This window comes from Pinus tabuliformis, chromosome 2_1 (assembly GCF_031772625.1).
Source record: "Pinus tabuliformis cultivar Carrire ecotype Pingquan chromosome 2_1, CPIR1, whole genome shotgun sequence".
Taxonomy (NCBI): domain Eukaryota; kingdom Viridiplantae; phylum Streptophyta; class Pinopsida; order Pinales; family Pinaceae; genus Pinus; species Pinus tabuliformis.
This window is the reverse complement of record NC_142299.1, coordinates 518,006,689-518,150,867: the sequence shown is the minus strand read 5'-3', so window position 1 is coordinate 518,150,867 and position 144,179 is coordinate 518,006,689.

The following is a 144,179-nucleotide window of genomic DNA, read 5'->3' as shown; positions in this document are numbered from 1 at the left end:
TAAATTGGCTGACATGATTTCGAGGCCACCCATATCATATATCATATCTTTGGAAACTATGGTGCATATGAAACCTTTCACCTGTGATTCATACGAAGAGGCATATATAGAGGATAAGGAATTCAAAGAGGTGTTTCACCAACTCTACGGGAAATAGTGGCCAACTGATAAAGGTATGTGTATTGGACCAAGATGCAAGAATATGTAGCTATATTCATAAGAGGATATATGTTTTGTTATACCAACAAGATTAGTAACATGAAACAAGGCTTATATCATCCCCTACCTATACCCACTCATCCTTGGGAAAGAATTTCCATTGATTTTTTTGGATTTTTACCAATAACTAAGGAGGGACATGAATATGTTTTTGTGGTAGTTGATAAGTTTAGTAAGATATGTGTTCTCATGCCTTGTAAGAAGATACTTAGTAGGAAATAAGAAACACACTTATTCTTTGGATAGGCATAGGTGCAATTTGGGATACAAGGAGAATTGTTTTAGATAGGGACAAAATATTTCTTAGTGAATTTTGGACTACATTGTGATAGAATATGGATACAAAGTTGAAGAGGTATACAACATTCCATCCGCATAAGAAAGGGAAAATAAAAGCAGTCAAAAAGAATTTGGTGTAAGTTTTTAAGGTTTACAATCAAAATCATTTGAATACTTGGAATGAAAAACTAGTATATTTACACCATTGTTATAACAAAGAAATCCACACCTCTATTGGTAACTCTCTATTTGAAACTTGTTTTGGATATTTTCCACCTTCACCTTTGGATATTGCATATCATTAACAAGGATGAGCAAGGGAAGATCTCATGGGGTATGCTTTAATGACAAATAAATTTGTTGAGAAGATCAAGAAGATCTATCTACAAGTGTATGAGACACTAAATTAGTCACGGGAAAAGTATGGGCCAAGAATGATCAACAAAGAAAAGAGAAATTATTCAAGGTGGGAGATAGAGTATAATTATAGTTGAACAAGGAGAGGTTATAGGGTCTTGGTAAGAAAATCAAATATTTATGAAATGTTACATTTGAGACACTAGAAAGGATGAGAGATAAAGCATATGGATTTAGTCTACTACCATGCATGTGCATTTAATTAATGGTTAATTTGGAAAACCTGAAACTCTATGAGCCTTCCATGATGGATCGGGAAGAGGATTGGTTTCTACATTCTATAAAGGATTTAACACCAGATGCTCAAGTAGAGTTGACAGAGTATACAATTTTGTAGAAGAGGTATATAAATACAAGAAAAAAAACAACATGATCTTGAATGAATTAAGTTGAATGGACAACTTCAAAGAAAGGCTAAATGGTAATATAAGGAGAAGATAGAGGGAAATATTCATCAACTCATTTAGTAAAATCTTTTGGGGACCAAAAACCTCCCAAAATGGGGAGTTATGATATGGATTGGATCATTATATTATTTAACATTGATCTCTATCCTTTCAGGGTGGAAAAATAATAAAAATAAAATTATTGGAGAAATTTTAATGACAAGACCTAGTCTAGAGAATTGAGGTCAGATACGTTTCAAGGATAATTTAGTCCTTAAATGGAATTTTTTGAGGGTAAAATTTTCTTCTTAACTAAAACAATGCCTAGCGTTATCTACATTCAAATACCTTTCCAATGATGCAAATATTACATCAATCAAAGTTTAGATGTAAAATTTATGCATCCTAGAAGTTGACTTATTGTGTTTGACCACCATAATTCTAGAGGATCCCATGTCAACCATATTTACTCATGGAAATGGGGCTAGACACGTGATCCATATGAAGAAGGCTCTAGAAGAGTCAAATTGTAACTCTTTTTGAGGATTAAATGGGTGAAAGTGAACTCCTAATCAGCTATCAATTTGTGTTATAATTGAGCCACTAAGAGGAAAAGGGGTTCTATTATATTTGAGTGCATTTTGTTCCACAAAAGATAAGAGTAGTTGAGAATTGATAGAGAGAGGAAAGAAAAAAGAAGTTTTTTTTTTGTTTTGTAACATCTCATGAGCCACAAAGGCAACTCATTTATATTTTCGCCATTTCCATTTAGATAAAGAGAGAATACAATAGGCTCACCTTCGATGTGGGTTTTCTCCTGAAAGGATTCCTAAGTCACATCTTGGCATTATAGAGTTTTGTGAGTGATTGTTTTTACACATTATCTATTCTACACATTTAATTTATTGCATGCATAAGTATAAAAATAATAATTAATAAATCCATAAATCTAAGGAAAAATTAACCCTCAGTTTATATTTCATATTTCAGTCTATTTTTTTATCATACATGTTTTGACTAGTTGTCTAGTGCAATATCCATGGTTACAGATCATGCATTTTAATGGTAGTTCCTATTAGAGTTAGTAATAAATCAACAATAGTACCTCACCATATTGAATGTATACATGTTATCCTTTAATTTTCCATTAATTCAAATGACATAGACATTAGTGAAGAGACAACCACTATAATGCCATTACATTACCTTAACATATCTACTATGGAGACTTCATATTTCACAACTTGGCCTATGTAGACCATTCTTAGAAGGGCATCAATTGAGGGTGAACAAAAAATGTAACCATGATCATCCCATAAAATTATGTAGCTCTTTGGTATGTGAATTTCAAGCATCTCATAAAATATCCATCTTTCCAACTTACAATTAAGGAGTGGGAAGGACTGCCTCAACTTGGGAAATCAATAGGAACTAGATCCAAGTGAAAAAAATATCCAAAATGGAAATGATTAGAATCAATACCTCTATCAAGTATATAATGAAAAGAGAAATAGAGGGGGTGTTAGTTGGGGGTGGTCCAAGTTGAAGAGGGAATTTAATGGAGGGCACACCACATTAATAGATTATATGAGGATACAAGGACTATATGATTCATGGTGATTTGAGATTGGTTATGACTAAAAGGTTAGATGGTGGGTTGCAAGATGCCACTGGAAAAGGATGCAAAACTTGAGTAGTAGAGTTTCAATGTTAAAAAATTTCTTCAGTGTAATTATGTTCATTACTACTACTAATTAATTTCTTATTTCTTATTTATTATGGTTCTAATTAATATTATTATATTGAACATTTTCCATGGTATCTTTATGAGACTCAATAATAAATTTCATGATTTTATTTCATGATTTTTTCACTAGAGATGATGTTTTAGTGGTTACCTTAGTAGATGTAATTGAACATGTGTCTATATAATTTTCTAAGGAAGTTTTATAGACATTATAATGACAATGAGACCATTGGTTGGAGAAGCAAGAATTTTATGGATTGTCAAGATAGATATATATATTTTGGATGGTAAATCACCAAAAAAAAATATAGTGTTTTGTGTGTTTCATTATTGAATGATTCAAGTATACGTGCAATAAATTCCTTCTTGTAATTGTCATAAATATGTTTAATAATTGTAATTGACTTTAACTTAAGCTTATTATTGGTACTAAGAATTATTTCACTTTGAATAGTAAATTTACCTACGTAATAATCCACAAGTTTAATATAGCAACACATATGCCAAATTTATGTTCTTTTATGAATATATCTCAAATCCTAAATGGCATACATTTAATCCCTACTCATTACATAAAAATATAAATAAGGAAATTTTTTCTTAATCTACACATACCACTTACTATAGAATAAAATATAGAGTGGTCTTAAATTAAAGTGTGAATATTTAATCACGACATTCATTATTTCAACAAAAAGAAATATATAACTTTTTTCAAGTTAAAAAAATGTTACATTTCATAAGTTCATTGATCAATTAAAACTATATATATATATATATATATATATATATATATATATATATATATATATATATATATATATATATATATAAATTCCATCCATGTATTTCTATTGATATCAAAATGTATTACATAATATGTTACATTGATATCTCTTCATTTCATCAGCATGTTACATTGATATCTCTTCATTTCATCAGCGGGTGTGGAGGATTATGAGTCCACCAATATTACCATACGCATAGAGGAAACCACCATTAACAAGCTTTACAAAAAGTAACTACCTTACAAAGTATTCATATATAGGAGACAAGTTGGAAACTCTTACAAAGATAGAAAAATAAACTAAGATCACTAGACAGGGTAAATTCCTTCCAGCGTCAAAAGCTAAAACCACTTGCTTGGTGCACATTTTAGTCCAAAATGCTGACTGTCGAATGTGGATAAGAGTTTGTGTGGGCGGAGTTCATAGGAAAATCAGAGTTTGCATGAATAGTGTTGAGAGGTTGTGGTGTAGGAATATCCTCTCTACAGACAGAGATGATCCCTCTAGCCCAAGAGAGTGGGTCTAGCCACAAACAAGACAATAAAATGTAAATTTCCTTCGATTAGAATCAAATAATAGGGCCTACCTCTTATAATTCTAATCCACTTGATGGTGATCTTGCTTCCTTGCTCCATCTTCCTTTCATTCCTTTCGTTCAAATATCTGAAACAAACATGCAAGAAACAACGACAAACATGATAGCATAAAATCGAATTCAATCTACTTAAAAGGTCAAGGAGTTTTAAGCTATCAAATGTAATATTACACATGATATAGGAAATAAACCATTAGTTTTATTAATATAAACTTCAAAGAGAAATACAACTGAAGCCTTGACGTTGGATATCTCCTTTGTTGTATCCAAGTCCTGCTACATGCCTTTTCAGCACTCTTTTCCTCCCCTAGCTTGACATGAAATGGCTTCCAAGCTCTAACTCCCTTTCCTCATACTTTAGCTACCAAAGACTAGTCTTTTTTCATCTAAGACTAATCTTCTTCTATCAAAATCTAAATATTTCAGAATTTTGCAGCTTCACTATGTGTTGTATTATGTGATTTGTAACCAAAAAACAGTAAGAGGAAGTGGTTTATATAGGGACAGGAGGATAAGAATGACATCCAATCAAGGGGGAAGAAGGTCTTATCTCCTTGGGAAGGTCCACTTTTAAGAGGGAAAGAAACTTATATGGAGTTCTCGGCCCTTATCCAACCAAACGAACCTCCAACACATCACTGCTAAAAGTTTCTAGATGTGAAATTCTGTTTGCTTTTATAAAAAAATTCCAGAAGTAGACTGACTTGGGTATTGGACTAATAGTAGCACTAATCTTCGCATGTCACATTGTAAACTTCCGTCATCAGTGCAGGTGAGACACTGGGAAAGAGCGTTGATCTTAAAAACTGGGTTTTAAGAAAGATTCTCTGGAAATGTTCTAAAGGGAGTGGGGACTAATTTCTTCAAACTTCAAGGTATGCAAGAGCATAGGTTTCATGGTGAAATTATAACACAATAGTCACTACTAGGGTTCTCTGGGATCAGGAACAAGGAGTGACAGGAGAGTGAAAAAATATTGTGTAACAGAGGTGAAGCGTTAATGACTGTTGCCTCTTCCTAATGATCATTTGAGTAGATGTTTGATTCTGAAACCACAAAATGTTCCACACGACTCAGTCTTACCACTACATCATCAAGAATATATTTGATGTCCCACAATATTCTTTTAGTCTCCCCCTGGCCAAAAAAGATTTTGCAGTTATCAAATTGCTTGTCACGAATTACCATGCGGAGCAGTGTCCCCATTTGACGATGCTAGGTGATGGAGTGAAGAAAATAAAGTCTTCTTATTTGAAACTTTCCTAGATCAAGAAAACTTTTGGAAATGCTCCCACCTATCTCTGAAACAGAGAAATATTTTCAATCCCCAAATTCCTTAGCTTCTAGATTTAAAATTTCCTTTCTGATCTCAAGAGGGGAAACATCAAAATAATTTGAAATGGATTCCCACCCTAAAAGATGCCTTTAAATTAAGGAGGATGCCCCGGAAGCACCACCCCGACAGGTGGGTAATATTTGGCATGGAGCCATGTAGTACCTGCAAAAAAACTACTCGAAAAGAAACATAAAGAAATGAACAATTACCTAAAAACTGACCCACCAAGAGTGCAATCCCACAAGTATTTGAAATGAAAACTTAACTATAAAACAAGAGGAATATGTAGGGAAGCAGAAGAGGAGTAATTAATACCTATCACGAACCCAAGCTAATGACTGCCCAAGCTGCACAAATCCCCTAAATATTTGTGAACCCAAAGCGACCTGAATTAACACAAGTTACAAAACCAAAGATTGAGAAACACCATAACAAGTTTTAGAACCAAATTGAGAAGGTGTATGGGTACCAAAATCCACAGACGAGCACTAGACAACTAAGGGGAATCCCAACGGAATCAAAGGTCTAGATAGACGTCGAGGATAAGACCATGACCAATTCGAAGGATGGACCCATCTTGGAGTTGTCTAAATAGAGTACAAAGAACATTGACTCTTCAGAAGTGAAAGAAAACAACCTTGTATAGCCCTTAAATTCTGATTGTAAATGACCAACGAAGACTGTAAAACCTAACAGTGAGGATGATAACGATGCAACCCTAGTATGACCACTTGAGGCTATATGAGTGGAAACTGACCTTTAAATGCTCTGACCCACATATCCTATAGCCACCATATGAGTAGAGACACATGAACCTCTAGGTGAAAAATGAGCACCACCATGACAAAACGACCACCTTTCCGCCACCCTGAGAGCAGCGTAAAGCCTATATAATACATTTCAAATGTGATGAGACAAGTATGATGAATGAGGTGAGCATGATACAACTTGTAGGACATGGGACAACTGTATAGGTTGAATCAGAGCTTAATGAACCCAAGGAAATGTGACATGATGATATCATAAATGAGCTTTACCCACCTATCAGATAGTTCCCTTCCTGCAACCAATCTTCCAAGGGAGGAGCACACCATATCGAAGTAGACAAAAGGGATGACCTTACTTATGATCTCGTAGCAAATCAAACCAGCAAGTCCTAGTTGTAAACAATTAATTTGAGAGGACTTGGGGAGGTGACCTAAAGTACATCAAGCATGGAGATGTCATGCACATTCCAAGTGAGGCCATGTGTAGAGCTTAGCTCTAACACCGAGGGTCGTCACTTCTTTACCCATACAAAAAACAATCATGCAAATTATAACATTGATAAGAAAAATGGAGTTATGACAAAGCCTTGTCACTATATTTGATATTGTCACAGTTACTTCTCTTGCTGGAAATTTGTTGCCGTATTGTCACCCCCATTGGGAATATCAACTAAAATAACATTAAGGATGAAAAAAAAAACAATTTTACACCCAAAAGAAAAACTATATAAATATTTTGTTAAGGAACTCTCTACCAAATTTAATGTTATATATTTGTATATAAATTTTATTTACATTTTTATTTATTTTTTGAGAGAAAATTAAAAATAATATTTACTTATCTCCTTTTTCATAATTATTTTAAAATACTCCATTTCATATTTCAAACATACGTATTACAAAATAAATTAAAATTTACACACATACACACACAAATATATAATTCATTCAAGCATACATATTAAAAATAAACTAAAACTTTAATATTAAAAGTAAAAAATATTTGTCCATTTTATAAATAAAAATAGTGAAGTTGTTTCTTCTACCTCGTTCTTTATGAATTTTTGACCTTCACATATCCTTATACATTTATGTATCTCATGAAACCATCACAACTTGCTTGATTCCATTATCGATATTTGGTTCAACACCCAGATAAATGCTTTTATTTTCAGTGTCAAAATCTATATCAATATCTAAATTAGTTATTGGACTAGTTATTGGAGAAATTTTGGGGTATAAAATGGGCCACCTAAGGAATTATAAGTAATAGTGAACATAGTAGTTTTCTGGGTAAAAGCAAGATTTAGTATAGTAACATGATGAACAGGAGATGATGATGGCACTACGAGGTTTCGATGGTTGGGCTAGGGTTTGTAGGTTACTGCAGGACCTGAGCCATAGTGGGAGGTTGCCACAACTATTTTCTTCAGTTTAACCAGACTCACTCTACCATGAGGAGATTTGACCCTCCTCCTAAAGTCTCCTTTTTTTTACCTATTCACGGTTTCGGGACGCGGTGGGCTCCTTGACTTTAGCTTGGCAAGAGTTTTTTTATTAACCATTAATCGCCTCCCTAGGGTTTTACTTGGTTTTAATGTTAGAGATCATGAACAGTCTCAGTTTCCAAGGGTTTTTGCTGTTTGAACTTCCCATAATGGTTTGGGGTTTTTACTGCCACGGTGAAAGGGTTTTTGACCTCCAGTCTCCGGGAGCCTTGGAAGTTTTTCGACAAGGGTTAGCGTCTGTCAGGGGTCTTTCGCCCGGTTTCCTTGGAACAATTTGTTACTTCTCCAATGGATTTTTGAGTTTGTGAATGTAAGAGGAGTTTCTTGACTACTCCTATGACTTCTTGACCCCAACAAACATATGGGTAGAAGAGAAAAACACGTCAAAAGCAGGGAATGAACCAAAGAAAACCCTTCCACCAGCTATGCAGGTGGCCGAAATCTCGACATTAATGGAAGATATGGAGGTTTCCCTCCAGGGTTTGGGCTATTCACAACTGGTCGTTGCGGTATTGGAAGGGTTGTTTTATCTGGGTGAGGGCTCCACCTCTCCTTTCCTCACCGTCCCGTCACCATCGGAGCTCCAATCCTGGTCACAAGCTCAGATGAATACAAATTTTCCTGAAGGTTGTGTGAGTGTACCAGCTATGGGGGTTTGTGGAACAGCCCCAGAAGTGAGGGGCACTTCACCTCCCCACTACAACATTCTTGGAACGACATCTAAAGGCTTTTCACACCTGGTCCCTGCTACTACACATTCCTTGTGTTTTTTTGATGGCATCTATAGACAGGACACTAGGCCGGAAGAAAATAGGTCCTTGAACTCTAACAAGAACCCTCAGGCAGAAGGAGCACCCACAGACCCACAAAAAAGAACTAGGGGAGGGAAAAAATCAAAGCTTTCAAAAGTCAAGGAACGTGGCCAACTCCTTGTGTTTGGGGTTGGGATAACAATGGCTCAAGATGCTCTAATGGAGAGCACGGTTCTGGTTGGAAGGGTCTGTGGTAGAAATTATACTCCAGCTCACCTTAGGAAATGGACTGCGAAGGTTTGGGGGAACCTGATGGTGCAACTACCAGGGGTCATCACTTTATCAAGGGGGTGGTTCGCGCTCATCTTCCTATAGTAGAACCGGTGGATTGGGTCTTGATGTGGTATTGCACATTGAAATGACACCAGTCCTGCTAAAATGGTGGTCGCCGCTATTTGATCCTGAGAAGGAAAACATGGGAGCAGGTCTGATATGGGTTCGCCTCCCTAGCCTTCCACTCCAATTCTGGGTGGAGGACATCTTTCGGTGCATTGGAGACGACATGGGGGTGTATCTTGATCATGACAGGGCTTACCAGGACACTGGATGCATGGCCATAGCAAGAATTCTAGTGTACCTAGACACCAGGGAAGGACTAGTGGAGAGCTATCAATTACAAATGGGAGAGACCACCAGGTGGCAGATTCTTGACTATGAAGGTATACCCTTTCATTGTAGGTAGTGTCACGAGGTGGGCCACCTATATAAAGAATACCCCATGCTATCTGGGAAATAACTAGATCCTCCGAGGTCACTAGTTTCGGCAAGTACCCAAGCATTGAAGGTGGATTTTATTTTGCAAGAGGTCCCTCCTGGTGTTTTGGTGCTGAGACAGGATGACCTAGGGGTGTCACCTTCATGGCCGGACTTTAGGACATCAACACCACCTCTCACGAGAGCTCGGGGCAGAGAATCTTCTTTCTTGGGTACTCCTTCTCCTCCTCCTTTGTCTTCTAATGAATGTCTGATTTCTGATATTGTATCTACATCTATGTTATTGTCTGTTTCAGTTTCTGGGGTTAGCAAGTTGTGTTCCCCTATTTGTCTAGTTATATCAGCTCCTCCCCCACCCCTCAATTCAAACCCCTCCATTATTTTGATTCCACCTCCTCTGGCTCCCAGAGGTAGCCTGAACTCTAGTGGTTCTCACTGCTACTACCTTCGATCCTTACCTACCTCACAGACCCCTTCCTTCAGCCTGGATGAGGATCCCCTCCCTTCCATCCCCTTGAAGCCCCCCAGAGGCAGACAATCCCATCTATCTAAAGCCATCAAGAGGGCTGGCATCGAGGTGGCTTCGGGCATACAAACCCCCATTGACTGGGTCCTTAGAGAAAAGGGGAACCCTCCAAAGGTTACCCCATGAAGTGCCTCTCCTTCAACTGCAAGGGATTTTCTAGCCTAGACAAAAAATTGGCACTAAAGAGGCTATGTAATTCAGAGAGATTAGACGTCATTTTTCTGCAAGAAACCCTGGGGGAAGGGAGCCTAGTAAACAAAGTGCTCATGAATTTTCTTTCAGATTGGGTCTTCCATTTCTTGGATGTTAGAGGGCGATCGAGTGGCTGTGCCATGGGCTTTAATAAAAGATCGATAAGGTTGGAAAGTGTTTGGGGTGGTGAGGGTTACCTGGGTGCAGACATTATCTCTTCTGATTTCAACCTCCCCCTCAGGCTTGTCAACATCTACGGGCCCTGCCATAATAGGGAGATTTTCTGGGAAAGACTCCTGGATGCCAACTTCATGCAAATAGAAAACTTGATTATTGGGGGGGACCTAAACTTCTCTTTAGGGCTTGCGGAATCTTGGGGTAACAGAGCCTAGTGCGACCCCCTAACGAATTTTTTTTTAGTCTTGATGGATTCCCATGATCTTCTAAACATTGATATGACAAAGCTTATGCTGACCTAGAGGAATAGAAGGACTGGGGAGGATGCTTTGGCCAGACGGCTAGATCATTTCCTAATTAAGGCCCCACTGTTAACCAGATTGGACCGCTTTCACCAGTGGGTGGGATCTGGTGGATTATCAGATCATTCTCCGATCTTCTTGGAGATTCGGGATGACAACCTTAAACCCCAGTCGCCTTTCAAGTTCAACTCAACCTGGCTTTCTGAAGCTGAATTCCATAAAATTGTCAGAGACTCTTGGACACACTGTAGGCTAGACGATCGTTCCTCCCCGGCCAAGGTAATTGCAAATAACTTGGCCTACATAAAATCAAAAACCATCAGTTGGGTGAGGAACAAACAACAAAAGGATGAGGCCAATCTTCGAAGGATTGAAGGAGACCTCAAACTTTTGGAAGCCACAGGGCTTGCTAGTTATGCTTCTGCTGAATCAAAGGAACAACTAATCCAACTAGAATCGAAGAAGATCAGACTTTTGAGACAGAAAGAGGAGTCATGGCACTTAAAGAGCAGAGTGATTTGGCTAAAAGCGGGTGATGAAAACTCCAAGTTCTTTCAACAATATGCTCGAGGGAGAAAGTCTATCAATACCATATGGGAGTTGCATGATCATGCAGGCAGGGAGGCTAGCACTTTCAATCAGCTAGCTGATATGGGAATGCGTCACTTTTCAAATATTTACAAGGCTCCTAGGGGTGCCACCCTCCCTGAGATTCTCCGCATTGCTGAGGTACTCCCTAGATTTGTTGAGCCGGAAGAGGTGGAGGCCCTAAATGCGCATGTTCGGCAGGGGAACTGGAAGCAGTGCTGAAATGTTTCAACAAGGACAAAAGCCCGGGGCTAGACGGGTGGCCTATGGAATTCTACAACACCTTTATAGAGCTAATTGGGTCAGATCTTCTATTGGCTATTGAGGAATGCAAAATCACAGGCAGAATGCATGATGGTTTTAACTCGACCTTCCTGGCCCTCATCCCAAAAGTTGACAAACCCCTCACCTTTGACGATTATCGACCAATTTCCCTCTACAATTGCATCTACAAAATTATATCCAAAACCATCGCCATTCGTGTAAAACCAATCCTTTCCAGGATGATATCCAAGGAAAAGTTTTCCTTCCTTAGTTACCGTCAGATCCATGAAGCCATTGGCATCACCCAGGAAGGCCTCCACTCAATCAAGAAACAGAATAAAAATTCCATTATCCTTAAGATAGATCTTTCCAAAGCTTTTGATCGGGCTAGTTGGTCCTACCTGCAGCTCATTCTCACTCATATTAGCTTCCCCCACTCCTTCATATCCTGGATCATGTGTTTTTTCTCTTCTGCCTCCTATAGTATCCTCATCAATGGGGTGGCATTTGGTTTTTTTCGTGCTGAACAGGGCCTACGATAAGAATGCCCTCTCTCCCCCCTCCTTTTCCTGTTGATCATGAAAGGTTTAAGCAGAGTGATAAAAATGCCCGAGCGATGGGATATCTTGGGGGAGTCTTGATATCAAAAATGACATCTCTCTCTCATATTTTGTTTGTAGACGATGTTCTTATTTTTCTAAATGGTTCTTTTTGTGATTCCTATTGTTTCAAGAACATACTATCTCTTTTTTGTAAAGCTACAGGTATGGTGCCAAACTATGAAAAATCCACTATCATTTTTGTGTCCTGTCTCCAAAACGAGGAAAGGTATGTGTCCCAACATTTCACCTTTGTCAGACAAGAGCTAGATGCTAGCCTAAAATACCTGGGGTTCAGGTTGAAGCCAAATGGGTATCGCATCGCCGACTGGGCCTGGCTTATCGCAAAAATTGAAAGCAGAATAAACATCTGGCAGCAACGTTGGCTCTCTAGGGAGGGCAAGCTCACTCTGATAAAATTGGTGCTCGAGGCCATTCTGGTTTACTGGATGACCCTGGCATGGATCCCTAAAGGTATTCTCAACAGGATTCAACAAATTTGTTGTAGATTCCTATGGAGGGGTCAAAATGTGGGGAGGACTTTTGCCTGGGTCTGCTGGGACAGGATTGGGAAGCCAAAAAAACTGGGTGGTTGGGGAATAAAAGATCTCCAGATCTTTGCAAAGGCACTTGCGGCAAAGATGGGTTGGAAAATAATCAAATCTGAAAGTCTATGGAAAGAGGTAGTCTATTTTAAGTACATCCACCCCCTATCAATAATGGATTGGATCCACAGACCCAGTTAGTCTTCAACCAGAGCCTCCATCATCTGGAAGGCCATTTCCCAATCCTTAAGTTTAATCAAGAATGGTTTAGCATGGAAAATTGGTAATGGTGAGCAGGTGAGATTAGGCATTGATGCTTGGACCAGATGCGGCAATGCTCACATCCTCCCGAGAGCTCTAAGACAATTTCTTTTAGGGACTGGTATCTCTCAGATTGCCCAAATTGCTGAAGTTGGAAATGGCCAATGGGCTCCTCAACGATGGCTGGATTACAGGGTTTTGGGTATCCCAGATAAATGGCACAGAGTCTGGAAACACTTCATTGGTGCTTTAGAGGAAGCCAATATCAGAATAACAGAGAAGGAGGATGAGATCATCTGGGCCACTGCCCCTCATGGGAGGTACTCCCCAAAATATGGATAGAAACTCTTATGATAGTCCAGGATATTGGAATAAACTGCTGGTGGTGGCGCCACCTTTGGAAACTAAAAGCCCCCCAGAAGTCAAGGTTGTTCATGTGGTGTATCCTCTCGAACAAAGCTCCAACATAAATAAATCTCATGAAGCAGGCTTTCCATAGTCCCTCCAAACGCTGCTTATGCAAATCTGATGCAGAAGACACGAACCATCTCTTCCTCCACTGCCCTGTTATGGCACAATTTTGGTCCACAATTATTACTACCCTCAACATGAAGATCAAATGGGATGGACAAAATATTGAGGAAGCATGGCTTCGTTGGTGGACTGAGGCACCATCCCAAAAGGCCAGAAATCTCCCCCTGATAGTTAGTTGGGGCATTTGGTTAAACAAGAACCACCTTATCTTCCAAAATGCATAGATAAACTAGTCAGTCACTTGTATCAATTCAGCTGCCATCTTCAACCTGATTCTAGACGACCCTGACAACAACCTCCTCGGGTCATCACTCCCGAAATTATTGATAAAATCTCCCATGGGGTTATTTCGATGGCTCGACCCAGGCCGTGGGCTGTGGGGGGGGCTATCCTCCACATCAATGAGCACCTATCTTTCAGAATCAAAGTGGGGTTTGGAAGGGGAACAAATAATTTTGTTGAGCTAAACAGTTTAAGACACCTTCTCCTTTTTTCTCTGGAACAAAATTGTCACAAGATCCAGATCTTTGGGGATTCACAGCTTGTTATAAATTGGATCAACGATGTATATCATTGTCACTTGCACACACTCAGGGATACACTGGATGATGTCATTACTCTAAAATCACATTTTGATTTTATTGTATGCTCTCACATATATAGGGAAAGGAATGAGATCGTTGATCGTCTTTCCAAAGAGGCCACGCAGCTGAACAGGGGACAATGGATAATTCAAGAATTCAGAGATGGTGCTTTCTTTCAGTTTTTCCATCGTCCATTCATCAAGATGAATGGGATTTACTCGGAATGATCTCGATCATTCCTTGGTTTTTTTCTTTTTGTCATCACTCAATTTTTTTGGACACCTTTTGGTTTATGTTATTATTGCTAGTTCATTCTCTGCAACTTATGTTTTTATCTGTATATATGTAATTGAACAATGACTGTTTTGTTCACAAGTGAATGCATCTCATACATGTTGAAGATACAACATGTAATTTTCTTAATATATTAATGAAAATTGTGCCTTTTTCCTTGGACTTTTTTTATAAAATAATAGTGGAAATAATAAAATAACATTAGATTACATCATCAAATTTCAGAAGGTAAAAAAAAAAAAAAAAACCTACTTTTCCAACTCGTATTTTCAACTTATCTCCCTATGATTTTACTAAATTTTCAAGCATGAGCACTCATGGGATGCAGAATTTAATTCCTCATCCAAGGAGTACCCATGTTGAATACGTTCTATGGAACTTGATACACGAAAAATGAGAAATACATGAAAAATGTGATTGCAAGAAAAATGAGAAATACATGAAAAACCTGATTGCAATCATGTTTTTCATGTATTTCTCATTTTTCGTATAGCACAGTCCATTGAAAGTTTACAACATCGCTTCTCCTTGGATGAGAAATTAAATTCCGCATCCCACGAGTGCTCCCGCTCGAAACTTGAGTAAAACAATAGGGAGATAAGTTGAAAATGAAGTTTGTTTTTTATATTTTAATTTTTTAATTTTTTTAATCTTTTTACTCCAAAAATGGTGAATCGTCTCCCATGGTTGACATCATCATCTTGAATCCTATTGGTTCTTTTAAAGTTAATTTTGATTGTACATTTTTGTTTTGAGGCTCATTTTAGACCTCAAAATTTCTCTATTTGTCATTGGATTTAAAGTAAAAGCCAAATCAATATTAAGAGTGTATATAGTTTTTCACTTTCTATTTGAAAAAGTGACACATTAGGGGATTTTTGAGGTCTAAAATGGGCCTCCTAAGGAAATTATTAAATAATAGTGGAAATAATAAAATAAGATTAGATTACATCAACAAAGTTTAGAGGGAAAAAAGAAAAAACTAATTTTTCAACTCGCATTTTCAACTTATCTCCCTGTGGGTTTACTCAAATTTCGAGCAGAAACACTCATTGGATGCATAATTTAATTCCTCATCCAAGGAGTACCCATGTTGCATACTTTCAATGGAGCCTTCTACACGAAAAATGAAAAATACATGAAAAGTGTTATTATAATCACATTTTTTCATGTATTTCTCATATTTCATGTAGCAGGGTCCATCGAAAATATGCAACATGGGCACTCCTTGGATGAGGAATTAAATTTTTCATCCAATGAGTACCCCCGTTCGAAAATTGAGTAAAACTTTAGGGAGATAAGTTGAAAATACGAGTTGAAAAAGTAGTTTTATTATTTTATTATTTTTTAATATTTTTACTTTTTTACTCCAAAACTAGTGAATCATCCCCCATGGTTGACATCGACGTCTTGAATCCTATTGGTTCTTATAAATTTTATAAATGATTTTTAATTGATATTTTAGCAAAACTATACCATTTAATATAATTAACTGGTGCTTATAAAGGAGTAGAATCTCACCTCGACATGTTATTAAAATTATGCATTTGTTTTTTCAAAATCTGCTCATTCCACTTCAAATGGTCAATGCATATTGTTGGACTCCTAATTCATTAGGGTTATGGCATGTAATGTGGACAATTACTGGAAGTCCAAGAGACCTTGAAAGTTAAAACCAACACTCATTATATTTATATGTGTATAATATTTAATGAATGCAATTCACGCTTATCCTTGATTCTAGTTTGCATGTTCCAACAGACTAGGAAGACCACAAAACTAGTGGCTCAATTTCAACAAGGCATATATATCCATTGGATAGATAAAATAATTACAATTTTGGTTCAATTGGTTCCTATTTATGAATTATTTGAAAGATGTAAATATATACCATTGCTGAAAATAAACACTGCTTTCATACCACTATTGAATATCTTGAGCTACTATTTTTGTAGCGTTCCTTGGTGCTCTTTCTCAGACTTTAGTCTAGAATCCCTCATGTATCCCTATTAGTTTTGCATCCCTGATAACCCTTCGTGGTGGTTGATATAAATATTATACCTCCGCACAAATACATTATATAGTATGAATTAGATGATTTTCATTACGATCGTGCTTTGATAGTGTTTGCGACTTTCGTGGAGAACAAGAATTGGCTCGAAGAATCATCATAGTGTAAGCATGGTGATCACCCATCTGATTGGGAGCAGCACTAATTGGACCTTCATGAGTTCTGTTCTTAGGTTTTTTTTGTTCCCTTTTCATGTATTCTTCTTGAATGTCAAGGAACTCAACCTATTTTTGAAACTTTCTCCACTTGATGTACAAATATTTTCTGTCCTAGTATCATGTTAATGTCTTCCACCAAATTTGGATCATATCCCTTTTGAGAATTATTATTAATAAATCCATGAGACTTTGGGGAGAATTTCACTCCTGGAGAATTTTTGCGAGAGATAGTGCTTGCCACACATATTCCTAAAAAGATAGATCTTGAAGCTTATTGTATTGGGGATGGTGGAAGCCTATAAATCATGGCACTACATGGGGCTATCATATCCCCAGTGCATTCATGGCATTGAAGGTGGTGAATAATATCATTGAAATTATCCTTCCATTCTTGGATTTGTGTGGAGAGCCTGGGCTTCATGACTTTTTTGGAGATGTAGGGAAGTTGAAGCATGGTGGAGGAACTATGAATTGAACCTTTGTGGTAAATATAGCCATTCAATGATAGCACTATAAATTATCCTTCGGTTGGCGAAACCATTCTATTGAAGCTTTATTTTTTCGCAATATTTTAATATATTTCAGTTGTGTAGTAGAGATCTCCCTCTCAATACAAAAAGAACTCACCCAGAGATGTTGTGTAAAGATAAATTGGCTTAAAAAAATAATTATTATATATTCTCCTCTATTTTACAATTTTGATAAAAGCATATCCTTTCTCTACAATCTATATACAACTTCTAACCATCACAACTTGATGACATGGCTCTCTAAAAATAATAAATCCAATATATTCTCTTGATTGTGATCATCGACTCTGCTTGAGATTTGTTTCAAAGTCTTCTCCTCCTACTTGTGGGTTGTTGGATTCCATATGGAACTTGGAACTTAGCTATCAATAAACCAGTCTAGCATCCATATCTCCATGTTCAATATTGTGCATTTGATTCAAGATTGTTGGCCTCTTTGATTATTGCCACTATCTTGCTCATGGCGGGCCTAGATGATCGCTCACCCTGAATTCATCGAATAGCTAGTATGGCGACATGAATCATGGATTTCATGTTATAATTTTTACCCAACCTATTGTCTATAATTTCAACTATATTGTCAAGATTTTCATTCATCACCACATCCACATACTATGTTTCTTGTAGATAAGCACATGGTCATTCTTTGTTTGTAGTATAATATATTGCACCATAAAATTATATTTTTACAAATACAACAATAGAAAATACAATGAAATCATTTGGAATCAACAATATTGGAAGAAATTCCTCGAACATACTATGGATCTAGGTATCTTATCATTCTTGCCTCTTTGTCAATTATTGGTCTTGAAATACCTAAATCAACCAATTTTCCATTCAAATTACTATCTAAAAGGATATTGGAAGAATTCAGATCCCTATGAATTAACCTACGTGAAGGTATTATAGTGCTTCAACCAAAAATTGAAGTTGCATGAGATGATAATATATTGGAAAGTGTTTCACTACAACCTGGAAAATAAATTCAGAGTAAAGCATATAATCTAAGGTTAATGATCAAACATGTATTCAACTAAGGCGTTTCTACAATAGGGTTTGGGGAAAGTCTTTGTGAAGATCATAAAAGAGTGGAATCGGAAAAGTGACTCTACCATATCTATTTGTTGGAAGAAGATCCAAGCTTGCATTCCATTGGGGAATTTGACCACAACATCTCACCTTCCTCATGTGTGCCTTGAAGAGGAGAATCTTATTACATTGTTGCAATTTCCTTCAGGTTTTTGAGGATGTCACCTATAGAAGTGATTGCACTTCATGAATGTGTTACATTTATGAGACTACGTGAAATTGAAAGCTTTCATTATTGCCTTTTGATTGATTTGGTGTTGTTATGAATGACACATTGTAAGTTGCAACTAGTCTTTTGTAAGTTTATTTTTTGAATTACTTTGTAAGTGGGTGCATTTTTTGTTGAATTCAACACCCTTAATATTCTAATATTTAATTACTGTAAAATGGATAGAATTAATATAGTATTAGAGTTACAAAATACTTTGATTCTATCTATTGTTTATGACACAGTAAAAATCAACAAAGTCATTCTTGTTGATGCTAAGGTCTACATAATAATGATAACAAAGCCATTTTAGGAGTAGACTTGCATAAAGATGCAGAGGTTTAACCTGCACTTCCCAAGGCCATCATCAAACCTTGGGAAGAAGTAGTTAACAATAGGATTATAATTGGTCTTGGATAAGGCAAGGATGTGTCCTTTCAAATTTCAGACTATTCCAAGCCCATCTAATTTCATAGTGTTCAGTTTCTTCAGGATGATTCATATTTACAAACGTTGATATTATGAGTTAAAAATCTATGATATGATGTAATTATGTTGTTCTATATCATTTTTACCATGGTGAATAGGTAACTTGTTGGAGTAATCTAGGTGAGGCCCAAGATGAAATCTAGTAGCTGCCACTATAACACCTAGAGTATATCCAATGGATCGTAAGCTAGAAAAATCAGGTTTTCATGACTTAGCAAGAGTGAATACTCCATGAGGGTAGGGGAGCCTATCAGGGAAAATTTTAGGGGATAATATTCGCCCATGGGCTAATTTCCTATACTTTTTTTCAAAAAAAAAGATTCACTAATTTCCATTTTTTTGTAAAAATGATTCGCCCAAATTTTATAGAATGAAATTATTTTACCCTAAAAGTCGCTAAAAAATTATATATAGACTATATAAAAATATTATAAATTTGAATATTTTTACAAAAATATCTCCAAACATTTTATATCTTTCATATTCTAGACTAGTGGGGTTCGCCAAGGTTTCTAAACTTTAAGATAAAGTTCCATCCTTAAAATTTCCCTTGGAGCCTTTTCCTTGAGCCTTGTCACAATGGGCCAAAGATATTCCCCTATGGGATTTAAAACCAAGTAGAGGGGATAACATCCCATTGTGTGAGCTGAAGGAATGGGGATAGTCAACAAATTATGATGTGTTGAGAGGAAAAATTACCTTGTTTTAATTTTCCCTTTTCATGAGATGGTTAATATTCCTAAGAAGCTTCCATCAAGAGGTTGGGAATATGAAGGTTCAAGGTGTGATTATAAAATCAAGAGAGAGGATGAATCAATAACTTCTTCTACCTTCACCTTTTCAGCCTAATCCATTTTCTCTCTCATTATTTTCCCTCTCACTAAGAAATTTTAATTGGAAAGAGAGTTGGAGGTAGAACCCAGAGAGTTCAAACCTTGTGATTGGCTAAGGGCTATGAGTGATATCTTATGTGACAATAAGTGAATGTGTTCAAACACCGTTTTTTTGGATTAGATAGCTCTGAGGATTGGGAATGGTCCTATTTCTGTCTGGCACATAGAGCATTGAAGAGGGGAGGGTAGAGGACTATAGAGATCAAATAAGGAATCCCTTGTTTTGTGTATACCTATATTGTCTTTCTGCGAATTTTTATGAGCTTGATCAAAGATGGAAATGTCGAACAATGAGTTTTTTCCATGTGTGAAAGAGAGTGGCTTCACTTTTATGTTAAATATAGTTTGAAAACTTTGTGCTAAATCCTTGAGTTTACTTTTCTCTCAAGGAATCAAGAATCTAGATCAGGGGTGGTTGGTTGTGAGAAAGGATACAACACAATATTGCCTATGATTTGGTGGAGAGTGCTTACCTTCTTTAGTTCTAGATTCACTTTTTCTAAATGAGATAAAATACTTACATTCTTGGTAAATGAAGTTGATCATTGCAACAATATATGAATGAAACTATAATAGTTGAATATTTTATTCTTAGAAAGTCTTTTTTCTTGTTAATGAGATTTGTTTATGAAAAATAAACATGTGTAAGATATGAATTTTGTTGTTGGTAAACTTTTTAATTATTTTATTGACCTTTGAGTAACATAATTTAAATGATGGGGAGGAAATCTCTTGCTACATCTCTGTGCTCGACTACTAAGGTTCCCACTCACTAAACTCGGTACCCCATGGCAAATACGAAGGGGAGTCTTGATGCCCCCTCCTTTCTCAACATGTACATAGGTAAGAAAAAAGAACCAGAGTCATCCTTCTTTACCAAGCTAAGAACCTATAATGCTTTTCACTCATCGAGAACAAGCCATTCGGAAAGAGAAAAATGGAAGGAAATGGGAAAAGAGGTAGGGATCTAAGCTTCCAAAGGAACTATCCTTGCAAAATCTTTGACTACAGTGGAAACAAAAGAAACAGAGGTAGGACAAACTCACTTAGGCCAACCACAAAAGGCAAAAGAAAAAAAAAAAAACAATTGCAACCCGAAAGCCAAGAAAATTTCGATCCTGGAAATCCAAGACCCTAATGTAGCAGTCTATAGAGACTATATGTAGGAGCACGCAGTCATATGCAAGTTCATGGGCATTTGGCCCATGGAAAAATCCCTAAACTGGTGGATACAAACCAAATGGAAACCAAAAGGATAAATCAGGCTACAATTGGGCTCAAAAGGATTCTTCATGGTCATCTTCGACCTCTTGGAAGATAGAGACATGATTTTCAAAGGAGGCCCCTACTTCTTGAACTTCGCAGGAGTGTATATGAGATTCTGGAAGGAGAAATTTACCCCAGAGAAAGAGGATTTCACAAGGGTCTTGGTCTGGGTAAGACTATACTCTCTGCCAACTGATTAATGGGCTCCTTCAGTTCTCAAGGGCATAGGAGACGAACTAGGAGAATACATAAAAATGTCAGAGGGCACAAAAAATGGACATTATGTCTCCTATGCAAGAATCTGCGTCTACATTGATGTCTCAGGAGCCCTACCTGAGGCAATAAAACTGATATTCAGAGATGAAGTCTAGCTCCAGAGCATCGACTATGAACATATACCATTCTGGTGTAGAAAATTCCATGAACATGGACACCTTTTCAGGGACTGTCCCCAAAACAAAGCTCCTCAAAACAATGAGCAAGCTCACAAGAAAAAAGATGAACAAGGTTTCACAAAAGTCGGTCCAAGAAATAAGAACAACAAAAATTCATAGGTAAAAAATGACCAATATCAGGCAACAAGTCCAAAAAATATGAAGCACTGAATAAAATGCTAGAAGACCCTCTCTCAAATAACAAAAACTAAAAGGAAACAAATGGAAATCCACAAAATACAGAAAATCAAGAACAAGGGGAGCAATATTCAGAACACATTCACATAGAAGAGGACTACATATAGGAAGACACTGAAATGGAACCAGTAGCATTGGAATCCACCCCGGAAGATAATGTGATAGAGGAGGCCTTGGAGGGAGTTGACCTCATTTCTATAACTGAAGAATGGAAGAAAAATGGTTTAGCAGTGATACCATAAGACCAAATTCAGAAAATAGAAGGAGCCTATCTCCTACAGGAGGAACTAAAACATAGTACAATCCAAAAACCACCTAGGGATAAGGAATTCAATGGCATGCTAGCAAATATGATAGAAAAAAGATACAACCCAAAAGGGCCAAGTAGGAAAAGAGGAAGAAAAACAACGGGACAACTCCTTTAAGAACTCGGTTCCATACTCCTAACGAAGGAAAGTTAAAGGCCCTCACCCTAACTCCTCTTCATTATCAATGAATTGCATCTCTTGGAACATTCGAGGCCTTAATGGTCCTGGGAAGAAGAAAGTCGAGAAAAATAGACTCATGACAGACAAACCGGATATAATCTTAATTCATGAAACTAAATTGGACATGGAGAATCTCAACATTCTACAAGAAAACTACTTCAAAACTTAGAGTTACATAGTGAACTCCATTATTGGGTTGGTTGGAGGAATCATGACCCTATGGAAAAGCTCTTAGTATGAATTATCCTCCTATGTAGCTACTAAACACTCCATCACTATTGTTCTGAAAATCATTGGAACCAATGAGAGTATATCACGAACATCTACACACCTCATAGAGCTATAGAAATAACTAAAATGCTTCAAAATGTCAACAAACTCTTGGATTCCATCCACCAGCCTTTCAAAATCATATTAGGAGGCTTCAATATGGTGTTAAACCTTGGGGAAAAAAGGAGGTATCCACAAATTGGAAAAAGACTCGGAAGCCTTTCAATCAACTATAGATGAGCTTAGTCTTATAGATATCCCCAAAAATAATGGTATATTCACCTGGAACAATAGAAGAGGAGGAGACCATCAAATAGCTTCTAGACTTGACCATTTCCTTATCTCAGAAGAAATCTATTTGACCTCCTGGGAAACAGAGGCTCGGATCCTCCCTCAATCAGGATCCAACCACTGACCCATCTCCTTGAATACTCAAATAACCTCTGGCCCAAAAAACAAGCTTTTTAGATTTGAACCATTATGGCTTGAGCACCCATAATTTATGAAAAAATGAAAGAATGGTGGAGAATCCCTATGCCTCACTCAGGAAACAAGATGCATCAATTCTAACAGAGGCTGAAACTCATTAAAAATGAGATCAAAATCTGGAAAAAAGAAACATTTGGTAACATTCTTACAGATAAAAAAAATCTTGGGACAAAGAATGGAGACTCTCCAACAACAAATCATTAGCAGTGGCATTACTGACCAAATGAAGCAGGAAGAGCTCAATCTCCAAAAGAATTGGGAGGAAAGGGTGTCTCAAGAGGAAAAACTATGGCAATAGAAATCTCACATCAATTGGCTTAAATACTGAGAAAGAAACTCAACCTTCTTTCACCACTCAATGATACATCATAGAAGACAAAACAAAGTCATGGGCCTAAAAAATAGAGTGGGGAATCTAATCCATAATCATGAGGACATTGCTAATCGGTACTTCAGCAATCTTCTTACTGAACCAAATTTACAGAGGGCAAGGTCTATACAATAAATTACCAACAACATTCTGGCCATCCTCAACCAGGACCACAACAAAATTCTCTTGATTAAAGTCTCTATGCAAGAGGTTGAAGAATAAATCATGTCCATGCCAAATGGAAAAGCTCCGAGACCAAATGGTTTCACCACTGATTTCTTCAAAGCCTGCTATCCACTGATTAAAGATGAGGTTCACACCTTGGTGGAAGAATCCGGAATCCACAATTTAGTTCTAAAGGCCCTAAATGAAACTTTTCTAAGATTAATTCCCAAAGAGGAAGGCACTAACTCTTCGATAAAATTTCAACCAATCGCTCTCTGCAATGTTATCTACAAAATCATTTCAAAAGTCTTAGCCAATAGAATAAAAATTGTCGTGCCTCTCCTAATATCCCTAAATCAATTTGGTTATGTGGAAGACAGACAAATTCTAGACAACATCATCCTCTCCCATGACCTGATTCATTCCCTTAAATTTAAAATAAAATGAGGGATGATGATGCAGTTGGACATGTCAAAAGCCTTTGACAAGATCAACTGGGAATACATGAAAGGTGTCTTAGGAGATTTTTTCTTCCACAAGTACTTCATAAAGTGGATCATGGCCATGGTCTCTAGAGCTTTCTTTTCAATTCTCCTAAATGGATCACCAGCTCCTCCAAAGGTATTCAACAGGGGCATCCCATTTTGTCTTTCATTTTTCATCATCATGGCTGAAGGCATAAGTAGATCAATTTCGGCAGCCTCTTATAGAAATGCCCTATCCGACCTCAAGATCCATGCCAATGCTCCACTCTCCACTCATCAAAAATTCATCGATGACACTTTGTTAATGGGACTCCCCATTGTAAAATAAGCCTCTTCCTTCAAAGCTATCCTCGATGAATTTTCAGAAGCTTCAAGCACTTCTATTAACTTAGAAAAATCTAAATTGTTCTTCTTCAACACCCCCTTAGCTATTCAAAGGAACATTTCCAGAATAATGGAATTTTAAAGATGCTATCTCCCCTCCAAATACCTAGGGGTCCCCTTAATGAAAAAACCCCTTGCCCAATCCATATGGGAAGAACTCATAACCAAGATGGAAAAAATATTTGTTAACTAGACCTTCCATGCCCTCAACTTGGCCAGTCGGTTGGTCCTAGTCAAGTCTATCTTGCAAGCTATACCCATGTACATGTTCTCCACTCTTGCTACCCCCAAATCTATCTCCAACATGATTAGGAACCTCCAAAAGAAACTTCCTCTGGAGGGGCACTGAAAACAGGAAAAAATGGGCTCTGGTGGCTTGGGACAAGCTGTGCAAACCAAAACATGCAGGTGGTCTTGGCTTAAGGGATCTAGAAATCTTGGGGAAAACCCTTGGCACCAAAACTTGGTGGCGATGGCTTGAAAACCCAAACTCTCCCTGGGGTATTATTTGGAAAGAGAAATATGTCCCAACCCACTCAACTGAGAACCTCATCAGGCTCAATGGGAACATCAAAGGCTCAGTAATATGGAACCAAGCTTGGGACAACAAAGCAGTCATCCAAAATCATAGTTTTTGGGAAATTGGCAATGGAGGAAAGGCTCTCTTTTAGGAGGACGCTTGGCAGCAAAGGCTGGACCTAAATAGGGAGAAGTTCAGCCAAATACGTAATACCATGAAAGACAAGGGAAAGAACAAAGTAGCCCATTACTGGAAACCTCACAATGGCAGGGACAAATGGAGGGAATGGTTGGAAGAAATAGACTGGGAACCTATGCCCAATCAATTGGACTGGTTAGCTATATCTAGAGAACTCCAAGAAAGACAGATACAATTTGAAATAGGGGAAGACAAGATCAGATGGGGGAAGAACATAGTAGGACACTTCAATCTCAAGGAGGCATACGGTTATATGGGCAACCATGACCAAATCCAACCTGAGCGTAAGTGGAAAACCCTGTGGGAAAGAAAAAATGGCCTAAAATCACCCTATTCTTATGGCTAACCATGCAAAATAAAATTTTAACATGGGACAATTTAAGGAAAAAAGGCTTCATCGGACCCTCAAGATGTAACCTCTGTGAAAAAAGTGAAGAGACTGCCAATCAATTACTGAATGAATGTATCTTCTCTAACAATCTATGGGATTGGGCCAATTTGGTTTTCAATGACTCAGACAGGGATATATCCTCCATCCTCAACACCATCGATAATTGGAGAACTACCTTCTCCCTCAATCCAATGGTGAACAAAGCCTGGAATTTAGTTCCAGGCATCATATGTTGGGCTTTGTGGAAAGAAAGGAACGTGAGAATTTTCAAGGGCATTCACAGGTTGGAAGAACTCATCCTAACCTTCATCAAGCAAATGATCAGAGAAATGTTGACCTCCTCAAATCTCCAAATCACCATCGACCTTCCAAGTCAAGTAGATCATCACATCCTATCCCTCCTCGATCTTCGATTCCGCTCTAATAACTTCATATCAAAGGGAACTATAAATCAGGAAGCCTCAGGTGAGTGGTCTCCATCGGATATAGGAATTCTAAAGTTAAACTATGATGGAGCTACAAATGGAAACCCAAGGGAGGCAAGCTTCAGAGGTGTCTTCAAAAACTCACAAGGAAAAATAATCTGGATATATGCAGGAAATTTAGGCAACTCCACCAACAACACTGTAGAGCTACAGGTGCTGGAGCATGGGCTGGAAATTGCCAAACCTCACAGATTTTGGCCATTCATAACTGAAGGTGATTCCATGCTTGCCACTCAAACATGCCACAAATTACAACAAGGAACAATAGCCACAAGAGTCTCTGATAACTAGCACCTCAAAAAAATCCTTCATTGGATCAAATGACACATAGATGAGGCCAATGGGTTCCACTTCCAGGCTTTAAGGAGAAAAATGAACACCCTAGTGGATAGGTTGGCGAATGAGGGCAAAGTTGACAACCTAAAGTTACGCTCACTTTCTTAGATGGACCTAGAGCAAGGTATGCTTTGACGGGAATGTGAAACCATAAATGATAGGGACAACCTGACAACATGCACCAACCTTAATAAAATATTTTGTCGCACTCCTGATCAAAGCAGTCACTCCTACAGTAGTAGTACATTATGAATCTCTCCTTAAGCAGTTATCCCAAGGCATGACATGATGCGAGCACAAAAAGGATCATTGCGTCCACTCCATGGAACCGCCTAACGAACCTTTTACCCATCATCTGTACCTGCTCCCTCATTAATCGATTATACCTCTATTTGACTTCATTCACTTACCACCTTACGCTATCCAACCCCTCAATTATCTCTTGCCCCTATGAATACCCCATCCCCTTCGCTCTTCCTCTCCATTGTGTTCGCACCATCGCCTTTGCTCTTCCTGCCCCTGCTCCTTCTAGCCTCCCTGTTTCCCACTCCCTCCCCTTCATGGGCCCTCCACGTGGTTCCAACCCAGCTACCCAATGCAGTTGCAGCCGTGGCCGCAATCCTTCCAGATGGAATAATCCCAACATGTCACCCAACACAAGAGAAAATACCTAGGCCAAACATGCGGTAATCAATTATGTTATAGTGGTTAACCTAGAGACTCAAGAGAGAATATCCAACCTGGAAACACAAGCACACATCATCAGGTGAAGAGTAACCTTGGAGGAGGTCGTGACTAATTTCGAATGGATCCCCGAACCGGCTCTCACTATGGCCAGGAAAAATCTCTACAATAGAACAATCGATCTATCATGGCAGCTAAAAACCATCCTGGGGCTTGCTCTCCAGGAACAAACGGAAAACACAAAAGTTTTGGAGGAAAATATCGATATGCTTACTGACAAGTTAACTATGTACGTAGAGTCTATACATCATTGACATTTTGTTACCCGAGATTATCCACACTACGCCTTTCTCAAGAAAAGTATTACAAGCGGTGAGGGATATCCAAGTGTTAAAAAAGAAGCGCCTGGGGCCTCCTCGAGTCGTCCGGCTGGTATTGAAGTGCAGTTTGGCAACACACGGGTGCAGCCTATCAGCCTTAAAAATGACCCTACGGAGGTAACTGCAAATCGCCCTTGGGCAGCAGTCTTTTTTTTTAAATGCATCTTACTCCAGCTCTCAAGAAGCTGTTGGCTCTAAGCGGCTAGCAAGATATTGGAAACAAGGCATCTCGCCAGACTCTCAAGTCTCTCATCGCTCCAATCATCAGAACAAGGGACAATTTTGACACTTTCAGAAGAACTCCTTCTTCTTGCAACACATCTCATCTCTCTTCACAGTACAGAGGAAGAAGTTTTTTGTTGAATGCTGCAATTGTAAAAGCGAAAAACCCTCTCAGTCAAGGAGAAACAATTTTTGTAAAAATCTCTATACAAATTTGTTCTGCAAATGCCAAGGAGGTCTGTTTTGTAAAAATCATGATACAAAAGCATGGCTCTGGTGCTAGAGGACTTAGCTCATGCCATCCTCCTCATACCGTAAATATCTCTTTTTGAAGTAATATAATCGATCTTATTTACAAAAAAACATAATTGAAATGATTTGGGAAATATTTTCTTCCTGGTAGAGATCATATTAATAAATTTTCATATTCATGGTTCAATTATGCACATGCATCCTTCTTTTTCTTTAAATTTATCTATAGGTTATAAGTCCCAATTTTTTCCTCTGATTTAAATAGATATAAGGTGTGAAAAAAGAGTTGAGGAAGAGGTATTGCGTCATTCTTGGAGTTTAAAGGTGGAAGCCAAAATGTGATTTATGGGGTAAATAGGTCATATTGGCATTATCATTATAATTTTTGGGGGGAATTAGAGGTTGAAACTTAGACCATAGTTAGGGGAAATGTCACTAAATATCTAGTTCAATTTTCAGATCTTGGTTTGTTATATTTTTGGATATATTATCTTAGTAAGTTAGGATTTTTTAATGTTTCTTCAAATTGGTCATCTTGGAATTTTCACTATAACTTTCCTTATAGGAGGTTTCAATGGCTAAAGCTTTAGCCATAATCAAGGGAAATATCACTAAATATATGCTTCAATTTTTAGATCTTGGTTTGCTATACTTTCAGATCTATGCTATGAGGAAGATAGGTATCCTGAATTCTCTTGAAATAGGTTAGCATGTTATTTTCACTATAAATTTATTTTTTGTGGCTTCAAACCCTAAAACTTGGATAAAATAGAGAATATATATCAAGGTACCTATGATAGAAGTTTAAAATCTTGGTTCTCTATAATTTTGGAGATATGCCTTAAGGAAGTTTAGTATCCTAAATGCTCTTGAAGTCAAAACTAATTGTTTTGTTAGAAAAGAAAAAATGAAACAAGAAAAAAACACCCCATATCCTTAATCAAGATTTAAGGGACTGAGTTTGAGAAAAATTTGATGCCCTAAATCCTTGATAAAGGATCAGTGGGTTGGGTGTGTGACAAATTTGTATCAAACTATGGTTCAACACTGAACTTGGATGGGCTTGAGTATATGAAATAATTTAAGTTTTAAATTAATATATTGGTTGAAGGGAAAGTACCCCTAGGGTCCTTTGGGCTAAGACTCTACCAGACTCAAAATTGCTTATTCAAAGAAACACACACACAGCCATCATTTTTACTTTTAAGCAAATTCTAATGTTTAGGGTACGTACCTAAGGTCCTACGTTCGAGAAGGCCTTTAGGGTCCAAACCCTTCTTGTAGTTCCCTTCTTCTTCCTTCGATCTGCAAGTCAAACAAATCAAGGAACACAACAGTACATGTACAGATATTTATGTATAAACCATCTTTATGCTATAAAGTTAGTTATAAAAATCTTTAAGTAACCACTTGCATAAGAATTCAAGACAAGAATCTCATAAGCATAAAGAAAGATTGTTTCGGGAACAAAGACGTGTTTCTTTATATATAAAGGCAAATAAAGTACATATATCGGAAAGATATCACCTGAACACCTTCAGCAGGCTCCAAGCAAAGCTTCCTCCCGGATTCGTTCCAGCCTCAAGCCTCCAACAAGAGCTCCTTCCAAGTCCTACTCAAATGATGATATCAAGGATGAATGATCACCAAGACACATGGAAACAAGGGTTTCCTATGCTAAATGGGGGAAGTGCAGAAAGCACCAAGGACTTCAGACCTGGTCTAAGGGAAAAATCTCAGCATAATAATCTTGCTCTCTTCTCTCTCCCCTTGGCCTTTCCTTTGATGTCTTTTTATACCCTCTCCAAAGTAGTTTTTTAGTTAGGAGTTAGTTGGGAACAGTTGGGCCACGGGCAATAACAGGTGATCCAGCAGGTAAAACCCGCGATCTCCGCCCGAAAAAGAGGAATTTATTATTTTTTAAGTGTTTTAATAGATACACGCGGGTTGGGTATAACAGACCCGCGTGTACACGCGTTTAACTCAGGGAAATGTCACGTATAGGGAATAAAACACAGTTTTTTAAATTTTTGGACCAGGTCTGGAAGGAGGGGTTGCCCTAGGCCATGAGTGCAGCATCACAAACCATAAGAGTGAGATTTGGAGCTATAACAGATGCCCCCTAATGTATGAGGTCAGAAGGGGAACATGATGGCCGAAATATATTAAGTAAGTACAAGGAAAGGAACTCTGCCGAAAAACCGAGGAGGACTTCACCAGAATTCAGCCTGCCAAGCCACCGAAAGGAGATCAGAAAGAAACACTGTCTGAGGCGGGCATACCCATGCTCAGGAAAAGTAAAGCATGTCCGCATATCAAGTACAAGCGGATCCACTAAGTATACAAGTATAACTGACTGGAAAATACATAATGGATCATGTGATCATAATGAGAAAGTACATGTCTGAATATCACATATAAGACTGTCAATGATGCTGAAAGATGCAACGGATCACTGAAATCAAAGACTGATCCCATAAGGTACCAACTGAACATGATGGAATAGGATGGTACTACACTGCAAACTCAGGTGCGAGCATATAGAATGTCGCCATGACTGACTGCAACATATAAGGTGGAGTGGTATCAACTAGCAGCAACAGGAGCAACTGTCAAGTGAACCAATGAATGCTGATACAACCTGAGGTCTTCACCGACCGCCGTGGTACATTTCTACATCATGGGAATAAATGATCTGAAGTCGACCATGTGAGAAATCATTTGATTACCGGTCATTTATGTATACCGTTAACAAACGCGAGACTACTCACCTATAATGATAATGAGCGTCAAGGTACCCAGTACAATCTAACAAGTGTGGATAGATGAGCTGAAGTCGAACACCTGTAAGAATCTATCAATCAGGAGACAATGATGGTTTCCCACTGTCGATAGCGAGGAATCTACCACTAATGACTGCAAACCCCAAGGTACTGCCAAATGGACTCTAGATCTTTTCCCCAGAGCAATGAGTCGGAGTCGATAGGGAAAGATCCGCTAGAAGGAAGGCATTAAGGCATCCTTCATCAATCTAGCGCGAGTGTAACCCGTAGGCCAATAATGTGGAAGGAATCGGACGAAAAAGATGCAGTAACCCAACCGAAGTACGTTTCTGGCGTACACAAGATGTGGCTAGCGCACGGAAGAAACCCTCTGAACCAACCAATAATGAAAGCCGACACAGAGGCGAGGTATCCACCAATAGGGTCAAATGGAAACCAAGGTACTGCACGAATCCCAATGTGTGATAATGTATGCTGATGTCGAACACAAGGGAAACCACTCAGTCAAAGACCCATGATACTGATCGATGCTGAGCACAAGGTAACCTATCAATAATGAAAATAGGGCCAGGGTGCGGCTCTAGGCCTGTCCTCAGAGCAATGTGTCGTCGTCGATAAGGACAAGACCCGCCAGCAAGAAGTCAATGGGGACCTTCTCAAACCGGCACGAGTAAAGGACCAATATAACTGATGTGATGATAGACATGACACTGACAACCAGGGATGGACGACTGAAAAATGAGTCAAGAGACACCACAGAAAGGCCGACTCAGGCTAACTTCCCTTGAACAAAAGCACGACTCAATGTGACTATGTGGCAGCATATGATGAATCTGTATAAGTTCGTCATGCAGGAGGCACGAACGAACCCTCCATATGATTGGAAGAGATAACCAATCGGGGGAGAACTGACTCGATAACAAGGTTATGGCGTACCTAAGTCAAACTAAATCCCACCCATGCGGAGGAGACTTTGTTTTGAGTGCTTTGTTCAAGGGCGACACGACTGACTCTAGATGCCAACAATAAATGGAAATAATGTCCCTGTTCCCGCTCTTTTTGGAATATTTAATTCTTTTTGTCTTTTTCTGATAAGCTGGAAAAAGAATAAAAGAATGCTATGGTACAGTGGAAAGAACGAGTGTCAGTGAAACAGATGATCTAGTTCCTGGGAAAGGAACGTTCCTATGCTCAATGCAAGGAGGTGAAAAACTGGTCAGTGACACTCAGAGGTAGGTTCCTTCCACGGATCTAGGTATGTCAAGCTGCAGAAGTCAAGGGTATGCAAGGTTGATTTTGCAGACGTCATGGTCAAAAGTAGGCTTAAACACGAGTCCAAGTGAAGCCGGCTATAGGCCAAAAGGTGCAAATGGTAAACATGCAATGCAGAAGTACAACTCAACACACATAGGAGCCTCTAGGGTATAAGGCCAGAATGAAACGAAGAAGCACAAAGAAATGAGTCTTCAACGCATAAGTCATGGTGGGACTACAGAGGACTCCCGAGCCTGCTCAAAACGAAGCAGCATGGGCAACAAATGTCAGTGAGGTGCTAACTAGGATGCCCATGTAAAAGGATGGCTCTACCATCATGTCATGATTTAAAGAATCGGCGAGTGAAAATGGCTTACGAACCATAACATGATGGGGTCGACCCTACGGCAGATGTATCGGTCAAATGGAGGCTAGTATGCATAATGCAACGGAAAAATGGTGTCCCTAACCTATATGCCAGTGAGAACACGATACCTGCCATGACGGGTTAGCAGTCATGGAACTGTCTCGAACCGTCGAAAAATGTCCAAAATGTCCTAAAAAACAACCCAATCTCGACATTCCAAGCTCCCAGGTTAAAAGTGACATGAAACCAAACAAAATAAAATTTTGAAAAAAATTTGCATTTTCAAAACTTATAAAAATAAATTTTGGACTTACCATTTTCACCGTTTGACTTGGAGAGCAAAAATTGTGGAGAAAAAGGAGCAAACTTCCCCGTGATTTATTCAACCGTTCAAACTTGCCGAAAACTTCCAGGTAAGCACTAAACTTGTCTTGCAATTGATTGTGATAGTTTTTAGGAAGTTTAATTAATGTTTCACCGTTAGACTTTTGCAAAAAATTGCTCTGCGGCGTACACGCGGGTTGGATGTATAGAACTCGCGTATACGACGGCCCTACACGCAACTGTGTATAGGGTAACCCGCGTGTGCGCAGCGAAAATTTTTTATACATAAAACTAATGGATGAAAATGATTTTTTCTTCCAGGATGACTATCACATGGCGTGAAAGAGAGCACTCAGCTGTAGATAATGAAGTTATGAACAATGATGAGGCATTAGACGCCCTGCGGGGATGCGGATTGTTAAAATTCTTCAAGTTGCCAAATATGAAAGCAAACGTGCGTCTGCTCGAGAGACTCATTGATTATTGGGATGTCGAGGAAGAAGCTTTTGTGATTGATCAGATGCCACTCAGGATAGAAGTGGAAGATATATATTTCATCACGGGCCTTTCCCGAAGGGGAGAGGTAGTACACTCCCGGGGCAGGACCCGGAATAGCCTCAGTGTAGACGACTATGTTCAAATTTACTGCCCAGGTCATCGGAAGGTCGGGAGCCAGATCTCTATCCCAGACGTGGCGAGTTTGTCACTGCGGATAATCTTGTTCACCATAGCTCGAGTGAACGGATCATCCTCGCTACATCAGGCATCACGGGTAAACATGAGCGTAGCAGTGGACTGTCTCACCACGGTGTTTGACTGGTGTACTCCTCTACTCGCCAACATGAAAGAACAACTTGCTTCTATCAGGAGGGGACGGACCAAGAACTTTGGGTACGGAACTATTTTATGCACTTTCTTCTTTGAGAAGGTTCCCGCACTCCGCCCCAGGGTAGCAGTTCCCATCAGTAGTCCACGTGATCCACGCATGGGCCGGTGGGCTGACTTGATGAAACGTCTGGGGGGTGGGGAAGTGCCTAGGAATGCATTCGACGATGACTTTTTTGCTTGGTGGGAGCAACAGATCATCGCCATAGATGACTACCCCTATGCTGGACTGGATTTTCGAGGAGATCCTGATCTAGTGTTACCACCGGATGCAGCATGGGGCGAGATTGGTAAGATTTTTGATTTTTATGATTTTATGATTTTTTTGGATTTTTCAAATATAATGATAAATTTTGAAAAATATTTTTTGATGAGATTCAAATGGCTAATATGATGATCATGTTCCAGACATTGGGCCTGTGCGACCAGATGGATTCCCGCGGCATGGAAGGCGTGGCCGAGGAGCCGAAGAGACGGCTGCAGATGCGGAAAGGACCCTCAACAACATCCAGCGACACTTGACGAGACTGAGCTGCCAAGTACCAATGGCCGAGGTGGAGGACCTTCCTCCAGATATGCAGCGTCATGTGGTTGGGATGCCACGTGACTGGGTTCGCGTATTTCAGCATGTGGCCAATGCTATAGTTACTTATTTAGCTGCTCATCCAGATCCGAGGCGTTAGATATGTCTGACATGATTATGGGCATTTGAGTCCCAATTTTGTATATTTTTGGACACACATATGTACACTCGAGACGCTTTGCGATATATATATATATACAGTTTGACTCTTTGATGCATGATTTTATGATGATGAATGATTGATATGCCAGTCTAATGCTTGATTAGCAATAGAATCAGCTAACCAATTTTGAGATCTTGGAATGTGCAAATAATTAATGTAAATAAATGATCTTTGCAACAACCTCACCCTTAAATATTGGCGATATAATAATGGATCTCTAACCCGATAAATGTTATTTAACTGAGACACTATCAATTGAGAATCAAGGTATACTACTAACGAGTCGATCCCATAAGAGATTGCCTCGGATAATAAATTGATAACAGCTGTATACTCAGCCATATTATTTGAAGTAGGACCGATACACACGCCTCTCGATATCATCAACTGACCAGTTGGGTAATAAAGTACCCAAGCTACGGAAGCAAGATTCCGAGTGTGCCGACTAGCACCATCGGCGAATCCAAAATAAATCAAATCATCCATCAGCACCTGCCAAGGCAGACCAAAAAGTGCTGATATCAGAAAACGCTCGATAATATATGTACAAATACACATAGAAGCCATTTCCTGGTAAAACTAAGCAAAATACTTCTTTAAATAGAGCCCATTTCGGGGCTCCGCCAGCTTGTTTCCTTCAAAATCAATTAACTCATACGATCCTTTTTCTAAGACTCGTTTGATAATGAAAGGACCGTACCACATGGGCTTGAATTTGCCTGCCCCCAAGGCGTCCTTATCTTGGTCATAGACCAAGACAAGGTCACCTTCAGCAAAGACACGAGGATGGACAGACTTATCATACTGAGTTTTGACCCTTTTCTTATGGGCCTCATTCATCGTGGCGGCATCTCGACGCTGCTCATCGAGATGTTCCAGGTGAACTAGGCGCTCCTCGAGACTCGAAGTCTCAGGAAGAAGCTCTACAGCCAATTTCAGAGATGGAATTTCACATTCGACCGGAAAGATAGATTCCATCCCATAAACTAACTGAAAAGGAGTAAAACCAGTAGCCGTTTTGACGGAGGTTCAGTATGCCCAAAGAGCCGGATACAACATAATGTGCCAATTGGACCGATTCTTATCGATTGTCCGTTGGAGTATCGTCTTAAGAGTTTTATTGACCGCCTCGACCTGTCCATTGGCCTGAGGATAGTAAGGGGACGAATGCTCCTGACGGAAACCTAATTTAAAAGCCAATTCGAACATTAGCTGATTTTGGAAATGACTGCCATGGTCGGTGACAATCTCTCTTGGGATACCGAATCTTGAGATAACTTGATTGAAAAGAAACAAAGTTGCCGTGTCACTGTCGTTCTTATAAGTAGGCATGGCCTCCGCCCACTTCGTGAAGTAGTCTACGGCCACGATAATGTATTTGTGATTCGCCGCTGAAGGCGGATTACAAGTCGTAAAATCAATACCCCACTTAGTGAAGGGACCGAAGGTGACAACGGGAAAAAGGGGAGCTGGATGCGTGTGCATCTTGCGAGTAAAAATTTGACACGGGTGACAGCGTTTGACCGCTTCCACACAGTCCTTAAAGAGTGAAGTCCAAAAGTAGCTGGCACGTAAGATGCACTGGGCTGTAGCAAGCCCGGATAGATGACCACCACAAGCTCCACTGTGGCAATCATTAAGAACAGACTCCGCTTCCTCTAAGGTTAAACAACGTCGAAGAATTGAATCAACCCCTCGACGGTATAATGTGTCACCAATGATAACATAGTTTTTAGCCAGGTGACGTAACTTACGACGTTCATCCTTGGAGAAAGCAGAGGGAAACTTCGAAGTCTGGAGATAAACAATGATATCTCTATACCAAGGGTCTTGTGAAGAGATGAGGAATATATGCTCGTCGGGTAAATTTTCCTCATAAACAATATCTTCTCCACAAGGAAACTCAGAAATTAGTTCCGCAAAAACCATAGATTTCTTAGACTTGGCGGACAAGAACTCGAGGTCGAATTCTTGTAAAATAACTATCCATCTATTATATTTGCCCCCAATCACTCGCCTACTAAGGACAAATTGGAATGGATTGACCGCCGCTAGGACAAAAGTTTTGCGTAGCAAAATATAATGACGGAGCCTCTGGACAGCATGGACAGCTGTCAAGGCCAACTTCTCAACCGGAGAATAGCGAAGTTCAGGGCCTATTAAGCCTCGGCTCAAATAATAAATTACGTGCTCGACAAGAGCATTGTCTTCCTGAACTAGAACCATACCAATGGTATATTCTGCTGCAGCGAGGTATAAAAGGAAGTCTCTACCATAATCTGGTGGACTCAAAAGCGGGGCAGAGACTAATGCCTTTTTCAAAGCATCAAACGACCGCTGCGCAAAGTCGTCCCATACAAATGGAACTCCTTTCCGTAGCAAACGCATGAATCCTTTAGTGATCTCGACGTAGTTTGCTATAAACCGTCTCAAGAAATTGGCCTTCCCTTGAAGACTTTGAAGTTGATGGATTGAGGACGGGGGAGGCAACTGAAATATTGCCTCAACCTTGAAGGGATCAACCCGAATCCCTTCATTGGACACTATAAACCCTAACAACCGACCGGATGTAACCGTGAAAACACAGTTATTGGGATTCAACCGGATTTTATAGAAACGACATCGCTCAAAGACCAATCGAAGATGACTAGGGTGATCTGTTCTCTTTCGAGAACGAGCAGCGAGATCATCTAAGTATGCTTCGATGACATGTTTGATGTCGTGGAAAGCATAGGACATGGCCCGCTGAAACGTGGCTCCAGTGTTTTTAAGACCAAAGGGCATCTTTCGATATGCAAAGGTACCCCAGGGACATATGAAGGCAGTTTTATGCTGATCCTCAGGACAAATAGAAATTTGATTATAACCTAAGAAACCATCCATAAAGGAGAAAATCTCATTACCCGCACACTCGTCGATAATCTGATCAATGAATGGCGTGGGGTAATTGTCTTTTGGACAAACCTTGTTTATGTCCCTAAAATCGATACATACACGGATTGTTCCTTGCTTTTTGTCCACAGGTACTGGATTCGAAACCCAATCCGTAAGAGGAACAGGGTATATAAAACCCGCCCTTAGCAGCTTCTCAACCTCAGCTTTGATAGCCGCTGCTTTCCTAGGGTTAACCGGCCGAAGCCTTTGACGAATCGGTTTTGCGTTTTCATACGTCTTGATCTCATGTTGGACGATAGAAGGATCAATGCTGGGCATTTCCAAATAAGACCAAGCAAATACATCCCAATATTCCTTGAATAGGTCGGTATAAATTTGAATTTCTTCAGGGGAACACTCAATTCCGATGAAGATATTCTCGACGATGTTAGGATTCTTAGAGATGTTTATAGGTATCGTTTTTGAGATTACCGACATATTACCTTCGGCACGTACGTGTGTTGGAGCCAAAGGGTTCGACACCATACAAACATCACTATCAATGAGCTCGGAGAATTTAGATTCCACTTCCTGCAATGGAGGAAGAAAATATGAACGATAGTGTAAGTCTTCCCAAGGTCGATCTATACCCATCATTACTTCGAGGATTGCTTCTTCAGAAGGTAGAACCGAATCTAAGCAGTCCAAGGCAGAGTTAGAATCAAAGCTCCAAGCGGGGGCCACATGACCATCTAATTCCTCTTCGGAAAAAGGAGTAGAATGGTTATCTGCAGAGTCTACGATAGACTGATATCTAAGCTTGGCTGCAGATATAGGAAACGCCATTCCATTCACTTGTCCTTCGACTAATGTGGTGGTAGGTGAAGGCAAGGTCCAAGGGTCAGAAAAATAATGAGTTCGGAAGAACTCTTCTCGAGAATACTCCTTGGATGATGAAATAACATTGATTCTTGCAAAAGGAGAGGGAAGATCAAACGTACCCATCAATGAGGAATACATCCCTACTCCTAAATTCTCAGTCGGCGGGCGAGGGTTATCCACCAAAGGAACAGTAGAGTCGGAGGTTGCTTGAGGATCGATTGGAGCATAGTCCAATTGATCAACCTTAACGATTTTCCCCTCATGAGGAAAGCAAATGACACGAAACAGAGTCGATACAACGGCTTCCATCTCGTACACCCAGTTCCTTCCTAATAGGAGATTATAATCTAGGTTAGCATCTACGACTTCCACTTCGATATTAATGACCTTCCCTCCAACACATATAGGAAAGGTCGGGATAATCCCATGCGGCTTGTGGGAATGGCCATCAAATGCAGTTAAGACGGTTGGTGAAGGAACGGCCAAAGGTGAACCAATAGCCTTCCAACATGACATGGACATGACACATGTGGAAGCTCCTTCATCTATAACGGTGCGAAAAATATTGATTTTCCGGTATGTTGACTTTACCTGAAAAGCCATATGATGAGGGAGTCTCTTTTTTACATTTGACATGTCAAAAGAGAGCACTAACGAGTTAGCTGGATCGACTGCTCCAATGGCGGAGAGTAAATCACTTCTTTGAGACGGACACAATTGGAGAACTTCCAAAGCGGACATAGCACACGGGCTTTGAGCCAAATCCTCCACAATGGAGTAATTTTGGGCGGCCCTAGCATTAGGGTTAATCGTCGCGCGTTTGGCGGAACCTTTCGGTATCCTAGGCATAGTCTCAACAAGAGGTCGCTCAATATGAAGGTCATTACTTCCGGGAACCGTTTTATCCTTAGATGTTTCGGCTTCACCATAATCACGTGACCGAGTAGTCACGTTAACGTTTGAACCCATCATAAAAACATTTGATGCTTTTTCCCCTTCCTGGTTGCCCCCTGAGGAGGTCCCAGGATTCGAATTCGCGCCAGCAAGAAGTTGCTGCCCTTGGGGAAACGGGTTAGTTAACACAGCTTGCGAACTAGAAGTCCCTTGCTGTCCTAACAAGCGCTGAGCGTCTTCAATTCTAGGGCAAAGATGAGTTAGATGGTCCCCACTGCATAACTTGCAAGGGAACTTAAATTTCTTTCTCGACTCACCTTTACCACCACTAGCGTTGTTGTCGGATTTATTTGCATCGGGCTTCCCCTCCGAATTCTTCTTCTTACCACGTCCTTTCTTTTTCCCATTGGAATTTTGATTTCCTTTGGGGTTATCGGATTGGACGGCGTTAATGGAAGAATTTTGGGAAGCTTGAGGATTAGACATTGTGACTTGGTTGTTAGGAGCAGTTTGTAATGACAACTGCTGCAATTGATTCAACAAGTTCACTATAGTCGAGTCTACTGACCCCACAATGCCATCCGCGTGCAGACCTGGCTTCGGCTTAGCTAAATCAACCTTAGATCCAGGAGCATCTGGCAAGTACTTTTGGAGGATCCCAGACTGAGAGTAAATCAGTTCTAACTGCTGGGCCCTGAAAATGGCTTGCTCCTCAGAATAGACCCCAGACATGGAGACATCCTTGGAGATCTCGGGTTGCAAAGACTTCAAAAACCACTCTAGACGGTACTCCGGAGGGATTTCGGCTTTGATGAGCCTCTTTCTCCGTCTCCATTCCTGAATGTGATCAGAAATGTGGGTTGCCTTATCTTGACGAAAGGTAGCCAGAAGTTCAGTTCCGGCATCATAGCGGACAGGCAACTGGAAATGATTCAAGAAGATATTAGCTAAGTCTGCGAACGATGTAAAGTTGCCCCCTGGCAACTCTATATACCATTTAGCCGCATTACCAGTCAAGGTGCGCTAAAAGAGTCTCAACCTAATCGAATCTTCGATGAGGGAGTTGGATGAGCACCACAAATGGAATGTGGTTACATGATCGCCCGGATCTTCACCACTCTTCCCTTCGAATTTTGGAATGTCCGAAGGGAGTTTGGTTGGGACCAGAGGCCAGGCCGGATTGTATCTGATAGGGTCGTTCGTTAGCTTAGTGAGATCTGGCAAGTTTAACGTTGCCAGAAACGGAAGCCTAGGAGGACCTAGGGGATTCCACCCAGACTGGGCAGAACTCCCAAAGTTCTGAAAAGATTGTCCTGGGGTTTGGGAGGCACCAGGCTGTTCGAAGTGACCATTAGAACCAGCTGAACCAAAAGGCAAACCTTGTGGTCCAGCAAAATTCGGAGTTTGACCAACTCCTGCCGTATAACCTCCATAGCCTGCAAAGTTCCCTCCTAAAGAATGGTAAGGAGTTGATAACCCCTGATATGGGTTCCAAGCCGAAGCAAGGGGAGGAATACTTTGAAACATGCTAACCGTGGAATACGGCCTACTTCCTTGTTGGCCGATAAATGGATTCGCAGTTCCTGCGTTGCTAACCCCAGGGTTATTCCAACCTTGGAAAGGATTGCTGCTTTGTCCTATAGAAGAAAAAGGCATGGATCCTACCGTTGGGTTGGAATGTGGGATATGACCACTTCCGAAAGGAAAACCCTGGAATGAAGCCGATCCGCCCATCATGGACGTAGCGGCACTGAACGGAACCGATGGAATACCCTGTGATTGGGTGCCAAAAAGGAAGGAACCAGTACTAAAAGCATTGGTTTGGGAATTTCCACTCGTGGACGGAATGGAGGTAGACCCCACCAAATATGTGCTAGCAAACGATCCGAACAAGGAAGCGGAGGGGATGGAAATGGTTCCTCCCCCTTGCACCGATGTTGGGGTTTTCATAGTCACAGCACTCGTAGAAGCCATGCTTCCAGTAGTGATCATAAATGGTAAGCGCGTAGCGTAACCTGGACTCGCTGGTCTATGTGACGGAGTCCCAACGTATTGCAATACGTCCGGATAACTAGATGGTAGTGGAGAATTTGGAATCACTAATGATTCTGAAAGTTCTTCTACCTCTACGTTATTCTCCACTTGAAAGCGAACTCGAGAAGGGACTAGAGTGTCCCTCTCTTGCTCAGAAGTGTCAGGCCTTGCTTGGCCACTAATATCCCCGAGAGGAGGATCAATCCCCGATGCGTCAACCGGCGTGGGACGGGCCCTACCGGTAGTATCCCCTCTGCGCCTTCTAGGAGAAGGCTCTAAACTAGGTGGCGAGAGACCACGAAGTCTTCGAAACAGTCTTGGAGACCGGTCAGCCACTTTGAATTTTTTGTTATGATCTAACTAAAGACTCAAAAAATTAAAAGCTAAGCCGACTAGGAGCACAGAGCACACACTATAAAGTTCCTAAAGAAACAGCCAGTCAAACAACTTTCAAGTATTTTTGCTCCGGATGATTAGGACCGGACACCAAAATACGAGAAAGTGAATCAAAGGGCCTTCCGAAGATAGTCTGGGATGATGAGGGCCCAGTCCTATCAGCGAAGGTATCAGAGGAAGTTACGCTGACCTCCTAACAACAGCCTGCGCCGGTGCAAGCCCCCAAGCTTCGCAAAGGTACCCTCCAGTAGTACTGTCGAGAGTGATACAACGTCGACCTCAGGTGCCACGGGATTCCCCTCTGCAGCCACCTATGCAGATCCCTAGGAGAGGCAACTATGGGTACCAACTCGTTGCAGAAGCCAGGTGGAATAGTCGTGAGGTAAGTTCGGACAAGTAGGAGAGGGGGTATCTCTCTTCCTTGTCTTCACAGACCCTCATGCTTAACTCCCAGATCCGGAGCTTTCCTGGTCTTCCTAACGCTATTGGATTTACTCTCGTTAATCAGACTCTTATGTTTAACGTTTTATGTGGCCTTGGAGAGTTAACTCTCCACTCGCCTATTCCAAGGCCCTAAAATCCTAAACTTGTTGGTGTAATAACTAAAACAAAAAGTTCTAGTGGATTTTAATTAAGCACTTGATTTTATTAGGCTGTTCTTTAAGTCACAGGGTTATGGAGATGAAACTTGTGGTGTTTTTATGGACGCAAAAGAAATTAATAAAACTTAGCTACATGCACATGCACTTTTGTTTTCGATGAAAAGCAATTTCTATGAGGTTCAGAGGTACTTCTAATATAAACAAATTTTTTCTTTTTCTTTTCAGACTCCACACTCACAAAAACTAACAAAACTAAATATGCCTAAAAAGAGATGCAAATCTTACCCTAATGCAAGAACTATATGTGGATGCAAGATTCAAAGACTACTCTAAAAACCAAGAAGGAAAGTTGCTGCTTTACCAAATTTTGTCTTGCCACTAAAATGCTTAGATAGAAGATGATGTGTTACCAATCATTTCGTCCAAACAATAAAAACAAGTTCTAAGATAAAAAACAAAGCACTTTCATTTCGCAAAAAAGGAAATCAAATGAGAAGCAAGTTTAAGAAAGCGAAACTCAAAAACTTTCAAAAGATTTTCTTTCAATCAAACCAAAAAAGTCTTTTTCAAAGGAAAGCTCCCAAAAACTGACACCAATGATTGATAAACAAGCAACCAAACACTTTTGTGAATTGACACCTTTCAAATGATGAAAACTCAACAAAAATAAAATGTGTTCGAAATCGCTTTTGACAATCAAAAGCAGCAATGAAAGTCCTAAATATCAAAAGACAAGTTTCAAGAAAATGGTAACAAACAAACTTCCCGAAACGAAGGAGCAAATGGTCATAAAAATGATTTCGTTAAGCAAACAAAAAGTGTCATGAAAGCAAAAATGGACACAAAGATTGAACCCAATCTTCCCACTCTGCCGAAACAGAGCAATCAAGATTCTTAAACAGAAATCTTGTGTGTCAAAAATCAATGACGCTTGCAATCAACGAAAACAAGACTAATACTCCTTATGACTAGAGAGAGTTCAAAACAAGATGCCCCCTGTCAAACAAAGAACTGTTATTGGAGAAATAATTGCTTGACACTGACCCAAACCACCAGACAAACATTCAGCAAAAAGAAAATTTATAAATCTTGAAATTTATGTAATATACGCGCCTGCAATTAAGTGCAGAATGCGTGTATACGCGACTGAAACTAAGGAAACCTGCGTATACGCGGGTTCACTTAGTGAAACTTGCGTATATACGCTTCTGTAATCCAGAAAAAGAGCGTATCTGAAGTCTTTCAAGAAAAATAAAAAATAACAGACTGAAAAACTGGACAAACTTGGAGTTCAAGAAAAGATCAGACAGTCAGAGCCAACAAACAGAGGGGCTGAGCCTTGATTGGCTTGAAGACTACCCAAACTAGGAACAACAAGAGTGTTGTCCCCAGTGGAGTCGCCAATTCTGGTTGAAGGGAAAGTACCCCTAGGGTCCTTTGGGCTAAGACTCTACCAGACTGAAAATTGCTTATTCAAAGAAACACACACACAGCCATCATTTTTACTTTTAAGCAAATTCTAATGTTTAGGGTACGTACCTAAGGTCCTACGTTCGAGAAGGCCTTTAGGGTCCAAACCCTTCTTGGAGTTCCCTTCTTCTTCCTTCGATCTGCAAGTCAAACAAATCAAGGAACACAACAGTACATGTACAGATATTTATGTATAAACCATCTTTATGCTATAAAGTTAGTTATAAAAATCTTTAAGTAACCACTTGCATAAGAATTCAAGACAAGAATCTCATAAGCATAAAGAAAGATTGTTTCGGGAACAAAGACGTGTTTCTTTATATATAAAGGCAAATAAAGTACATATATCGGAAAGATATCACCTGAACACCTTCAGCAGGCTCCAAGCAAAGCTTCCTCCTGGATTCGTTCCAGCCTCAAGCCTCCAACAAGAGCTCCTTCCAAGTCCTACTCAAATGATGATATCAAGGATGAATGATCACCAAGACACATGGAAACAAGGGTTTCCTATGCTAAATGGGGGAAGTGCAGAAAGCACCAAGGACTTCAGACCTGGTCTAAGGGAAAAATCTCAGCATAATAATCTTGCTCTCTTCTCTCTCCCCTTGGCCTTCCCTTTGATGTCTTTTTATACCCTCTCCAAAGTAGTTTTTTAGTTAGGAGTTAGTTGGGAACAGTTGGGCCAAGGGCAATAACAGGTGATCCAGCAGGTAAAACCCGCGATCTCCGCCCGAAAAAGAGGAATTTATTATTTTTTAAGTGTTTTAATAGATACACGTGGGTTGGGTATAACAGAGCCACGTGTACACGCGTTTAACTCAGGGCAATGTCGCGTATAGGGAATAAAACACTGTTTTTTAAATTTTTGGACTAGGTCTGGAAGGAGGGGTTGCCCTAGGCCATGAGTGCAGCATCACAAACCATAAGAGTGAGATTTGGAGCTATAACATATATGCATGCATGTGTACTTATGTGAAATGGATTTGTCGTATATATGAATACACTAATGTTACTTAAAGATTGAATTCATCTTGATGCAGTAAGATAAACATGTCAGATGGTATAGGTCTAGAAAAAAAAATGAAGAAAAGGTAATAAACATGTTTACTTGTTATGATTTTAATGGTACTAATAGTTGTGTGTTATTTTAGCACATAAGAAGACTCTCCGGTAGTGAAAATAAAGAGAATTATGTCTAGTAGAAAGGCACAACTTAGTACTGAAATGATCTCCACTAATGGAAATGGAGAGAGATGGAACATATTTCAACCTTATTAATACAATGAAGAGTTTGAAGGAAGACCACCAAAGTTTCAAAGAATATAATGAAAGGCTAATAAAAGAACAAGAAATTCAAACAAAATTGAATTTAGTGTTCTTACAAAGTTTGTCTGAAATTCAAAAGAAATTGTAGCAGGGACCAAATGTTGACAATTATGGAAATGACCCATCTAAGAAAATGGATAGTATAACACCCTCATCCCACATCTACCCAAGTAATCAGCCAACCAGTGTAAATATGTGACAAGAGGCCACTATAATGGGATTCAACCTTGCAAGTCATCTTAAGGAAGTGGAATCGATGGAAACACAACACACAAACCTTCCACATCAGCGACAGAACTCCCAGGAGTCATCCCAACCACTTAGGTAACCAACCCTAAGACCAACTGAAGTTTTAATGCATTAAACCACTGGACACTCCCTTGATATGGACAAGGGTGCATCTAGGAGGCTCCAGAAGCTCCCACAGTAAGGGAAAGAGAGCTTTCGAGGAATTGTTTTCCCAATGTTGTGCTTGTGACTCTGAGATTTGTGCCACTTTTTCAGGCCCAAAGGCCAGGTCACTATCAATAACTCAATGACACCTTCAGAAATGAAATTTCACAGCCAAACAAAGTGTTGTAGCGGCTACAACCACCCTCCAAAATTTTGGCCTGCACCTAATTTCAGAGCCTCCCTTGGGAGTTTTGCTTGATGACTACACACCCTCAGGTTGACTCTGTGAGACCTTGGGAGTCTTTGCATCTGCCTTGCTTGTTCATTTTACCCAAGTTTCTACATGTTGGTGTCTAAGTCATGCTTGCGACCATGTTCTGGTTATGCTCTAAGTCTTCGCTTCTTGTGTACTTATTGTGTGCACTATGAAAGCATCTGTTGCACTTACACAAGGAGTCACACTCACTGCCGCAAAATTGTCATCACAGTCGATCACTAATCAACCACGAGTGTCACGCTTGTCACTTGCACCGTTAGTCAGTCATGTTGAACATGTGTGTCTGTATGTTTTGAGTCACTTTGTCGTTGACTCATATGAGTGTCTGTTTACATGATCATCTATGCACTTTTCGATCATTCACACACTTAGACATTTTGTTGAAGTTTTGACGACTAGAATCCCCTCTGACAGTCGGACCATCACCTCGTCATCGAATCGGTCAACTATCACCCAAGCACCAAGCAAGTCTTTCCAAGTTGTGCATTGATCACAAGAAATCCAAGTAAATTTCATGTTGACCACTCGAACAATCGGACCTGGTAGCCACCCTGGTACTGACTCCCCACAAAAATTACGCAGAGGCCAATGACCTTGTCTACTCTTATGACTAAGGAAATTGTGCAGATAGGCCGGACAGACACCAAGTTCATGTCCCTATCTCCCTCAAAAAATTGCGCAGTTTTCCCAGCCAGTCCTTCCAACAGTCGACCGGCTCCTCATCCAGGAAATTGTGTAGTTTTCATGAGCATGCCTTCTGCTGGACAGTAGTCCACTCAGCTTAGAAATTATGCAGAGATGATCAGTAGGCCAACCTATCATCCACCAGTGCAATTTTCCTCACCAGTAGCTCCAAGCAGTAGACTGCTAGTTCCCTCCAGGAATTGCACAGTTTTTTCTGCCAAGCACCCAGCAGCTGACTACTAGTGACCCAACACCCAACTGCCAGTTCCCTCTAGAATTGCACAGTTTTGTCTGCCAAGATCCCGGTCACTTCCTCCCAAAAATTACACAATTTTTGCCTACTAAACCTCCTTGCAGCCCGACCTATTCCTCCAGAAAATTGCGCAAATTTTTCCTTCCATCCCCTATTTCCTGCTCGTTCTAGAAAATGCGCAAATTTTGCCTACCTTGCCTTCCTGTAGCACGGACTGTCCCTCTCAAAATTTGCGCAATTTTTCTTCCCATCTGAGCTAGACCTCACGGATAGTCACTGTTGACTTGGATTTCCCATCTTCATCACTCAGTGAATCTTGCGCAGTTTTCATCAGCAGTGCCCGAAGCCCTCATCCCACTTCACAACCTTACTGCCTCTCCCGGTCACCTGCATCCGAAATGATCATGTGTCATGGTAGACTAGGAGGTTTTTGGATTTGATGTTATCTCATCTTGAGTGACTCTAGGCACAAGTACACTAACAAACACGACATGACAATGAAAGGGATGAACAAAAGGAGGACATGCAGAACGATAGGTTCACCAATGGATGAATGAACGATGCATGCGAAGAGATGTGCTCGTGAATGGATAATCATGAAAATATGTGTTCGCGGATGAACGAACGAGCAAACATGTAAGATGTGCTCATAGACGGATGAACGGATGAACATGCACCTTTCACGAATAGATGAGCCTGTCAAGCCTTCCAATATGCAAGAAAGGAACAACTTGCCAAAGCATCATCAAGCGAACCAAAGACCATCAAAGACTCCGCTTACTTTTCCATGCGGACGTGAAGCTTTGCTACACCATGAATACATCCATCATATAGCAGCATTGTAGCTTGACATGCACTCTAGTAGCAGCACAAATGTACAAGCACTATCATGTCGAGTCATGTCTCCCACATCTCTACTACGAACTATATTGTTAATTGATATAATGTAACGTGGAAGTCAAAGAGACCCACTTGTTGTACAAAGAGTCATGTAAAGTTGAATAGTCATGGAAGTCAAACAGTCATGAGGGTAGTCGAATAGCCACAAGGGTCAGTGTCACCCTTGGCTATAAATACCCCCTCATTTGTTCATGGAAATGAATTTTCACCTCAGCTCGTCCCACATAGCCAAGAGAGTCTGTAATATTTTATTTGAGGAGTAAGTAGTGGCTCCAACATCCCACTCATGGGGTTAGTGATGTATGGTGTAATGATGTGTCTTGGAACTTTCGCTTAATTCAGAAGCCTACTAAGGCCAACACGTTTTCACACATGTATTGTAACTATTGTAAGACTAATCTTGAACACTTGTAATGCATGTTTCTTTATCCTGTGTTGAACACTTGAACTGTTTCACTTGTTGTAATACATAATCTGTTAATGGAAATGTGTTGTATATGATCTTAACATTGTCTCACTCATGGTGGCTATTTCCCCGGACATCAGACATGCCTTTCACATAAAGCTTACCGCAACAACCGTTTCACTCATTTGGACTCATCCATTGAGTGTTTACGTGTTATCATACCTTGTGTGTTGTAACTGTCACATCCGTGTGGACTTCTCTGGAAGCTGTGCACATCCTGTCGTGTTGTGTGTTCCTAGTTGAGTTGGGACTTTATCCCAACCAACTTGGGACTCACTCTCACCCTCTCCCCTTACAGTGAAAGAACCATTGACACAAGTACACTAGAATTCACCAAGAACATGAACCTCACTTCTCAAAGGCAAAGCAAACCACTCTCCTATGCTAACAAGCAAGAGTTGAGGAAAATCTTTAAGACAATGGAAACCATGCCATCATACCGAATGGGACTCCCACACTAAATGGTGTGAGGTCTAGTTGGGACTTCATACCAGGGTGATGCTCTAAATGTTGGCACATCTAGCACCATCAACATTTATGGTGCTAGAAGGAGGGAAACCAGTAGTATATGGCTGAAATTATCCTCACACTCATTCATCAACCATCTAATCAAGGCAATAACTCACACTTCCTCTCACCTACACGTGACTTTGCAGTTGGATACTCCTCACCTCCGAGAATTGAACACAATATTCCATATCAATGCCTTCACTCTATCCATCCCATCACTCGCCAATTCGTGAAAGCAGTCAGACTAATCCCAGGCATACATCATCTTCCATACACATCAAAGAAGTCAAAAGCCACTCCCACGAGATTTGTTGTATCATCGGTGGAAGAAGTAGTCCTTGCCACACTTGAAGGTCTGACAGAAGCTATTGAAGATGGAGAGGAACCTCTGGTATTTCGTCAAGGCGAGCAAGACACTCTTGTGATCTTGGGATCAGACTCTGGTATAAGAGGCAAAGGGGAGGGCAGTGGTGGAGGTGGAGGTGGAGACAAACCAACAGACTCAGAGTCAGAACCATTAGACTCCGAAAGAGAGGAAGAGGACGAAGAAGAGGAGGAGATGGATGACCAAAACCTTGAATGGATGACTCAAGGACCATTGGCTCTCCCGGGTGTTCTACACAAGATGTCAAAGCGAGCTAAGAGAATGAACATCAATTTTAACCCTGACAGAATGATGAAGGCAATAGACCACTTAGACAACTTCTACCTACAACTGCAGACCCTTGAGTTACATTATGATGATGTAGCATGTAGATTGTTCCCATGTACCTTGGACGGTCGTGCAGCTGCATGGTATCACAACCTTCCAACAAACTCGATACAGAACTAGGGTGCTTTCAAACATATGTTCCTTGAGAAGTTTGCTGATGACAAGACCCCAGTCATGCTACTCAAAGAATTGGGGAGCCTCAAGATGGAGGGAAAAGAGAAAGTGAAAGAATTCAATCAGAGGTTTACAGGTATTTTGAACAAGTTTGCAGTGGACACTAAACCTCATGAATCCATCACTCTTGACTATTACACGTCTAGACTACCAGCTAACATTGCACAATTTGTCAGGTGAGCTGTGAAACTAACACTCCTGGAAAGTTGCAAAGAGGCTATTGTTGTTAAAAAAGACCTGCACATGATCAGAGTCATCAAGGACGATGAATCAATGAAGGACTCCAAGGATGCAAGAAGGAGGCCCCAAGCAATGGCGAGCAAGGGTAGACACAAGGAAGCAACCAATATTGAGACCCTCACTCACCTTGTCAATAATTTTACCACAAAAGTGTCCGAGCTCAAGCAACAGAAAACATACATATTTGCAAGCAACCATCTTCCCAAACAAAGACAAGCAAATAACTCATCAAGTGGCTCATCAAGCAGCAACTGGTTCGCTTCAAAAACTGTGCAAAATCCTGTGTTCCAACTCAAACAGCGCACAAATCCTAAGTTTTGTTCCTTCCACGAATAACATCACACCAAGTGTTGGGTTGTGTTATATTCTTTCCACGACTAACCGACGTAGTTAAACGGGGGGTTAGAGGGGGGCGGTAGCCCCCCTTCGTTGCGCCGATTGCGCAGCGGGGGGGTCACAGGGGGGGCGGGTAGCCCCCCTCTACGGGGTCCGGGGCAGCGCCCCGGGAAATTTTTTTTTGGACCCTATATTAGGTTGGGCGAACCTACCTATGGTTTTGTGCATGTTTTTCGCACATGGTATTGAACGCGATGGTTTTTCGGTTCATGGTATTGGATGCTTCGGCATGTATAAATATGTATTGTAACATTGAAAGGAACATAATGAAAAATCAAGCTGGTAGTCCCGGTTTTGGGATCCAGGGAAAAATCTCTGTGCATATGTGTTTTATGGGTTATGCTCTCGCATTGTTTATTTTCTTTGTTTAAGAATTCGTATGCAGGTAATTTCTGTACAGGGTTAAAACCTACATTTGGTATCGGAGCTGTTTTGGCTTCAAGGGGACGCCTTTGTTGCTGAGGGGTTTCGCTCGGGCCTGTGGTAGACCCTGTTCAGTGGGAGATCTGCGAGATCGATTCTGGTGGTGAAAGAAGATGGCAAGCAGTGGAAAGATCGAGATTGACAAGTTCAATGGTCAGAGTTTTGAGTTGTGGAAACTCAAGATGGAGGATCTGTTGGTCGATAAAGATCAGTGGATCGCGGTAGATCCGGGTACTAAACCATCGGGAGTGACCGATGAAGAATGGAAGAAATTGGATCGGAAGGCAAAGAGCACAATACGATTGTGTGTCTCAGATTCAGTATTGCTGAATGTATCAGGGGAAGCTACGGCAAAGGCTTTGTGGGTCAAGTTAGGGACTTTGTACCAATCTAAGTCTCTGGTGAATAAACTGTCCCTGCGGAAAAAGCTGTATAACCTGAGGATGAAAGATGGAGACTCGGTGACAGAGCATCTGAATGCGTTTAATACTGTGGTAATTCAATTATTATCTGTTGATATTAAAATTTCAGATGAAGATAAGTGCATCAGTCTATTGTGTTCTCTACCAGATTCGTGGGATAGTCTGGTTATTGCAATAGGTAGCAATGCAACTGCTTTGCAGTTTGATGAAATAGTCTCAGCCTTGTTGACGGAGGAGATGAGACGGAAGAATATGGACAACCAGAATGGTGATGCCTTGTCTGTACGAGGACGGTCCCAGAACAGAAACAAAAATAAGTCATCGAGTGGGAGATCTAAATCTAGAGGGAGATCTAAATCTCCAGGAAAACCTACAAAGGTGGTGTGCTGGAAATGCGGAAAGGAAGGGCACTTCAGAAGGGATTGTAAATCTAAAGCTCCTGATAAAGGAAAGGGATCTGATGATGCTCCTTCTGCAGAGGCGAAAACCACCTCAGATGAAGGTGGGGATGTGTACTTGGCTTCTTCAAGTACACATGTAGATCATGAGGCATGGTTGATTGACTCAGGTGCATCCTTTCACTTCACTCCCCATAGAGAGTGGTTCTGCGAGTATGAGAAATACGATGGTGGTGATGTCTTCTTAGGAGATGATAGGAAGGCCAGAATCATTGGTCGGGGAAAAGTAAAGTTGAAGTTGCAAGGTGGAAGGGTTAGAACACTTCCGGGTGTTCTACATATTCCTGCATTGGCCAGAAATCTGATTTCTGTAAGCAAGTTGGATGATGCAGGTGTAAAGACGGTGTTCGAGAAAGATACCTGCAAGATGGTTCGAGGAGCACTGATATTGATGCGGGGAGTTCGGACTGGAACTCTGTACAAACTGCAAGGTATCACTGTTGTTGATGGGTGCAATAGTTCTATGGTTCCTGAAAATGGAGTAGAAAATCTAGTGGTCTCTGGAGAGAAGACCATGTTGTGGCATCAAAGGCTTGGACATATTGGAGAGAAGGGCCTTCGAATACTTCATAGTATAGGTATGGTAGAAGGTATGAATGATAGCTCTTTGGATTTTGATTTCTGTGAAAATTGTGTGTACGGGAAGCAGAATCGAGTGAGTTTCCCCTCTGGTGGTAAGAGGACGAAACAGATATTAGAGCTTGTGCACAGTGATGTGTTTGGACCTGTGAAGGTTCCATCGCTGGGTAAGTCTGTGTACTATGTATCATTCATAGATGACTTCTCAAGGAATACATGGATATATTTCCTTAAGAAGAAATCTGAAGCCTTTGACAAGTTTAAAGAATTTAAGGCTCTGGTGGAAAATCAGACAGAGAAGAAGATAAAGGTGCTGAGGACAGATAATGGTGGAGAATTTTGCAGCAAGGAATTTGAAGAATTTTGTAAGAAGTGTGGTATAGCACGGCAAAAGACTACTCCATATACACCTCAGCAAAATGGAGTCGCAGAAAGAATGAACAAGACGTTGATGGAAAGGGCAAGAAGCATGCTCAGTGGTGTCGGGTTAGGGCAGGAATTCTGGGCAGAGGCGGTGGATACTGCACGTTACCTGATCAACAGATCACCCTCATCAGCGTTGGAGGATAAGACTCCACAAGAAGTATGGACTGGTAAGAAACCCTCTCTTTCACATCTGAGGGTATTTGGATGTGATGCATATGTACATGTTCCAAAGGAGAAACGAACCAAGTTGGATAGTAAATCTGAGAAGTGCATCTTTATTAGGTATAAGGATGGTTTAAAGGGTTATAAGCTTTGGAACCCGGTCACACGGAAGGTTGTGTACAGCCGAGATGTGGTGTTCAGAGAGGTAAAAGATGTTATTCAATCTGAAGTCCAACCAAAGGAACCTGAGAAGATAGAGTTTGAGCCAAAGGAGGAAGAATCAAACTCTGCAGCAGAGGAGGAATCAGAAGATGAAGAGCCACAAACTCCGGCTGTGAGAAGATCAGATCGAGAAAGAAGGCAGCCAGAAAGGTATAGTCCATCTGCTTTCAGTTCAAATTTTGCTTTGTCTGTTACTGATGATGATCCCAGAACTGTGAAGGAAGCAGTGGATTCAGAGGATGGAAAACTCTGGAAAGAGGCCATGGTTGATGAAATGGCATCTTTGCACAAAAATGAGGCTTGGGATCTGGTAGAGTTGTCGGCTGGAAGGAAACCCATTGGCAGCAAATGGGTGTTCAAGAAGAAGACTAATGCAGAAGGAAAGGTGGAGAAATACAAAGCTCGGTTGGTAGCAAAAGGTTATTCCCAGGTGCCGGGAATTGATTTTGGTGATATTTTTTCTCCTGTTTCCAAGGTAGCTTCTATTAGATTACTTTTATCTGTTGCTGCTGCTTTTGATTTTGAGGTAGAACAGATGGATGTGAAGACAACATTTCTTCACGGGGATTTGGAAGAGGAAATCTATATGAGGCAACCTGAAGGCTTTGCGGTGAAGGGTAAGAAAGAACTGGTATGCAAGTTAAAGAAGTCTTTGTATGGGTTAAAACAATCACCAAGGATGTGGTATCAGAAATTTGATACATTTATACGGGGACTTGGCTTCACCAGAAGCAAAGCAGATCATTGTGTGTATTTTAAATTAATTGGTGACCGTGTTATTTATCTGGTCTTGTATGTGGATGATATGTTGCTGGTTGGAAATGACAAAGAAATTATCCAGGATTTGAAGACCCAATTGTCCTCCAAATTTGACATGAAAGATCTTGGTGCTACAAACTATATTTTGGGCATGGAAATTAAAAGAGATCGGTCAAAGAGGAAGCTCTGGTTAAACCAGAGGAAGTATGTCGAGACAATACTGCAGAGGTTTAATATGTAGGATAGTAAACCGGTGAAGTTTCCTATTCCTGTAGGTGTGAGGTTATCTGCTGAACAGTGTCCCAAGACACAAGAAGAGGAAGAGGACATGTCCCGTGTTCCATATGCAAGTGCAGTTGGTAGCCTGATGTATGCAATGGTCTGTACTAGACCAGACATTGCACATGCAGTGGGAGTATTGAGCAGGTTTATGTCAAAACCTGGGAAGGAGCACTGGACAGCAGTGAAGCGGGTTTTCAGGTATTTGCGTGGCACTAGTGATTATGGTTTGTGCTACCAAGGAAGACCAGGATTGGACAGAGTGTTGGATATTCATGGTTTTGTTGATGCAGACTGGGCTGGAGATCTGGATCAGAGAAGATCTACAAGTGGGTATGTGTTTAACCTATTTGGAGGTGCAGTCAGTTGGATGAGTAAGAAACAGTCTGTAGTGGCACTATCAACTACAGAGGCAGAATACATGGCAGCCACTCATGCAAGCAAGGAAGCAGTTTGGTTGCAAAGATTATGTTCAAGTATGGGGTTGGTACAGGGAGCTATAAGAATAGACTGTGACAGCCAAAGTGCAATTTTCTTGGCAAAGAACCCTGCTTATCATTCAAAGACAAAGCACATTGATGTTCAGTATCACTTTGTGAGGGATATGATAGAAGACAAAAAGGTGTTGCTGGTAAAGGTGGACACTTTGAAGAATACTGCAGATGCATTGACAAAATCTGTGAGCTCTGATAAGTTCTCTTGGTGTAGAGAAACAATGGGTGTTTCAGGGCTGGAAAAATGACTAAACTCTCCTGTGGCCCCCTGTGGAAAGAAAACAACAAGTGGGAGATTGTTGGGTTGTGTTATATTCTTTCCACGATTAACCTACGTAGTTGAACGGGGGGTTAGAGGGGGGCTAGCCCCCCTTCGTTGCGCCGATTGCGCAGCGGGGGGGTCACAGGGGGGGCGGCAGCCCCCCCTGTCCGGGGGGTTTGAGGGGGGCGGGTAGACCCCTCTACGGGGTCCGGGGCAGCGCCCTGGGAAAAATTTTTTTGGACCCTATATTAGGTTGGGCAAACCTACCTATGGTTTTGTGCATGTTTTTCGCACATGGTATTGAACGCGATGGTTTTTCGGTTCATGGTATTGGATGCTTCGGCATGTATAAATATGTATTGTAACATTGAAAGGAACATAATGAAAAATCAAGCTGGTAGTCCCGGTTTTGGGATCCAGGGAAAAATCTCTGTGCATATGTGTTTTATGGGTTATGCTCTCGCATTGTTTATTTTCTTTGTTTAAGAATTCGTATGCAGGTAATTTCTGTACAGGGTTAAAACCTACACCAAGAACTCTTGTTCTGATTGGAAGCGAGTCATTAGCTTTGTCTACAATCATACACTCGATGTGGAAAGCAATATACAGGAGCATCCAAAAGATGTTGATGATGAAAAATAGGTTGCACCTGATGAAACAACAAGTTCTGGGCATGTGGTGAACGCATATCAGTGCTCGCAAGTAATGTCAAAGATGAACACCGAGAAGCAGCCCCAAAAGCAAAATGATCGTTACAATATTAGGAGTAAAGGGGCTCCCCCTACACTTGGGGAAATGCAAGAGAAGGTGAGAATGATGATGAAGAAGGCCGATCCACTGGCCACCCCAAGTCAAAAATCACAAAGAAAGTATGGGAAGACATCGGCAGATAAGAGTACATCCATGAGCAGCAAGTTGCAAAGCACTCCGCCAGACAACACGAATATTTGTTCCACCTCGGACACCTCGATGAGTCTACCACCTCTGGACTACAACATTGTTGATGACATGAAGAAAACTCGAGTAAACATCAATTTGTTTGAGTTAGCCAAGGTCCAGAGTTAGTGGGATATCCTGCTGTGTGCATTGGGACAAACAACAACAGACAACACAACCTCCACTAGCAAAGGGGAAATAACACCTCCCAGATCACTTTCCACTGTGCTCAACACACTCTGGCTGGAAAAAGTAAACTCGGGTTGGCCTCCATTCCTACTTTCTTTCAAAGTTTTTAACTACAATTTTCACAAATGCTTGGTTGATTCTGGTGTGGCAACCAACATCATGCCACTCTCCATTGCTAAGAAGATCAATGCGCAATGGAGCAAGACATCTGCGTGAATTATCCAACTTGATCAAACATCATTAACATCCATTGGCAAAATATGAGGCATAATCATCTGACTGTCTCATGACATTCGAGTACACTGACGCATCAACATAATTGTTGTGGAAATACTAGAAGCATATGGTCTATTACTTAATAGATATTTGTCCAAAAAGCTAGATGGATATTTTGCTACAGACTAGTCTCACATGTGGCTTCTGTACAAGGGCAAATGAAACCATATGCGAGTGTTATCCGAGAGGTATATGAAACAAAATGTCACTCCCCTTAACGACGAGAACGAACCATTGGCCTTCGCGGAACTCATGTTTGGCAACTGCCTCCTTGAAACAACATTGGAGTGTTATCCTGCATAGCTAGCTCCAAACTCATCAGACACACAGTTGGGACTCCTTCCTTGCCCAACTGATAGTAATGAAACTTGTATAGTTCATTGTACTAATAGTAGCAGTAGTAGTAGCAGTACAAACATGTCAAATGGTCCGTGTATAAACAAGTTGTGGGCCATGGATTTTGACAAATCAAAGACACATGATGGCTCAAGGACCGGGTACAGATTAGTTGCCCAAAGCAATAGAAAATGCATGATTTCAAGATACTTGAAGTTCAAATGCACAAAAAACATCGTTGAGCATGAAGAACTCGTGTTGGGATCACCAAGAACCCTTAGCCTCAACATGTTCACACTCAAAGTAGTACTACACTCTGCAAACAATGTTGATACTTTCAAGAACATAACAATTGATGAAGGAAAGCACGAGCAATCTCTAAAAACTGTAGCTGAGGGAAAGAATGGCAACTCCATCCCCGAGGGGTTGGGTTCTATCAACAAGCTCTATGGCTTGCATAACTTTGGTCAAGGACCAAGGAACAAAAGAACCCACAAATCCACCACTACAAATGAACAAAGCAACGTGGGGACCAATCACAATCTGAAGATGGTTAGTCTTGGTACAAACTGCGTGCTGCAGTAGTGGTCAGCTTTTGACTGCTTGATCAAACAATACCAGGATGTTTCCACGAGGGTAGATGGAAACCTGAGTACACACGACACGCGAATAACTCAACACAGAATTCCATGTAAAGGAGAAGCCAAACCATTGCAACAAAATTCAGGTAAAATACATATATCGTTTGAATTCCTTATACAGAAAGAATTGACTAAATTGTTGGATGTTCAAGTTACTTGTAAATTTCGTTGTCATACGTGGGTTTATAATTTAAATCCTGCACATAAGAAATCTACGAAAATCCACTTATGCATTGATTTTAGTAACTTGAACCATTCTAAGAATAAAAATAACTACCCCGTACCATCATCTGAGCCTATGTTGCACGCAATACCTAAAGAAGTGGTGTTGTCTTCACTTAAAGGTTTTTTTGAATGCCACTAGGTTCCAATAGTGGAGTCTGGTGGACTTGCACTGGTCTACGAAAAGCTTGGCCCACACACGTATCACTTGCAATCACTTGATGGGAGGACTGACAACCTTCCTGTCAACAACTAAGGTCTCAAGCATTACCTTCAATAGGCCAGGCCACACCTGTGCCATGTACATAGTCTGCTTTCTGCTTGTTTTTTTCATCCTGTTTTCTTTGCTTATTATCTTTGTTTTTACTTTGTTTGATTTTGGTTACTATTTTTGTTCACGTTCATTTTGTTTGTTTGATATTACAATTTTTTGTTTATGGAAATAAGTGCCACCAACTACTATGTTCTGGCTTCTAAATAGAGTACTTGGCTAGTCTTGTGTCTGTCTTCTTTGTGCTTGGTTGTAACCTTCAGCCAATGAAGTCTTGACGGAAAATACGAACCATCTGCGAGGGAAGTTTTGGTTCAACCATGAACCTGTGTCCACACCGGGAAGCCCCATGCCTAACTCAGCCTTCTGCTCTGGGTGTTCAAGCTCACCCAACTAGTAGAAATAGAGAAGGGGAAAATCCAAACGAGCAAACCTATGTCAGAGGTCTTACATGCTTCTCTAAAGGAACAACCTCTTCTGCTCTCAATAAGTCGGGATCCCTCTTCTGCCCCAAAAATAAATAAGTGCCTATGCACAGTCCTCTTGAAAAATACAAAGGCAAAAGAAGAGAAAGGATTCCTGCACAGAGAGGTGAAGCATGCAACTCCACTGGGGTAGTGACCAAAATCGCTGGCAATGGAGCAGTGTGTGTGTTCCTACGTGACTCTGCTCAGGTACTATCGAGGCCTGATGGTAGTGGAGCAACACCAGAGATGAAAACTTATACTTTGAAAATCTTCAAATCGCAAGCTAAACTACCCTTCCTGGATTCGAAACACTGAGATCTAAGCTAAAATTTTGATTTTGTTTGACTAAGTTGGCAAAGGGTGAACCATGTATGTCCATGGGGTAAGTGGGGAAGCTGAAGTAACCTGCGCAATGATTCAATACTCCTCGAAAGACCAAGGCCCTGTGCTAGCAATGAACCAAAATATAGAAGTTGGAGTTCTACCAGTGTGTCACCAAGTGTTGTAGTGGCTACAACCACCCTCCAAAATTTTGGCCTGCACCTAATTTCGGAGCCTCCCTTGGGAGTTTCTCTTGATGACTGCACACCCTCAGGTTCACTCTGTGAGCCCTTGGGAGTCTTTGCATCCACCTTGCTTGTTCATTTCACCCAAGTTTCTGCATGTTGGTGTCTAATTCATGCTTGTGACCATGTTCTGGTTATGCTCTAAGTCTTCACTTCATGTGTACTTCTTGTGTTCACTATGAAAGTATCTGTCGCACTCACACACAAAGTCACACTCACTGCCACTCAAGCATCATCATAATCAATCAACAATTAGTCACGAGTGTCACACTTATCACTTGCACCATCGAGCAGTCATGTTGAACATGTGTGTCTGGATGTTTTGAGTCGCTTTGTCATTGAGTCATATGAGTGTGTGTTTGCATGATCACCTATGCACCTTTCGATCGTTCAAACACTTAGTCATTTTGCTGAATTTTTGACGAACAAACTTCCCTCTAACAACCAGACCATCACCTCGTCATCAACTCGATCTACTGTCACCCAAAACAATGCAGAAGCACCGAGAAAGTCTTTCCAAGTTGCATTGATCGCAAGCAAACCAATCAACTTTCATGTTTACCACCATAACAATCGGACCCGACAACCACCCCAGAACTGACTCCCCTAAAAAATTGCACAAAGGCCACTGACCTTGCCTGCTCTTCTGACTGAGGAAATTGCATAGACAGGCTGAAAAGACGCTAAGTGCCCGTCCATGTCTCCCTTAGAAAATTGCGCAGTTTTCCCAATCACTCCTTCCGATAGTCGACCGGTTGCTCATCCAGGAAACTGCACAATTTTCATGAGTAGGCCTTCTGCTGGACAGTATTCCACTCAACTTAGAAATTACCAAGAGATGATTAGCAAGCCAACCTATGAGCCTCAATGTAGTTTTCCTCACCAATAGCTCCAAGCAGCACACTGCCAATTTCCTCCAGGAATTACGCAGTTTCTACTGCTAAGCACCCAACACCTGACTGCTAATTCCCCTTGGGAATTGTGCAGTTTTTTTTTGCCAGTGACCCAACAGCCAACTTCCAGTTCCCTCTGGGAATTGCGTAGTTTTGACTACCAGGATTTTGGCTAGTTCCTCCCAAAAACTACACAATTTCTGCCTACTTATCCTCCTTGCAACCCAGCCTGTTCCTCTAGAAAATTGCACAAATTTTTCCTTCCAACCCCCGTCGCCCGCTCATTATAGAAACTACGCAGATTCCACCTACCTTTCCTTCCTATAGCCTAGACTGTCCCTCTCAAAATTTGTGCAATTTTTCCTTCCAGCTGAGCTGGACCTCACGAACAGTTAATGTCGACTTGGATTGCCCATATTCATCACTTAGTGAATCTTACACAGTTTTGATCAGCAGTGCCCAAAGACCTCATCATGCTTCACAACCTTTCTACCTCTCCTAGTCCCCTGCATCTGAATGATCATGTGTCATGGTAGACTAGGAGGTTTGTGGATTTGACATCTTCTCGTCATGAGTGATTGCAGACATAGGTACACTGGCAAACATGGCATGACAACGAAAGGGATGAACAAATGGAGCACATGCAGAAGGACAAGTTGACCAATGGATGAACGAATGATGCATGTGAAGAGATGTGCTCACTAATGGATAATCATGCAAATATGTGTTTGCAGATGAACGGATGAGAAAACATGCAAGATGTGCTCACGGACAGACGAACGGACAAACATGCACCTTTCACGAACAGATGAGCCTATCAAGCCTTCCAACATGCAAGCAAGGAACAACGTGAAAAAGAATAATCAAGTGAACCAAAGACCATTGAAGACGTTGCACACTTTTCCATGCAGAGGTGAAGCTATGCTACACCATGAAGACATCCATCACCTAGTAGCATTGTAGTTCGACATTCACTCCAACAGCAGCACGAATGTACCAACACTGTCATGTCGAGCCATGCCATGAGTCATGTCACCCACATATCTATTATGGGCTATGTTTTCAATTGATGTAATGTAATGTGGAAGTCCAAGAGACCCACTTGTTGTCCAAAGAGTCATGTAAAGTCGAAAAGTCATGGAAGTCAAACAATCATGAGGGTGGTCAAACAGCCACAAGGGTTAGTTTCACCCTTGGCTATAAATACCCCCTAATTTGTACATGGAAGTGACTCAGCTCCTCCCACATAGCCAAGAGAGTCTGTAATATTTTCTTTGAGGAGTAAGTAGTGGCTCTAACGCCCTGCTCACGAGGTTAATGATGTATGATGTAACAATGTGTCTTGGAAATTTCGCTTAATTCAAAAGCCTTCTAACAAGCCAACACATTTTCACACATGTACTGTAACTATTGTAAGACTAATCTTGAACACTTGTAATGCATGTTTCTTTAATGTGTGTTGAACACTTAAACTATTTCACTTGTTGTAATACATAATCTGTTGATGGAAATGTGTGGTATATGTTGTTAACGTTGTCTTGCCCATGGTGGCTATCTCCCCGGACATCAGACAGACCTTTCACATAAGGCTTGTTGTAACAACCTTTGCACTTGTTTGGATTCATCCGTTAAGTGTTGTACATGTTATCTTACCTTGTGTGTTGTGACTGCCGCATCTATGTGGACTGCTCCTCTAGAAGTTGTGCACGTCCTGTCATGTTGTGTGTTCCTAGCTAAGTTGGGACTTAATCCCAACCGACTTGGGACTCACTCTCACCCTCTCCCATTACAGTGAAAGAACCATTGACAAAAGTACACTAGCATTCACCAGGCACACGAACCTCACTTCTCGAAGGCAAAGTAGACCACTCTCTTGTGTTGACAAGCAAGGGTTGAGGAAAATCCTTAAGACATTGGCAACCGAGCCATCATATCCGAGGGGACTCCCACACCAAACAATGTGAGGTCTAGTCGGGACTTCAAATCGCGGTGATCCCCTGAATGTTGGTGGTTCCAGCACTGTCAACACAAAGATACATTTGCAAAAACATCAACAAGGACTAGACTAAACCCCTATTAGCCATGATAGGAATTTTGTCAAACATGTCACAAACATGAAAGCTACATGTCTTAAAAACATAATTAAGCATAGGGGTCTCATACTTATCTTATATTCACTATGAGGCATTGTTTCCTTATCATATTAGCCACATTATCATACATTAGGACATAGATACATTGTTCATTAATTTACAAGTAAAAACATGATGGGAGCCATACATCACCGCTATCATAATACATATTCATAACCAACATAATAACAACAAAAATACCAAGGAAACAACAACCGTATAATCCACATACAAACCAATATAATATTCATGAAATAACTAGGATAAATAATCTCATATTAATGAATAAAACTACTAACCAGGTTTGGGACTTTCACAAACCACCTACCCATAGATTCGTTGAACCAAATACTTCTTTCATCCAATCACCGTTATGCAATATTCCAAGCATGAATGTGGGACTTAAAACCAAACTTAGCCAGGGATTCTCAAGGCTACACCACCTCAGCTTAATCAATAGAACCAGGCTTTACTGTAATCCATCCTGGATCACTGGGCCTTAAAACAAGCATGGATGCCACTAGATTTCTCTGCCTACACCATGAGGAATTCCCCTATCTCCAAGTCTCTAGGCTTTACCACAATCCACACCATATCACAAGGACCTAACCGAGATTCTGCCCTCTAGTATTTACCATATATCCCACCATTCATGGGAGAATATTCCTAGGCCTAATCAAGGTAAACTACCTCTAGGCTTTACCATATATCTCACCATTAATTGGTTGAGGATTCCTAGGCCCACTAGGGCACACAATACCTGGATTTACCACAACCCACAGTCTGGTTCATGGATCACTAGTCCATTGTCTTTACCACAATCCATAGTCTGATTCTGGGATCACTAGGCTATGTTTTATTTATTTCAAAGATCCACCTCACTCAGCTTCGAATCCATTTGGAAATCCATCTCAACCAAAAACTGAGAACCTCATCACACCATGGTTATTCGGAAATGGAAAGGCTAGGATGAAAACACTGTCACACATGGAAAAACCCACGCCATTACAACAAAGAACCACATGAAATACCATGCATTCCAAATCTAGCAAGTAAATCACACATGCAAATAGATACCTACAAAGAATCCTGTTGTAGTTGCTTGATCCTGCTCTTCCTTGCTTTCTCCTTCCTTCCTCTTTCCTTCTTTGCCTTTCTTGATCCAATTCCAAAGTTATCCAAGAAGAATCTAAGTGTCCAAGAGTGAGAGAGAGAGAATAATGAGAGATCTCCAAAATTGAACTGACATAAGGCTACACTGACCAAGCCTGCCCTCTGATCCTCTGAAGCCCTTTTATCAATGAGGCCTCTATTTTCTTGATTTTCCATTATTTTCCTTAATTTTCCTCCTCACATGCAACCTGTGATATTTCACCTTCCTTTTCTCCTAATTTCCATTATTTTCATAAATAAATGTGCCCAAAATGCCATTTTTCCTTTCCAAATCCTTTTCCATTGCCTTTTCCAAATTCCTTTAGCCATAATAATCAATGAGCACCCATGCTAGGATGTATTATCCAACATTCAGCTTGGAATACGGGTCCCATGACCTTGGTCGTATTTTTTCCTTTATTAACTTTTACATGGAATTTTGTCCAAGGTCATTATAGAACTCTCCCCTTTGGGGGAACACCATCCTTGGTGTTCAATGGCACCTATAACCAGCAAGACTATTGCAATCAAACATACTGCACATGGAACTTTATAACTCAGCTCGTTGTAGTATATACAATGACCATTGCTGAAACATGATAAACATACCATTGACTGGAGCTTTATAACATAGCTCATTACAATATTTACAATAACCATATATACACATATGCACATTTTCTAAACCAGCAAACAAAAGGATATGATTCCTACATCAACAACAAGGGAATCCAGAGACTCATACCTCCACCCCCAAAAGTAGTACCAGAATTCACCTCCTTCCCAAGAAGTCCAAAATCCACTGTCAAATTCAAAGCTACATCGAATGTCTAATGCTACAATCCTGTTTCATTTGTCCTCTCAAAGAACCGTTATTGACTCATTTTTCCAGGGTGTACTCCCAATGTACATCTAATTCCACCGGTCAATGCTAATGACCAAAGAAAATCCATCCCTGACCTTCCCTTCTCCGCTACAAAGTCCCTCAGGAAATTCGGTCACCCCTTTGATGCATTCACTCACCTTCCAAGTTCCCTGACATCCCCTACCCTGGTGTTACACTAAAAAATGTCACCTTGACTACTTACAGTTAGTATGGCTCAAATCAACAGTCATGCTACCCTCTTAGGCAAGTCTTATGCCTCTATTATCCATCTCAAACTCAAAGAAGAGAGAAAGTCTTGTAAAAACTATGTTTATCTCTGGGGTCGCAGGTTCTCTCTATCCTTACCTGCGGGGACGTAGGCCATGTTCACAAAAGCTGCGTCCATGGATGCTCTGTATGTTAAAGGACAGGTGCGTCCTTCTGTAAAAGGCAAAATGCGCAAGTTTTATCTTGAAAAAGTTACTTGTGGTTACTTCTAGAACATTCTAGAGGTCGGTTTGATGAAATGGATGCGCCTCCAGTTGGTTCATGTATCTCTATTAAGAGGGGACTTATCCCATCAATAAGGGAGCTATCCCACCCATAGAGGGGGATGATCCCATTGATAGTGGACCTGAATAACCTCTTTACAGCACTATAAATAAAGACATTGAGCCAGAAGGAGGAGAGGTTGGAGCTATACATTTTCTTTGGGTAAATGCTGCAGGATTTAGGTCTTCCATTAGAACCTTTGTGAGGAGAGATTGTCTTTACATGATTCTACTTGGAAGTGGGTGAGCTTTGTCAAAGTAGAGGAAAACACTTGATGGACCCTGGGAGGAACTTGCACAACACCAAGGCCAGGTTGTAAGAGTTTCTTTGTTTCGTTATTAATACAAACTGGTTTATTTTTCTCAATAGCTTGTGTTAATGAGTTATTTCATGTGTTCCTTGGTCTGCATGTTGAATGTATGTTTTATTATATGAAATACAAGTGCTTGGTAATTGTTTGATTGTTTGTGGTTGCAGGAATTGACTTGAAGGAGGAGCTCATCCGGATTGGCAAGGACGAACTACAACAACAGCGTTTTGGAATAAGGTAAGCCTAAACACTTGTAGTTTTCATGTTGTAAAAGGTATATTTAGAGAAAGATCACTCCATTTTGTCTTGTTTGTCGCTAGAGAGTTTAGACTCCTAGGGAGGTCAGTTGTGTCAGCCCAAATGACTTTTTCCGCCATGACAAATTGGCGACTCCGCTGGGGAATCCATTAATGAGAGAGTCTTTTCCTTTATATGAACTTTGCTTTGAGAAAATCATTTTTATTTTCTGGTTTTTGACTGTGAGAATTAGTATTTGGGTGGCTTAGCTTTAGATTTAGTTAGATTTGGTTTTTCTTCCTTTTTCCAGAAGGACGCACCCTCTGAGTACTGCACAGTGCGTCCTTGGACGCGCTGTTGCCGTCTGCACAGAGCGGGCCCGCACCTGTGACAACGGGTGGCCTGCGTCTTCCTGTAAAAGTTAAGAAAATTCCATTTTTGCTTTAAATTGCTTTTAGATTTTGGTTTTTCTTAGTGTTTTCTGCCCAGATCCTTTAGTACCCTGTCAAGAATTCTCACCTGAACTTGTTTTGTGAGCTTTGAGTGTTTTAGTGGATTTCAACGAAGTTTAGACCTAGGGTTTGATTTTTGGATAGGTTCTGTAGTGACTTTGAGCGTAGAAAGTTGTCCAGCCTTAGATCTCTCTGGTTAGTCAACCTTCTTAGAAGTCGGGCCTGTCGTAAAGTCTCCTTGTTTGAGCAGCTTGCCATTTAAGTTGTTTTGGGTCAAATTTCGAATTACTTGTTTATAAAGTATTGATTTCCATTTTACAAAAAGAACAAAAAGATTAGAGTTTTGTTTTGGCTAGTTTTTGGTTCTGCAATAAGCTAGTCCTTGATTTGATTGTGATCAAGTAAAACACCTTAGAATAATCATTGTTAGTTTTGGCCTCGTTAGAATTGCTTAGAATAAATTTGCCTTTAGTTTGCTTATGAGTGGATTTTCATAGATTTTAATAGTTGTTAAAGATTGATTTTTGGTTATATTAGATTTATTTGCTTTGTTAAAAGAAAAATACAAAACATCTTCTTTAAAAGTCTTGTTTCAAGTAGCTTTTTGTTTTTCAAAGAAGAAAAGAGTTTTTTCGTGCATGTAAAGAGAAGTTATGTTTTTATGCTTGGAAAAGAAAACGAATTGTTTCTTTGATTGTCTTCAATTAAGAAGTTGCTTTTATAAAGATTGCATTCTCTCAACTTTTTAGTTAAACAATTCATCGAAAAAGTAAAGTAGTGGATAAATCATCCTAGGTGCATTTTGTAGTGGTTTCGAGTCGAGTCAACACACCACTAGTTTCACTTCCATCACCTTTTGACTTAAGAAACAACCTTAAAAGTAACGCTTAAATTAAAATCAATCTAGTAACTTTTATTTTCTAGGGCTCTGAAGCACCAACATAGCTTAGGCTAGGGTCTTGGAGTAGGTGAGTACTTAACTCTCCAAGACTACAAAACCAAACAGATAGTCTATCTTGAGTAGAACAAATCCAATTGTTTCAGTTACATTCTGGGAAAGCTCCTCTTAAAGGAGAAGCACGAGCTCGTGTCCGAACCAGTGAGGGGATCATTCCTCCCTCGTTGGGAACGACGCCAGACAGTACGTATTACAAACGGTAAACCTCGGATTAACCATTGTCGAGGAGCCAGGGGTCACTTATCGGTAAACCTTGGATTACTGTCAAGGAGCCGGTAAGGGGATTGAGCTTGTTACTCTGCCCTTGCGTGCTGTCGGAGTTTAGACTGTTCCCCCAGGTGTAATTGTTGTGATTGGTAACCTTAGTGGCCATAATATCTAGGATTCTACCCAAGGTGACGGTGGAGGGAAGGTCCCACTGTACCTGGAGCAGACGTCGGCTATACTCACTTGGATTTTCTGGGGGGTTCGCTTCACTTCGAGACGGTTAAAGTGGAGGAACTTGGTCCAGTCTATTCATTAAGCAGGTTGTCGGGGTAACTGTTCCACCCGCCATTTCTGTACTGAATCCTGCGAGGTTGGGCCTAATCACCAACTAGCGCTTTTGGTCCGGAAGATACTGTTTGTGTGTGGTTTGACGCTCTAGATTATTTAGGCGTGTGCTTCAAATTTGTTTGGTTCTTTAGAAGACTTAGGTGGTTTGATTTGAAATTTTTTACTTTGTTTTCGTGTGTTGTAGTTAAAAATCTTTAATTGTGGCGGAATTACCGAGACGGTCCCGTCGAATTGGGGGCCAGTCTCCTGAGATTGTTACCGGAATAGATTTGTTAAGAAAACTCCGTAAATCGCGGGGTGAATCTCTGAAGACATTCCGGGTAATTTAGAAGGTTTAAAGGTCCTTGTAACTCCTCCTAGTGGCAGTAGAGTAGGTTCACCTGAAGAAGGAGAATCTTCCTTGGTAGTCCATCCAGATTACCAAAGTTTAGAAACAGGTTACAATCCCGAAGCTGTTACAGTTTCCGAGCTTGCTGGTAGTTTTTCATCTGCCAGTGAAACAGGCGAAGAACCTGAAATTTCCGAACCTGTTACTCCAACTCCTAGTGTTCCTGATTCACCAAGAATAGAAAGAATTATCACCGAAAATCTTCCTGTTGGTTAATTGCTATAGAAGAACTTGTTCCAGAGGAAGAAATAGGCGTTTCTGATTCTGAAGATCTAATTACCCTTGATCTAAGGGAGCGTGAATCCATCTTTTACAGTCCTCCTAGAAGTGAATCTTGGTACCTTGCATTAACCAATTTTTTAGACAACTCAGTAGGTTTTTCTACACCTCGTACTCCTTTTCCACCTAGAGGAATTCATACTCCTGTAAATATGTCTGGTCAGTCATCTGTGTTTACGCAAAGTCCTGAATCATTTTTACATGGCGGTCCTTCTGTTCCTACTGGGTATCAATCACTTTCTGGTACCTTTGCGGGAGCATCTCCTCAACCCATTGATCATGGGTTATTAGTTGGAAACAGTGGTAATGTACCATTGAGTATAGGTGATGTTTATATGATGTCAGGTTCAACTCCCGTTAACCAACCTCAAGGTGGCCAATTACCGCCTGGGGGGCAACCTTCGTTAATGCCTGGGGGGCAACCTCAAGGTACTTCATTCGTGTCTGGGGGGCAACCTCAAGGGTATCAACCCCAAGGGTATCAACCCCAGCCTCAATATGTACCCCAAAGTCAACCTCAGTATCAATATCAACCTCAAGGATGGCAACCTCAAGGATGGCAACCCCAAGGGTATCAACCCCAAGGGTATCAACCTCAAGGATACCAACCTCAAGGTCAAGGTCAACCCCAGTACTCGTATTTACCTCAAGGTTATCAACCTACGGGTCAATACCCTGGTCAAGGTTATCAACCACCTCAAGGGCAATCATATGGGACTGCACCTTACAGTTATCAACCCTATCCTCAATACGGCTATGGATCTCAGTATCCTCAACCTGTTACGAGTCAATACCCTGGAATGTTAACATGGGATCCGTCACAGGGTCAACAGATGTCGCAACCAAGTATACAGTCGGTACCTCAAGCAGGACAACCTGTAGTTCCTGGTCCACCCCAGCAACCGCAACCTGTCCAGTCAAGTGTTCAGACCCCTGTAACTTCGGTAGTTACTCAGCCGCCAATTGCACCTGGTACTCCACCTCACACGGCTGCAGCAACTACCGCTTCATCTACCATGCTTACTTCTGGAGTATCGGCAGCTCCGGTTTCTACTGTCCCTGTAACCACTCCTCAGACATCTGTACCGTTGTCTGGATCTACGGTTCAAACCACAGTCCAGATGCCTGTAGGCCCACCTGGTACAAGTACGGTTGTTACTACTCAACCTCAATTTGTTCAACCTCCGTACCAGGGACAGTATCAACCTGGGCAAGCTGCCCAACAACCGGTTTACCAGTATCAACCGTATCCTGGGTACACTTATCAACAACCTCAACAACCCCAGTACGGTCCGGTTAATCCTGGTTTTCCAGGAGGATATAATATCCCAAATGCGACTCCTGTTCCTAGTTATCCTGGATATCCTCCTCCTGGGGCTGGTATTGTGACTCAGAGTTTTAGAGATCCTAACCGGCAGTTACCGTTTATTGCAACTTTAGATTTACCCGACTTGACGCGCCTAACGAACGATCCAATTCAATATCTTCAGTTCTGGCCGCCAATGCCAAATAAGTTGCCCAGCGATATACCCAAGTTCGAAGGTAAGTCTGGAGAGGATCCGTCCAATCACGTGATGACTTACCACCTCTGGTGTGCATCAAATTCCATCTCAGATGATTCCATCCGCTTACGTCTTTTCCAGCGTACACTCATTGGTCTCGCAGCCAAGTGGTACATTGAGTTGCCACGGGCCTCTTTTTACAACTTTAGCCAGTTAGCTACCTCGTTCTTAACTCATTTTCAGTTACCAGTCAGATACGATAATGGTACAGAATTATTAACTTCGCTAAAACAATCGACATCCACGTACATTTCTGATCACATCCATGAGTGGAGACGTCGAAGAAGATTAGTGAAAGTTTTTATCCCGGACCAAATCTTAGCTGAATGGTTTGTCAAATCATTATTACCAAGAATTACTGAAGATGTAGCTAAGGCCGGAGTAGTTACTGAGGAGCAAGTCATTGCTCAGGCACAATACCTTGACTTAGTTTACACTCAGTCGGGTACGTTACACGAGAAAATTCCGGATCTTCCCAAGTCAAACCAAATCGCTGCTGCTCCTTCGGGATCTCATGCCGCTGATGGTATGATTGGTATCGTGACTACGAAGAGCAAGAAGAAGTCTTCCAAGGCTTCAACTACTCCAATTATCACTTTGCCTGATTCTCCGACAGGAGAGTCTTCTCCTGAACTTACCGCCGACATTCACGCTGTAGAGTCATCTACGGCCAAACCAAAAAACGGTGGAAAGAAGAAAGGAAAGAAGAAGGCCAAAGCAGACAAGGCTCCAAAGGAGAAAGTAGAAAAATCGGAAACCAATGACGAAAAGCGCAAACCTCGTTATCCTTGTCTCATTTGTGAAGAAGATCATTTTACGAGAGACTGCCCTCATCGGGCCGAGGTAGTGAAAATAGTCAAAGGTTCTCCCACTCCTGCTGTGTTAAAGAATCCATTTCCAGAGCAGGAGAATAAGATGATAGGTTCTTCTTCGAATGCCAGTGAAGAACCCATTTTGATGATGTCTCATGTCAGGATTGCGACTCGATCGCAAGATTATGGTAGTAAGGCTCCTGTTGATGGTAAAGAAGCAGAATCTTCTCACTCTAACCCATCAACCTCAGCTCCTGGTTCCGATCCACTACAGATCGAAAAACCTAACCCAGACTTAGTGATTAAGCCGCCCGCCAAGGGTGTACTTCGAAGGTCTGCTTTCAATCCACATGCGAGAGCAGCCCAGAATTACAACATTGTTGAAGACTTAGCTGTTTCACCTTCAGCAATGTCGGCACTCGAAGTGCTGCAATCATGTCCAGCGCAACGAAAATTGCTTTTGTCGGCTATTGGAGCTGTCGATGTTCAGGACCCGAACCTAATGATCTTTGATCTAGAAAATAGTACACCACGTCTCCCCCATCAAATGGCTTTCCAAATTCCAGTGATAGTCAAAAACAGGCCTATTCATCGGACTGTGATTGATGAGGGAGCTTCTACGTGTATTATGTCGATTCAATGTTGGAGATCGCTTGGTTCTCCTTCGTTGAACCAATCCCCCACCATCCTTAAGGCCTTTGATGGCCGTGGGTTCCGTCCGTTTGGTATTCTACAAGAATTGCCTATAGGGGTCGAAGGTAAAACCGTTAGTCTGGATGTGGAAGTGGTTGATGCCCCTCTAGACTACAACCTTCTTTTGGGTCGAAGTTGGTCATATGCTATGACAGCGGTCGTTTCATCGGTCTTCAGAGTCATTAAGTTTCCACATAACGGTAAGATCGTGACTATTGATCAGCTGACATACTTTTCATCCGACCCAACCTCTTCAGAAACTATCCAACATGTTGGTAAAACGACAATCCCTTATAGGGACATTGGTGTAGGTTTAGTTAAGGATTCCGGTTTACTGGGAACTTTTCCTCTCCCTCCACTCAATGCAGACCCTTCGTTTGCAACAATTCATATGATCACGTCAGAAAACATTATTTATGATGATCCTTGGTATGTTCCCTCTGACTCTGAGCTAGACTCACTCGGTGATGTTATGCCGTTGAGTCCGTATGAAATTGCTTATGAAGCTCTTATGTCTTTTACCGACTTTCATTCAACCGAAACCGACCAAATGAATGTGGTCAGTGAAGAGTCACTTTTCACCTCACCCTTAGAACGGATAACGTTTCCCGAAGAAGTGTCATCTGACGAACAACTTCGCGAAATCCTAAGTGTAGATGATCTACCATGGGAAGATCTCCATCACAGATCTTCGTTTTTACCTAAGGGCGATGCATTTGAAAATGATTTTTCATCTATCTTTACCGCTGAATATGTCAAAGACGCTCAGGATCCAACGAAACATTCTGATTCAGAGCTGAATTTAGGGAATATTTCTCGTACTATTCCCATTGATATTTCAGTGAAGCCCGGAATCGAGGAGAACATTCATATAGGTGCCGCATGTACTGAAGAAGAAATCCAAACTTACAAGGCCCTATTCCAAGAATTCCGCGACGTGTTTGCCTGGTCCTACGAGGAAATGCCAGGAATCGATCCTGCCATTGTTGTTCATGAAATCAAAACCTACCCGGATGCTAAACCCATTCGGCAACGGTTGCGTCAGATTCACCCTCGAAAAGCAGCTGCAATTAAAGCAGAAGTCGAAAAGCTGTTGAAAGCAGGTTTCATTTATCCGATCCCGTTAACGGATTGGGTATCGAATATTGTTCCCGTCAATAAAAAACAAGGAACAATAAGAATCTGTATCGACTATAGGGATATCAATCGAGCTTGTCCAAAAGACAACTATCCTACGCCTTATATCGATCAAATAATTGATGATTGTGCCGGAAGTGAGATGTTTTCCTTCATGGATGGTTTCTCAGGCTATAATCAAATCAATATTCTACCTGCCGACCAACCAAAAACGGCATTCATTTGTCCATGGGGGACATTTGCTTATTGCAAATTACCTTTTGGGCTTAAGAATGCCGGCGCTACTTTTCAACGGGCCATGTCTTATGCATTTCATGACATCAAGCACATTGTGCAACCCTATCTCGATGATTTGCCTGCTCATTCTTTACACCGAGCTGATCACCTTGTCCATTTACGAGCAATCTTTATGAGGTGTAGGCATTATCGAATTCGGTTGAATCCCCACAAGTGTGTTTTCTGTATAGAAACAGGTCGATTGCTGGGATTTGTTGTTTCCAAAGCCGGCATTCGCGTCGATCCCTCGAAAGTCGAGGCTATCATCCAATTGCCTCCTCCTTCGAGTTTGCGCCAACTCCAAAGTTTGCAAGGGAAAGCGAACTTTTTACGCCGATTCATCCCTAACTACGCCGAGGTCACTAAAGGTTTTACACGGTTGTTGAAACAGAACGTACAATTCTTTTGGGACGAGATTGCCCAACAATCTTTTGATGCATTAAAACACGCGTTGACCCATGCACCGTTATTGCATCCTCCCAACTACAACCAGGACTACTTCTTATACCTCGCAGCTTCGCATTCCACCATTGGAATGGTGTTAGTTCAAGAAGATGAATTCAAGGCAGAGCATGTGATATATTATCTTAGCAGAACCTTAAATCCAACTGAGTTAAAATATTCGCATGTGGAGAAATTGGCCCTGGCAGCCGTTCAAGCTGTCCAGCGTTTTCGTCACTACATTCTTCTCCGCAAAACTACGGTTATTTCGGATTGCAACCCTATGATTTATATCTTGACAAAACAACTGCTAGGGGGCAAGTACTCTAAATGGATCGTCATCCTGCAAGAGTTCGACTTGGAGTTTGAGAAGTCCAAGTCTAAGAAATCTTTAGTCTTTGCGGAATTGATGTGTGATTTCCCGAGTGCTGACACAGAGACTGTGGCAGAGGAGTCCATTGCGGACGAATCTTTGTTTCTTATTAGCACTGTAGATCCGTGGTATGGGGATATAATCATCTATCTCCAAACCCAAACCTTTCGGCCTGAAGCTTCCAAGGAAGACCGTCGAAAAATTCGGTTTCAATCCCAGCAATACAGAATTATTGGAGATACACTTTATCGCCTGGGGGCAGACTTAGTTTTTCGACGTTGTTTAACTCACGATGAGGCTGAGAGAGTTTTGAATGATTGTCACTCTGGAGCATGTGGCGGTCATATGTCTGGGTATGCCACAGCTCAGAAGGTGTTGCGCGCTGGCTATTTCTGGCCGTCTATGTTTAAAGATTGTATCCTTGCCGTCAGAAAATGCCACAACTGTCAAGTGTTTGATCGAAAGATGCGCGCTCCACCTGCTCCTCTCCACCCTATAATTGCCGCTGGTCCATTCGCCAAATGGGGTATTGACTTTATTACTTGTAACCCTCACTCGGCCGGGGGGCATGCGTATATCATCCTCGCGGTTGATTATTTTACTAAGTGGGCCGAGGCGATGCCTACATTCGACGCAAGCGGCAAGACAGCTGCAGTTTTCGTATTCAATCATATCATAACTAGGTTTGGTGTCCCACAAGCAATCATTACTGACCATGGGAGCCATTTTCGAAATGTCATGATGACTGAGCTTACAAGCCAGCTTGGTTTGCGCCACGATAGCTCTACACCTTATTATCCGCAAGCCAACGGTTTGGTTGAGTCAATCAACAAAGTTCTAGTCATCATGATTCGACGGATCATTGGTATCCATCGAACGAATTGGCATAACATGTTATTTTCGGCGCTATGGGCATATCGAACTTCAGTGAAAAATTCAACAGGTTTCACCCCTTTCCAGCTAGTTTATGGCTTAGAAGCTGTGTTACCTATTGAATGCGAAATCCCATCACTTCAAATGGCTGTCGAATTACTTCCAGCTACTTCCGAAGAGGAGAAACGGTTGTTATACTTGGCTAAATTAGATGAGACTCGACGTGACGCTACTTTAGCTATCGAGACTCACGCGAAACGAATGAAAGCTCAGTACGATAAAAATGTAACCCCTCGAAGTTTTTCGGAAGGAGACCTAGTACTATTATATGATCAAGCTAACGATAAGCTAGGTGCCGGAAAATTCGTTCCCATGTGGCATGGGCCCTACATTGTAAAGCGAAAGCTAGCAAAAGGGGCTTATGAGTTAGTTGATTTTGATGGGGACTCTTTGGGTAAACCCAGAAATGGACTTTACCTAAAGAGGTATTATGCTTAAAATGATGGATGGAGAAATTTTTAGATAGGTTAGATTTCCTTTCTAGCTAGCAAGTGTGTTAGTTTAGTCAGTGTGCTTAGTTTAGCGAGTGTGGTTTTCGTCATTATTCTGGCTTATCTTGGTTTTACTCTTGATATTGTAGATGTCGACGCCTCTCCAAACATACATTGGATTTGCTGATGGTGCTTGTCGTAGTACACGGAATATCTCTTCCGCAGCTTGGGTTATCTATTCACCCTCTGACGAGTTAGTTTCTATGCATGGGGTAAGCCTCGGTCAAACAACGAATAACATTGCAGAATACAGTGCAGTGGTTGAATTATTATCCGAATCTATTTCATTTGGAATTCGACGTTTGATAGTGAGGTTAGATTCTGAACTTGTTGTATTACAGCTTAATAGAGTTTATGCCATTAGAAATCCTGTGTTATTAAGGTTGTTTTTGAGAGTGCGTCTCTTGGAACGTGAATTTGATTACATTGAATATCAACATATTCCAAGGTCTTTGAATACATTAGCAGATGCAATTGCTTCTCGAGTGTTGGACAGACATTTATAATAATCATGCAAGTAAATTTAAAGACATTTCATCATACATGTTAAACAAGATAAGCCGGTAATAGTGATATATATAGATAGAAGTGTGTCCAAAAAATATATACATCGTCTTCGATCATAGGTTGAAAACACCTTATGATCGGCAAAATGATAGTACAAAAAGTCAAAAATGTCACATGTGACTACAAAAGTGACTAGTCAATCACTGGTGGTGCTCTCTGTACGACACCACTGCGCGGGCTACCTTACGCAAAAATCTCCTAAACGGTCCAGGGACCGCGACTACAAAACGCTGAAGCCTGATAGGAATGTCGTCCATAGTAGTCTCAGGTATATCTGCCGTGAGACGCTCTAGATCATGCTCCAACTCAGCTAGTACGTCTGCAGCCGCGTCCTGTGGGGCCGGTACCGGTGCAGCTGGATGTCGTCTATCATAAGGCCGGAGATTGGCTGGACGCTGTGGACCAACATCTGCATTTTGAAAATTTTACTGTTAGTTTGAGACGATATATATGAAAAATAAAAAATACATAACTAGAAAACTTGTGAAAATAAAAGTACCTCTGTCGTCCCATTGTTCTCCCTGTGGAAGAACCATGTCCGGATCACCTCTGAAATCCATTCCGGCATATGGAAAGTCTTGTATCACAAAAAGCTGGCCCTCTAACCAGTCAAAGTAACTGTCTGAGAATCGAACCACTGCCGCGCCCTCGTCAGGATGCCGGGCCATCACCGTAACCCATCGTATCAGCTTTGGCTCCCGAGGACCCAAGTCATCAACAGTGAGTTGCTGAGGGATCAGCATTGGAACTCTCTCCAAGGCAAAGCTCACGACTATAGGCCCATATCCAAAAGTCTTTAGTCGTCCGTTCTTTGCCTTGGTCAGTTGGCTCTTCATATGAGCCGACACAGCTTCACACCAGTTGAAGATGGTGCCTTGGTAACAGTCAACTGCCATCCGCATTTGGGATCCGGAAGCAATGTGTAAAGCGGCCGCGCCGCAAATTCTGGTAACCGTGAACGCAATGACTTTGAGTTCCGGCAGAGTGATGTGTTTTATCTCTACGCCTTTTTTGTGGTGAGTCCCGGGTCTGCACCACTCCTCGCGGAGATCATCAAGGGATTGGCCACCCGGCCTGGTCCCCGCAAGATTGAGTTGCTCACCTCTGTTTGGCAAGCCAGTAAGAAAGTATACATCCGAGGGCTCTATCTCGAGCTGGTGCCCTCCTATGTAAAAACATTGATCTTGAACGTTCCATCGCTCAACCAGCCATTCCAAGAATCTTACCTGGCCCCTCATGCCCGGTATGGTCCAATATTTGTATAACCCGCATGTTCTTAAGGCATCCAGAGAGGGTTGGTGGTTTATTGCAGCTTCATCTTCCTCTATGTGCTCTCTCTCTCTCCAGTCTAACATGATTAATGCCCTGCATATCAAAAAAGACAATTAGAAATTGATTTGAAGAAGTTTGGTGGTTTTTTGAGGGAGTTGGGGTTTTCAAATGCGCACTTCTCGGAGGACGCACCCCAGCTTTGTAGCACAGGGCGTCCGGACGCAGCTGGCCTGAAGGCGGGCTGCGTCCCCCGACCATTTTCCCGTGTGAGAAAAAGTCGGGGGACGCAGGTCACCCGAAGGGCACCTGCGTCCGCCGAGAGGCGCATTTTGAACCCAAAACCCCCCCAAAAAATGAAACAGAGACCTAAAACTTAATTCTAAACGGATAGAAATGCAGAGTAGGATGTGTAAAATACCTGGATGAAGCGGCGTTCGATTCCGACGGTCAGATTTTCCGCAGCGACCACGGGAAGTTTCTTGTCAAAAGCTCCTTTTTCAACCTCCAAAGTCAAACGGTAAAAATGACATGGTAAAAGGTCTTTTTATAGGTTTTTTGGTGAATTAGTTCATTTTTTACCATGAAAAGATGTTTTTCGACGTATTTTTGCCTATTTTAAACAGGTATGAGTAATGTGTCGCTTTTGTGCAGGACAAAGGGATTTCAAGGGAAATTGTAATTTTCACAAATAAAAATATCAGAGTCATCTTTTAAGCCCTTTTCTGACTCCTAAAACATGAAAAGATCGCCGAGTGTTTCTTTTACACTCGTTAAAACGGAATTAAAAGACGGTCCCCTTTTAGCTCTTTTCTGACCGTAAAATCAGGAAAAGATTGCCGGGTTTTTGTCGTTTCAAACTCGATAAGGAAATAAAACGACGTGTCTTTGATCGCTTTTTACTTTTCAGGTCAACGACACTATTATGAAAGTACTCCTTGGTCGCAAGATCAAGCGGTTCCCCCAGGTATTATTTTATACTTTTTCGGGCTTGAGGGACACAAATTTACGAAAAAGTTCAACGTGGAGTTTCCTTAAGTTTTTCAGACTCTCTAAAAATGAAAAACGCCGAGTTTCTCCTATACTGGGCTCGTTAAACTTTTACAGTAAAGGACCTGTTCAATTACAAACAGGAACGAACCACTCCTTCCTAGGGTTCGAATTTAAACTAGGTTGGACTCGTCCGAAGGATGAGCTTATAACCAAGCATATGTTATCCTCCTCAAGCTTGTTAAAAATAAAGAGGTACTTGCCAGAAATGGTGGGGGAAAAGAGAGAAGAATGAACCTATTTGTCACCTTTTGTCTCAAACGAAACTTTATTACCACTCTTGAACACGACACTTTTGCATTTCACCTGGGTTGGGAAATCTTTTACCTCACAGTTGACCAAATCACTTTGAAAATCTTTAACCGGGTTCAGGGATTAACTTTGAGTTATTTGTCACCAAACCATCTGTCGTGTCGTTATGTGTTCAAGAGGTCTGCAAGCAAAACTTTCATCTGCAAAATACTTATCATCCATTTGACCATCCCTGAGTCAGTCCTTACAGCAACATTTCTTCAACTTGAACAATGATTTCGTGTTGCGGGCTTGCCTGCAACGAGTCGCTTTCTATCGACATCGACACATTATCTAGAAAGATGACTTAGGAATCGACAGTACCTTGAAGTCTGCATGCATCAATGGCAGGTTTCTCGCCTTTGACGACAGTTTACATCATTGACTTTCGATCAAAGGATTCCGTGAAGTGTTCGACATCAAAACATCTATTCACATTTCACGGGTTGTGCTTGGTACTTTGAGAACCATTGACATTACTGGTGGTCTCTCTCACGCTTGTTAACAGTTCACATCATCGACTGGTAATCAAGTGGTTTCTAACATGTTCGACATCAAATCATTTAATCACATGTTTAGAATCGTACCAATTCGGGAAGTAGAAGTGAAGACCCTGGATCTAGTTTCTACCATCCAGGCTGCGAGGAGTTTTGTATTCATTATCTATGTAGACTAATCATAAACAGATGGCTGCGTCCATACTGTGTCTACAAAAGTCTATAAAAATGATGTACTGCAAGATCATTCCTGTATCAGAATAGTTAGTCCATTAGTTAAAGTTTTGAATCTGAGTATGGGAATGCCTACCTCAGTGATGATATAATCTTATACATGTATTTTGTGTTGAAAATTGCAGGTTCCAACCAGGTCATCCACAAGTCAATCCTTGAAATGATAAAGCGCTTCACCCTTCCTAGAATTACAAAACACCAATCTATTCCAGGCTTCGCACTTTAGGGGGCAATCTGTTACACTAAAAAATGTCACCTTGACTACTTACAGTTAGTATGGCTCAAATCAACAGTCATGCTACCCTCTTAGGCAAGTCTTATGCCTCTGTTATCCATCTCAAACTCAAAGAAGAGAGAAAGTCTTGTAAAAACTATGTTTCTCTCTGGGGTCGCAGGTTCTCTCTAGCCTTACCTGCGGGGACGCAGGCCATGTTCACAAAAGCTGCGTCCATGGACGCTCTGTATGTTAAAGGACAGGTGCGTCCTTCTTTAAAAGGTAAAATGCGCAAGTTTTATCTTGAAAAAGTTACTTGTGGTTACTTCTAGAACATTCTAGAGGTCGGTTTGATGAAATGGATGCGCCTCCAGTTGGTTCATGTATCTCTATTAAGAGGGGACTTATCCCATCAATAAGGGAGCTATCCCACCCATAGAGGGGGATGATCCCATTGATAGTGGACCTGAATAACCTCTTTACTGCACTATAAATAAAGACCTTGGGCCAGAAGGAGGAGAGGTTGGAGCTATACATTTTCTTTGGGTAAATGCTGCAGGATTTAGGTCTTCCATTAGAACCTTTGTGAGGAGAGATTGTCTTTACATGATTCTACTTGGAAGTGGGTGAGCTTTGTCAAAGTAGAGGAAAACACTTGATGGACCCTGGGAGGAACTTGCACAACACCAAGGCCAGGTTGTAAGAGTTTCTTTGTTTCGTTATTAATACAAACTGGTTTATTTTTCTCAATAGCTTGTGTTAATGAGTTATTTCATGTGTTCCTTGGTCTGCATGTTGAATGTATGTTTTATTATATGAAATACAAGTGCTTGGTAATTTTTTGATTGTTTGTGGTTGCAGGAATTGACTTGAAGGAGGAGCTCATCCGGATTGGCAAGGACGAACTACAACAACAGCGTTTTAGAATAAGGTAAGCCTAAACACTTGTACTTTTCATGTTGTAAAAGGTATATTTAGAGAAAGATCACTCCATTTTGTCTTGTTTGTCGCTAGAGAGTTTAGACTCCTAGGGAGGTCAGTTGTGTCAGCCCAAATGACTTTTTCCGCCACGACACCTGGGAAATCCATCCCTTGGCAAGGCTTCCTCGCATCGGAAGGTTAAACAACCAAGGCATATACCTGCCTCAAAACCATCATATTGGCCATAGAATGATCATGGAAATCAATGGACATTATTGGGTACTAGTGTCCCACAATGGCCCTGCTCCTGAAGTGCTTTACCAACATATTGCTACATGTTCCAATTTATTTCACTATTGCATCTAATTCTTGCAGTCAATTTTAACCACCCAAACTAGGAATTTCCCATGCTTTCATGTACCAAGTGCATAACTTCCATTAGATTTAAAATAAATTGAAATAAATTTACATCATACCTCATCGGTAGCTCGTCAATAAGGTACACTTGCAATCCTATTTACTTCCTATCACAACAAGTCAAACTAGTTGTTCAATCAAATCATCATGTATAAACATATCACATCTGGTTAGCTCAAAACACAACCATCATAATCAAAATCATAGATCACATGTGCCCATCATAAAGCATAATCATAGATCACATGCATACTAAAACTGACATAAAATATTGATACTCATCCTTCATCGGTCCTTACTTGTACATTTGTATTTATTCCGTATGCACATCGGATCAGTTGCCACACCCGAAAAATACTCAGTTCCTTCTCTTCAACCATGTACACATACACATAGTGTAAATCACACACGACATACACTGCCATACAATACACACACCTACACCTGACATACAACAGATACACCTACACCCAATGTACAATGCAACACAATACATACTTCTACATATGGTGTACACTACAACACAATACATACACCTACACCCGATGTACAACACAATACATATAGATACATAGAGTACAACACAATGAATACACATGTCATGACACCATGGCTACACAATGCACATAAATAGTACCGTATTCTCATAACACAACATGTATGGCATGCATACAATACCACATGTACAACAGTACCATATGTACAACATGTATACATTACCACTTGTACATAGAATCACCTGCACAACATCACATGTACATAACACCACCTACACAACGTGTACACAACACCACATGTACACCGCAACACCTGCATAACATGTACACAACACCACATGCACGACATGTACATGACACCACATGTACATGACGCGACATGCACATCATGTACACAACACCACCTATACCCAACACTGCATATGAAATATATACACAACACCATATATACAAAAGGCACACAACATCATATGCACACAATACTAAATATACAACATTACACATCACCATAGGTATAGTCATTGAATATACAACATGCACAACATATACGCAACAATAGCACTGCACATCCAAAACCATACTGCCTCTACCAAGGAGCCTTGCTTCCAGTGTCTCTCTGCCATCCATGCTTATCTTAGCATGTCACAGATCTCGTTGCTTTCATTTAACTGATGTATCCCTCAGTGTTACCTATCATAACACAAACATAGGCATAATATAATCACATAATATCAACTCATAACCACATGATACTGACCTCGTAGATTTGTCAGGACTACTCTTCCCACTTGATTCCTCATAAAAAAAGAACCTCTTTATGTCATTCACCTGCGTAAGCAATCATTCCTCAACAAGAATGATTCCTAATGACCTTGTCAGACAACAACATACATACATACATATATACATATAAGCAATAGCATTAAACAATCATAATCCTATCAGAAAATGACATACATACACACATGCATACATATAAACATCAACATAAAACAATCATGATCCTTGATGACCCTGTCAGATAACAACATACATATATCCATATATGCATATAAACATTAGCATAAAGCAATCTTGATTACAACATAATTAATAGATCTCAAGGTCAAGGTTAAGGTAACTTCCTTTATTCATGCACAACATTGAGAACAACAGTTCCAAAGATAACTAAGGCATATGTTACCTTAAGCCCATTTTCTCTACCTTTCCTGTTACCTTTCTCGTGATTGTACTTACACTGTCTATTTACATCAATGGACTAAAACAATCCAATTAATTATCATATTATTATCTTCAATTTCCCTTACTTATGCATTAGGCTTCATCCGGGCCTTGCATTACCTACTGGATTTCATTCATCTCTCCCCAAGCTCCACTAACTTTCCTCTTTTCCAACCAATTCCCAAGACTTAAAACTTAAAAGGAAAGCACAAGAAACAAACAATAAGAAGATCATGAAACTCAATAAAAACACAACACCACAACAAAGTGGCAAGCCCTTGCACAAGACATAAACAAAACTATAAATCAAGTGCAAAAAGATTGCAAAAGACTGAAAGAACAAGACTAACAATAGACACCATGACTCAATCCCATGGTTTCCAAGGAAAACTCAAACTAAGCCTTCTTCAATATTTCATGGAAACCTCTTTTTCCATGCAACTCCCTGCATCACACTACCATACACACATAATTGTCAATGTATAAATAAATATAACAATATACCAGTAGGCTTATCTTGTTAAGCCACGCACGTTTCCCTGCAACTGCCCACACATGTCAACCACATGTTCCAAATATCAAGACAATCATATCTATCAATTTTAAATCAACATTTACCAATACTAACAATCATGTCGTAATCCATAGTCAACCCATATTATTTAGACATAATGTTACAACTATCACCTATTACATAGTACATGTCAACTATTTCAACACATATGTGTGAGTAAAACCATGTTAAAACAAAATTATTTCTTGATGCAATCTTATAGACACATACTCATGTCATGTGATTAATCAAACATTCAACAACAAATAGATGACATAATAGACACTAAACAATCAAACACCAAATAGACGACATAATCAAACAGTCAAGCACCAAATATATGACATAAGAAAACTCATACCTTAATGTATCTCAGGGAAGGCTATCTTGTTTGCACAATCAATCTATATTACCCTGATATAACTTCACAACACATCAACTCAAACATAAATAAGGTCATGATGTCCATAACAGTAACTAGCTAAAATGATCACATCAGAAACCCATAAACAATTGTCATTCACTCATAGAAATCACATATGCACAGTCAGTTTAGATTAGTACACCACCATATCACCAATATGTCGACTCATATCTAAATTTCATAACCCTAAACATTTGCATAGACGAATCCAAATTAGTATGATACATATAACGTCAAGATCTTAATGTAATAACCCTAATCATCAAGTTATAACAAGAAGTTATATAGCATGCTCATCAACAACATATAACCTAATCCATAAGCTAACTATCATATAACAACAACAAGTTAACCTATAACATACTCATCAACAACATATAACATAATCATCAAGTTAACCAACATATAACAACAACAATCTAACATAAAACAATAATAACAATGCATACAACCACAGGTTACTATCATTCATGATTATCCAACACATGTGCATATGACTACACTAATAAACTAGCATCTATCATGCATGTAACCATAACATAAATAGAATTAAAGGAATATACATAACCATAATTCATATAATAATCCATTAACTAACATACCTACATGCCAAACATACAATACTTGTATGATGATCTTTTCTTACCCCAAATTATAATGTTGCAAACTCACTCTAGTGGTTTGCATCTCCTGCTCTATCTCAGTCCACACATTAGAATCATAACATAACAACTAAATCATGATGACATAACTAAATACAATGACGTCACAATGCATATCTGACCTATTATGCATGCATAACCATAACCATAACAATGCATGCACAAAAACCTATAGACATTGACAGGCATAACAAATGCATGTACAACCGACATGCATTCATGACTAGCGCATCCCAACAACAACATCATCAACTCCTATATGGAAACATAATTGTTGAAATGACCACCACCATGCATAGAAAACAAGCACATAGTCCACAAACATAAAGAACACATATGCAACTGACATGCATGCATGAAAAACACATTCCACCCATCTAGTCCAAGGGTTGAACCATGCTCTGATACCACTCTGTGGTATCAAATATCACCCAAAAATAACAGAAACTAGACACCACCCAAAGAGAATAAAACCACCCTCTAATTCCCCTCTGTAACACCCTCATCCCACATTTACACAAGTAACCGGCCAACAGGGATACATATGTTATGAGAGGCCACTAAAATGGGATTCAACCTCCTAAGTCACCTTAAGGAAGTCGAATCGACAGAAACACAACACACAGACCTTCCACATCAGCAACAAAACTCCCAGGAGCCATCCCAACTACTCAAGTAACCAATCCCTGAGTCCAAATGAAGTTTTAATGCATCAAACACATAGACACTCCCTTGATATGGACAAGGGTGCATCTAGGAGGCTACATAAGCTCCCACAGCAAGGGCGAGGGAGCTTTCTGGGACCTTTTTCCCTAGTGTCGTTCTTGCAACTCTAGGATTTGTGCCAATTTTTTAGGCCCATAGCCCAGGTCATTGCCCAAAAACTCAATGACACCTTGAGAAATGAAATTTTACAGTAGAACAAAGATACATTTTCAAAATCATCAACAAGGACTAGACTAGACCCCTACTAGCCATGATAGGCATTTCATCAAACATGTCACAAACATGAAAGCCTTAACAGTAGAACTAAACATAGGGATCTCATACTTATCTGAGATTCACTATGAGGCATTGTTTCCTTATCACATTAGTTGCATTATCATCCATTAGGCTATAGATACAATGTTCATTCATTTACAAGTAAAAACATGATGAGAGACATACATCACCATTGTCATAATACATATTCATAACCAACATAATAACAATAGAAATACCAAGGAAACAATAGCCATATAATACACATATGAACTAGTATAATATTCATGAAATAACAAGGAGAAATAACCTCATATTAATGAATGCAATGGCCAACCAGATTTGGGACTTCCATGAACCACATGACCATAGATTGCCTGAACCAAATCTTTCTTTCAACCAATAACCCTCGTGCCATATTCCAAGCATGGATGTGGGACTTAAAACCAAACTCAACTAGGGCTTCCTGAGGCTACGCCACCTCACCCTCATCAATAAAACCATGCTTTACCATTATCCATCCCAGATAACTAGGCCATAAAAAAATCATGGATACCACTAGATTTCTCCTCCTACACTGTGAGGAACTTCCCTATCTCCTAGTCTCTAAGATTTACCACAATCCACACTAGATCACTAGGTCCTAACCGAGACTCCACCCTCTAGGCTTTATCGTATATCCTTCCATTCACTGGAAAGGATTCCTAGGCCTAATCAAGGGCAACCACATCTAGGATTTACGGTATATCCCGTCATTAATTGGTCGAGGAATCCTAGGCCCACTAAGGCACACAATACTTGGATTTACTACAACCCACATTCTAGTTCAAGGGCCACTAGGCCTATGTATTTACCACAATCTAGAGTCTAGTTCAGGGATCACTAGGCCAAGTGTTCTTTCTTTCAGAGATCCACCTCACTCAGATTCAAATCCATCCGGCAATCCAGCTCAACCAAAACATGATAACCCCATCACACCATGGCTATCCAAAAAGGGCAAGGCTAGGCTGAAAACACCGTCACACCTGGCAAAACCCATGCCATAAAAACAAAGAACCACATGCAATACCATGCATGCCAAATCAACAAGAAAATCACACATGCAAATCGATAGCTACAAAGAATCTTGTTGTAGTTGCTTGATCCTCCTCTTCCTTGCTTGCTCCTTCCTTCGTCTGGCACCTTCTTTTCCTTTCTTGATCCAATGCCAAAGTGCTCCAAGAAAACTCTAAGTATAAAAGAGTGAGAGAGAGAGAGAGAGAGAGAGAGAGAGAGAGAATAATGAGAGAGCTCCAAAACTATACTTGTAAAAGACTACATTGACCAAGCCTGCCCACTAATCCTTAGAATCCTTTTTATCAATGAGGCCTCTATTTTCTTCATTTTCCATTATTTTCCTTCATTTTCCTCCTCACATTCAACCTGTGACCTTTCACCTTCATTTCCTCCTAATTTCCATTATTTTCATAAATAAATGTGCCAAAAATTCCATTTTTCCTTTCCAAATCCTTTGTCATTTCCTTTTCCAAATTCCTTTAGCCATAATAACCAATGAACACGCATACTAGGATGTCTTGCCAAACATTCATCGTGGAATATGTGTCCCATGACCTTGGTCTTATTTTTTCCTTTATTAACTTTTACATGGAATTTTGACCAGGGTTGTTACATATAACCATTTAGAAAATTAGAAGCCCAAATTGACAATCAGTAATACAAGGAAGAATCTATCTAAGAAAATACACTGAAGTAAGAATGTGGCTACTTCCTGGTAAGACTCCTCCTTTGATTCGTCTAATGATGGGACAAATAGCTCAGATGGATGAGTAGCAGCAACTCACATAAGAAAAAGAAGAAGAAGCACTCTAAAGTTACATTCCATGAAGAATTCAATAAGGCAAAACCATCCACCTTTAATGGTGAGATCAAGAAAGGAGAGGAAGCTAAAGCATGGTTGTTAGGATTGAAGAAATCCTTCCATGTGCATGATTATTCAACAAACATGAATGCCAGATTAGCAATATTTAAAATGCATGGAAATGAATCCCTATGGTGGAAATATATCAAGAATGTTAAAGGAATTTGAGAAAAGGACATCTGTTAAAATAAATTCAAAAAGTGTGTCAAAAAGAAGTACTTATTGAAAAGGTACTATGATGAAAAGGTTAAATAATTTCACAATTTAAAGCTTGGAAAACTCGCTATTGAATATTATGTGAGCAATTTTTTATAGTTGTTTCATTATGTGCATTATATCAAGGATGAGAAAGTGAAGATTCAAATATTCATTAGTGTATTGCCTCAGTCTTATCAAGACTAGATAGAGTTTAATGAGCCAAAGACTTTGGGTGACACCATAAGAAAGGATAAGTGCTATTATGAAAATTCAAAGCATAGAGGGAAACAAAAAGGCTTGGAAGAGGAAAGTAAAATATGATATGAAAGAAAGGAAGTCACGATTTCAACATCATAAAGCCGATGGAAAGAGTTAAAATAAGATTTTTCTAGGAAGAAGTAAGCTTTAGTATAACTATCCTATGCAAAGTGAGATGGAGTCAACAACAAGTGTGGAAGGAAAGGTAGTGGATAAAAAAAATTAGTCCTTTTGAAATGTTGGGGTTGTGGAGAAGAGAAATTACTCTGAGATTTCCCCCATAGACAAGAGGAAAATAAGAGAAAGGTGTACCAAGTACAAGAGGCTATTACAATCAATGATGTAGCAAAAGAAATGCTTAGTATTCATGTGTCCTTAGATAATCTACAAGCATATCATCAAGCATATATGGTTGAAGTAGAAGGTATATTTTCACGTCATTATGTTTCCATCTTGATTGATTTTGGAGTTAAGCTTAGCTATATTGGATCTCAAGTTGTTAATACATGTATTCTTCAAATAAGTAAGCATAAGAAATCATGGCTAGTTTAACTAGCTACATAAATAAAGAGGAAGGTAATTGAAATGGTGAAAGCATGCCAAACTATTATGAATGGGAATCAAACACAAGTAAAATTGAATATTTCTTTGAGGATCATATGATGTTTTTATTAGCATGGATTGGTTAGAGGCATGTTGGGTTAAGTTGGGTTCTATCATAAGACATTGGAAGTTGTGGATAAGAATGGAGAATTTATCCATAATGGATCAATATATTGTTTTTCATCCAGCTCGATGCATTTAGAGTGGAAAAAGTGGAGGAATCAACTCACATGATTGTTTTTACCAGCGGGACCCATTTTGGCAAAATGAGGTTTGAAACCTTTTGGGATAATTTTGAGGCATAAAATGATGTTTTTTGGGGGGTAAAAATTTACCTCTTTAACTTGCACATTTTCATGATTTTCTACACACTAAGATATTTCCAACGACACAAGAAGCGTGTCAATCGGAGTCCATATGCAAAATTTATGCCACTCAGAAGTTGACCTTCCTATTTTCACACCTATAGTGTGGTAGGATGTCGCAGCAGCCCCTATTATTCATGGAAAATGGGATATCCATGTGTTTTTGATGTAAAATACTCTAGAAGAGTCTATATTGTAACTTTAATTAATATTTGATATAGTCAAACTTAACCACTAGTAGTTGATCAAGCTATGTTATAATCGAGCCAATAGGAGGAAGAGACATTCCATTCTTTCGAGAGAATTTTGTTTTATAGTTGAGGAAAAATAGATAGGAGAGATAGGAGGTAGAGCACACAAAGAGGATCTATGCATTATAGTAGCCCACATGTCACATGCATTACTTCTTTGTATGTGCAACCTTATTTTCCAGACATAGAAAGAGAGAGAAGCAACCTCATCTTCCATTTGGATTTTCTCTTGAAAGGGTTTCCCAAAGCATATCTCGTGTCTTATTTGTTTGTGTGAGATTATTTTATCATTCTCTATTTTTCTGCATAATTTCCATTCGCATGCATGCACTAATTATAGTTAAATTTATAGATATAGAGTTTAATAAAATTTTAATAGTGTAAAAAATCATAATTTTAATATATTATTATCAGATTTGTTATGACGCATTGTCTAGTGGAATATCCATGACAATTTATGGATAAGAAACCATATATGTCAAACACATAGCCAAACCTATGACTATCATAGATATATTAATATTGGAATTGAAGAAATGTTACAGAAAAATATGTCACTTGTATGCCATACATGTGTTGGAATTAGTAGGTAGTAGAAAATAAAATATTGAAGACTTCAAAATTGTACAATAATTGCAAGATGTATTTCCAGAATAAATACCAGGATTACCACCTAAAATAGTTATAGATTTCTCCATATATCTTATGTCAGGAGTACTATCGATGTCCAAAGTACATTACACAATGAATACCCTTGAATTGATAGATTTAAAGCTTCATTAGAAGAGAATTTTGGAAAAAGGGTATATCAAACCCAATGTATCTCCTTGGTGAGCACAAGCTTCATTTGTGAAGAAGAAAGATAGGACTCTCAAGTTGTGCATAGATTATAGGTATCTAAACAAATTAATCATTAAGAGCAACTATCCTCTACCCAAGATTGATGATTTGTTTGACGAGTAGAGAGGAGGTACAATGTTTTCCAAGGTAGACTTAAGGTCTGGGTATCACCAAGTTTGAATCAAAGATGAATACATAAATAAAAACAAATTTACAAATTAGATATCGACATGATGAGTTTGTGGTGGTTCCTTTTGGGTTAACTAATGCACCAACTACATTCATGTGTTTGATGAATAACATCCTCAATAAGTATTTGAACAAGTTTGTTTTGGTTTTCATTGATGATATCCTTATTTATTCAAAGACAAAAGAATAACATGAGGATCATCTTCAAATGTTATTGCAAGAGATAAGAGAGCACGAGTTATATGCCAAGTATACCAAAAATAAATCCATGGACATATAATTTTAGAGAAAGGAGTTGTTGTGGATCCTGATAAGATAAAGGCCATTAGAGATTGGCCTACCCCAAGAAATGTCACAGAAACAAGATCATTCAGGGGACATTCACCCAAGTAACGTTCATTATTTAGCCAATTCTTTTTTAACTATTTACATCATCTTTGCTATTAGTAGTTGGGTTTTTCCATTAATAACATTTAAAGGGAGAAAAACCATTACAATTACCATTTCATTTTTTATTTTACACCATGAAGCATTGTTTTATCTTTTCCTTCACAACAAATTACTTGTTTCTTATGATGGACTAGTTATGGTGCTTGGATACTCAAGAATATTTCTTAGTGCTCACTTATCATTTGAGACATTCTTTTGGTTAATTTAATGGTCATGACCATGCAAAGTCAATGAATTGAAAAAGTCTATGCATAGCACATTTGATGGTTATTCATATAAACCTAACTACACCATGGTAAAATTTATAAGTCCCTTCCGCTCTGTGTAGAACACCAAAGGAATATAAATTGTTATGGCTCTACCTTAGAGCATCATAGATGTTCAAGTTATTAATGTTCTATGTAAAGAAGGTTTTTTTTGGTATCTTGGTTAAACATAGAGGATTACAACTGTGTCACCGTCCAAGTGATGGGGCCATGTGGATGGAGGCCTCAAGGTTGACCATACCCTAGTCACATGAACTCAAACTTTGAACAGTGGTGATCTAATATGAAGTTTTGATGGTGGAAATTGATTCTGGCACTTTTAGGGTAATTGACTACCCCTCGCTCCTTTGTCGGCTACACCATTTTCATGTTTCTGGTTTTGAGAGTGGAGCTATGCAACTATGGAAGAAACTAGAACAATAAGGTATACCCTCTATCTGTAGAGCTACCTCAATGAATTTGGTTTTATATTAAAGGTTTTTTGAGGGTTATTATTTCTATAAGTACCAACAAAGGCAGGGTTTCTTACCAGGTTGGATACTAACCCTATACTTTCTTCATTTCATTCCATGCACTTTCCTTAAGTTGTAATTATTTGACTGCATGAGTTTGATGTCGGGGTAACTTCTTATTTCCAATTGTCTTTATTTTTTAGAGAAATATTAACTCCCTTCTCGTTGTCTCGAAAACAACTAGAAAGGTTTTCCATGGCATACAGCTCCGCTCTCCCCTCACACAACTTCCTGAGGTAAACCACGCTTTGGCCAATAATGTTATTTTGAGACCATCATTCTTGTTTTCACATAGAGGGTTATTTCTTCTTTAACATGTTGTTGAGCACAAAAAAATACCTTTTTTTGTTGGTAGGGTCGAGAAGTTATTTTTACCCTTTCAAGGGGAGTACCAAGGTCTTCTATACAAATTTGTTTGGAGTTATTCTTTACCAATTTCTTCACAAATTTGGAATCTAATTAAGGGTAATTGTTTTTTATATTAGTCCTCAATCCATTCTTGGAATCTTGATTGGAGAGGCATAGTCGCAAGGTTTACCTACTATCCATGGTTTACTTATTACCTTTTTGGAAACCTCTAGGTACTTATTTCCTCTAGCTCCATGCCCTTAACAGGTCTCAAAGTTGTTTGACCTAGTATGCTCATGCTCTGTCAAGCCGAGCCCAAATACTTTTCAAAGGGTCTTAGGGAAGGAGTATTTGAATGTATATGGGTTTCTATTTGTTATGTACATTATTTTGAAGAATTTTGTTTTAAAGATAGGACACAAGACCCAAATCCTGTAGCCAAATATTTATGAGAATTAATGTATAAGGGTTCTCTCTTTACGTTGGCTAGAAAACAAAGTGTCTATTTGTTTTGGGCTTTGGCCATGGAATAATGAGGCCATATGGTTGACATCTTTGTACTATTGAATTTTTATGGTGTACATACATAAATTCCTCTTTCACGTTCTTTTACTATGAAGAATTTATGGCTTCATTATAAATAGTGGGAACTATATTTTCTTGGTCTATTTATCAAAATTATATTTATTTTAAATTACTCTCTGTGTGCAAAACGATTCAGTTATGCTACTTCCTCCTTGTAAATTAATTTTTTGTCTTTGACTATGACTAATATGATTGTGAAAATAATACATATATGGTTTATATTATTAGTAAGCCTATAGGCCATAGAACCTTGTAGACTCTTGTAATTAGTGTATGCATAAGGTGTCTACAGAGTGAATACTAAAAGGAGCAAGGACTGCATGCAATCACAAGCTGACAAGGAATTCTTTCTTGCCACCATTATGTTGGCATGTTAACCTCATCTCAAGCCTTATGTCCACTTTACTTATAGTGTAATGTTCTGCAACATTTTTATAATGCCCAGTGTGTGTGTGTGTGTGTGTTATACTGTTATGGGTTCTAACACTATAGGGTCGCCTATACACATATATACATTTTGTGTTTTTTGGGTTGACATCTGATATGACTAACCCATTTTACTTTTCTAATTTTTATGTTAATTACTCATTCACTCTCTCTATGCAATTAGGAATTAGTGTTTGGCTCCTAGTCTTAGGTTCCCTCACTCACATTCCCACAATCAGGGGGATATCTAGTGATTTAAATTTTAGAGATCAACCTTAAGTCTTATGTGCATCTGATTTCACCAGTCTTCCCAAACTATTCAATACAAAGATAAATATTTTCCACATAAACCATTAATAGTAACATCAAGCTTTAACTCATTACTGTACACAACTGGAATACATGATCATAACACAATATTTATTTATACATTCACATTCTTGTCCCTACAGATCATGAAGCTTAACATAGTTAGTACCATATTCCAAAATAACTCAAGTACTTATCTAGAATTCCTGGGAATATAATAAAGGCTACCACATTCCTCCCAATCGTTCAACTATAGTTCAAGTAGTTCCCCTGGAGCTCTAGGATTCTTTCCTACCAGGACACAAATAAGAAATCTTTCATATCTTTACACCTCCTCATCCAAAGCAAGGATCTGCTAGTCCTAGGTAAAGGTCCAATAATTATCTCCCACTGGCACCTTGTTTCTTTTAATTTAGACTACCTGTATCTCCCATGATCTCTTTCATGCACGTTCCACCCATGACATTTATCTCCAATCATGTTATTTTTATGTGTGGTTATATCAGACAAAATAGGGTCACCTCCCCCTTGGAAAAAATATGGAGGATTCTTCCTTTTTCTATGTTTTCCTATCCCTTCTTGGACCATAATTGATTCTAATTGTTTCTTGGCAGTTAGGAGTCTAACCTCTCACGTGGTGGCTTCTCTTGTATTTCCAAAAATAATAATAAGTAAAACAATTTCATTTTATTAACAGAAATAAATATTTACATTCTCATAAAATGTTCACTTTTCACATTTTATCTTTTTAGCCACATGTCAAACTTTTCAAATCATAAAAGGCTCTTTTTAAAACTATTTCACTAGTGGTATTACATTTCCCCTCCTCTTAAAAGGGAACACCATCCTTGATGTTTTCACACATTAATTTCCTTTGAAGAAACATATGAAAAGCATTTTTCATTTCTTCCTCCATCTCCGAGGTAGCTTCCTCATGCCCAACATGCTTCCATTGCACTTTAACTTAGGTGATGGATTGATTCCAGAGCTTATTTTCACTCTGGTCCGAAAATTGTAAAGTCTTGACGTGGAACTCACCTTCCAGTTCTACCTATACAACATTCCAATTGATAACATGAGCAGGACCATGAATATATTTTTTCAAAAGAGACACATGAAATACATTATGAACCTTAATGTGGGCTAAAAGTGTTAGCTAGTAGGCCATTGGCCCTACCCTCACTAATATTTAAACAACCCACAAAACCAAGGGGATAATTTAGCACACTTCCTCAATTTTAGGGTATTGTTTTTCACTTGAAATTTAATATATACATATTCTCCACTTGAAATTCTTTATGTGTCCTCTTCAAATATGCATAACTCTTTTGTTTTTCCTGCGTTGCTTTAAGGTTCTACTTTATTTTCTTCTCCATTTGTTCCATGTAAAATGTCTAATCTTGAAACGATCCTATCTTCAGTCTGACTCCATCTTATGGGAGCATGACACTTTCTTCCATACATAACTTTGAAAGGGATCATCTTGAGTGATTCTTGATAACTATTTTTATAGGTAAACTCAACTAAATGTATGTAATCCTCCAATTGTGGGCTAGTTCATTACATACACGTGTAACATATTTTAAAGGATTTGATTGATCATGTTGTAGCTTTAGACGTCATCTTCAACACGAGTGCTTCAGGGGACCTCGAAAGCATCCTAGAGACAACCTCTAGGTTGATTGTAGACTAGTTCTTAGGACATCTTAAATAGAGGAGCACATGGAAGGTTATCTATGAGGGGTTTTTGCAGCACTCCAATTTTCACGTAATAAAAATATAATAAAAGGGGCTTGGTTCAATAGGCCTTCATTAAGGTGGACTCAAGCCAATACATGGATCCAAATGCGGCGGGTTATATCAAGGAAACCTCAAAGAGAAATGTCTTTCTCTGGTGGCCGACACACAACAATGATACAACTTAATATTGAAGTAGTAGTGATGGTGGAGAGGAGAAGGAGGGAAATAGATGTGTAGGGTTGTAAACAAAAAAAATCCTCAGCAACAATGTTCCAACATAAATATGTAAGAGGAAGGAGGTGAAATGGCAGAAACAATGGTGTGCTAATTAAGGTTTCATGCCAGATATAACATAGGTATCATTAGCACCAAACAACATGAGTAAATCTGGGCTCACATAGGTACTATAGGTTAATCCAATAACACAAATAAATATCCAATTACTATAGGTATTGTAGGCTATTAATAACACAAGTAAATTTGTAAGATAACGTAGGTATTATTCTCTTTTTAGCAGCCTAGATAAATCCATGAATAAGAGAGAAACCAACTGCTTCATTACACTATTTCAGAGAAGTGAAAACACAAATGAAATGAGATTACAGAAAGGAAAACATACTACATATTGATCATTCTTGGAATCACTAGGATTGTTTCATTAATACTAGGAGGGTCCAAATAACCAATCCATAACATTCAACACAATATCAGTCCAATCTCCCCATGAGAAAGCAAATAGAACATGGTGTAGCTTATGTTGTGTTTTTAGCTTTATTTATTAGATATATCACTATCAGGGGTTCACCTAAATGAAACTTCTTTATAATTTTACCCCTCCACAAAGTCTAAAAGGCATGAAGTATTTATTTATTTCATAGCGGAATCACAAAAGAAATAAGTGTTAAAGTGTCAAAGGGCCAGACCCGAAAGGTATATACATCGTGGTTTTAAGTCCTGTCAGGTGTTGGCTTGTTGGGGCCTGACCCAGGTTTAGAAGTGATTTAGCCAAACAAATCCCAAAACTACCAGCCCTTTTGGTGACAGTCTGCGATGCGTGGATTGAGGTCTCACCCGAGGTAGTATGGGAGAGTGTTGGAACTAGGTTTCCGTACCCTAGGGATGTCTTCATGAAGTCTGGGAAGTTTGTGAACCAATCCTGCGCGCTGCATTGCTCTGCGCAACTGTCTGACCTTCATGTAGTTCTGCAAAGGGGCGCTGTCTAGATCCCTTTTTCTTATTGTGTTATTAATATAGATCTAACTTAATTTTGTGGGCCTGGTATTCTCATTAATCATTCAACATTTATAACAAGTGCGCGCAATGATAAACTGTAAAGAGATGTGTAAACATATAACAGGTGCATAAACATACAGATCTACGACTAGATGCACAATATTTCATAATCAACTTGGCTTTTATTAAACTTTTGTTCCATTACAATCCCAACTCCACCCTACGCACTCAGCTGCAGGGGTCCGCACACATAGCTGCGGACTCTACCAGGCCTTTGCACACACAGTTGTAGAGCCTCTTCCTCTTCCTACAACCCAAGACTCAGACTTACAGACTCAGATCGAATATCACTTTCAAAAACCCATAATACTTAAGATCAACCACAAAAACTGACTTCTACACTTAGAGCCTCGCTCTATTTATACATTCCCATGGTTTGTGGACCATGGGTAGGCTGACACATTCTATATTAAATTACAATATTTTAGGGTAGACAACTCTAGACTCTCGCGCTCTGTTATCTCAAAATCAGACCCTGGAAGGTTGCTGACCAAGAAGACTTCAAGTAACTGTTTCAAACCAATCTTTTGACTAAGGTTTAGCCTCCTTAGCCTGAGAGGGCTCTCTCAAAAGGTTATTGATTTTGATTAAAAATAAGAGGGCTAACTCTTGTGAAATAAAAATGACAAATATGAAGGTTGGACAAACATTACATAAGTTTCCATTGGGCCTATGGAGTCAATAAAACCTCAGAAAATAATGATACAGCCTTTACATACAAGTCAGGGCATGTGGCATTTAAATGTTCAAAACACAACTCTTATAAAACCACAGTTCATGAATGTGTACAAGAAATCAGAGCAGCATAAGTGAATTCTGAGTGATTACACATCTATGCAACTATAAAATAAATCAAGGATAAAGTAAAACCACACATCTTGAACATAGAAACACTTTATGAATCCTGAGAAGAAAAGCAGTTCTATTATATTACTGAACTCTGTCTTTCTACATAAGCCAAAACAGTACTCTGTTTTATAAAATCTCCAACCCTTTGTACATCAGCTCTTCTGCTATATATAGAGCTCTTTACACAACTTAGATTCCTCCTCCAGCATGAGGGAAATTCAAATTCAACCTACTATGACACCTATTGATACTCAAAACTAACTATTAAATGCAAATGACACCTAACTAGCAGTCCTAGAGACCTAATACAACTAGGAGTGTAACTCCTTATTATGATTACAACAACCTTATCTAAACATTTAAAACATTATTTGACACATAAAACTCCATGAAGTCGAATTTGATGAAGCCTCCCACGTGGTCACCCAACTGCTGATGACAAACCCTAGAAATTAGGGAACATGTTTGCTTGTTTTTAGGTTTAGATACTTGAAAATTGGCACGTGGGACAGAGCTTTTATCTCCTCATCAATGACACATTTTATGAAACTGAAGGAGTTTTTTGTAGCTCATGTTGTCTAGAACAAAAACCTCTCCTGGTTTTTTAAAACATTCCTCCAGCTGTTCAGAATCTGTCCTTGAAAAACACGTGTCAAACAGGAAACTGTCCCTTGCTCTGTTCTGGCTGAAAAATAGGTCTTGGGACAGAGGTCATAACTTCTCGTAAACAATGTATTTGGAAAAACTGAAGGAGGTTTTTGTGAACCAATCCGTTCTTAACAAAAACCTCTCTTGTTTTTTTGAAACACTTTTCCTACCGCCAAGAATACGTCTTTGAAAAACAGGTGTAAAACAAAGAAATAAGCTTGTAGAAAACGGCACCTACAGCAGTTTCGTAGCGCAAGTTTGGTCCTTCATTTCTCCCAGATCATAATGGATTTGAAGAAAGTGGAAGAGGTTTTTGTATTTCAGTATCTTAGGAATCAAAACCTCTTTCACGTTTCAGAGACGAGTTTTTAACTGCTCAAAAACTTTTCTAGAATTTGACTGGTAAAAACAGGGAAACAAAGTTCCTCCCTTTTTGCTTTTGGTCTCCACAAGGATATTCGAAATCAATTATCCCTGTTGTTCTTCTTTGATTACACAAAATGTTTTGGAATATCATGTTTTTCATGTGTATACCTTGCCCATGCACCTGTATGAAGACAAAACCTCTTCAACGCTGCCTGAAGTATGATGAACAATAGTAGCTGTGATCACTTTTATAACAAATGGCTTATGGTTCATATATGCTTTTCCTTTGCCCGTTTTTCCCTTGCTGGATGCTTGTATTGTGCAAATGATCATTCTTCAGAAACTCCCTTTCAAAAAAGGTTTCCCTTTTGTCCCTCAAAATTGGTCAACTACATCAAAATAGGCAGCTACAGCAAAATAGGCAGCTACAATAGTTTCGTAGCGCAAGTTTAACCACACATTTCTCCCACCTCAGAATGGAATTGAAGAAACTGAAAGAGGTTTATGTAGTGCAGCATGTTAGGAAGAAAAACCTCTTTCAGTTTGCAAAATTAAGTTCTCGGCTGCTCAGGAAAGCTTTTGGAAGTTAACTAGTAAAAACAGTTTTTCTGCTAAAACAGGCTGCTGCAGGGGTTTCGTAGCGCGCTACGAAAACGCCTAGTTCAGTGATTTCGTAGCTACATTCAAAATTTCTCCAAAACAATGTGAGATATGACTTATAAACACCTGGTAAGACTTCTAAAACATGGAATGAGGCTGTCAAACATTATTTGGAAAAGAGATATGATCTTAAAAGACTTCTAACCTTATGACTCAACCCTTAAAGCATGAAATGACGTAGAGACCCTTTAACACTATGAATAGAAGAAGGGTTTGTAAATGAGAATGAAACTAATTGTGATGAGCTGACTCAAAACTTATAAGACTATGATTAGAAACAAGGCAACTTACCAAAGCTTAGAGACAAAGATTTTAGGGTGATAACAGTGGCTCCACTAGGGATAGTGTGCCCTTGTGGTATACTAAGAACTTGTAGCTCCAGTGCCGCTATCCATCCTCTAGAATAAAACTCTGAACCTCTGCCCAATTTTCTCCTCAAACCTTTATGTCTTTTGAACGAAGAATTCAAACTGCACCTACTGAAACAGATGCTCAGTCAACCTACCCTGAGCTTATTTGCACATTCCTACCTACCCTATCAGCTGCAATCTCCACTTGTAGCTCAAGGAACATGAAACTTCCAATGAAGCCAATCATCAATCTGATCTGAAACTTGGATCTCCTTACTGTGCTTGAAGCATAAATAAACTAGATACTAAAATAACCAAGCATGAGGTGTAACTATTCTTCAAGATGAACATATAATTGGAAGCCTGAACAATAAATATTTTCCATGTAGTCAGCTATAGGGTCAAAAAACACATGGTTAGTTTGATGATTCTCATAACATTCTATATCTTCAAACAACTGATCCTCAGCCACACCAAATTTATTTGATATTCTATCCAACTGCCTTTCTAAATGATGCCCACAAGCAATGTAATTTTCTTCATTATAAAGATCATTCTTTGATGCAAGCTGCTGCAAGTAATCACAAAAATGAACAACCTTTTCTTCTGCCTGAGGATTATAAGAAATTTCTTCCAGTATTTCTTCTTGGTGTTTGCAATCAATTTCATATTCTTTATGATCAAAAGACTGACAAATCTGCTGCATCTTTTCATTCATATCAAAGGATGAAACATGGTTTTCACAAATAAACCCTTGCTGATCTTCATGCTGCGTTTCATGAGATGTTATACTTTCTTCTTGGTGCTGAAATGCATTGTTATGAAGAGCCTCTAAAATTTCTTCATCCATAAATTCATCATCATCATAACAATCCTCCAAGTATTGAATAAGACTTAAAGAATGTCTACAACAATCTTTGAGCAGCAATAAGGAAGGATAACATTCTTTATACATCTCATAGAATTCATCATGAAAACTAGCAAGTGAATATATTGAACCATTTTCCAAATTTTTATACCAAGACCATGCTTTTCCTTCTAAAGTGGTCATAAACATCTTCATGAGACAATCTTCAGGGAAATGAACCTTAAGACTGCGTACATGCATATGAAACCTAACCAAATGAAGAGCAGCATCATCTTTCTTTTCATCTTTGAATATTGGAAGATCCTCTAACCAATCAACCTTTGGCATAGGATTTGGAAAACCAGGGATATGAGACCGATTCATAGGAGCATACCTGGCATTCATTCTTGTAGTGGAACTCATTTTGAAACTTCATCAAGCTACTGATCTTCTAGCAGTGGAGTCACCTTCCAATTTCTTATTCGATGTGTGGAGTCGCCAAGGTAGTTTGCAGCCTCGAAAACCTTCTGAGCTCCTGCTACCTTCAGAAGTTCAGCTTCATGATTTCGGGAATGAATAATCTTCAGACTCCCGGTAGACGCACCAAAATGTTATCTCAAAATCAGACCCTGGAAGGCTGCTGACCAGGAAGACTTCAAGTAATTGTTTCAAACCAATCTTTTGACTATGGTTTAGCCTCCTTAGCCTGAGAGGGCTCTCTCAAAAGGTTATTGATTTTGATTAAAAATAAGAGGGCTAACTCTTGTGAAATAACAATGAAAAATATGAAGGTTGGACAAACATTACATAAGTTTCCATTGGGCCTATGGAGTCAATAAAACCTCAGCAAATAATGATACAGCCTTTACATAGAAGTCAGGGCATGTGGCATTTAAATGTTCAAAACACAACTCTTATAAAACCACAGTTCATGAATGTGTACAGGAAATCAGAGCAGCATAAGTGAATTCTGAGTGATTACACATCTATGCAACTGTAAAATAAATCAAGGATAAATTAAAACCACACATCTTGAACATAGAAACACTTTATGAATCCTGAGAAGAAAAGCAGTTCTATTATATTACTGAACTCTGTCTTTCTACATAAGCCAAAACAATACTCTGTTTTATAAAATCTCCAACCCTTTGTACATCAGCTCTTCTGCTATATATAGAGCTCTTTACACAACTTAGATTCCTCCTCCAGCATGAGGGAAATTCGAATTCAACCTACTATGACACCTATTGATACTCAAAACTAACTATTAAATGCAAATGACACCTAACTAGCAGTCCTAGAGACCTAATACAACTAGGAGTGTAACTCCTTATTATGATTACAACAACCTTATCTAAACATTTAAAACATTCTTTGACACCTAAAACTCCATGAAGTCGAATTTGATGAAGCCTCCCACGTGGTCACCCAACTGCTGATGACAAACCCTAGAAATTAGGGAACATGTTTCCCTGTTTTTAGGTTTAGATACTTGAAAATTGGCACGTGGGATAGAGCTTTTATCTCCTCATCAATGACACATTTTACGAAACTGAAGGATTTTTTTTAGCCCATGTTGTCTAGAACAAAAACCTCTCCTGTTTTTCTAAAACATTCCTCCAGCTGTTCAGAATCTGTCCTTGAAAAACACGTGTCAAACAGGAAACTGTCCCTTGCTCTGTTCTGGCTGAAAAATAGGTCTTGGGACAGAGGTCATAACTTCTCGTAAAAAATGTATTTGGAAAAACTGAAGGAGTTTTTTGTGAACCAATCCGTGCTTAACAAAAACCTCTCTTGGGTTTTTGAAACACTTTTCCTACCGCCTAGAATGCGTCTTTGAAAAACAGGTGTAAAACAGAGAAATACGCTTGTAGAAAACTGCACCTACAGCAGTTTCGTAGTGCAGGTTTGGTCCTTCATTTCTCCCAGATCATAATGGATTTGAAGAAAGTGGAAGAGGTTTTTGTACTTCAGTATCTTAGGAATCAAAACCTCTTTCACTTTTCATAGATGAGTTTTTAACTGCTCAGAAACTCTTCTAGAAGTTGACTGGTAAAAACAGGGAAACAAAGTTCCTCCCTTTTTTCTTTTGGTCTCCACAAGGATATTCGAAATCAATTATCCCTGTTGTTCTTCTTTGATTACACAAAATGTTTTGGAATATCAGGTTTTTCATGTGTATACCTTGCCCATGCACCTGTATGAAGACAAAACCTCTTCAACGTTGCCTGAAGTATGATGAACAATAGTAGATGTGATCACTTTTATAACAAATGGCTTATGGTTCATATATGCTTTTCCTTTGCCCGTTTTTCCCTTACTGGATGCTTGTATTGTGCAAATGATCATTATTCAGAAAATCCCTTTCAAAAAAGGTTTCCCTTTTGTCCCTCAAAATTGGTCAACTACATCAAAATAGGCAGCTACAGCAAAATAGGCAGCTACAGCAAAATAGGCAGCTACAGCAGTTTCGTAGCGCAAGTTTAACCACACATTTCTCCCACCTCAGACTGGAATTGAAGAAACTGAAAGAGGTTTATGTAGTGCAGCATGTTAGGAAGAGAAACCACTTTCAGTTTGCAAAATTAAGTTCTCGGGTGCTCAGGAAAGCTTTTGGAAGTTAACTAGTAAAAACAGTTTTTCTGCTAAAACAGGCTGCTACAGGGGTTTCGTAGCGTGCTACGAAAACGCCTAGTTCAGTGATTTCGTAGCTACTTTCAAAATTTCTCCAAAACGATGCGAGATATGATTTATAAACACCTGGTAAGACTTCTAAAACATGGAATGAGGCTGTCAAACATTATTTGGAAAAGAGATATGATCTTAAAAGACTTCTAACCTTATGACTCAACCCTTAAAGCATGAAATGACGTAGAGACCATTTAACACCATGACTAGAAGAAGGGTTTGTAAATGAGAATGACACTAATTGTGATGAGCTGACTCAAAACTTATAAGACTATGATTAGAAACAAGGCAACTTACCAAAGCTTAGAGACAATGATTTTAGGGTGATAACACGCTCCATGCTCACATTTCATGGGGTCTTACATTAATTTTGACCAAAATTGAGGCTACAAGCCCAAAAATCCGCTATGGTGGGATCTGCTGCCCAATAGGCCCCCAAGACAATCATCGTGACTCGTCCCGAGTCATTTGGCTGGTGCGGTGATCTTTGCTCGGAGTCCATCAAGCAACTGCTGTGCCTCGCTTACATCCGTAACACATTCTTCTATTGTATGCTGCACCCATTGTGCACGTATCTCCGATGCTTCGTTGTCAGGTGAAATTCCTTGCCTGAGTGCATATACGCCCTGCATTTGTGCCAGCTTTCCCTCAATCTTGGCGGTGACCGTGAATGCTTCCTCAAGCCAAGGCTGGATGCGTTCTTTAAGCACTACTTCTTTTTGACGCGCGATGTCCACATGTGCCTTTAGACACTGGGCCTCCCTCATCTTGGCTAGCCGCTGAGTAAGGGCGACCGTTTGCGTGGTCCCCCAGACATTGTCATAGGCCTACTAGAACTCCCGCGCTTCTGTTTCTAACCAATGTAGCGTTGGGTCTTCCTACAATGAAGTGAGGGTTTCGAGTGACTGATCTAACAAGCCTATGCAATCTTGTATGGCGTGCTCAATTGCTTCCAACCCTGATTAAATGGTGTGGTGCCACTACTCTCTAACTTCTGATGGTGTAGAGGGTTGCGCCTTCAGCTATAGCTCCGCAATCTACAGGTTGAGGTCCAACTGGATCCTTGTTGATTCCTCCTTTGCCTCGCGGAATCCATTGGCCAAATTGTGGATCTCTATACCTACGGGTAATTCTGCTGCAATCTCTAGCTTAGGGACGCAGCGACATGCTTCCTTGACGATTTTCTCCAACTGCTAAGTCTGTGGTACTGATTCATCACGTTGGAGGCTCAACTTCTCGATGTCGATTCTTTGTTCACTGAGCTTCTGTACTGCGCGTACTTCCCTAGTGCGGAGCTCTGTCATCGCTCCATCCTGCAGCTGGTATAATATTTCACACATAAGGGTAGCCAAGTTGAGTCCAAGTCCCTTGAGCTGGCCTACCACAGCTCTGTCCTCCATGTTGTCTGTTGTCAATGATCCTTCCGGAAACGTGACAGTATTAACCATTTTGGCCCACAGCAACTGCTCGGTTGCTAATGTACCCATAGCCCCGTAGGCAGCTACCATTCCCTACTATGGAGGCCGTACCTAAAATTCCTAAAGTTGCGTCCTGAGCACCCCAAACACATTCTGCTACTCTGTCACTGCCTCTTGGAGTGCCTCTCTGGTGACTTCGCGAACAATGTTGCCGATGTCGTATAAGTCACCCTCGGTCAAAGTAATAGGCTCCCCATCCAACTTGGAAGCCTTGATCTTCTTCCATGGCCCAGTTTATTCTGTCGCGTGTGGCCGTTTCAATTGTGTAGAGGTGGTTCTTCGGTCCGTACCTTCCGTCGTATCATCTGCCCCATGCCCTGTGGTCAAGTTTGGGCCTCTTCCTTCCTATATTGTAGTGGACCCTACTGCTGCTGTCATTTTCGCGGCGGCCTTCACTACCTCCCGGGACACCTGTACTTCTTCAGCTAGTTGTTCGTTCCGCTTCTATTGTGCTATCAGCTTGGTGGCAATCTTCTGTCTTTGAATCTCTGTCTCATCGCGCACCACTAGATCTAGTGCGCACCATTCTAGTGGCCATGTGTCGAGCACTGCAAAAATAGTGTGATCTATTGTGATGAAGGGGAGTGTGGTCCACTTCTGCTCTGGATCCTTCCGTGCCCTAATATACACATTGTGAATATCTGCTTTAAGGTCTATAAATCTCTTCAGACTGTCGTATCACAAGGTGGATAGGCACGGCCATTTGTTGATCCACAGTCATACACTCACCTCCATCAGTACCCAGAAGATCTTGGTTTCTCAGATTCGCATGGAATCCTTCGTCGCCCATAGTGATGCATATTTTGCTACCTCTGGCCAGTCTTGGTTAAGGGGAGGAAATTGACTATCCGTGGGCAATTCACCTGTAACCAACATGATGGATAAGAGAAACCATGCGTAGTGGAAGGTATTACCTTGCTCTTAGGCCTCCCTGTAGTTCATCAGGAACTCGTTACAGAGGAACTGCACCCAGCTGAATCGTACTCCTTCTGCACATTTCTCAGCCAACGCGATGACCATTGCTAGTACCTCATTGCCATGACATTTTCTCATCACCTTTCCTGCCAACAACTGGGTAGCGACGTGGACCCATTTGTTCTGAATACTAGTAATAATGTAACCCCTCTACTTTTTCTCCAACTTATATTTCTTTTTCATGGCCTCCGTAATCGCCAAGTCTCCACTTGTGCCAGCTATTTCCATGAGGTCCCTTCCCATATAGGGAAGTCGAGAAATCCTATGAATGAGCTTCGTCGTGATGGGAATGGGCTCCTCCAGCCACAAGTACCCATCATGCACCAGGCAAAGTAGTTGCCTGATGACAAATATCATGATTTGGGCCTGATGGAAGTGTGGAATCGATAGGAGGTGGAGTAGCCTGGCCTCCTCCACCCCATGCAGCCATGTTTGTGGTTGCAGTGTTGTAACTACTCGCTCTATGCTTTGTTCCATCAGTTGGCTAGTTTCCAAATGAGGGAACTTCTAGCTATCCGCGAGGTCCCAGTCTTCATAGTGGGTACGCGGCCCACTGGTGAACCTTCAAATAGAACTCCCGCGGGGAGGAACAGGGTGTTGAGTGTGCTTTTAATGACATCCAAATATTTAGGTACCATTACCCTCCCTTTTTGTGAAGGGACATACTTGGGCAACTTTGCTGTGGTGTGTACTGGCTGGATATCTTCTTCCATCTCTTCCTCTGGTTCCATCTCTTCTACAAAGGTTTGAGGATCCTCCTCATCATCATCACTCTCAATATTAACCATTTTCCCTTTTCTTCCATCGACAGTTTGTCGAACTGCGGATTTCGTGGAGACATACAGACCAGTCCTGCTACCTATGGGTCCTTTTTGGGCCTCGGCGTCCGGGGCAATTTAGGGATTTCTAGTGCATCCCCTACTAGTGGTGTAGAACTCTGCACAGCTCCCTTGGTTGTTGACATTATTCTGATCAGGGAATCCTGTGTATCCTTTGGCAATGCTTCAAACCACGGACTTGCTCTTACAACCTCCAAATTCATCAGGTTCATGCCCGCTTGATAATGCAACAACTTAATTCAAAAAATGCCAAGGGTTGTTCGGTGGAGGGCCACCTGTGATTTATAGGCCCTTTTGAATTCAAATTCGATCATTCCCCCTGGATTCGGCTCATTAATGTGAGATTGGCGGCAGATAGTCCCAAATCTAGTTCTGACTTTATGTCTTAATTGCCCGTCATCCACTCCTCGTTGTCTTAAATTGGCCATCTTGTCATGAACAGTGACACCAACGGTCACTTTCCAGCCTGTCCGCACGGCAGCGCAGTCCCTTGTGCGCGAACGTGACCTGTGCATCATACTGATCCTATGCACAACTTCTGTGTCGCGCAACTCCCATACAGACTCGTTTATAGTCCCACACTCTCTTTCAACTGCTTGGAGTGCTGAGACTATGCTTCCTACAGATAGTCAGGTGGTCGCACTACTAGTGCAAGGCTTCAAGTCACCTTTCAATCTGGTCTACGGGCCTCCCTTAGTTACCCTCGCGCCCATCAATGCCTCATGTTCTTCCTTATGTGGTGCGCTTCCTTGGTGACTTTGTCTAATAAGGTGTGGTCGCAGCCATGGTAGTATAGCCAAAAACTCTCGGCGACAATCTTCTAGTGCGGTGGTAGGGTTGCCCATACGTGGCCCTGTCCTTCTGTCAACGCATAATGCTTGCAAGATTTTGGTTTCCAGCTTTCTGATATCCTCGTCCATTAATATGCTTTCCTGCTTCAGTCATACCCGATCTTCCTTGAGTTCACGAAGCTCAAGGTTCCCTCGCTGAATGGCTTCTTGAATCGTCCTCGCGCAACTGCATAGTCTCTTCACTTTGGTCCTCACGCACTGTCACAATTATGGGAGTGATTGTGTGAGGATTCTTTCCCAAAGCTATGGTCTTGACTCTGCTCGTCGTCTTTGGAACCATTTCCATGCTTAAGTTCTTGCACATGGCCTTATAGGTCCATTGAACCGCTGGCATGCACAGGTCCCAATCAGCTTGTCCCATCTGGTAGACTATGTTCATGATTCCGCAAAGCTTTGTGACGGCTCTGACGTGGAATGTTTGTCGCTTTTCCTGCTGCCACACGTCAGGTTCTGATTTTCGATCCTCAGTCCAGGACGTGCTTGCATAACACACAAATGCACCCATCGACACAGGTGGGCGCGCAGACTACTTTGTCTTGGTTGCCCGGCTCGTGTTCAATGTTGGGGACTTCCAAACCATAAGCGCATATGTCTTCTACATTCACGCTAGTTCCCCATAGTCTTCTGATGTGTACTCCACCATCATGCGGGTGTCGTGTGCAACGCCCATTCCAGCGCATCGTACTGCTGTTGTTCTAGTACTGTACTTTCAAATTTGTCTAAGAATTCATCCACTCTTGTTACCCCATCATATGTTGGCAATTCCCTTGCTTCGGTCGTCATGCACCGCAGTGATCTAATCATCATGTTGCAATTCAGCGTTGTCACTTCGTGCAACCGATTCTGCTAGCATTCTATCTCTTCATCTGAATCCGAAGTACAGGAACTATTGCGCTCCCATGAGATTCTCCCATCTGCAGTCGGGTTTACCTGATCCTGGTCTTGCGTCGTTATCTGGTAAATGAAATCCATCTCATCGTCGTTGTCATCGTCGTGCACAGGTTCGGTGTAGCGCGCACCTTCGGTTAGATCTAGTGGAACTACTACGCGAAGGGACTTTTTCTCAAATATCATCTTCCACTTCTTCAGGTTGATGACTCCATTCATATCAATGGCCCAGTCTATTCCTAGCAATGCGGGGTAAGGGTTGTTATCATCAACAATCTCTATCACCTCAAAGTTCGTCTACGTGCTCACGCCTTCGATATCAACTGTTACCCCTTGCAACCTCCCCATGGGCAAGATCTTTTGTTGGTTTGCCATCCGTAATTGAATATGGGACCACTACAATGCGGGCCTGCCCATGCATTCCCATCTCTGCTTTGGTAACACATTCGCGTCCGAATCCAAGTCTAGAATTACCTGATCCATTTCATATTCGCCAATCTATGTTGTTAATCTCATCTCCCTCCCGATGCGCAATGTATGCTTTCCTAGTTTTCGGACTACGTGTAGTTCACCTGGCCCTGTGAACCTAGTTATTAGTTCTTGTAGTCATTTCACTTCCCTATTATCATGCAACAACTTCATGCATGTCTCTAAAAAGGTAGTAAGCATAGAAGGATCCATTCCTGGCTCTGTTTGATCCTTACTACCTAAAGTAGAGGCCTCCACGAAGCTCTTCTTACCTTCCATAAACATCTCCCTTGCGCGTTCCAAGTCAAACTCAGGTTCCTTTGTAGGAGCCTTATGAACCCATGTATTTTCCCCTGTGGTTGCACCACTTCTGAGCACCATATTCACATTTGGGTCTTCTTCGCATGGTTCAGACCTCATCATTTGAATATTCTGCATTGGAGTAGGCTGAAGTACCCCTTTCTCGCGCATCTGCGTGATCAACGTAGGACAATCTACTGCTTCATGATCGAATTGAGCACAATATGAACAAGATAGTCTCATCAGGTTGGTACAATCATGGGCATAGTGCCCTGGTCCTCCACAATTGTAACAAATTAACTGTCCTTGGCCCCTTCTTGGCCCCATTCCTCCTCGTCCTCGACCTCGGCCCTGAAATCTAGCATGCGCCATCCCTGTGGCTGGGTCAATGCCTCGCGTTTCCATATGTATTCTATATGCTGGGGTCCACTCCATCATTAACTTGTAGTTGCGACAAGTACGCTCGTCGTGGCCACCGATCTACAAAAATTGCAAAACAGCTGTTGAGGAGTCTGTGTATACTTCTGTAACAAATGACAGTTGTCCGTCATGTACTTTCCTCCCACCTGAAAGATCGCGCACCATAGCACAGGTGCTACACTTGGCCCCATCTATGCTTCTAGTCTCAATGGAATTGGTACCCCTCCTGCCAAGTAGTTCGTAAATACTGGATAGTGGTCTTTGTCGTGGCCCTGGCCTTTACATTTTATGCACCACACTTCTTCGCATGCCTCTGGTCATGGCGCCTTATCCTGCTTCAAACTCTGCATCTCCAAGCATAGATTCTATAGTTGCGGGTGGATTTGTTGGACTTCCAACCCCGGATCCTATATCGGTGTTTCATACAACCTCATCGCCATTTCCAATGCTTCGGCCTGGGTTGAAATCTTCTGCTGTGAAAGCGTTGTCCTCATATGTGGTGTCAGAGATGCCACAAACCATGTGTGGTGCTGCGCATCCATTAGCATCATATTAGACATGTAGATTGTACTCTTCAGCCTCTAATCCAAATCCTGGGAATCTCGCCTGGAAGCATCGCGATCTCTTTAAATTCGATGATTGACTGTGTCTCTAATTTCGGTCGGCTAAACTCTTTGTTCAACGCAATCTGGATCTCCGCTATTCCTGCATTTGGGTGATCATTCGAGTGCTTGATATACCATGTCAATGAGTGATCCTACAATGCACTCACCAATGTGGCCTTCTTAATGTTATCATCCATGACCCCTTGTGCTTCCCATACTGCTCTTACGACGAACCAGAACTGGTTTGGATCCTCATTCCATACTCCATTGAATACAAGTAACTTGATCGCACTCGGCATGCTGAACTGTGGGGGTGGTGGAGGTGGGGTGGGGGAAGATGGAGGTGAAGTAGGTGAAGCAGGTGATGGTGTAAGTGGAGGTGATAACTGTGGAACGTATTGCCTTATCAAACTAACTGCAGTCCTCGGAGAAACCCGAGCGTGCTCTTCCTCTCTCTCTCTTGAAGGTGAAATTAAGGGACTGTTTCCTAATCCTTTGATACCTTTGTAGATATTTCCACTGCGCGTCCTGCCAACCATTAATGTATTCACATAACTCACTTTTCACATAACAATATCTTAATCCTAGTGTTCAGGGATTTAATGTACCTACCTCGTGGTCCCTTGAGAAAACGTCATTCTGTTTCGCTATAGCTCACGGTTGTGTCTATCATGAACTCAGTGATAAATCCTCCTATTATCTAGTCAAGCTAATGGTCCACAACCCACACGATCTTATTTTCTGATGCCTCTAACCTGCGCACTAACTTCGGAGTCCACACTATCGGTTGATTGAGCTTATACCTTCCTTGACTATTGGCTAACCTCGCAATCCAATCATACAACTCTGAAGAGAAGGACGCTAAGAAGATCTCGTGGATTTCCATATATACATAGCGATCCAGCCACCCTTTCTCGAATATCTGCGGAGTTCTGTTTTCCTGTGTCACGAACTCGTGAAGTTTCTGATCCAACCACTCTTCAATTTCCTTCTTCATAGGGTTACAGTGTTCCGACATCAGACATCCCTTAGGCAGATCCCATTCCTGGCAATGGAACCATTTGTTGGCTTGTTGGGGCCTAACCTAGGTTCAAAAGTGATTTAGCCAAACAAATCCTGAAACTGTCGGCCCTTTTGGCGACAATCCATAGTTCGCGGATTGAGGTCTCACCCGAGGTAGTATGGGAGGGTGCTGGAACCAGGTTTCCACACCCTAGGGATGTCTTGATGAAGTCTAGGTAGTTCACGAACCAATCCTGCGCGCTGCGCTGCTCTGTGCAGTTGTCCGAACTTTGTGTAGTTCTACGAAGGGGTGCTATCTAGATCCCTTGTTCTTACTATGTTATTAATATAGATCTGACTTAATTTTGTGGGCCTAGTATTCTCATTAACCATTCAACATTTATAACAAGTGCGCACAATCATAAACTGTAAAGAGATGCGTAAACATATAACAAAAGCATAAACATACATATCTACAACTAGATGCACAATATTTCAGAATCAACTTAGCTTTTATTAAACTTATGTTCCGTTACAATCCCAACTTCGCCCTGCACACTCAGCTGTAGAGGTCCACGCACATAGCTGTCGACTCTACCAGGCCTCCGCACACACAGCTGCAGAGCCTCTTCCTCTTCCTACAACCCAAGACTCAGACTTACAGACTTAAATCGAATATCACTTTCAAAAACCCATAATACTTAAGATCAACCACAAAAACTGACTTCTACACTTAGAGCCTTGCTCTATTTATACATTCCCATGGTCTACAGACCATGGGTAGGCTGACACATTCTATATTAAATTACAATATTTTAGGGTAGACAACCCTAGACTCTCGCGCTCCACACCCGCATTTCGCGGGGTCTTACATTAATTTTGACCAAAATTCGGGTTACAAGCCCCAAAAATCTGCTATGGGGGGATCTGCTGCCCAACATCGTGTCTGCCGCATAGCAGAGCTATGGATATTGGGTTCCGCCGATTGTGACTTGCAATGGCAGACCCGAAATATATATATATATATATATATACATATATATATATATATATCTATATATATATATATATATATATATATATATATATATATATATATATATATATATCTATATACATATATATATGTATGTATATATATATATATATATATATATATATATATATATATATATATATATATATATAGATATATAGATATATGGGTTCTGCCGATTGCAATATGTGATGGCCAGACCCCGAAAACATATTTTTAAACACACATGGGCAGCAACATAATCTGAAGGATAAAACATGAGAATACATTTTTATTAACAAGAGATATACATTTATAGTACATGGTTTGACCATTGGGTTTCACATCCCAAGGTCTCTTGGACTTCCTTTTGTCTATTCCACTTCCACACTAACCCATTGAGGATTAGGTGTCCAACATTCCCCCCCTTAATCCAAAGGGTTATGTATGAGTCCAAGAAGAGAGCTGTAATACAAAATGTGCAAAAATGCATGGCAGCACTAGGCTGAATGTGCTCTCTAAAATGTTGGTATAAAGGGTGGTGGTTTAAGGATGACCACCAACACTGGAACGCTTAGTGCAGTTCCCGAAACTCTTCCAAAACTGGCAAGAAGTTGAAGTCTTCTGGTAGAGGAAGTGCTCCTATTGTTTTGAAGAGGGAAACCTTCAACCAATAAAGGGAGGTCTCACCCCACATAAAAGGGAGAACTTCAACCTGAAAAGGGAAGTCTCAACCTGTGATGGTTTAAGGATGACCAACAACTCTAGAATGCTTAATGCAATTCCTGTAACTCTTCCAAAACTGGCAAGAAGATGAAGTCTTCTGCTAGAGGAAGTGTTCTCAGTTTTGTTCCTGGAATTCTTCCGAAATTGGCAAGAAGCTAAAGTCTTCTGCTAGAGGAAGTGTCCCAGATTACCAACTAAAGGCATGCTTAGGGGCATCTTTGTTTCTGGCTACAACTCTGAAACTAGTGTGGCAAGTTGTGGCTCAGGCTCGCTTGATGTGGCTTTCAAGCTTGTAGATGACCATGATTTCCCCCCTTGTTAGATACAAGGTGAGATGATGGAGAAAACTCAACTACAAGACTATTCAATATTCTGGAACAAGTTTTGACATGTGATTGGAATATCTTCTTGGATGTTGATGCCCATTTCTAAGAAGCAATCCATCCAAGATGAATCTTTGTTCTTGCAAGACATTTGTTTCTAAAGCATTTGTTTGAAGAATGACTAGTTTTATGACAGTGCTTACATGGATGAAGATCAAAATAGTGATCTTTCAGATGGCCAACTCGGTCACAGTGTTGGAATTTCACAATATGTTGTTGTTGCTGTGGAAGAGGAGCAGAATCTGGAACAGCTGGCGGTGAACTGTCATCAATGAATCCAGCACTCTGAAACTAAATGGGCTTTGAGCAGTCTGGAATATGAAAGGACACGTCCTTGTCATATCCAAGACCAGTTTTGTGCTTGTTGTGGACAAGTTGTTCCCAAGGTCTGATGATGGGCTTGGGAAGTGCAGATTGAGTTTCTGCATCAGCATGTACAACTGTTGCTTTATTGGGTACTAAATTTGAACCAACTGTAACATTATTGACTAGCTTCTGATGGGTTGTAGTCTCAATGTTCTGAACAGAAACATGTTCAGAATGACTCCTCTGTTTTAATTCTTCTTGCTGTAGCTGAGATTCGAGCTGAAAAAAATCAATTTTCTCTTGTGCATTTTGTAGACAGACCTGAATGTCTATGAGAGAAACTTTGCTGACTTTTAATGTATCATGAGTAGTAGACAATATCAGAGTTTTGAGGAACTCTAATACTTCATTTATTCTGGCCATTTTTTTTTTAATGTCAGATTTACACCTTAAAAACTGATCACAACGACTACTCAATGCAAAAAAGTAATACCCACTCACAGTACACAACAATATCCTTTATAAATGTGCAGCAAATGATCAGTGTGCAACCAAAAAGCACCAATTACAATCCATATAAAAAATAAGATGATGAAGCTACGTTACTGTTGAAGACCTTAAATTTGATGCTATGATGATATCACTGAAATTGTGTATTTGATAATGATCAGTACAATATATGAGTATTTGATATCACTGCACTTGAATGCTAAAACACTGTATCAAAGGTGAAGTGATTGTTCCAACTACAGAGTTATAGTGTATTGCTACAAGAACACTGTGACAAGGCTATGCTCAAATGCAACTGTGAAACCTTGCTTACTGTACCAATACAACCTGATTATTCCTTAATTACTGTAACTAGACATCATCAATATATATGTGGCATCTCTGTTCTTGAGAAACCCTTGCCTTTTCATGGCATCAATACACAAGATTATTATAGCCACCAAACAAAACCTTCACCAATCTGTCCTCAATCCTCTTGTCTTATTGAAGGAGAAGGGAATTAAATCTTCAAAAACAAAAACTACTACAAAACATACCTTGTTAGTTTTAAGAGCATTTGATTTGACCAACTTCCATACAATATTCTTCTCTATACTGTCACTGTAATGAGTCAATTTTTGACTACTACTTAAATGATAGTAAAGTTGGCCTCAACCAAGGTCGGATTCATTTTGTTAGGTACTGTAACAAGTATATATATAGATCTTTCAAAACCTCCACTGTAACAATCTAGGTCTCAACAAACTCCGCACATTTCATAAATGAAGACATTCAAGTCTGCTAGACATTAGAGACTTTCAAGGCCGTAAGCCGCAGAGGTAATTTACCTTCAGTGATAGGATATTCTTGAAGCGGCATAGTCTTAAATGCAACATTAGATTTTCTACAAGGGAAAAGCAACCCTCGGTCCATCTAAATATGGCTGAAAGTGGATGACTAGGCCTGCCTTCAGATAATAATTTTAACTTTAAAACTTCTTCAATCACATCTTCGCTAGTCCAAGCTGCGCTGAATTCAAATTGTCATACCAAGCTTTACATTATTCTTCGTTGGTCCTTCATCACAAGAATATGAGTGTAATAGTTCAATAACAAGAAGGTGTAAGAGTTCAAACCCTTTCAATAAGCTAGAAATTCATATAAAATACAAGGTTTAGAGCTCCAAAATACTTCATTCTTTTTCTACAGCAAGGCCAAGAGATCTTGTAGTCTTGTAACAACCAAACCAATAATCAATGGCCAATAATGATAGATGTTTGCTTTAGAATTTGATGCCCTAGAGGGCTGAAAGTTGCAAAGATAGTCAATGAAACCAAGACCAAAGCGTACAATACCCGTAAAGCTTATAACTTTATAGAGGCTTTATCCATCGCTGTTCTCTTCCACTTTGAACCAATACAAATCACGTGAAGCAAATTTGTCAAGAAACTTCATTTGATTAATCTAACTGCCATTTCTGCAACAACTGATGATCTCAAAACACAGACTTAAATTCAAAACTTCAATTTCAATTGCTTTGATTCGAAGGTCTCCTCATGACTTCGAACCAGTATCGATGATCCATGAATTCAAACTTCAAATCACCTGGAAATAAAGCAGTCTCCTAATATGTATGTAGCTGGGCTGACTCCTTGTACATAATGCAAGCAGTGTCATCGTCCAATTGAGGATACATGTCTTTGTGTTGTTGTAGCAAAGCGCTTAATAATAGTACAACTTGAGCATTTGGAATAGAGTCTAAAGAAAATTGATAGTAGTCCGATATTTGGAATAGAGTCTCTAGTCAAGAAGCGCAGAACCAGGTGTGGTCGCCCGCCAGATTTATACACGAAAGCAGTCATAGATTTCTATAATTTGTACCCTAGAATCTTCTCAAACCAGGACAATGGGTTCCCGCTGGTGAAGCTGGAGCCCAACTTATAATGCATAAGAATCTGAAGGGCTGAGAGAATTATAATGCATAAGAATTTGAGGCACTGAGAGAATGCAGTGAAACGTTAAAGGAATAATGCCAAAAATAAAACTCTGTAATCTAACAAGCATTCGGGGAAATGAAATTGATATGTCAGCAGTCTCAGGAGAAAATGGCAGGGAAAAAACTCTAATGCTTGATATGTCAACAGTCTCAGGAGAAAATGGCAGGGCAGAAACTCTAACGCATAAACGCACAAAAATCAATTACTTCTAAGTTTTAACACAATATTCCAGGGGTTCCACCCACTAAATGACTCATGGCTCAATGTGCATATCACTCAAACTATTCATCGCTACATAACACGAAGGATTCACAACTTCATCGCTACATTCTTTGAAGCCTGATAGCATTTAATGGATATAATATACATTCAACCAACGCACTAATAGACTGAAACTTTGCGCAAAGGATATGAGTTGATGCACAGAGAATGAGGATTAAGTTTGTACATTGCTAGAGAAATGAAAGGACTGAGTGTAGAGTGTAGATTGTTAATTATTGCAAGTGCTCAGGGGAATTGATATGGCACCGTTGGTATCTCTTAGAGCTACTACAGAACTGGGCAGGAAATCACGACTACAATATAGCTGACAGGATTCACTCTGAGGTAAATGTAACGTTTCTGCAGGAGCGATAGTGCAAAAGGCAGAGAGGACAACTAAAATAGTGCACAATGCCAGAGTACATTCAGTTTAAAGAAGACCACACAACTAATGGTGGGAGAAGGCCACACATCATGGCTTTGATACCATGTTAAACACACATGGGAAACAACATAATCTGAAGGATAAAACATGAGAATACATTTTTATTAACAAGAGATATACATTTATAGTACATGGTTTGACTGTTGGGTTTCACATCTCAAGGTCTCTTGGACTTCCTTTTGTCTATTCCGCTTCCACACTAACCCATTGAGGATTAAGTGTCCAACACATATATATTGCATTTTATAAGGCTGGTGGGTCCTTAGAACGCCTTATGTATATGTGTTGCCTCATAGCGCCGATTGCGATTTGAGATTGGGATCTGGACCCAAAATATAAATGTTTTATTGTAAAGTCCTGGCAGGTCTGCTATATCAAAAGTCCTTCATATATATTTTGTTTACGCAGTTTTATATGTATTTCTATTATAAAGGATTATAATAGAAAGGTCGGAACCGAAGCGTATATATATTATGATTTATAAGCCCCGGTGGGTTAGCGAGACGTACGAAAAGGCGGATTTTAAGCTAAAAGGTGGAATTTCGAGTGGATGCAAAGGGGTAAGCAGTTTTTAGTGGAGCTCACCTGGTTGGAGAGAGAAAACCTCCCATTTCGGGTGGGTATTCTCTAGGCTTATGTCCCACCCGAAATATTTGTAGACCGTCTGATTTGCTAAGCGCAGATCTATGGTGGGGATCTATCGCGGGAAAGGTATGCCTCAATAGTTGTGCGGATCTCGTATTAAAAGCAGAAAAAGCATGTTTTATGGCATATTTTCATTATAAAAGGTATATAATGGAAAAGCGCAAATATGAAGGATTTATGCATAAGTCCAACACTACCATAGTTATGCAGCTTAAGGGTGAGTAAAGTTAAGTTTGTAGTGATATATCGAGCAAATTGCGATTTGTAATGGAAGTCAAAGGAGCGTTGAGTGGATGGATTTGACAGGCTTATAAAGCAAGATTAACCCTTTTAAATCCCATATTAATCAAAAGTTCGTGTTAATTTCACTGTGTAAAGTGGAAAATCAGGGTTAGAGCCGAATCTAAAGAGGAAGACAGTCGGGTATGTTTTCTTTGTGTTTTGGCCAATCAAAATGCCAATGTAAGCTCAAGATTACACAAGCTAAATGCATTTCATTACGGCTAAACGAATTAAGCATCATTAGGGCATTTACAGAAGCAGATTAACAAAGAAAGCCAGCAGTTATCGTCTCCTTTTGAATTCAATTATGTTCCTGTTATTTCATGTTCTTTGAGGTGTCTTTTACCCTCTGTAAAATCCTGTAATAGTTTTTACTTCATATAGTTAGAGAAGTAGTTAAATAATTTGGGGCAGTTTCAGAGATCAACAACTGTTCCACAATGTATAAAAAGAGGAAAATTTACTGAGAAAGGGTTCAAATTTTGGATAACCAAGAGACTAGGCCACTGTATTCTTAATATCATCATTGATTAATGAAAGAATTAGAAGTTTCCATGAGTTGTTGGGTATGATTTTGTAATATTCTTTGTCATGTGTCATGTTATGTTTTCTTCTTTCAAGTATAGTAATGAAGCTACAGGGCTTTATTTGCTTATGTAGATAAAGTTAAAATTCCTTAAAAAAACGCTCCTATACTTGAATTTTCCACCTTCCTTTCTAAGTTATAGATAATAGTTTATGTGAAACACAAGTATATTATCTTTAACTTCTCCTTCAAGCTTTCTTCACTCATTATTTATATCTAGCAACAAATGGCATTCTGAGATGTTCTAGTCATACATGTACTAAGGTTTAAAGACCAAGTCTCCAGGTCCTTCATTTAAAGACACAATATATATATCTAAGTGATAAATAAGTGAGAGTAAATAATATTTATTAATGTCTTAAGCACAATTTCCATATAGCCAGGAAATTGGTTTCTTAAGGAACAACATTAATTGGCGTTGTTGCCGAGGAGAGAAGACAAGAACACTTTTCACTGGGTTTTCACTATTTTCCTCTAGTTGTTTAGTGAGGAGGAAATACTTGGTTGTTTCGAATAAAAGAAATAAAAGGTGACTCCATTGTAGCAAAGACCACAACCTACAAAGCAATATAATAAGAACACCTTTTATTAAGTTTGAAGCCGATTCTTGAGAGTGACAAGTTTCAGCAATTAGTTGTGCATTCACACCTGTGATTTTCACTTACAACATTGATTGGCGACTCCACTGTACTTTGAAGTTTTCTTTTCTGGGTTTTAATGGCTCTCCCTGCATTCTTAGTCCATAAATTTGATCCATTTGATTTTACTGGGATCACCGGCTATCCTCATGATATGCCTGCATTTTATGTCCGGGATGAGTATCTTCCAAAATTCAGTAGAAAGGAATATGAAGATCTATCTCAACATCTCCAAGAGTTTCATGAATGCATGGAGTAGCAGGGCATCATTCATGAAGATGTGAAGATGAAGTTGTTTATGTTTTCTTTGGACCTAGAAGCTAGGGATTGGTTCAGGTCTCTGCCTCGTTCAAGCATTTCATCTTTGAAAGATTTCCATTTAGCATTCAATTCTTCTTGTAGAATTTATTATCCACACAGGTTTCTTTTTGAAGGTTGTTGTGAATATTATGATTCTAAAGAAACTTTAAAAGCTCATGATAATCCTGTTGAAGAAACTGATGATCTTGTTGATAACATATCAAGCATTCAGAGATATTATAGCAAGATTAACTATGAGCAAGTCTTTGAAAGTGAGGAACTATCATTTTCTCAAAATGATGTAGAGAAGTTTATAAAGCATGCCTCTTCAATAATTTCCCAAGCAGAGAATTGGTTGACTATGTCCCAAGCAGATCAAACATCATTTTCTCAAAATGATGTGGAAAAGTTTATAAAACATTTCTCTCGAATGATCTCCCAAGAAGATAATTGGTTGACTTTTTTCCAAGAAAACCAAGAGAGTATTCAGATGGAGGAAAGTTTGAACATGCATCAAGGATATCTACTTAGCAGTCGAGAAGAGGAAGAAATAATTAAGTTGCAAATAAATCCCCAGAGTTCCTATTTTGTTAAATTTGATGATTCTCCTATCTATAATGAAAATGGTTTAAATGGGGAATAGGATGAAGCTCTTCAAGTTCATTAGTTGGGTGTTGAACATACAGGAAGAAACCAACAAGAGGGATATGTTGGACAACAATATATTAAGCCATCTATCATAGCAAAAGAGGTTATCTCATGTAAAAAGGAAGCTAATAAAGACGTTGTATACCATTTTATTGAAGAACACAATGATGCCCATGGATTAGAGGTAAATAATCTATTTGAAGTTGATCATATGTCGTATAGTAATGATAAAAAAAAAATCTTTCTCCCTGAAGTTAGAATTACAAATTATTTTCAATCAAAGCTTAAAGATGAAAAGTGGAGACATGAAAGTGACATAGATCATTTTCTTAAAGATGTTTCTGATTGTTTTGTTGAACATATTATCCCAATAAAAGGTTTAATCAAATAGAAACCTTCAAACATGGGGAATTTCTTTTTTGGAGCTGATCAAGAACAAATTTTTTCTTATACTTTTGAAGATCCTATGGCAGATTACATGGAAGAGTTTATCAGTAGTCTACGCATATCATTTTGTGGATATACTTCTAATTTTTGTTGTGGGCTGCTTTTATGCATAATTTATTTTTTGTTTAGGATGAATTGCATTTTTAAGATTCACTGGCAGAATGGTTCTAGATTAAGCACTCAAATGCTAACCTGGTACCATTGGAATATTGACTTCACCTGATGGGGATCAATCATGTACATATGTAGGAACTTGTACATAAATAAGCTCAAGTGTTGAGCATTTGGTTTCCAGTTGCAGTTCTTCAATTTAATCATTAGTTGATGAATAAGGGTGACTTTCCCAGTTGGAAACTGGTTTGCAGAGGTTTCATATTTCAACATTGTCAGGTTCCAGTTTGTCAAATTTCAGGGTTTTCGCAGTTTTGGACTCCATGCCCAACTAAAGCTACTGATATATGATTACTAATATTTTTCTATCAAAGCGAAAGCATCTTATCACTGTAGATATCAGCGTGGGTTCACTGTACAAATTTTTACACAATTAAGTTTGGCGAAGCAATATATGATTCCATGCCCAATGGATAAGGCACTAATCTATGGTTCTTAGTGCTTCTGTGGCAAAATCACTATCCCCAATTGGAGCCAGATGTTGTAGCTTATGTTGTGTTTTTAGCTTTATTTATTAGATATATCACTATTGGGGGTTCACCTCAATGAAACTTCTTTATATTTTTACCCCTCCGCAAAGTCTAAAAGGCATAAAGTATTTATTTATTTCATAGCGGAATCACAAAAGAAACAAGTGTTAAAGTGTCAAAGGGCCGGACCCAAAAGGTATATACATCGTGGTTTTAAGTCCCATCAGGTCTGACGCACCACAGAGCTATGGACGTTGGGTTCCGCCGATTGTGACTTGCGATGGCGGACCCGAAATATATATATATATATATATATATATATATATATATATATATATATATATATATATATATATATATATATATATATATATATAGAGAGAGAGAGAGAGAGAGAGAGAGAGAGAGATATTTTTAAAGCTCGACGGGTACCCAATAACATAGAGTGCCTTTATATATATATGGGTTCCGCCAATTGCGATATGCAATGGCCAGACCCGAAAACATATATATTGCATTTTATAAGGCTGGCGGGTCTGTAGAATGCCTTATGTATATGTGTTGGCTCATAGCGTCGATTGCGATTTGCGATTGGGATCCAGACCCGAAATATAAATGTTTTATTGTAAAGTCCTGGCGGGTCTGCTATATCAAAAGCCCTTCATATATATCTTGTTTACGTATTTTTATATATATTTCTATTATAAAGGATTATAATAGAAAGGCCAAACCCGAAGCATGTATATATTATGATTTATAAGCCCTGGCGGGTCCGCGAGATGTACGAAAAGGTGGAATTTCGGGCGGATGCAAAGGGGTAAGCGGTTTTTAGTAGAGCTCACCCAATTCCACTTATTGTTTGACACATAGAAGCTAGGTGGAGAGAGAAAACTGCCCATTTCGGGCGGGTATTCTCATGGCTTATATCCCACCCAAAATCTTTGTAGGTCGTCTGATCTACTAAGCACAGATCTATGGTGGGGATCTATCGCGGGAAAGGTATGCCTCGATAGTTGTTTGGAGCCTGTATTAAAAGTGGAAAATGCATGTTTTATGACATATTTTCATTATAATAGGTATATAATGGAAATGTGCAAATATGAAGGATTTATTCATAAGTCCAGCACTACCATAGTTATGTCGCTTAAGGGTGTGTAAAGTTAAGTTTGCAATGATATATCGGGCCGATTGTGGTTTGCGATGGAAGTCAATGGAGTGCTGAGTGGACGGATTTGATAGGTTTATAAAGCAAGATTAACTCTCTTAAATCCCATATTAATCAAAATTTCGCGTTAATTTCGCTGTGTAAAGTGGAAAATCAGGGTTAGAGCCAAATCTAAAGAGGAAGATAGTCAGGTATGCTTTCTTTGTGTTTTGGCCAATCAAAATGCCAATGTAAGCTCAGGATTACACAAGCTAAACACATTTCATTACGGCTAAATGAATTAAGCATCATTAGGGCATTTACAGAAGCAGATTAACAAAGCAAGCCAACAATTATCGTCTCCTTCTGAATTCAGTTATGTTCCTATTATTTCATGTTCTTTGAGGTGTCTTTTACCCTCTGTAAAATCCTGTAATAGTTTTTACTTCATATAGTTAGAGAAGCAGTTAAATAATTTGGGGCAGTTTCAGAGATCAACAACTATTCCACAATGTATAAAAAGAGGAAAATTTACTAAGAAAGGGTTCAAATTTTGGAGAACCCAGAGACTAGGCCACTGTATTCCTGATATCATTGTTGATTAATGAAAGAATTAGAAGTTTCCATGAGTTTTTGGGTATGATTTTGTAATCTTCTTTGTCATGTGTCATGTTATGTTTTCTTCTTTCAAGTATAGTGATGAAGTTGCAGGTCTTTATTTGCCTATGTAAATAAAGTTAAAATTCCTTAAAAGAGTGCTCCTACACTTGAAGTTTGCACCTTCCTTTCTAAGTTATAGATAATAATTTCTGTGAAAGACCAGCATATTATCTTTAAGTTCTCCAAGAGTCACAAATAGTAGTTTATGTGAAAAACCAGCAGATTACCTTTAACTTCTCCTTCAAGCTTTCTTCACTCATCATTTATATCTAGAAACAAATGGCACTCTAAGATGTTGTAGATATTTGAAATTACACCTCTCCTACACATTTTCCCAGACATTTTTCCCTCACCAGCACTCCATAAGCTATCAGAGATCATTGTATATTGATTTTAAAAGAGCATTTAAGTGGTTTTCTGACTATGTTTTTGTGTTTGCTGTTTGAACTAGATTTTGCTCATTAGCTGCAGAGTCCAGTCACTTTCCGTGGTTGATTTAACTTTCCGTAGTTGTTTTTGTTAAACTCTATGTTGCAGGTGTCATCAGGCAAAACAAGCCACATGGGCAAGTTAGAAATGACTTAGACATGGATCAGGTCCTATTGGTTCAACTGAATTCATCAAGGGAAGTTGCGGTTAACGGTGGTCAAACGATGGTCCAACGTAAGAGTCCTATGGCAGTCGGACTCTGTTTTCCAACACGTGAAGGATTCTGAAGGATGCATGGCCATTCCTAAATCTTTGGGGTCTGTTGCCACTTGTAGACTGCCCCACGATGCAAATCCAACAACCATAGTTGATAGATTTAATAGTCTTGGCAACCATTACACTACATCCATGGACGTTGTCTTTTACGTGTCCCTTGTTCACGCATTTTTACAAGAAAATAGTTATGTAACCTTTGTTATAAATAACATGTTTCTATAACGCATAGAGTTAGTCTTTTGAATGTAATTTTGCTGTTCAAAACCCACTGTGTCGTGACACTAGTCTTATTGTTGTAACTTTGTTTTGAAATATATGAGAAGACTCTATTTCTACATGATTGCGTAAACGTAATTTTGGATTGATAGCTTGTTGACCGAGGCTGTGTAGAGGGCCCTTGTACGCTGAGGTTTTGTTTTCATTGTTGCCCGACTTGAAAAATAAAATAAAAAAAATGACATGAATAGAGCAAGAGATTCTAGGGGAAGGTTTATCACTAGGGCCAAAAGTTCGATTTTCACAACTCCAGCTACTTCAAGGCATAGACAAGATACACCTCCATCATCTCTAACTCACACTCCCAGCCTGAGGATTCTTGGAATTCAAGGGGCAGCAGCTGAATTAGGAGACTCTCCCACACTATCCATCAAATCTGACCTAGGAGAAGAACCTTTCTTCACTTCTACAGGGGAACACATTGTAATCAAAGAAGTAGAATCACCTGAAGAAGAGGAGGGAGAAATTCTTCCTCATTCGCCATTAATAGAAGAACCAGAGGACTTTGAGAACTCTGAGGAAACTATCATGACAGAGGAAGTAGTGAATGGATTTGGAGGAGGGGGTAGAGGTAGAGGTAGAGGAGGAGGAAACAATGGAGGAGGTAGAGGTAACAATGGGGGAAATAGGGATGGAGATAACTCATTTGGATTCCCTATAGCCGATGAGGAAACCCACACAACAATGAAAAACATTTCACCGCCTGTCCTCCCAAAATTTTACGAGTTGCGAAGTGAGGATCCTAAAACATTTCTATTTGAGTTTGAAGTCTTGTGTCGAACCTATGACTATATGGAAGACTCTCAAAAACTCAAACTGTTTCCTTCAACATTGAAAGGATCTACTTTGAAATGGTTCATGGGATTAGTCACTCAATCTATTAGGACTTGGAATGCCATGAAAAAAACATTTTTGGATAGATACTTGGATTATTGTATGCCCACCAATCATAAGGATGAGGTATTCAAGATGATGCAAAAAGAAGATGAAAACTTGGAGGATTTACTTGAAAGATTTCAATACAACTTAAAGAGAGAAAAAATGAGTAATTTAGATGAGGAAACCTTGAAAGCCCTTCTATTGAAAGCCATTATAGGTGAATGGATAGATATTTTAAACATGATGGGGAAGGGAGATATTTCTCAACTTCCACTCCATGACATAGTAGAACTATGTGTCCATCTCTCAAGGGGAAAATCTAAAACTGGAAAAGGGCCTAGAGATCCTTCTCTTATTAGAGCAAACAAATTTGCAACTGGATCAATAAGTAGGGAAAAGATTGGCAATATGCTTGATGAGTTCAAAACTGATATTCTAGGGAGCCTTAGTGAACAACTAAACACCCTTAAAATACAAAACAAGCAGAAAGCAGAAGCCGAAGCCTTAGCCATCTTTTGTCCAAATGTAGAAAGAAACATGCTTTAAGGGAATGTCCCTTGGATGCAAAAGTTGTAGAGACATGTATGATTTGCTCAGAAAGTCATGAGACCAAGGATTGTCCTTCAATTTCTGGGCTCAAAGTTGTCTTTCAGGAAGATCCAAATTCAATAGAATCCCTTTGTTTTGTTTCAAGAAGACCATGGCAGGGGCCACAAAATCAAGGATTTAACAATCCTATGTGTTGGAAATAATACTGAGAGGGGGGGGGTGAATCAGTATTATCACATTAATAAAACTTTTTCATTTCCATAATCAGATTCATATATGCTACTTCCACAACTCCTTATGATTAAGTTAATTAATCTTCAATGAGTGCATTAGAACTTTATCAACCATATTATCAGTTAACAGATGCAGTAACATAGAATATATCATCACACATAAGGCACACACATTAACACCATGATATAAGGTGGAAACCCAATGCGGGAGAAAACCACCTGCTGCAAGTCATCTCAATCTTCTTCTTAATAAGAAAATCCTTTTACAATATTTTTACTGGTGCAGTCTTATACGAGTACGGGAGCTGCAACCCCGTTTGCTCTTGTACTAGTCGATCCATTTACTAGTACGCAGGCTGCTACCTGCTACAATGCTCCAAAGATCTCCCTTAGCTTTTGTACTAGCTTAGATACTAGTACGTAGGCGCTCGCCTACAATCTTCTCTCCTCCAGGTACCACGTTTCATCAATTTTCAAACTGGATACACTGAAGCACAACACATAATCTGAAAGGCCGCATTTCATCCAATTTTCATACTAGACCCAACAACAACTTTGAAGCTCATTATCAAACAACCTTCTGAATCACCCAATCATCAGATCCATACATATACAATGATATTATGAGAGTTATCAACCAGATCTAGTACATCATATCACAAGAAGATAAGTCATTTTAAACCGATCCAAAACTGAAGTTAATCATAATCATTCACTCAATCACTGCTGTTATCTGAACATAATATCAGAACCAAACCTTACTTCAACAACCCAGATCATAAAAATGATAAACAGAGATTTTAAGAGAAGTAAGAAGCTTCACCCATGTACTGCATGCTTACATAAGCACCCTGCTCAACTGCTCACCTGCTTACATACGCACCCTGCTCAACTGCTCGCCTGCTTACGTACGCACTGTAGTCAACTGCTCACCTGCTTACCTCGCTCTGAGTCCATTGAACTCCCTGTGGACCTCCGCACCTGCAACCCTTCTGTGCCTGCGTACTGGCGCACCTGAAACGCTTCGTGCCAGCGTATATACGCAATTTTATTTCACTATACCTGCGTACCTCCAGGCATAGATGATTTCAAGACTTCAAGAATAACCCAAACAGTCAGAACTACAGATCTGAACATGCGCCGAAGAGATCTCAATCCATCAGTAGATTTGCCTTATTTAGATCTAGACATTACTCCCAAGAGATCATAATATTTCATATCTAGCTCTCATAATATGTTCAACCCAAAACATGCTCAAGCCAAATGATCTCCTTTGCTTTATATAGGAAAGCTCTTCCTTAAATCATGGATCAATACCACGGGCCGACACCATAATAACACAAATACCGTCGGCTAAATACCAAAGGTTAAACATAAGAAACCCCACGTGTGCTTTTCTTTGCCTTGAAATGTGTGCACTGGGGGTACGCACCTCTTGAACGGGATGACAGCGGGTATGTACGCACTTTATGTAACATTGGCCTGCGTGTACGCATCTTATGTAAGGTGTACCTGCGTACTCCTTATTTTCTTCAATATTTGATAGCTGATCATCAATCTCTGCTGCTGTGATCTATCACCTGAATGGGTTGCCATCAAGGACAACACTTTAGCCATAATGCCAACAATCTCCCCCTTTGGACTTGATGGCAAAGCTTACTAAGAACTTGCCATTTGATTCCTTTAAGTTGTCCTGCATCTATGTATTATGTCACATCTGATATCTCTTATGTAGATTCATTTGAATGTATATAAGTGAGATGATCTTCTATGAGAGGGTTGCCATCAAGTACAACACATGCATCATAATGCCAACAATCTCCCCCTTTGGACTTGATGGCAACAACACCACATCACTCTCCCCCTTTGACATCAAGGGCAAAGGGGTATGCTCCCCCTAAGAACATGGTCCCCTTGACTATAAACCAGATCTGCTGAAGTCTCTGAATGAGCTCCCCCTTTGTATATGCCATGGTGTTCCAATCTGATAATGGTCTTTCTGAGAACAAGCTGAGATGTCTGCTCTGCTATATAGTGTTGTTCATGCTCAAGCTCCCCCTGACTATAAGCAAGGTCTGCAAAAAAAGATGTTCTACAAGAAGAACATGACTCTATATATCATAAATGACCTTCCTATCACCAAAAGACTCAATGCATACAATCATCACAATGGTGATTCATCAAAAGTTTACATATGATATCATTCATCCCAGGCATAGTGGGGAAACAAAGGCCGTTACATGACCTGAAGAGATAACTACAAAAGAGACACACTATTACATAAAGACCAATCACCTAAGATAAATATTAGCAATCAAACAACCTTCTGAATCACCCAATCATCAGATCCATACATATACAATGATATTATGAGAGTTATCAACCAGATCTAGTACATCATATCACAAGAAGATAAGTCATTTTAAACCGATCCAAAACTGAAGTTAATCATAATCATTCACTCAATCACTGCTATTATCTGAACATAATATCAGAACCAAACCTTACTTCAACAACCCAGATCATAAAAATGATAAACAGAGATTTTAAGAGAAGTAAGCAGCTTCACCCATGTACTGCCTGCTTACGTAAGCACCCTGATCAACTGCTCGCCTGCTTACGTACGCACCCTGCTCAACTGCTCACCTGCTTACGTACGCACTGTAGTCAACTGCTCACCTGCTTACCTCGCTCTGAGTCCATTGAACTCCCTGCGGACCTCCGCACCTGCAACCGTTCTGTGCCTGCGTACTGGCGCACCTGAAACACTTCGTGCCAGCGTATATACGCACTTTTCTTTCACTGTACCTGCGTACCTCCGGGCATAGATGATTTCAAGACTTCAAGAATAACCCAGACAGTCAGATCTACAGATCTGAACATGCGCCGAAGAGATCTCAATCCATCAGTAGATTCGCCTTATTTAGATCTAGACATTACTCCCAAGAGATCATAATATTTCATATCTAGCTCTCATAAGATGTTCAACCCAAAACATGCTCAAGCCAAATGATCTCCTTTGCTTTATATAGGAAAGCTCTTCCTTAAATCATGGATCAATACCATGGGCCGACACTATAATAACACAAATACCGTCGGCTAAATACCAAAGGTTAAACATAAGAAACCCCACGTGTGCTTTTCTTTGCCTTGAAATGTGTGCACTGGGGGTACGCACCTCCTGAACGGGATGACTGCGGGTATGTACGCACTTTATGTAACATTGGCCTGCGTGTACGCACCTTCTGTAAGGTGTACCTGCGTACCCCTTATTTTCTTCAATATTTGATAGCTGATCATCAATCTCTGCTGTTGTGATCTATCACCTGAATGGGTTGCCATCAAGGACAACACTTTAGCCATAATGCCAACAATCTCCCCCTTTGGACTTGATGGCAAAGCTTACTAAGAACTTGCCATTTGATTCCTTTAAGCTGTCCTGCATCTATGTATTATGTCACATCTGATATCTCTTCTGTAGATTCATCTGAATGTATATAAGTGAGATGATCTTCTATGAGAGGGTTGCCATCAAGTACAACACATGCATCATAATGCCAACACTATGAACTTTCAGCCCCCATCAAATTGGAATTCTTGGAAACAACCTTGGCCCCAATCTCAAAATCCATACTAATCATGGGCACAAGGGATGCAAAATCCTTATGAGATATTTGATCAATTTTATCAATATCCTCCACCTTTTCAAAATCAACAAAATCCACAACTTCCAAATCAAAACCCACAACTTTCATTACCATTTCTGCAACAACAACCTTCTCAACAAAATCCAAATTCTCAACTCTTGCTTCCATTTCAAAAAAAGACAAATCAACTACCAGCCCAACCATTGCCAAATCCCAATAACAAAAATCCTCAAAATGCTTACATGGTAGAAGGACAACAATTTCCTACCTATATGATTGTTCCTCTCAACGATGTACAACTCAAGTCTGGTAGAGTTTTAGAAAAACCTTCTATAAATGTTCAAGACCAAGATACCTCTGAGGAGGATTCTCTTAAAGCCAACAAAGGTTCTAAGGAAGCATCTCTTCAAAACCCAAACATTCAAAAAGAAAAAGAAAAAGAGTCAACCCCCACAACTCCTGTAGTTGAGCAACCCGCATCTTCATCCACACCTCCTTTCCCTGAAAGATTACAAATTGACAAAGGGGTGGAAAAACAAATCTTGTTGCCTGACTATGATTTCCTAGATGAATTAAAAAATGTTTGTATCAAGATTCCCTTGCCATTAGAGAGATTCCTATTCTAGAAAAAACATAAAGGAGTTGATTCTCAAAAGACCAGGAAGGAAACCAAGAGATACAAGAAGAATCCACCTGGTAGGAAAAATTGCAGATATCATGATGGGAAAAATTACCATGCAGAAATATGTAGATCCAGGTAGTCCAATTGTCAAGACGCACATAAATGGGGTGGAAATTCCAAATACTTTGATTGACATAGGGGCTGCTATCGAAATTATGAGTAGACAGACTATGGAACAGCTTAAACTTCCTAATCTTCTTTTTACACCTACCTTACTGCAACTTGCAGATAGATCAATAATCAAACCAGATGGTGTATTAGAAGATATTTCAGTCTCCTTAGATTCTTGGGAATATCCAGTAGATTTCATGATTTTGACTCCCAAGAGTAATTTAGGAGGGCATCCACTCATCTTAGGAAGACCTTGGCTAGCCACAACTAATGCTTTCATTAGTTGTAGATCTAGAGATATGTACATTTCTGATGGTAGTTCGACAAAGAAATTCCATTTGTATCCTTCAGCAAAAGTAGTTACAGAAGTAGGAGACAATGAATTGGTCGATGATGAGGACATTATACAACCTGTCTTTACCATTTTTGGAATCAGTGAAGATAGTCAAATTCTGAACACATTAGAAAATTTTGAAACATCTTCAGAATATGACCACATACAATTTCATTTAGATTCTGACATTGAGTATTTATCATCAAGACAAATGTCTCTTTACTCTATGGAAGAGTTTGGTAGTTCTACCATTGAGATTTTCCTAGGAAAAACATTGAATGTCAACAAAAATTTGGAAAAATCACAACAGGAAGAGCTAACCAAAATCTTGCAAAAACATTCTACTGCATTTGCATGGGAGTATACTGATATGAAAGGTATTGACCCTAAGACTTGCATCCATCATATCTATATTGAGAAAAACAGTAGACCAATCAGACAACCTCAGAGAAGGATGAATCCAAATCTTAGGGAGATAGTGAAAGAAGAGCTCCAAAAACTACTCAATGTAAACTTCATTTACCCAATTTCAGATAGCCGATAGGTTTCTCCTTTGGTTATAGTACCAAAAAGAATGGTAAATGGAGGGTATGCATTGATTACAGGGAATTTAACAAAGCAACTTTGAAGGATCACTTTCCTTTACCCTTTATCGATCAAGTATTAGATACATTAGCAAGAAAAAAGTACTTTTCATTTCTGGATGGTTTTAGTGGTTATAATCAAATTCAGGTAGCACTTGAGGATCAGGATAAGACCACATTTGCCTGTCCATGGGGAACTTTTTCTTATTGAGTGCTTCCTTTTGGATTATGTAATGCACCCGCAACATTCCAAAGAGAAGTACTAGGAATTTTTTCTGATCTAATCCATGATTGTGTAGAGTTTTATATGGATGATTTTACAGTTTATGGTAATTCGTTTGAAGAGGAATTAGAAAATTTGGAAAAAGTCCTTATAAGATGTAAAGAGACAAACCTTTCTTTAAGCCATGAAAAATTCCTTATGATGTTTACTGAAGGTATTGTTTTAGGACATCATATTTTAGGGGATAGGATTAAAGTTGATAGATCAAAAGTTGAAGTCATCTCCAAGTTGCCTATTCCAAATTGTCAAAAAGATGTTAGAAGTTTTCTAGGATTTACTGGATATTATAGAAGATTTATAGAAAAATTCACTAGAATAGCATCTCCACTCTTCAAACTGCTTACAAAAGTCTGTGAATTCAAATGGGATCCTGATTGTTAATCAGCATTTGAAACTTTGAAAACAAGAATATCTGAAGCGCCTATCTTGAGAGGACCAAATTGGAAACTTCCTTTCCATATTTCTACAGATAGTTCAGATACAACTTTAGGAGCTATGTTGGGTCAAAAAGATTTAGTTCCTTATGCCATTTACTATACCATTAAAAATTTGACTCCCACTGAGTTGAACTATACTGTAACTGAAAAGGAGTTTTTAGTTGTTGTTCATGCAATCAATAAGTTTAGACACTATATAACATGCTATGAAACTTTTATTCATACTGATCATTCTGCGATTAGATATCTAATGAACAAACCTATTACTAATGGCAAAGTTACAAGGTGGCTCCTAATTTTACAGGAATTCAATATTACTGTGTTGGATAGACCAGGGAAAAAAAATACAGTAGCTGATTTCTTGTCTAGGATTCAAAATACTAAAGAAGATTCTCCTGTAGGGGATAAGTTTCCTGAAGAATATTTATTTGTAGTAACTACTAAGACCCCTTGGTATACAGATATAGCTAACTATTTGGTTAGAAGGAAACTACCTCCGCATTTATTTCCTAGTGAAAGAAGAAAGATTATTCAGGAGAGTTCAAAATATTCATGGATTTCTAACGAATTGTTTAAAACTAGGCCAGATCTTGTGATCAGAAGATGTGTTAGGGAATATGAAATTCCTGATATCGTCAAAGCATGTCATGATGAACCATGCGGTGGACACTTTGCTGACAAAAGGACAGCCTATAAAACCCTCTCTTTAGGATATCATTGGCCATCCATCTTCAAAGATGCAAAACAATATGTCAAAAGGTATGACAGCTGCTAAAGAGTAGGGAAACCTACCCTTTCAAATGAAATGCCATTGCAACCACAGGTACTCATCGAACCCTTTGAAAAATGGGCTTTAGATTTCATTGGACCTATCAACCCACCATCTAAACAAAGAAAGTATATATTGGTATGTACTGATTATGTCACTAAATGGGTAGAAGCCAAAGCATTATTTTCTGCTACTGAAAATTCAGTTGTTAGTTTTCTTTATGAGGATATTTTTACTCTCTTTGGTGTTCCAAGAGAAATTGTGATAGATCAGGGAAGTCAATTCACATCCAACCTGGTGGAGAAGCTGATGGAAGAATACAAATTCAAGCACAGAAAATCTACTCCTTACCATCCGCAAGAAAATGGTTAAGTGGAGTCTACAAACAAAGTTATTGAAGCCATCATCACTCAAACTGTTCATCTACACAGAAGAGATTGGGCAGAAAGGCTTCCTGAAGCCTTGTGGGCCTACAAAACTACATGGAGAAATACAACAGGACATTCTCCCTATGAACTTGTTTATGGGAAAGAAGTCCTACTCCCCATTGAGTTCCAAGTCAAAACTTTCAAGATGGCAGTTCAGTTGGGAATGGATCTATCAGAAGCCCAAAAGCATAGAATGGAGCAGTTGAATGAGCTAGATGAGATCAGACAAGAGGCAATCCTAAGAACTGATCTAGTTCAATATCAAAGAGCTAAGTGGCATGACAAATACATCAAGGAGAAAAAGTTTCAAGAAGGAGATTGGGCATTGCTATTTGATTCCAAGTTTAAAGATTTTAAAGAAAAATTTCAGACTCATTGGCTTGGGCCATATGAGATTGACAAAATCTTTAGCAATGGAGCGGTAAGAATCAAAACCATTGATGAACATCAAACTCCTCTTATTTTGAATGGCCACAGATTAAAGATCTATCATAAGCCACTCTCAAAAGAGGAATTTGTCAAAATCTTTCAATACAGTTCTGCAATAAGGCTGGTGAAGAAGAATCCTTCTTCTCCACGAGCCTAGCCTTTGCTCTTTTCTGTTTAAATGTGTATAAGCCTAAAAAACAATCATTGATTGGCAATCTTATACAGAAAATATAGGGCGAAAATCAGGAACTCCTGACGCCCTATATTTTTCCAAAAAAAAAATCATCTCTCTCTCTCATTTCACAGATTATGACACTCCACTTCATTTCATTCCACTCCACTTCATTTCATTCCACTCCACTACATTCCTTTCATTTCATTCCGCCAATAAAAGTTTTTTTTCCCTTGACCATTTTCATTCATTCAGTTATCATTTATCCATCTCCATTCAATCATATGATTGTTGTGTCCGTTTCTGCCGCTGAACCCAGTTTCCGTAGCCAGAGGATGATTCCGCAGCCATCACTCTATTTTTCAAAACTGACAATCATATGTTAGTTAAATGATCATGAAAATAAAATGCAAGTATGACCAAGCACATATTTTGAAGACATGAGGCGCTTAAAAGCATCAACAAGGAGCAGCTGATCAAAGGTTAATGGACGAAAAGTGGCAAAAATTCCAAGGTATGAGTAAGATTTATTTCAAATAGCATTTAGAGCACATTTTACATAGTTTTGAAACCACGGCTCCATTATATGCAATGATTGGCATTGATAGCTCCATAACCATTCCACGACCTTTGTATGATTCCTCCACAAACTTTGCATTTATTTTCAAATGGCTTCATGATAAAGCCTCCGGTTTTAACTCGTGTTCGGCTGTCCTTTGACACTCCACCTATAATTATGGGATGTGGTTGATTTGATCACGGCTTTTCTCTACCACACAAATTCCGCAGCCATTTCTTGAGCATGTTTGCGTCTACTTCGTAGACATCCAGTTTAAAACTCTGTTGGGCTCACTTTACTCCCCTACTATTCTATTGAAGTCACATTTGCATTCCTACCCTATTCACATAAGCCTCTACTCCGCTCCATAAACTCACTCCCGCTACCTGTTCTCTGTTTTCCATTTACAGTCACTGGTTTTTCTCCATAAATCCTGTCCATTTTCCGCTAACCCAGCCGTCTCACCTCCGTTCATCCAATACCCATGCAGACATGTTTAAGACAGGAGGAAAGAATGGGTCCTCTGTTGAGAGCAGAACCGGAAGGGCCCAAATTTATGGAAGGGTATCTGCAAGTGAAAAGCATGCTAAGGAAGGCCTGGTGGTTACAATTTATTCAGAAATTCAGAGGCTACAACAAGGAAGTTACGAAGACTTTTGCGAGGTCCTTTGACGACGTAGAAGCGGAGATTGGAGACCTTAAATTCATAGTCACAAAGGCATCCATAGTAGCTGCAACCGAACTCCCACAGGAGGGAGAACGGTGGTTCAAAAATAAGAGCTTTGACGAGAGAGCATGGAGGGTTATCCTACGAAATCCAGGTATGGATGTAACCATCTTTAATAGAGGAATCCTTGTCTCTGCTTTACAAGAAAAATGGGCTATTTTACTATTAATAATCCAGAAATTCATTACCTGTGAGGGATGATTCAGGTCAATGTACATGTATCATACCCGATTGCTGATGATTTTTGTAGAGAACCAAACTCTTAATTTGCCCTATTTCTTGCTAAATAGCCTGAAGAAAATGTCCACCACAGTCCAAAAGAATCTGGGGGATGTAGAACCCCACTTGTATCACCACGGCCTTGTGAAAATATTGATAGAAAAACAATTAAAAGAAAAGAAGGAAACATGGGAGCAGTTTTTGGTCAAAAATTTCTTTAAAGATCCACAAGAAACCCCTGAAAGCAGCACATCAAAGAGAAGCAGAAGAAAGAAAACAAGTGATAAAATTCAAGATACTCCTACTAACATAGTTGAAGAAACTAGTAGGGAAGAAAGTAGGAAGGAAAAGACTGAGGGTAAGAAGCCAAGAAAATCAAAAGGAAAAAGAAATATAGAGGTTGTCCATCAAACCCCAGAACCTTCCTCAGAAGAGGACCACCAAGTACTGTCTGAAAGACTAGTTTACCTTCAGGAACAATCAGCTGCAGCAAAGAAGAAAGGGAAAGAAAAACAGAGTGGGGAGAAAGAAGACACTAGCCCACAAAATTTGAGGAGAAGTTCCAGACTTAAAGGGAAGTTGAGAAAAATACAAACTAAAGGGCCCCATTTTATTGATTTAGGAGGGGAAACACCAGAACAACCTTCAGCAATTCCTCCTGACCATGGTCCCCACCATACTCCTATTTCTCAGCTAGATTTTGACATGAGTCCTTCTTGGCCAGATTTTGAAATCAGTCCTTCTCAATAGGATTTTGGGGTCAGCCCAAGAAAGACCACACTTGAGATAGACCTGAACCAACAAGAAATGTATGATTATATAGAGTCCTTGGAGAAAACATCCGCAGATCCAGGCACTTCATTTGCATAACCTAATACAGCTCAAGAAGCTCAAATCCAATCACTAAAACAGGAAGTTTTTGAGCTGGAGGTCTTAAATAGACACATCAAAAGAGAAAATGAAACATTGAAGGAATAGGGCAGATTAGATAAGATTATTCATGACAACACCATGTTTCATCTTGGACTATGGCAAAAGAAAAATAGAAAATTAAAGAAAAAGAACAGAAGGTTGAACAAGGCTCTCATCAACCTCAAGTTTAGGTGTCTAATGAGGAAGCCAAGGATGGTAGTGGTCCCAAGAAAGAAGAAAAGAAGGCAGGATGTATTGGAAGAGGTCTCAGAACACATGAGCTGAAAGGAGGGTGATCAAATTTTGTTTTCATGGGGACATGCAACACCTTCACAGTGGGGGTATGTAGAGCTTTGAAATTACACCTCTCCTACACATTTTCCTAGAATTTTTTCCCTCACCAGCACTCCATAAGCTATCAAAGATTATTGCATATTGATTTTAAAAGAGCATTTAAGTGGTTTTCTGACTATGTTTTTGTGTTTGCTGTTTGAACTAGATTTTTCTCATTAGCTGCGGAATCCAGTCACTTTCCGCAGTTGTTTTTGTTAAACTCTATGTTGCAGGTGTCATCAGGCAAAACAAGCCATATGGGCAAGTTAGAAATGACCTGGACATGGATCAGGTCCTATTGGTTCAGCCGAATTCATCAAGGGAAGTTGCGGTCAACGATGGTCAAATGATGGTCCAACGTAAGAGTCCTACGGTAGTCGGACTCTGTTTTCCAAGGATTCTGAAGGATGCATGGCTGTTCCTAAATCTCTGGGGTCTGTTGCCACCTATAGACTGCCCCACGATGCAAATCCAACAACCATAGTTGATAGATTTAATAGTCTCGACAACCATTACGCTACATCCATGGGCGATGTCTTTTACGTGTCCCTTGTTCATGCAGTTTTACAAGAAAACAGTTATGTAACCTTTGTTATAAATAATGCGTTTCTATAATGCATAGAGTTAGTCTTTTGAATGTAATTTTGTTGTTCAAAACCCACTATGTCGTGACACTAGTCTTATTGCTGTAACTGTGTTTTGAAATATATGAGAAGACTCTATTTCTACATGATTGCGTGAACGTAATTTTGGATTGATAGCCTGTTGACCGAGGCTGTGCAGAGGGCCCCTGTACGCTGAGGTTTTGTTTTCATTGTTGTTGTACAGTTTTTATATCTCGTTTCCTTATTTCCATTGCATATATTCCATAGTCATCCACCTATGTATAATTCAATTGTTATGGTATTAACATTCCACTTTTGTTCATGATTTTACAGCTTTGTATAACACTGATCAGTGTATGTATGTTTCAGGATAGAGTAGGCAGCCCGGGCATCTGCATATAATTTTCAAAATGACTAATGACATGGGATTAATTCTCTGCTGACTTTGCTTTTCTTAGTATTTTAATTCCAGCTCTGTTTTGTTGGTTTCAGTTTTGTTACTTGCTTTGTTATTTAGCTTAGATATTAAATTGCTCATACCATTGACGGTTACCTCCGAAAGCCATAGCTAGACTAACTGGTGAGGGATTGAATTATGAATGTGTGATTTGATTTTAGTTTTACTTTTGTGCAATTAGATATCAGATTGCTCATGTCATTGATGATTATCTCCGAAAGCCATAGCTAGACTAACTGGCAAGGAATCAGATTATGAATGTTGTGATTTGATTTTAGTTTTACTTTTCTGCAATTAGATATCATATTGCTCATGTTATTGATGATTATCTCCGAAAGCCATAGCTAGACTAACTAGTGAGGAATCAGAATATGAATGTTGTGATTTGATTTTAGTTTTACTTTTCTGCAATTAGATATCAGATTGCTCATGTCATTGACGATTATCTCCGAAAGCCATAGCTAGACTAACTGGCGAGGAATGGGATTATGGATGATGTAATTTTAGTTTAGTTTTACTTTCCTTGCAATTTTTGGTTTCTTTGAGTGCATTAGCTTAAATCAATTTTTTGTATTTAGACGGCAGCAGAGATGATAGTTTCATGATCAATAGTTCATTACTTACTTGTTTTAGATAGCAGCACATCTTTCATTCTTGTTTAAGTATTACTGTTATCACTAGTATATTATAAGATCTTCTGGAGTGTTAAGTGCTGGAAACCATCATAGAGGACATAATTTCCTAAAATCTAAATCCATACTTGCCTTCTAAAGACTTAGGAATATGATTTCCATTCATATTAGGAGGTAAACGAAGATAAAAACCCCCAAAACAAAATAAAAATCAAAAACGACAAAAAGTAAGGAAAGGTTATCTTGCACATATAGTGTGCCACACTTCATCAATTTACGGCTCCCAGATTGATAATTAATGTAGCAATTTAGGACACACTAAATTGACCAAATAGATGTTCTGGTCATACATGTACTAAGGGTTAAAGACCAAATCTCCATGTCCTTCATTTAAAGACACAATCTATATATATATATATATATATATATATATATATATATATATATATATATATATAAGTTATAAATAAGTGACAGTAAATAATATTTATTAATGTCTTAAGCACAATTTCCCTATAGCCAGGAAATTGGTTTCTTAAGGAACAACAGAACCAAAAGTGGCATCGCAAAATTCAGACCCTGTGGGTGCGAAATTCCGGAACCTTTTCTAAGTGTTTCTTCCCCCTAGAAGAGGGGGAGCTTAGGTTACAATTACAAAAGATATCTTCGCCAAAGCTCTAGTTGTCTACTAGACTAGTTGTCTCCGTGTGAAAGGCTCTATTTCCCAAAATGATTACAATCGGGATCTGGTCCCTTCATGGAAATAAACAGAAATTACATAATAATCTTAAATTAAGAAAACTGAAAGATGATGGAGGGGGAATCCTCCTACTATTCCTGTGAGGACTTCTGTTCAGGCCACGTCTCTGTTATCATGCGTTCATCTAGCTGCTCAGTTGATCCCTGTCCCTTTCGCCTTAACCGCCTAAGTAGCTCATTCTCCAAAGTTAGGAATGGGTTAACTGTGAATGCCTGTCACAGAGTAGGAATGGAGCATGTCTTGGTAGTCCCTTTTTTGTGTGACGGAGTGGAGCACCATGCCTCCATCAAGTCTTCCTGAGTCCCCCCATACTGATCTTCTACTGCATCGACTTCATGCACTACTTCATCTGTCGAACCATCCGCCTTCAAAGCCGTGTAGCATACTATCAAGGTTTATACAACATGCGGACTTTAACTCTTAAAGGCATTGCAGAACAACAGGTTCTGGTGTTCCTTGGCCCCCCTTTGGTTTAGCCCCTATCTACATTTCTTCTCATATAGCCGGGGGCTATGACCAGGTGTGTAGTTCTCGGGTGCTAGGGCCATTGGACTCCTATCGAAGGGGCTTCTTCCTTTGTTATATAAAATCGTGCATACTGGTAGCTTATAATGCTCACTATAATATCTCCCCTTGAACCTTGCAATCGCTTATCAACAAGATTGGGCCTAGTCGGGGTATCGCAATCGCAACATAGAAGAGTGTCCTCTTATGATATTTCTTGGAGCCAGTTGATTGTCCGGATGTAGTGGTCTATAGAATGCATCACATAAAGTATCGCATCCAGGGAGGGGTGTTGAATGAGCATGTAGACTTTGAAATGGATGGACCTGATAGCCCTTTAAATCCATTGTATAAAATATCACGTCCGGGGAGTTCCCGCATATCACAATTGTAAGTCGGGAAGGACTTTTGCGCAGGAGAAAACTTTACTTTTTGCGTTCACCGATTGTGGGATTAATGATATCGTCAATGCCACATGGCACCTCTTGAGTGGTGACACATATCACCCAAAAATTCCCCCCATCAGACCCCCGAAAATGTTGAATCTGCATGCCACGTGTCCTTCATACTACCACGTCATTTTGACTTCAGCTACCATGTGGATTCATCTGGACCAATGGTGCTCTGCCACGTGGCCCCCTGGAGGAGAGAGAAAATGCCCATCCTCCCTTGTCTTTTCAACTGATTTCCTTTGTTAATTTTTTTCAGCCCTCCCGACTCTTTAACACTAAACGCCAATTTTCAGTGATTTTTCACTATCAACATATTCCATTGGGGCTTGTCGATCGTCAGTTTATTGATAATGCGGGACTATGAGACTACGATGATGCGAGACCATGAGATTGCAATATCGCGAGAATATGATGATGCAAGATTGTGATATCATGGGATTGCGATATCGTGGGACTATGGGATTGTGATGTGCGGGACCTGCCCACTATCTATTTTCCAATATTGCAGGGTCTGATATGCGAGATCACGGGACTGCAGGATGCGGGACTACAAGATGCCCGATATTGCGGGACTGCAGTATGCAGGAATGTGGGATGCCTAATATAGCGAACCTTCCCACTGCCGATCCCTAATTTATTGTGCCCGAGGCCCTCCGATCGTCAATATGCAATGAGCCTCCCTTAGTATTTTCTCTTTGTTTTCTAGCTTTCAAAGTCCAGCTTTAATCCGCTCTAACTTTTTATCCAAAAGTCCTTTTTTGGACTTCCACCTACCATTGGAAAGCTTGTTCCGAGAACTATCCCACAAAGAGGGTTTGATTAAGGTTTGAGGTCTTATGTAGCTTGGGAAATGGATTCAAACTTCACTGCCTTCTTTGCAATTTTTTCACAACTGAAAACACATTTAGCAGTGAGTGATAACATTGGCTCCTACTGGGGAGAGTGCCTTGCTGGCAAGGTGCTAAAAACTTGTAGACCATTATCCTTCACCATTGGGCATGTAGTTAAAAATATAATGAAATTGTATAACCATAAAATCCCCTTGAAACTTTGTGTGCAGAGAGCACTTTCCTCATCAAACTAAAATGCAGAAATAAAAATTCTAACAACTGGAAAGTAAATGCTCAGCTAGTGAGCTTATTTATACACATTCCTACTAATGAATAAGCCTCAATTAACCTTAGTGAGTTCAACCCTCCAATGGAGCCAGACCAACATTTGGGTGTTGGACCTAGTGCCTTCATGCTGCTGAAAAATAGAAATTAAAATAAGCATGCACCACGAAAAATATTCAAACAAAGAACTTAATGAATACTCCAGGAATAACCCCTACTACTGACCTAAGAATGTGGTCATGTAATCAGCTACAGGGTAATATAACTGAAAAGAAAAATTTGCAGCTGTATCTTTTACATGGACAGTCCATTGACCAATATATTCTTAGTTAGGGCATTTACAAATATTGTTCAGCTCCTCAGCCTTAGATTTTTTAAGCAAAACTTATTGTTGGAAGCTTTCTCCCCACTTGCTGGTAAACAGATCCATTTGATAATCTGTGACCATCTCATCCTCCTGAGAATCATACGCATCATAAATAGGAGGAGGTTCTTGAACTTGTGCTCCAAGTGAAGGATGTGCATTGTAAACTAGAGCCTCTTCTTTTTGTGCATATTCCCATGAATGAGACTACTGAATTTCTGCACCGCTCTACTTCCCATCGAAGTCATACTCATCATAATAAGGAGGATCATCAAATTCGGCTGAATAGGATCTCTGAGGGTTTATTTGCAGCTCAATGATGTTTCCTTATTTTCTTTCTTGACCACTGGGCAATGCTTCCTAATGTGAGTGTATATCTTCTTGGAATGGAGTCTCACAAACATCTTCAGCACGATCATTACCCTCAGGGATATTTTCAACATTAAAATGTGTGCAACAATCTTCAAACAAAGCATTCGGTGGATATGATCTTTTGCAATAAAGATGGAATGCTTTATGAAAACATTTTAGGGAGGATATGCTACCACGAGGTATTGTTCTGTACCAAACTCTAAAATCTTCTTCTAAAGTGTAGATGAGCAATTTCATTTGTGCATCTTCAAAAATAGTTTCCTGTTGCTCCATGAATTCATGAAAATCCTTAAGGTGTTGGTTGGACCTTCTATCTGTGTTTCCACTGAATCTAGGCAAATAGGCATTCCATTCATGAAATGAAGGGACATGATTGGGATAACTAGCAATAGAAGAAAAAGTCAGAGGGGCAAATTGGTTGGCCAGAAATGTAGGAATGGCCATTTTGAAGACCTCTTAGGTGAGTGATCTCAGTTTTAAAGGTAGGGATATCTTTCAGCTGTTTTAGCATCAGAGCGAGTATGAGGCTACTTGAAAGCTAGAGTGATCAAATAGAGAAATGAACAGTGGAGTCGCCATGATGCTTACCATAAAATTGAAATAGTGGAGTCGCCAAGGTGAGATATCTTCAACCCACACTTCCCTTGCTCACCTAACAAAGGGAATGTAAAAATTTGTCTTACCTAGGAAAAAATATTCTAATCTGTTCCCCGGCAACGATGGCAAAAAGATGTTGTAGCTTTAGACGACACCTTCAGCATGAGTGCTTTAGGGGACCTAGAAAGCCTCCTAGAGACAACCTCTGGGTTGATTGTAGACCAGTGCCTAGGACATCTTAAATAGAGGAGCACATGAAAGATTATCTATGAGGGGTTTTTGCAGCACTCCAATTATCACGTAAAAAAAAGATAATAAAAGGGGTTTGGTTCAATAGGCCTTCATTAAGGTAGACTCAAGCCAATAAATGGATCCAAATACGGGGGGGTATATCGGGCAACCTCAAAGATAAATGTCTTGCTCTGGTGGCTGACACACAACAATCATACAACTTAATATTGAAGTACTATTGATGGTGGAGAGGTGGAGAGGAAGGAGGGAAATAGATGCATAGGGCTGTAAACAAACAAAATCCTCAGCAACCATGTTCCAACAAAAATATGTAAGAGGAAGGAAGTGAAATGGTAGAAACATCGGTGTGCTAATTAAGGTTTCATGCCAGATATAACATAGGTATCATTAGTGCCAAACATCATGAGTAAATTTGGGCTCACATAGGTACTATAGGTTAATCCAATAACACAAATAAATCTACAATTACTACTAGTGTTTTAGGCTATTGAATAACACAAGTAAATCTATAATATAATGCAGGAACTGTTCTTTATTTAGCATCCTAGATCAATCCATGAATCAAAGAGAAATCAACAACTTCATTACACTATTTTAGAGAAGGGAAAACATAAATTAAATGAGATTATAGAAGCAAAAACATACTGCATATTGATCATGCTTAGAATCACCAAGATTGTTTCATTAATATTAGGAGGGTCCAAATAACACATTATCAGTCCAGTCTCCCCATGAGTAAGAAAATAGAACCAAAAGTGGCATCACAGAATTTAGACCGTGTGGGTGTGAAATTCTGGAACCTTCTCTAAGTGTTTCTTCCCCCTATTTATAAGAAGAGGGGGAGCTTGGGTTATAGTTACAAAAAATATCTTCGCCATAGCTCCAAGTGTCTGCTAGACTAGCTGTCTTAGTATGCAAGGCTTTGTTACCTAAAATGATTACAATCAGGATTTGGTCTCTTCTTGGAAATAAACAGAAATTACATAATAATCATAAATCAAGAAAACTGAAAGATGATGGAGGAGGAACCTGTTATCACTCAGGTTGTCCTTAAAGCTCCAGAAAAGGATACGGCCGAGGTAACCACAAACCAACTTTGGATTGCAGGTTCTAGCCTGCTTGCAGTCAGAGAGGGCTCTCTCTTTTAGATTTAGCTTTGTTTAATGGATGATTTTAGGCTAGGTATGATGCACCAGGGTTTTATATTGTTTTTGGTGGGAAGGAAGACATTTCAAGTAGAGAGGCAAGACATAGTCTGGTAAGTTTTCAAACCATTGGGCGTGGAGTCGAGGAGTGGGACCCCTGGTACATTTCTTGGTCACATGAGAAATAAGGAGCAAGGTAGCTGCTCATGAAACAACACTGAAACCTTATAAGGATGGGATGAGGGATAAGGAATGAGAGGCAACAAAGAATCTCTCACTAAGCTTAAAAGGGGGAAAGTGAATGAACTCTATCTAAGAGCAATTAAGAATTCCTAGACAACTATCAAAGATGAATGGATTAGGGGAAATATGAGCCGAAGGGAATTCATATTCATGACTGATCCAGAGGAAAACATAAAGAAACAGCAGAAAATGAGCATAGAGGGCAGTTAACCAATTCTAGACTATTCTTTCTTTCTGCTATTTAGACGATATATCAATGAAAAAAAAAACAGAGATAGGAAAACTTATTGAGTCATGTTGTAGCACAAGAATTCTAGATTCACTTCTTGAAACCATTAGACACAGAGCAGACAGTCTTTCCTCCAAGCTTTTTAGCAGTCTTTGATTACAGAAAACATTTCAGGTATACAGTGCGAGTCTCTACTGAAAAACTATCAACCAACCAACCCTTAAAACAATATAGAGGGTGGTATATATAGGGAAGATATATCTGAAATTATCTATTACAGCTGACCTAACAGGTCCGACAGAAAATTGATTACTTTAACCTAATCTTATCCAGAAATAAATGTCAGAAAATATCTTTGAGCTGTGCTGGGGGCAGCTGTATCAAAATGAGTTAATATCTATCCAGGTGGCTCTGTGCTTTTCATCTGTCATAACTGTGCATTGGTCTTTGCACCATTGCTGTTCAGCGGTATTGAATGCTTTTGACAGTGATTTGAGAGCTAGGATGGGCCTACTCCTCTTGGTTTGACTTTCTGGGGGGCTCATCAATGTTCAAGTGCTTCAAGCCCCTAAAAAATCTTCGGCAGATACTCTTTGGCTCTCCTTCCTCCTTTGATACTCTTTGGCAATAAATTGATGTTGTTATGCCGTGTTGTGGGTCTTATTCATAATTTAATGGCCGATGCTCGGCCTCTTTTTCTTTCAAAACTGTTTTCTGGTCCTTCCGACAAGCTTCATGAAGAAAAATGGGTCATTCAGCGCCTTTCGGGCTTGCTGGGGGCCGCAAAATAAAAAGATTCCCTGAAGATTCCCCATTCAGGCCCAAAAAATCTAGCGATGAGGCGCAAATCGCTCATCAAAAACTGCCTCAGAATCGGATTTCGGGGCTCTGAAGTGCGATTTTCGCCTCTGCGCGCAAAAAAGTTGATGATGACGTCAGCATGACGTGACGCTGTACGGTGAGTGACGTCAGCAGGATGACGTGGCGAGATGACGTCAGCATGACGTCATCATGTACAGACGATGACGTGGCAGTGACGTGGCAGGAGGCCACGCAGGCAGGTGACTCGACATGGTGACTGGGCAAAGGGGGTGATGCAAGCGGTGACTGGACAGAGGGTGACGTGGGATGTGACGTCACGGGCGGTAAGCAGTTTTGTGGCGCACCGCTTATGGGCAAAGGCGGGGTCGGCGGAGGGGTCTCCGCCACACCCCAGAGCTTGATGCGTGGCGGGAGTACGGCGGCAAAACTGCCGAACTCCTGGACGCTAAAGCTCGGGCGTGTTGCATATAAAAAAGCCCACCCACCGTAGATCTGTGGCGGGCCAGATCTAACGGTTGGCGGTAGATGGGTAGCGACGGCGGGTTAGTGGGCAGGGATATTCGCGGGAATATTCCCTTTTGAATATATCGTGGAGGTGGGTTAAAACATAGGGAATGGCAGGATTTTCATGTTGTATGAATATTATGAGCGCGGGTTGGCATATTTACACTCGGGTTTTAGGGATAGGGGCGAAATATGGGTTTTTGCCAGGCGGGGTTAGTGTTTTATGCACAGAACGTAGGAAAAAGGTGCAAAAAGTGGGTTTTTGAAGGTTTTTTAGGGGTTTTTGGGGGGAGGTTATTAATCTGGCCAGGTGTCAGATTAATCCCTGCTATGACTCGGATGGGTTAAAGACAGCCCCAGATGGACTGTGATTCCCCGGACTTATAGGAAATATGGCTATATTGCCAGGGAGGGGTATTTACATAGGGGAGTTTTATATACATGATTTTAATAGGGAAAGGGAAAAACTGATAGGGAGTTACATAATAAAGTTAATAGTTAATATGGAGATGAAAAGAGGGCGCTAATGTATGAGACCTTAGGCTTTGTTGGGAAAAGAAGGCTCACAGATGATGAGTGAGCAGTCCTTGAGTAAAGCAAATCCAAACCAAGGCGAATGTCATGGAGATGATGAACCTGAGAGGCTCAAGCAGATCTTGACCTCTTGGGGGATGTTAGTAAGTGACTTGGGGGAAATGAGAAGAAGGGGAGGTTAGTGAATTCTAGCTGGAGTACCTCCTTTGAATGCAAAACTGCCTGATAACTGTGATCAAAATGGAATACAGTAGTGGCATTTGGACCAGGATACTTTCATGGCATCTTCATTGGCCTGTTCTGGAAATATGGAACACTGCAGCCTGCAAAGTATGACATATTTGGCATGTGAAAATGTCAATCATAGAAAATGAATACATGCTACAGCAGGAGGCTAATAGTGGCTCCACTTGGGGATGGCTTTTCCTTGTGCAAAGTCAAGAACAACAGGTCAGACTTGTATTCAATTGCTGCTGTACTCTGCAAAATTTGCTTGGCCGGTTGCCTTATTAATCCTACCTACCTGCCCTAACCAATACTTTCTCTGCTGTTAGGTGTAATGAAACAGCCAATGCAGCCACTTAAGCATTGTAAATATGAATGGCCCCTGCTACTTATGCTTGCTGTTACCTGAAATGGAGTTCTTGCAATCTGATATGGCTTTATAATCTTTGAGAAGACCAGGAAGCTGCTGACCTTCTTTGTTGAAACAAGAAACTGTACAAAAGGGTCCTGTAGCATATATACATTATTGCTAGACTGACTTGAAGAATTGTACAAAAGTTCGGGATAGTTATCATGCTTTGAAATGGTGAATCATCCACAACCTGATTTTGAGCTTTGCAGCCTGCTAGCGGAGAAGAGCAGTGATTTATCTCATCACACAACTTGCCCTCAGATGGGTTGTGCAACACATGGAATGGAACCTGTAATTCTTTGAAAGCTTGCTCAGATGGCACCTGACAGATTTGTGCTGACTGTTCCTTTTCTTCTTCAAATATCCGAGATGGCTGAAAATCAACAGGCGGGGAATCCAGTTGGATTTTTTGGTCACATGTTGCCGCTTCTGAGTATTCTGCAATCTGACACTCACTGGCACGTTGGGACTGCAAATCTAGTGTTAATGCATTAAGAGCGGGGCCTGGACTCTCCTCTAGCCGGTCAACATCAAAAAATGGTGATACTCGATTATAAATGGCATGATGATTTCCCCTAATAAACTGAAAAGATTTGAAACAAAATGGTAAAGTTACTTCACTGAAGTCAACGCCCTCTGCGTTTTCCTCCTTTTCTTCACAGCTATACTGGGCCTGCTGATCATTGGGTTCAAGCAAATGAGCCTGAATTGTGCTTTCTGCCAAAATAGGCTCTGATTCCTCTGCGAAGCTGATTTGGTCGTTAGTTTCATAATCATCGTCATACTGATCATATTTGGGCAAACAGTTGAAGGAAGGGAAGCTATTATATTCATGTGTTATATCAGGCGATTGCTCCATCATGTATGGCTGCATGAA